This window comes from Hyperolius riggenbachi, chromosome 8 (genome assembly GCF_040937935.1).
Source record: "Hyperolius riggenbachi isolate aHypRig1 chromosome 8, aHypRig1.pri, whole genome shotgun sequence".
NCBI classification, from domain to species: domain Eukaryota; kingdom Metazoa; phylum Chordata; class Amphibia; order Anura; family Hyperoliidae; genus Hyperolius; species Hyperolius riggenbachi.
The window spans coordinates 88,869,657-88,992,300 of record NC_090653.1 but is presented as its reverse complement, the minus strand read 5'-3'; the positions used below and the strand labels follow the sequence as shown (position 1 = coordinate 88,992,300).

General features: G+C 45.3%; 1 protein-coding gene and 1 long non-coding RNA gene across 4 annotated transcripts; one reads left to right on the top strand and one right to left on the bottom strand.

Annotated features, from left to right (window-relative positions):
- Nucleotides 1-18,762: 18,762 nt before the first annotated feature.
- On the bottom strand, nucleotides 18,763-74,183 carry LOC137528251 (sphingolipid delta(4)-desaturase/C4-monooxygenase DES2-like). Of its 3 annotated transcripts, XM_068249533.1 has the most exons (5): nucleotides 74,109-74,183; nucleotides 66,134-66,258; nucleotides 34,119-34,861; nucleotides 20,659-20,838; nucleotides 18,763-20,415 (listed from the first exon to the last, which is right to left on the bottom strand). In XM_068249533.1, exons 2-4 carry the CDS (start codon nucleotides 66,213-66,215, stop codon nucleotides 20,695-20,697), a joined length of 969 nt encoding a protein of 322 aa, XP_068105634.1. In that variant the 5' UTR covers nucleotides 66,216-66,258; nucleotides 74,109-74,183; the 3' UTR covers nucleotides 18,763-20,415; nucleotides 20,659-20,694. The 3 variants fall into 3 exon arrangements, with proteins under 3 accessions (XP_068105634.1, XP_068105633.1, XP_068105635.1); XM_068249532.1 differs by having other exon boundaries at nucleotides 18,763-20,838; XM_068249534.1 differs by lacking the exons at nucleotides 66,134-66,258; nucleotides 74,109-74,183 and adding an exon at nucleotides 37,764-37,839 and having other exon boundaries at nucleotides 18,763-20,838.
- LOC137528250 (uncharacterized) lies at nucleotides 37,952-40,388 on the top strand. Its single transcript, XR_011023332.1, has 2 exons — nucleotides 37,952-38,182; nucleotides 40,080-40,388. It is a non-coding gene; the product is annotated as an uncharacterized lncRNA (long non-coding RNA).
- Nucleotides 74,184-122,644: the final 48,461 nt, after the last annotated feature.

Below are 122,644 nucleotides of genomic sequence, written 5' to 3'. Positions count from 1 at the left end.
CTGAATCTGTTCTTAAGTCGGGACACTTCTCTGTCCCCTGTACCCCCCCCCCCCCCCCCCCTGTGCCTCCAGTGTCCCTCTCTGTGTCACCTCTGCTCTCTGCACCTGCTTATACAGGTTTAAAAGCCATTTTTTCTTTGAATTTTTCGATTTTCTCAAAAACTACAAGTCCAATATGAAAAAAAAATGTTTGACTGATGGAAACACAGAATCAATGCCGCTCCTATTGGTAGGTCGTTCGTGAGTCGGCGACTACCTGTACAGTTCCAGCCCTACTTAGAACTAAGCTGTGTTCCTTTTTTTTTCTTACTTTAAAGTTGAATACTCACCAACATCCCTCAATGATGTGCATTCCCCCAATCCATCTTCCCGCCAGCAGGTACACGCGACATCACACAATGACACACGGCGGACATGAATGAGAGTTCCAGCGATCGCAGTACTTTATGCGGGAGTCGTCACAGATTTTTTTTTTTTTTAATAAATTCATATTTATTGACAAAAAAATAATATTCCAACAAAATCAACAAACCCCCCAAAACAAAATAACCAACATACAGTATAAACTATGCACTAACAATGTGCTTTTAAAGTGTTTTACCTACTTATAACAGTTGATGCAATATTGTAACATTTATCTATAAAAATATGTAAAAACAAAACAGTATTGTATATTTTGTACATTAAGACAACTTTGTTTGTAAATAATAATAATCTCTTAAACGTTACTTGAGTGGTTTGTAAGTAGGGGACCGTCTGTACATTTAACACCAAATATACAGTTGCCATGGTTTTCTGGAAATCTACCAAATAAATGTATAACAGCTGCAGACTGAAGTTAAAAGTTAATATTTAATGGCATTCAGTTACAAAGTGGGGTTTGTATAGTAATGATATGCTATATCGATTTTTATACTGCAGTGCAGTAACCCTTTAAGAATAAATATTCTGGAATGTATCTATAGACATGGTACTTTGGTCAGCCAAAAATGCCAACATCGACACCTGTTGCTTGTATGATCATTTATTTTCTCAAGCAAAGACTTTCTCAAATTAAGTCCTGATTCACCAAGATGGATCCTTTCATCTGAGCATCAGACAGAAGAAATATCTTGGTTGCAGGTTGATGTTGGTATTCATAATTTAAAACTGGAAGTTTCAGGCCTCCTTGTGACTCCCAGCACACTGCTGTAAAGGTGCCCATACATCAAAAAATGTATGAGCAGATCAACCAAGAAATAGATCTCTCTCTCTGATCAAATCTGATCTGAAAGACACCTGTTGCCCACCATACACCACAGGCAGTGGTGAAATCATGCTGAAATCAATCCTCAATAGGACTTGGGATACCGCATCTGCACACTGTCCCCCCAATGGTCAATGTGCCTCCCCCCCCCCCCCGGTGCCCAATATTTTGTTAAGCATGACAGCATCATGCCTGGAATTGGGTTTGGCACATACAGAGCTCAGCATCTACAAGGACATGACAATAGTGTCCTTGAGGACCTAGCCCGGAGGCTGCTTGTCCACCGCCGCCTCCAGGCTAGGTCCTCCATCCATACACACACCCCACGTGCTTGCAAGAGTAACGTGTGACATCACACACACACACACACGTGTACGTCGGCTGCGGACTGGTAATGTATAGTGCACTGGGAACCAGGGGGACGCATTGAGCATTAGGGGGGACAGCGTCGGGGGTTATGTCGCGTTCATCCCCAAATTGCTCACTGTTACGACCACGCACCCGACCAACCACGATGGCTCGACATCTTGCAGCATGTCAGACCAATTAATGTGACCAATTTCACTGGCTGTATCATCGATCGGGCATGCACTTGGCGGCACCGATTTTCATCCGATTCAATTATAATAATCGGATGGTCGATCGGCCACCAAGTCACCTGATATATGGCCACTTTAATTAGCTGACTGCAGATGTTAGTTGTTCTATATCCAAGCCAGAAGTTTCTTGGGTGACCAAGAGGTCCAATTAATGATTTCAAGTCTGGAATTCTAGTTCTATTCTACTTACTTGCCCACACTCACATCCACTCATGCCATCATATGGCGTTGGGTTGAATTGTTCTTTATTTAAATGGACAGCCAATAATCTAGCGATCCACTCAGCAGATCAACTTGACCAAGCGACAGCCAACTTCATAGTGCACGCCTCTCCCCCGCCCGCTGCATGACCAGAGTTGGGACAAGGTCCTCCAGGATGCAAGGCTGAGACACCAAAATGTGCCCTTCCATCCCTCCCACCCCCGCCGTCACACACAGATTGCTATTAAACTAAGAGGTGCCCCTGGGCCCCCAACCCACCCCAACACCTTATTCTCTGGTTATCTGGCTTGCAGTCACTGCCATGTATCCCCTTTTCTTGTATCTCTCTGCTTCAAACACAATAGAGGAATGATAGCTGAGTGTGTTGTGCGCCCCCTCCTACACTGCTCCCTGAGGCTGGAGCCTCTCTTGCCTCTGCCTCGGTCCGGCCCTGTGCATGATGTCATATACGCACTTCTCCATCGTCCCTCCTTCCCTCCCTCCCCCCCCCCCCCCACATAGCAACAGAATGCGTCATCAGCTATACAGCTGACTTCGCGTCTGTTGAGCCCGGCTGAGCGATGTTGCCTGAGGGATTGGGTTGGAATCCCCGATGGGCGACATCAGTGAAAGGTGTGCACGCACCTTTAGGGCTGGAACCCACAGGAGCGCTTTTGGCAGCGTTTTGGCAGCACTGCGATACGCTAGCGTTTTGCCAAAACGCTGGGCTAATGTTAATGGATGGGGCAACTTCCACAGGAGCGTTTGCGTTTCTCAGAAACGCAAACGCAGGACATGCAGCATTTTGGGAGCGTTAGCGCTTCAATGTAAAGTATTGAACCGCTAGCGGAAACGCTCAGCAGAAAACCTAAACTGAGCGGTTTTGCTAGCGTTTTGCGGTTCAGCACACTGTAACAAAATGAAAAATAATTCACAGGACCAATCAGGATAAAAACGCAAAACGCTAGGCACCCGCTGGGGAAAAAAATACAATGTTGCAAAACACGACCAAAAACGCGCATGAATCCGCTTGCAAACCGCTCAGACAAAACGCCAGCGGTTGCGTTTTGCGTTTGCGGTTTTCAGTGGGTTCCAGGCCTTACAGTTAGATGTTTCTGTGAATGACAGCTTGGTGTGTACTTCAACCAACGCTTTCATTGTTCTGATGTTTAGGTTATAGATTAAATCAGCAACTCGCTGGCCTGGCTTACATATACACACAAGAACCTGGTCATTCCAGAGAAAGCTTGAGTAAAACTTGTAATACCGGGTATAGATTTCAGAATGTGCTGTTTTATTGTAGCAATTTTAGCTTTATGTAAGCAGTATAGTTGTTCCCTCTGGTTATCTGAAATTTTTCACCCAACATTTTTAGTGTTACATATTTTCATGAATTACGTTTTCAGGTTACTCGGATTAGCCTCACTAAATCCAGATGACCTTACTTGCAAGTCTATTTTAGTGTGATGGGTGGGGTTATCATAGTGTTTGCCACAGGGGCGTAACTAGAAATCACTGGGCCCCCTTGCAAAACTTTAGATGGGGTCCCCCACCCATTCGCTTTCCGTACAGGTAAACTGAGAAACCCTGCATATATGTTTTTTTAGTTGACGGTTACTGTCTCTAATATTGAGCTCCAGGTGTCTGCAGGCTTCACAGTGTTCGGGAGTGCAAAAGAGGAGGATTATCTTTGACAAACTGAGAACCAATGTTAATCACTTGGCTAGTGCACACTTGAATGTGTTTTCCCCATGCAGATAAAAACAGACAGCAGTGAAGCACTGCAGGCATTTTCTCTATCAATTACATTAGCTTCTGTGCCAGACACACATGGTGTGCAGAAAACTCACAGACGAGTGTGCTCCACAGCTTCAACTTATTACACTCACTCTGTCCATCTCTGATGGAGCAGAACTGGCTCTGCAGATTTCTCCAGCATTACTACAGTACAGAGCACTTGGGGAGGGGTAGAGAGGTTGGGGCTGGGTGCTGTACACAAGTGTCTACTGCACACTGAATAGGGACTGTCTACAAAGCTTTGTCTACAAAACTTTGTATGGTTCATTATCAGTGGCTGAGCAGATGCAGTCAGAACAATTATGCAGTTAGAACAATTGTGCAGAGATAAGAAAGCTTTTCTCTCCATGCCCTTATGTGTCAGTCTCTCAGAACAGGGAAAATAAACGTCTCTCCACACGGGGGCCCCCTGCAGCTTCTGGGCCCCCTGCGGCTGCATCCCTTGCAGGGTCTATTGTTACGCCCCTGGTTTGCTAACCTTTTTGGAGTTGTGACACATCACGCCAAATGCTCAGATCTCCATGACGCATCACATATGTATAATAGAAAAAAATACTAGTAATAACCACGAAATGGATGGAAATAGTGCACTATCCTGAATATGCTCAGACTCCGTATAGGTAGGTGGGTAGGTAGCCAGGTATAGGTGCCCCCAGTATAGGAAGTCAGGTGTAGGAGCCCACAGTATAGGTAGCCAAGTGTAGGTGCCCCCAGTATACAGTAGGTAGCCAGGTGTAGGTGCCCTCAGTATAGGTAGCCAAGGATAGGTGCCCCCAGTGTATGTAACCAGGTGTAGGTGCCCTCAATATAGGTAGCCAAATATAGGTGCCCCCAGTATATGTAGCCAGGTGTAGGTGCCCACAGTATAGGTAGCCAGCTATAGGCGCCCCCAGTAGAATGTGCTGGCAGTGGCAGCTCACTCACCAGCTCCATGCATTCCAGCGCTGACGTTACTCTTCAGCGCCTCACTCTGTCTCCCTCCCCGCTTTTCTGCTCTGCCTCCATGTAGTTAGAGCAGGGCTACAAAAACATGGCCGACAATGTTTGCATTTGTGCACCACTACAGGCTTCTTGTATTTGGCTTTAAACATTTGTCACATGACAAAGGCGCCCTGGGAGAGAACAGACAGTGAGGAGCGCCCAGAAGGGCCCATGGGGAGAAGACACACGTCGGCAGATAGATGAGTGTAAGCTTTGCTGCCAACACCATGTCAGTGTCCCATAATCGAATGCTGCTACCTCTGTGCTCCCGAACCGCTGCCAATTTATCAATATCTTCTGTTAGGTGGGATCGACTGATTTGATCAATCCTGGACAGTAATCAATCAGGCATCAGTTGCGGCACCAATTTCTGGCAGATTCGAACCTGCCACCAGATATTGACGGGAATCATTGATCAGTGGATGGCTACCTTAAAAGAAACCTGACGTGTGAGACCTATGGAAGCTGCCATATTTATTTCTTTTTATTCAATACCAATTGCCTGGCAGTCTGCTGATTATTAGGGTCTAAATCACACACCTGAAACAATCATGCAGCTAATCTTGTCAGATTTGTCATAGACACCTGATCTGCATGCTTGTTTAGGGTCTAAATTATTGGAGGCAGATGATCAGCAGGACAGCCAGACAATGTGCATTATTGCATTGTATGTCAGTCCCCATATCGCTCTCACCTCAAGTTCCCTTTAAGAGTTTAATAATTACAGCTTGTATGCAAATTTAATGCAGATTACATGCAGCTCAGAATTAGGCAAATCAAAATCAGCAGGCAGTGGATTTGATCGGCTCCAGCTTCAAGTTACATACAATTTGCATTCAATCTGCATGCAAGACAAAATTATTAACTTCAGATTGGCCACCTCTGCTGAAGGCTGGATGAACGAGGTGATGAAATAACAGGACAAATAATATTTCTGTGCTGGTAAAACATCCCCATTAGGTCAGTTTTAGAGTGGAGTGTCAGATAGTTATCGGTTCTGGACAGGTTGGAAAATGTTGGGCAGATTGTATCATTACATCCGTAGTTTTATTGGAATATTGGACTCCCCAGCCAACACCCAGGCACTCCAGCCAACACCCAGACACACCCACCAGCACCCAGATTACCCCCCCCCCCACCCTGCACCCAGACACCCCAGCCGGCACCCAGACACACCCACCAGCACCCAGATACCCCCCCCTCCCGCACCCAGACACCCCAGCCAACACCCAGGCACCCCAGGCAGCACCCAGACACACCCACCAGCACCCAGATACCCCCCCCCCTCCCTGCACCCAGACACCCCAGCCGGCGCCCAGGATTATTCAGACGGCCTGGGGAGAGGGACTGATTAGCCTGACGGAGGCTGGAGGAAGCCCCAGGTATGTGTAATCTTTGTCTTTTCAACGTCTCAGGTACACTGTAACCATAAGCTGACACTAGCAGGTGCTGTCAGCCTTGTTGGAACAAAGGGAAAAAATATTTTTGCTAAGGGGATGATTGCTACAAAGGGAAAAAATCTTTTTGCTAAGGGGATGATTGCTTTTGTTCTGTAGCTGAAATCTCCAGTGGAGGATGAGTAGGGGACAAGCTGGGGATCAGAGGTGAAGGGGAGGGCTGCCGAATGGGTGTGTATTTTTACTAATGAGGTATATCTTATATAATGACAAATAGTGAGGCCTAAATTCTATGCAGGTTTTTGCTGTTTTTAACACATTGCTTCAGCAGTAGGGAGGGTTGTTTAGACACACGCACGCACGCACGCACGCACACACACACACACACACACACACACAGACACACACACACACCCTCCCATATAAACCCCATCATAGGAGAGAGATCACCATGGGCAGTCAAGAGGGGCAGCTTTGGCACGTGACTAATCAGGCAGGGGTGCTGGCACCAGAACGTCCAATCACAGCCGCCCGCTACTGCTTTTGATTACTGGTGCCGATGGTCTATCGGGTGGGAGAGTAGAGAGGAGGCAGGTGTCAGGTGGTCAAACGTCACTCCCTAGTTTTTTCTACAAGAATCACATGATTCAGGTGGCTTCATGGTAGGTCTGCCTCTGGCCCCTCTCTGTGTACAGCATCCTAGTGATGATCATACTGCGCTAATTAAATTACATTTTCACAGTTGGAGTCATTGGGCTTGATTCACAAAAGAGTGCTAACTGTTAGCACGGCCATTTTTCGCGCGAATTTTCACGCGCGAAAACGGCCGTGCTAACAGTTAGCACTCTTTTGTGAATCAAGCCCATTGTGTGTTATTATGATTTTGGTATTCAACTGATTGCATGTAAGCCATTCGTAATGTTGTGTAATTTTCACAAAATTGTTGTGGACTTTTGTGCTGACTTTAGGGGCAGTGGTGTAGCAATAGGGGGTGCAGATGTAGCGACTGCATCGGGGCCCTTGGGCCAGAGGGGCCCTTCCTCGTCCAAAGTATTTGCTGTTTATTGTTCCTATGCTGGTAATCAGCACTTCTATAGATGCCTTGAATAGTATTAATCATTAACAAACTGTTCCCCATCCCCTTCTTGCACCTCAGACACTGTGGTTGTCAAGTCGAATCTTACAGGAATCTATCTGCTGTGTGCCACACACTAGGAACAGATTTCCAATAGATGATCTAAATGCATTATTGGACTATTAAATCCAATGCAACTCTATGGACCATAGATCTGCTAGCAGCAGATCCACCCAGATTTTCCATGCAGTCAGATAGATCAAATCGATCAAAATCAGCCGCAAATCGGTCGATCGGCTGATTCAATAGTATTTATTTCCGATCGATCAAACGCTGAAATCGACCAGTATACGGGCCCCTTTAGAATACATAGATTTTTTTGCTGAACTGTTTGAGCAAAAGACTGCCGGAGGTGAACTGTTTTAACCCCTCATTTTCCCCCCTCATTCTTGTTTTTTGGGGGGGGGTTTGCTCATGTTTGTTGTTTAGGAGTAGGGGGAGTTTTTGTGTCTTTGGATCTCAGCACACATTTTTGAGATTTAAGTTTGCCACCTAATAGCAGGCAGGTTTTTTCTTTTCAAAATGGTAAAAAAAAAAAAAAAAAAAACCCACTGTGCTACTACCTTTGCATGAAAAAAAATCTTTATTACATAGACATGAACGTTCCCACAATGCCTGACAACCCAACAGTAAAAACATGTAACAGAGAAAGTACTTCTCCATTACTTCCACTGATAATCACTCAAGTCATTTGCTGACCAGAGGTCACCTAGCTCACGCCTATGCAACCCTTGGTGTGGGACAATCATGTGTGGACTCACCACTGACACACGCCAGAGGCCTCACTCACACACTGCAAAATCCTGACTCTGAATCCCTCACACTACAAGTGGACTTTGGCACCAAGTAGTGCGTACTTGGTGCCAATGTCCACTTGGAGTGTGAGGGTCTCAGACCTGTATGAACATTTGATAGACTAACTTGTATGTGTGAAACATCAAGATACAGCTGGTCAGGATTAGGTATATGGACTTGTAACAGGGTAGCAGTGAGACTTCTGGTGTGTGCAAAGATTTGCATAGGCGTGAGCGGGTGACTCTGGTCAGCAAATGACGTGAGTGGTGATTAGTGGGAGTATTGGAGGAGCACTCTCTCTGTTACAGGCTTTTATGGGTTTTACTGTTGGGTTCTTGGGCACTGTGGGAACGTCCATGTCTATGTAACAAATATTTTTTTTCATGCAAGCAGCACAGTGTTTGTTTGTTTCTTTTTACCATTCTGAGTTTTCTTCAAGCCACACTTGTGCAACTCCTCCTCGTGAGTTGTGCATTTCTGAATTGGTGGCCGCTCACAATTCTATGCCTCAGGTTTTTTCTTTGTTTAAAATGCAGTCCAGGTTAGCTGGATCATTTATGTTCTCCACCCTTAGTGAGAAAACCTTAATAAATTATTCCCAAGTAGTCTTCACAGAAATATCAGCTTTCTATTATTGTCAGTGTTATATACAGTAGCTGCTTTAAATATATGCTTTAAAGTTTTGAAATTACAACGGCACAACGTGTAAAGACAATAACATGATGCAAACACAGGTAATATAACTAATACACAGTCAAAGAAAATAACAAGCAGAAAGGCAAGACAGTAGCCTATAAAAGACAAGTCTCTAAATCTGAATACCTGAGGTGGACAGAATTTGAACTGGTAAAGGATGAAATTTAAAAATTACAATAGCACAACGGTGATGCAGTGCAAAGACCTAGATTTAAGAGAAAAGTCAGAGCTGGTATCAATGATGAGGACATATGTGAAATAATATGAGAGGAAGTGGGGTCAAGGGAGGAAGAAGTGAGGTGAACTAAAACAAGGAACTTTAAGGTCCGTACACACGCCGGGTCCGTCGTCACCTCCCGCTGGGTGGGCGTTCCAACGACAGTCCAGCATGTGTACGCACTGTCGGCGGACTGATACGGCTGTTTCTGAGCGATCCGCCCGGACTGTCATTGGAACGCCCACCCAGCGGGAGGTGACGACGGACCTGTCGTTGCCTCCAGTCCGGTGTGTGTACGGACCTTTACTTAAAATAAATCTATGCTCCAACTCTGTGTAGGAATGAAAGGATTTTGCACAGATCCCCTTTGATCTCAGCAGGATTCCAGAAGTAAAAGCTATCTAAACAAGTCTATTGTCTCTAAGGTCAACATACAAATACTCTTCAAAGGATCTTCTCTCGGCCTGCCCTCCCAAGAAACAATTACAAGTTAACACCTCACTAGCTCTCCTCTTAAAATCCTTTGGGATACTCAGGAAAAGCAGAAGGGGGAGGAGAGGTAGTGGATCCAAGCCTAAAAAACATAGCTGTCCCCAGGAAAGCTCAATCACAGCCACACTCTGCAATGCCAGATCGATAAATAATAAGACTGCAACTATACATGACCTAATAGAGCTCTCTAATTTGACCTTTTTGACAGAGACCTGGCTAGGGAAACATGCAGGCCCAACTCTTGAAGCAACCGTGCCGACCAATTATTCAGCCTTGCACTGTGAGAGACAAGTCCGGAAGGGTGGGGGGGTTGCCATATGCTTTAGATCCTCTTTGAAAATAAGGCCCCTGCCCATAGGCCCCACTGAAACCTTTGAATGTCTTGCAGCCCAACTGTCAGCAGAGACAAACATCAACATATTGCTCATATACCGCCCCCCAGAAAATGGTCCAGCCTTTCTTAAGGAAATATCTGAACTCTTATCCTGCCTTACAGTGGAACACCCTAGATGGATCATCCTGGGAGATTTTAATGCATGGGTGGATGATCACGACTCCCGCCTAGGAAGTGAACTACTTCTCATAATGAGTGAACTGGGTTTCTCTCAGGCTGTCAACCTACCCACCCACAAGAAAGGGCACACCCTGGATCTTATATTTCATTCCGGACTTTTAATATCACACATGGATATAAACCCAGTGGTATGGTCAGACCACCACACCATCCACTTCTCTCTGACAGCACCAGAGATAAAACACAGAGGGAAAGAACTCATAAAATACCATTCTCTGAAAGATGTCTCACCCCAGCACGTTCAGAATACCCTCAACTTCGATGCATTAACCAATCATTGCGCAGACCCAGACTCCATGGTCCTGATGTACAACCATGCAGTATCATCTGCCTATGACGCCCTTGCTCCAGTTCGCATTGAACGGTCTACACCACTTCACCATGCACGGTGGTTTGACAGCTCACTAAAGGACCTAAAGAAAGAAGTGCGCAGACTAGAAAGGAAGTGGTGAAAATCTCAGAATTCAAAAGATAAACACACCCTTGTCTCTTACCTGGAAAGCTACCAAAATGCGATCACCAAGAAAAAATCCTCCTACCTATCACAGGAGATCGCAAAGGCCGCCAACAGGCCAGCCCAACAATTTCGCACAGTTGATAGACTATGCAACCCATCTTGTCTAAAACCTACTATAACTCCTTCAAAGGAGCTATGCGAGAAATTTGCTTGCTACTTTGCTGACAAAGTATCCTCTATTCGGTCTCTCATTCAGTCCACAGCACCTAAGACTTATTCAACTCCTGGAAATAGTTGCAAAAACAAACTAACGCCCTGGACTGACTTCAAAAGTATTAGTGAGGAAGAGATCTCAGACATCCTCCATCGCCTCCGCCAGACAACCTGCGACCTGGACCAACTAAACATAAGCTGAAATGCCCTGACCTGCTTGGTCCAGCATTTCACAAAATAGTAAATTGCCCTCTGCAAGCAGGGAGGTTTCCTACCTCTCTAAAAGAAGGAATCATCAAGCCCCTTCTTAAAAACCTTTCATGGATCCAGATGCTATGAGCAGCCAGGGCCGGATTTGTACTTTCCAGTGCCTTAGGCCTGCTGTCACCAAGCGCCCCCCCCCCCCCCCCAAAAAAAAAATTGTCCAACATTCTGACTAGCGATCATTGGTTTGAATGGGCTCATCTCAGTTGTGCTGCTCTGCCCCCCATTCAACAAATAATTCCTGTAATTTGCACTCGTGCCCGAATGTGCACAGCAGCCGATAGTGTTTTGGGCATGCATACTTGAGAAATGACGCTGATGTATGACCGGTACTTGTCAAGAATGCATAACACTGTACCGGCCATGGGCAGGAGCGAGAAATTACAGGGAGCACGAGTCCTCTGCGACTGGCTGCAGTCAGAGCCACCAATAGGTGGTAACTGGCAGGGCAGTGCAATGGAGAGAAGCCCATCCAAAACAGAGAACAGGTAAGTAGCAAACATCCTATCAAGACCCACTTTGGATGTTCTGTTGTAATTACAGTGGACCTGAACTCAGAACTTCCTCTCTGCTCTAAAAGATACGCAACAACATAACCTTTAAATAAAAACATTTCTTTGTTACAGCTGATACAAATCCTGCAATAAATCTGCAGTGTGTCTACTTCCTGCTTTTATGGAAGCAGACATATTTTTAACATCCCGTGCTTTCAAATGAGCTTAGATGTTGTGGCAGTCAGGTGACACAGTGTAGAGATCAAATTACAACTTGTGACACAGAGGAGGGGGAATTAGACAGGCTCTCTAAATACATACATGGTACATATCTCTGTTTTCATTCTGTCCTGTGCAAGAGTTCAGCTCCACTTTAAAGCATCTGAATGACATTTATTTATATTTGCTGAAAAATCTATGCATCTCTTTTGAATGCTGAATGTACATATGGTGGTGTGCTCTAACGTATTGGCAGTATACGGGAACAAATTCGGAAGAAGGCTTATTTAAATTGCCTTTAAAACGTTTTCTAGGGTAAATTAGGCATGTAGCATCATGTTTTTTTAATGATGTGGGGACTTAAAATCCCCCTCTCTTTCTCAGATGGGAAATCCGAGTTTGCTCGGATAGTGCTATTCAGATTTTAAAAAATATCCGAATTGCTATTCAAAGTTCGGATAGTGGAAAAAGTTCAGATTATCTGGGTAGTTCGGATACCCAAATATTGGATGAGCACCACTGCTCAGGTGTCATTTAAAATGACAGTTTAGCAATGAAAGGGAAGAAAACAGCATTTTTATTCCTGCAGTCTCATAGATGGTAGGAGCTGGAGGACAGAAAATGAGTCAGGAAAGTTAGTTAACTGAGGAAGAGAAGAGACCACTGCTACTAGGGAAAAAAAAAGAAAAACAGTCATAAATTAGGATTAGATAAATTAACAACTGCTGGGGTCAGTGTCAAAGCTGTAAAAGAGGTGAAGAAACTGCAGAGCTCACTGATGTTTGGGAATGCCTGCATTAAAACTCAGCGGAACTTAGTTCTATCTGCTTTGTAATGTAAATCTCTGGTATTTCTCACATCGATCTGTATGTCCATCATACAAAGGAATGGATTATAACTCAGGTCACCATTATGATTGATCCTGATTGTTTTAACACATCAGGAAGTGATAGAGAGATGCAGGGATTGGGGAACTCTGGAATTCAACTATTAGTGCAGAGCAGGGCGCTGGCTGGCTGCACTGCGGGACCAGAAGAGATGATTTACTTTGACATATGACCTCTTCTCTCTCCAAGTCATGCCGCCCTTCTTATCTTATCTAATTTTATTGCCCTAGGCCGTGGCCTTTCTGGCCTTTCCAGAAATCCGGCCCTGTGAGCAGCTACAGACCTGTCTCCAACCTCCCCTTCTTAGGTAAAGTTATTGAAAAGGCTGTCTATCTGCTACTTGAAACCAGGCTGTCAGTAAACAACATCCTGGGCCCTCTACAATCTGGCTTTAAGAAACACCACAGCTGTGAAACAGCCCTCATCCAAGTCTGCAACAATCTGCTCATGGCAAGGGACAGAGGGGAATGCTCCATCCTAATCCTGTTGGATCTCTCAGCGGCTTTTGATACAGTTGACCACGAAATCCTGCTTAACAGACTGCAGGAGTACTGTGGCATCAGTGGATCAGTCCTCCAGTAGTTCAGATCATTCCTGACTGACAGAACACAGAGAGTATCCCTAGGTCCTATAATGTCCAAACCTGCACCTCTACAATTCGGAGTGCCACAAGAATCAATCCTATCCCTTCTGCTGTTTGCAATCTACATGTTGCCACTCGGTACACTTATCCAATGACATGGTCTGACGTACCACTGCTACGCCGGTGACACACAGCTATACCTGTCCTTCAAACCTGGTGGAACAGACCCTACTCCAAAAATAAACTCTTGCTTAGCTGAGCTACAGGCATGGATGAATGATAACTGGTTGAAATTGAATGCTGACAAAACTGAGGTCCTGTTTGTCCAACGCCAGCTCTTGCCATCAAAACAGCTCTATCCTAAAGCAACACCAATCAGGATTGGGAATTCAGACATAAACAGCTCCAACCTTGTGCGCAGCCTTGGCGTACTAATCGATGGGGAATTGAGTTTCAGAAACCAAATTTCATCTGTAGTTAAATCTTCCTACTTTTATCTGAAGAACATTGCAAAGATTAAACATCTGATTCCCCCAGAGGATCTTCCAACCCTAGTCCACGCCTTCATCACATCACGGCTGGACTACTGCAATGCCCTTTATGCTTGCCTCCCCAAAAAGGACCTGCGTCGCCTGCAATTAGTGCAGAATGCTGCTGCCAGATTGCTAACAAACCAGCCTCGCCACTGTCACATTACACCGATCCTTTGCTCACTGCACTGGCTACCAGTAGAATGGAGAATACTCTTCAAGATTGGACTGTTGACATTCAAATCCCTGCACAATCTGGGCCCTGGATACATGAAGGACTTGCTGAAGCTGCACCATACCTCTCACAACCTCAGATCAGCAAGTTCTATAAACTTGGTCACTCCCAGAGTGCACCTCAAAAAATCTGGAGATAGAGCCTTCTGTCATGCTGCCCTTAATCTTTGGAACTCCCTGCCACACCCAGTAAAGACAGCACCATCCCTGGAGCTATTCAAATCCAGACTGAAAAGCCACCTGTTTAGCCTGGCATTTCCAGACTTATAAAATTCTTCCTCTGTACCATGATGGTCGGAGCCATGCTTATGCGCTTTGAGTCCCACGGGAGAAAAGCGCTTTACAAATGTTATTTGTTGTTGTTGTCGACTTTGAAGATGAGGGAGGACAGTTGATGTTCCCATGTTAAAGATACAGGTTTTGGGGACTGTAAGGATATAAACAATTGAAAGTAGGTTTGTTTGGGTGAAGATAGAGCAAATATGAGCTGGTGTAGAGAAAAGCTGTCTTTGTTTGAATTATTTTCATGGCAGGATCACTCAGCTGTCCTGGAGTTACTCTGTAAGGCCTAGCAGATCTCTAGTTTTCCTTCAGCCTCTGTACCCCAATCTAATACCACGCTCTTCACTTATATGCCAAGCCCCCTCATGAACATAAGACCAGTACGCTTACCCAACTATAATTACCCTACAGGACTTCAGCGTGCAAGGTATAGAGGCTGAGGCCAGGAAGACAAGAGTACTACCAGAGCCCACTAAACAAGATAAACGTTACTGGGCAATATCAGGGAATAGTGCAGGATGTCCTTCAGGAGGAGACAACCCAGATCACAGCAAGAGTTCTAGACTAGATACAGGGAGGAAGGTTGCTCAGAGCGACCGCAGCTCTTAGCTTCTCATAACCGCTGGGTAAACATGAGTGCTGTCATATTTCTGAAAGGTAAACACTCGCTTCTTAGGATACTGGAATAACTTTAATTATGGTCCAGGGTTCCTGGAGATGTACAGTGAGGCCCCTGCACATCACATGCTCCTGTTGGCCAACAGACCACATGGGATGTGATGGGCAGCTTGATGTCAAAGAGTTAACCCTTGGTAGGCTGTTTATAAGAGGATCACAGCTCACAGGGAGCTCACTTCTACTTTCTTTACTTTACTACTTAGCTTCACTTCACTTATGCTGTAGTTTCTCTCAGTGTAATGTAGCATAGCCTGTTCTGAAAGCCGAACCGGAGTTATTCACTAGGATTAACTTATGAATGCAATGCATCACCAACTGAGCTTCATATTCATGCTTTGCTGAGATAAGAATATTGCTGATGTATACACCTGTATGCCTATATTTGCCAAATCCATTAAAAGCTTCTGGCATTGTGGAGTCCACTTTGAGATGTCTGCCAGGCTGTGTGATTGTTGAACCGCTAAAGGCCCGTTTACACTAGAAGCGATGCAATGCGGCCACATACCCGCATCCCACCACGGATGTGCTGAAACACATGCACGGTAATGGAATAGTTTCCACTGCGCGCATGCTGCAGATTCTCACACGGCCGCATCCGCTCACAACCGCGTCCATCTCCTCAGTTGACTTCTGCATCGCGGAAGTGATGCGATGTGGCTACTGGCTAGGTAGCCGCATTCGCATCACTATGACAGTGGAGAAGGGCCCTTAGTAAATCCATTTAGGCTGCTGCTGCCGAAAGTCCCCTAACAACCATAAATCACATTTTAACAAGTGTTGCATGTAAAAATCAGCCCATGAAGGAAGACATATACGCTGTGTAGCTTATACAAAAATTTATTTTTCCACATTATAAACCATCTGAATATTAGCACTTATCCATTTCTTTTAAGTTTCAAAACATAAAAACACCATATACAAACTGCACAACATAGAAAACTCAACATTATAAAAAACAGTCACTAACCTACAGTCAGTGTGAACTGGCATGGTAATGAGATGCAGATTTCCTTGAATGAATACCATCCCTCACACAGAGTAAGCAGCTCCTCTGTAAGGTGTGTGGTATATATAAGGGCACAGACTATAACATCTCTTGGAAGAAGCAGAATCTTTGTAGCTACAGCGGAGGTCAAGGCAAAATACCGTACTTTATTGTTTACTTTTGGAAAGGGCAGAGCAAGATTAAAATACTTGCCAAGGTTTTATTGACTTTGCCCATATGACATTTTCCTGACGGAATAATATTTGATTATGCATTTATATTAGTGTGAGATTTCCAGGCTTGAGGGCCCATTCACACTTGCTGATCACAAAACGCTAGCGATTTTGCTAGCCTTTTGCTCTGGCGTTTTTTGGTGATTAACGCAAAAAAAAATAAATCACCATTCACACCTGCCGATTTTTTTAGCGATCGCATTTTGCGCTTCTGTAGCACTAAAACGCAATCGCCGGGAAATCGCTTGAAAATGGTGCAGGCTATGCATTAGCGTTTAGCATTTTTGGGCGATTTGCGCTACTCACTGCTAATCTCCCAAAAACGCTAAATGCAAATGCTTAGCCTGCACCATTTTTAAATGAGAACCGGCCCATAGACTTTTATTACCCTAGCGCTTTGATAAGTGCTAGCGTTTGAGCGTTTTGCCGAAATTGCCGGCAAAACGCTCAAGTGTAAATGGACCCTAAAAGTGTTATTTGATGGATTATGGTGATTTCTGGCATCAGTTTATATTGTACAATTTTCTTTATGTTAGAACTGAAGCATGGAGTTGGAGATTAGGCATCCAAGATGCCTCCTAGGACACCTGTACACCATCTTATCCAGGGCAGCCATCAAGGGCCCATATGCAATTAACTTTTTCACCTGAGTTATCTCCTAGGAGATCATTTTCATCTTCTCTTTAAAATAGCCTTTCAGCATTTTACAAATGAAGAAGTACCAAAAAGTTAGATAAAAAGTACCATCACATTTATTTTAAATATGTTCTTGCTTGCTGGTGGCTTAAAAGGTATTTTATGTCAAGTTTTGAAAATATCACCTAGGAGAAAACTCAGGAGAAAAAGTGAATTGCATATGGGTCCTTGTCATAAAAGGCCTATAAAACCACCAGCAAGTGAGAAAATACTCAAAATAATGTTGATAGTACTTTTTTACCGGCTTTTGGGTACTTTTTTTTATTTTAAACGCTTAAAAGTTATTTTAAAGAAAATATGAAAATTATCTCCTAGAACATTACTCAAGAAAACAGGTAATTGAATATGGGTCCAGGTGTTGTTTCTACTGACTTCAGAAAACACAGTAAACAAGCATTCTGCAGTAAACATGCCCCCACTTGTGATAAATTTAAGATTGTAAATCGGAGAAAGGAATGATTTTACAGTAGGCAAACATTGACTAAATCATTGATAAAGTAAGATTGTTAAAGATGAGCAAATGTATCCATGAAGCTACATTTAGTAAAGTTCCTGGCAACCATTGGAAAAATAAGAGAGTAATGGCCCTCTCCACTCAAGTTGCTCCCACAGTGACCCTTATAGGAAGGGGAGGGAAGTGCAGGCCATCACTGCACAGAGGTCAGAGAATACTTCATTGCTGTCACTGAGGTTATTACTGAAGAGAAGGATCAGGGACCAATGAGAGCCTCAAGGTAGAATTGAGTATGATATTTTTTCCTCACAGGTTAGTTTTTCTTTCAGGCCAGAGATGCACTTTAATGTCAGAGTTAGTTCTGGAAAAAACTAAGGTTTGTGTTCGGTTTGAAGTGTACCCAAAGGAAAATTCTGGTCCGAAAGCGAATACTTACCTAAGAAGAGTGATGCCTCTGGATCCTATAGAGGCTTCCCACGCTGTCTTCTAGTTCCCCGTACAGAGTGCGGACCACCAAAAACTAAAGAAATGCCTTGTCGGTAAGAATATCTTGGCCGTGGTCCTCTTCAGGCACGAGCGCGGTTGTACTGCGCCTGCGCTCCATGCTACTGCACATGTGTGGCCATGCCATGCTCATGCCAGAAGAGGAACATAGCACCAATGTTAAGGAGGGGTGGCAGGAGCGAGGAGGACTCGGGAAGCCTCGATAGGATCCAGAGGCTTCTTTCTTCTTAGGTAAGTATTTGCTTTCTGACACAAGCCTCGACTCGGGTTCACTTTAGGGCAAATGTACGGGTTGTGATATGTTAAGCTCTGGAAAGTTAGTGTTAGTCATGTATTCCAAAAATATAACTTACATTTCTGAGTGGCATTGAATTGAGGGCACAAGCAGTGTGCTAAAACCAAAAGGAGATGTGAGTAAAGAACTGGGCATTATAATGTCTGTAATAAACGTATGTGCCATCGGTGAGGTCTACTGCTGGATTTCTTATTCAGAATGTGTCCTGTGGGCTTTCTTTGACTGAAGGGAAGTGAGGACACTAGAAAACTTCTCTATTCAAGTTACTGAGGAATTCCTTTCTCTAATGGTCAAGAGTGCTGAATAAGCAGTCTTAACAATATCTATGTTATATGAGGCTTCTTCTCTCAAGCAACCTATTCAAATGGTATTCAGTATGGTTAACCCATATGGTACAAAGTTGCTGGTAAGGTTGACCATTGATTGCTCAATCAGATTGCCATGTGTTTTCTGCATAATTATATCCATATGTGGAAAAGGACAAATGGATTTTTAAAATTTTAAAATCCTATCACTAGGGGTTACACTATATATATATATATATATATATATATATATATATATATATATATATATATATATATATATATATATATATATATATATATATATATATATATATATATATATATATATAGTTACTGAGCTAAAATAGCAGTATATGTTGCTATAGAACTTCTGGGCAATGATTTCTGAAGGGTATCCTCACCTATCTGTGCCTCTTGTGTATATGGACAGCAAGTACCAAGGCTGGGTTCAAACTATGATACAGCCACAACGTTCACGGTGTCTGAGTTGGTATCCATTGTAACATGCACAAGGGACACCACCACCACCACCCGCTATTGGGTCCCCAATGAGACCTGGGGACACAGTAGTGGACAGCACTCGATTTAGAGGTGGAACATGTAATGGCATCAAGCGTGTGGCCACTGTACAGGGATACTCTTCCCTTCATCCTACACTGGCACTTTTTTGTTGTGCTAGATCGCTGTCAGTCCTTTTCTGGGCCAGACTCCTCCTCTTCCCTCTTCCTCCCCTCTGTCTGAGTTGCACAACATCAATGTCTCTCACATTCTCAGGTTTTCCTTTTTGTCCATTGCAAAATGGTAGTTTTGTAATCCTTTTTTCCATTAAGAGAACTAGCGAGAACAGATTCAGTCCACATGCTTTCGTTGTGTCACTTGGCATATGTAGTGTATGCAGTGTCCGTGAAAATTTGTGCAGGACAGGACAGTGTTCTGTTTCTGTAACAGTGACAATGGATACATTGATAATGAACATGTCTAAGCAGATTGTATAGGTAACATTGGATCTGTTGGTCTCTTATACAAAGCATCAATACTAGTGTTGGTTTTTGAATTCAGCATAGCCAATTCGAAAAACACCCAAATACTCCCGTCTGCCGCTGTTCAGCACCGAACAAGCGGACAGGGTCAGTAGGAGTTCAACGGCTTTCGATTCATGTTGCGCTTCACGTGACTCTGATACTTCCTCCTGGATTGAAAGGTGGGAGCATCGTAGTCACGTTCAGTGCTGAACAGTGGCAGGCGGGAGTACTTGGGTGTTCCCTATCGGACATGCCGAATTCCAACACCCAACACTAATCACTACAATTTTTGTCATGCTTGATACACGCATAGTCTGTACTTTGTCTAATTAGGTAGTGCTGGGAGGTGATGTGGGCCTACATAAGAGGCTGACTATCAGCAGGGTAATATACACTTGTATTGCAAAGGGCCCAAAAATAATTATACAATGCATTCAGAGCTGTTAACATTACTTACCAGGCAGAAACTCAACTTCAATATGAACATCCATCTTTCGAGGTAAAGGTTTTTTTTTAGCTTATAGAGTTTTAAATTTATAGTTTTATGAAGATTTCTCAAGTATTTCTACTGTTACTGGCTGAAAACCTCCAGACTCCTGACATCAGTAACTAAATTTACTACAGTGGTGTCACACTTGCTTTTGCCTTGCAAAGCATGATGGGACCTAAGTGTTTAGAAAGAGATGAATGGTGAAATGGTGAATGGTTCCTGGTGAACCAAAGCTCAGCAACGCCACTGAGAGACCAACGTTGTGAATGACATTGTGCAAGAAAACAAAAAAACAACCACTTCCAGTCTGAGAGCCCTTTTCCACTAGGATAATGTGATCACAACCACGCTGTGATGCCAACTGAAAAGTTACATAAAGATGTTTATCTTGCTTGCTTGGATTTTTTTTTTCTTTTTCAGTAAACATGTAAAACTGTCTCATCACCGCTTTGTGCGTCTGTAAAACAAAACAAAAAAAAATACAAACAGCTAAAATTACAGTAATTAAAAAAAAAACTAACATTTCAGCATGTTTTGTTAATTCCTTCATAGCCTCCAGAGTAATACGCAGAAGTGAGAAATATACATGGTTTGTATATGTATACATAGAGGCTCAGAACTACACACGTAGCTGTGTACCGGGAGGAAAGCTGATTAACCATAACACTTCATATCTTTGAAAACGAACACAGTTCAGTACCCAGAAATAAATTAATGGTCCAATGTTCAATGGCATTCACTCTTTCTTTGCCAGTTCACATTCCCTTTTGACACGGGAGAAAGGTCCCAATTCCTCGCAGAAAATAAAGTCCCAAAGCACGCGACCCCATGATGTATGGTAGGGTAAGTTGTCGTAATACTCCGAGGCGATCCGACGTACCTGTTATAGGGAAAGCAAAGAAAGTTTATTGGGCAACCGAGACAGGACATGAAGAATGTTGTGCACAAAAACAAGGCTTGGGGAATTAAGCTTGTTATGCCTGAATACTTGCTACAATTTTTTTGTGTGGAACATTTGTGTTCAGAAATTCTACAACTCCCTTGCTGGGAGTTATACAAGTGTAAGAATCCTAGGGCATGCTTTAGGTGCCTGTAGGGGTTCAGGGTTGCTGCTACCATTAAGGTAAAGTGGACGGTTGCCGCAGGGCCCTGAAAGCTGCCTGCATTCCTTGCGCCGCCGGAACTCCAGGTACTCCCTCCTCAGACTGCTCCCGGGGCCCCTTTAATATGTGTGGCTGGCTGCATGGCATTGCAACGCTTCATAGGAGATGCACAGGCCACACGTGTCCGCACTACAGCCCCCACAGTCTCTTGCATCTTCTACTGCTCGTACAAGGTGACTGCTACTTGGATAGGAATGTTCACAGGGTACGAATGAATAGTAGGCGATGCAAGGGATTGTGGGTCTGTAGCCCGAACACATGTGGCCTCTGCATATCCTGTTTTGCACTCCAATGCCGTACACAACTAGCGACTCTCCCTCGGTCGGGGTGAAAGTGGGTGGACCAGTTCCAGGGCCTAAGGGGCTGACTTTAGTGAGGAGGTCCCAGGTTACCTTTGCTCTGGGGGCCCTGTGCATCTTAAACCGGCCCTGTAAGTGTTAGTAGTGCGTTTAGTCACATGTTTATGGTACCTGTTAGATGTGTACAGACGTCCCTCAACCCATTTTAAGTGGTTGTTCTTGGCAACTGCCTCAGTTTTGCTTCAATGTGGGCTGGTTGGGACCAGCCAATTGGAGAAGTAAAGACCGAACCATTGCTAAATGAATCACGTGCTGCTCCATGAACATACTCCTAGAAAAACTGACCATCTCTATCACAAATGGGCAATGGTAAGAAGAGTCTGAATTTCTGTTGTTATGCTGTTATCATGGACATTTTTTTTAGAGTAAGCAGAGTTGTCTTAAAATGCCTTAAAATATATGACACTGAAAAGCACACCTGACCCGAGTGTAAAAATAAAAAAAAGGGCACTTCTAACTAAGTACATTGTCATTCCTTAAAGTGACTCAAAGATGAAAATAACTAAAGTTTCGATACTTACCCGAGGCTTCCTCCAGCCCCATAAGCCCGCCTGAGTCCCACACCGTCCTCCCGCAGTTTACCGTTCAGCCGTAATCAGCCCCGGTAACAGCTCAGTCGCGTCCATCATGGGTCTTCTGCACATGGGTGCGAGGTCCACGCATGTGCAGAGGACCCAGACTGGACCTGACTGAGCTGTTACCTGGGCTGATCGCGGCTGAATGGCAGACCGCAGGCGGACGGTGTGGGACTCAGACGGGCTTATGGGGCTGGAGAAAGCCCCGGGTAAGTATCAAATCTTTAGTTATTTTCATCTCTGGTACACTTTAAAGAGGAACTGTAGTGAAAATAACAGAATGCACGCTCTGCTCCACAAGCCAGGGGACACAGGTAGTCTTGAGCAGTGCACTCTGCACACCATATTGCAGGGGATCGGGGACACGGACACAGCAGGGAGCAAGATGGCAAGAGCAGGATCAGTAGTGCAAGATCCTTACGCTCCTCTGCCAGAAACAAAACCTGCTCCACCATCCATTTTGCGACACTAACTTGCATACAAGCCGAGGAGGTAACTTTTAAGCACATTTTTTTGTGCTGAAAAATTAGGCTTATACGCGAGATATAATGTATTTACAATATTAATTTATAGATTATTTAGTCATTGTGTTTGCACATTGTAAAATCTTTTTTCCCACAATGCAACGAGGTTCACAGACAGCAAACTGTCAGGACCATGGTCATGACATCACACTGTGGGAGGGGTTTCACCACAATATCATCCATACAGACCACCATGATGATCTATTCAAAAAAAGGTAAAGATTTCATGTGGGAAAGGTGCAGAGAAGGATTAAGAAGAAACGGGGCCCAAGGCAAAGTAATAGCTTTGGCTCCACCTCATGGTAGTCTTTCTGGTTATCTGAAATGGTTAGAAACTTGCTATAAAATTAATTTGACACAAAAAATCCGAACAATGACTTGTAAAGAGAATGAAAAGCAACAAAAGGCAGTGGGAAGAGAATTTGACAAGTCTGACTTTTTTTGGATGACAGTTTTTGGCTATGTGTTACTGATTCCCTTTGTGAATCAGTCGTAATTTGAGTAAAAGGGAAAAAAAAATGTCTTTGAGCCAATTCGATCAGATAATGGAATAATCTTACAATTACTTCACTGACTCGGAATCAATCAATAACTCCAGTTCTGAGAAGCTAATTAGCCTAATTAGCCTCTACTGTGATAGAGAGTAGTAGAAAATTTAAAAGGAAGCTGAGGTGAGAGACCTATGGAAGCTGCCATATTTATCTCCTAATGATTCCATATTTATTTCGCATGCGCTGTACTTTCACGCTGGCCGCCGTGATGACGCGAGGCGGCCGGCGTGTGACGTCAGCCGCGTCATACGCGGAAGGAGCAGCCTGACACTCGGCCGAGTGTCGCCCGGGCTGCGGCCTGTCAGCCATTCCGGAGCGGGGAGAAGGAGAGGAGCCAGGACGCCGGCGTGGGACCTCCCGACCAGCACTGGGCTGGAGAAAGCCCCTGGTGAGTACAACTTTCTTTTTTTGGGTGAGCTCGGAGTCCCTTTAAACAGTGAGATCTAATGCTGGGCATACACGGGTCGATTCGGCGGCCAATTAGCCGCCGGATCGACTCCCGCCACGTCCCCGCCCGTCCCTGCGTGCGCCCGGATTGATTCCCGCACGTCCCTGCCGACGCTTATCTTCCAACCGATTCGCCGCTATTGTCTGCCCGCGGGTATCGAGTGCAGAATTGATCCTCGCGGTGAGCCATCAGGCTCGATTGATAAGCCTCCCTCGACGCCGTGTATGCCCAGCATTAGTCACACACCTGAAACAAGAATGCAGCTGATCTTGTCAGATTTGTCATAGACATCTGTTCAGGGTCTATGGCTTAAAGTATTAGGCAGAGGATCAGCAGGACAGCTATGCAATGTGCATTAAACATATATAATAAACATGCCAGTCTCCATATCGCTTTTGCACTGCACTGGCACTGAGCTGTAGAAATCCAGATATAGGTGCTTTGATCAATTTCACATACTTGTTGGGAAAATGAGATAATCTGAGTATTGACCTGATCTGTAGAATGTTTTTGAATACCTGAAAGTATTTATTGACTTATGATGGGAAGGAACCAGAGAAGAGTGTTTGTAAAAACGAAAGAGGTGACATCAGTGGATAAAATCATGCGTACAGCTGGGCGCCTGGAAATTTCAGGTAGTAAAATATGCTAAATTTACTGATAGTTTACTCTTAAAAATGCAAATTACTGTGGTAAAATATCGATAGATAATACCGGTATTTTGCTACAACTAAACCTAACCCTATTCTCACACTGAACCCTACCTCTACTGATGCCTAAGGCCTCGTTCACATCTGCTGCGCTGAAAAACGTGTGAAAGCGCGTGGTAAAAAACGCATGCGCTTGTGCGCGCTTTAGTCCGCGTTTCTGTGCGTTGCGCTGCGCTTCTTTAAAGCACGTTTTGCTTACTGTAGCAGCAGCAGTTGTCAATAAAACTTTGTTTTTGTATGTAAATGTATTTTTTTCTCCAATTAGGGGTAAAAAACGCATGCGCTTCTATGCGCTTGTACGCGCTTCTATGCGCTAAAAAAGCGGACCCATTCACTTGCATTGCTGTGCGCTTTCCAGCTCAACGCACAGAAATGCCTGCAACACTACGTTTCTGTAACGCTGCTCAGCGCAGCGCATAGATGTGAACCAGCTACATTTAGTTACATGGAAAAATCAATACCTTGCTGAACGCACAGGGCAGTGCGCTGTGGAAAGCGCACAGAAACGGCCCTGATGTGAACGAGGCCTAACCCTAATCAGCCTCTTACCGATGCTTAACCCAAATTTAATAGCAATGCCTAACCCTAATGGTGCCTAACCCTAAACTCCTACGCCTAATCTTAACCACCCTTCCCACATTTACCCTTAAACCTCCCCCCAACACCTAATCTTATAAACACCCACCCACGCGTCTAGCCTTATCCCCAGCTCTCCACCCCCACGGACGCCTAACCTTAAAGAGGACCTGTAACAATAAAAAATTCCTGTGGGGGTACTCACTTCAGGAGGGGGAAGCCTCTGGAGCCTATCGAGGCTTCCCCCGTCCTCCTCCGTCCCACGGTGGTCTCGCTGTGCCCCTCCGAACAGCAGGAATGTAAATATTTACCTTCCCAGCTCCAGCGCAGGTGCGGAAATAGGCGGAAATAGCCGATCACAGCCGGGTCTCTGCTCTACAGTGCAGATGCAATTCTCCTGCTCCTGCGCAGTAGAATGGACCTGACTGAGATCGGCTATCCCGCCTATTTCCGAGCCGAGAGCTGCAACAGCGCCCCCGATGTAACAGGGAAAGGTAAATATTGCACAGCCTGACAAATTGTCGACTGTGCATTCAGTGGGCTGCAGCGAGACCACTGTGGGACTGAGGAAGATGGGGAAGCCTCAATAGGATCCAGAGGCTTCTCCCTACCGAGGTGAGTACTTTGTGAGTGAACTTTTTTTATTACAGAGTCTCTTTAACTGCAACGACTCCACGCGGAAAAAAAAATAATGTGGCTTCAGCTGCAGCCCACACAGATATCGGTAACCGTGATTACATTAAATTTGGCTGCAAAGGCGCCCAAGAAATAGCAGGCGGTGCCACAGTTTTCATAGTGGGCAGCCTTGCCACCCACTATTTATTGCGCACCTTCCCACCCAAATTTAATTGCGACTTTAATAACGTAACAGCTAAAATGACAGCTATAACATAACCTGCGCTGAGAATAAGACATCAGCGAGAGGTAATTCACTACGTTTCTGTATAACTTGTTTTACGAGCAGTAGAAGTACATACATAATGAGTGATGCATAACTGAGGAACGTACGTAACCGAACTTCAAGTGACCTTCACTTTTATGATGTAATCAAGTAATGTGTTACCAAAGACACCTGATCGATCATGCCTCCATTCAAAGTCCAGCCACCTTTTCCTACAGGAAACCCTAGCCGAACTTTGGAGCCTAATATGTTGCTGTTGGAAACTCAAGTTAATAAATAACTATTGCTTTAAGCTCGAAGCCAGGTGCCCTACCTTGTTCATTGTTATCACAAACAGTCATAAAAAGAGCAGTACAGGTTCTGCTGCTCAGATTCATATCATGTGTACTATAGTGGCCGTGGTCCTGTGTCTAACCGCTTTAACTTTGTATTCTAGACTTGCTTAACATGGACCTGAACTCAGACCTCCTCTCAGCTCTAAAAGATACACAACTTTAAACAAAAAACATTTATTTGTTACTTACAGCTCATACAAATCCTAAAATAAATCTGCACTGTTTCTAATTCCTGATTCAGGGAAGCAGAAATATTGTTAACATCCTGTGCTTTCAAATGGGATTATCTGCTTATCTGCCATAGGCAGTCATGTGACACAGGGGAGGATCAAATTAGACACAAATGGGGGGAATTAGACAGCCGAAATTCTGTAAATACATACAGGGTGCATTTCTCTCTGTTTTCCTTTAAAGGGTCCACTTTAGAGGGTATGTCCACTCAAATGCAGTATTCCTGTTATGAAGAGATTCTGAGGGAAGGCATCATTTGCCGTTTGCTGTCTGCAGCTGAACTCTATTTTATTTCTGAGTATGAAATGCCTTCTCGATATATTCCTATCGGTAATCCACTGAAATCCAATCAAATTACACTTGGACACCAAAATAAATATGAACGTATAAAACATGATAGGCCACTGATCTAGTGGGCAATAAAGGATGCTCTATGTTATAATAGGGTAATGTTAGACCACAGGTGTCGAACGCCAGGCCTGGAGGGCCAGATCCATGCCAGTGTTTAGGATGGACTGAGAAAGAGAGGAATGTGTTCTACCTGATGGACCACACCTTGCCTGATTCAGACCCATCAATTAATTGGAGCTGTGTCAAAAATGTGTGAGGACCTCGGCCCTCGTAGGACCGGTTTGACATGCCTGTGTTAGACGAAGAATACATCATGCTCTGTATCAGCTCTTATCTTTGTAGTGCGGGAACTGTCTGGTGATAAATCAGGGCCTAGTGTAAGTAGAATGGCAAAGAAGTAAAATGCCTGAGAAATATAGTCTGGGACATGGCAGCATTGCTTCATCCATAATAACCCGTAAACTCACGATCCTCAAAAGAATCACACACCACAACCGCTGCAGAGCCCCTGCCCACAATTCTCAAAAGAACCGCACACCAGAACCACCACGGAACTCCCAAAGGCTGTGCAGGTGCACACCAAAGCCTGCCAACTGCACAAGCGCAGTAGGTAGTGATTGTGGTGCACAGGCAGCTGCGTCCATGCCATGCATAATTACAACTGTTGTTTATTTTTATAATCTTGCTCTTAATGCTGGAGAGATTTTCCTGTGACAAGAAATGGTTGTGGTGGTAGCTCTCCTCCACAAGGATATCTCATACCTCCCTTCATGAAATTAGAACGATGGACACCTTGTGATGCAAAAATATTTACCGTAGTTAGTGAAAAGAATGAGCAATTCAGGTTTGTGGCCTGACATGACAGTGTGCCCACCAGAAGCGTCACCTTCTCCACTACAATGACAAACCATCGTCTGAGGGTGCATCCTGCTCCTTGTTTTCTAGTAAATAATAAATACATCCTGTCTTTATACAAAGTCTTAGGTTTAAAAAGAGGGACTGTCCCACCAAAATAAGGAAACCTGGGACATACTTAGTCTGGTATTTATGTTCAGTAATCAAATGAAGATTTTTTTTCCCTACCAGCATGTATCATGTAAATGCATTTCAGTATACACAGCTCAGTAAATCATATCATGACATATTGATAAGAACTTCAAATCTAACATACTGAACTAAGTCCTCTCCCCTCCTTCCTTGTCTAGTTCCACATCACAATCTAGAGTAATGTTTCCTAGACCTGAAGTTTCACCTACACGTCACATTTGTTGATGGCTAAACCACATTGCTGAGATACTTATGACTTCATCTTGGTAAACTGCAGCACTGTTGGGATTTTAAAGCAAACCTCCCCTAAAATGAAAATACTAGAAGGCCACTAGGATAGATAACCACAACAGTTTCCCATACATGATGTGGCTCAGCACAAAGTAACCTCTCTCTCCTGCCACCTGCAAAGCTGTCTTCTGCTGCAGCGACCAAGCTAAATACTTCAGCCACAATGACTAGGGAGTAACTGAACGTCACCTGACCGCCTTCCATCTATACTTGCACCCCAAAATATGATATGTCCTCAAAGCCCTTCAACCACCCTCCATCTATCCTTCCAACTTCCTGTGTCACCTCTTCTCATCCCTCCCTCCTACATATTAGGCCCTCTTCACATAGACACTTGCCAGGCAGTAAACGACGGCCACAGCGCTCATCGTTTAAGCACGGCAGATTCAAATGAACAGGCACCATTGGTACCATTGTTTACCACTATTTACTGTAGCTAGCATAAATGCAGCATTTTTATCCCAATTTTTCCCATCGTCTGAGGCGACCCTAGAAGCAACAGGTTGCTTCCAGGGTCATTTAGTTCAAAAACGACACACACACCGGGGAGCGCCGCCGAAAGCCACTGTAAGCTGCCAAACGTTTTTCTGCATGCTAGCAGAAAATTATTTGAGCAAGACCCAGTGGGATGCCTGTGTTAACCGCACCTTACTCCTCAAACATAGTTCTGTCCCCATATCAGCTCTCCGAAACCCCAACATATCTATACATCACTATTCTTATACTACAACATGCTCTATTCATGTACACTGCCAGTCACATCTCCTAACCCTCGCCTATCACTAATATATGCTAGCAACCCGCACGTTAACGCCTCTAACCTCCATCCCTTACCTGTTCTTCTACCCCAATGTCACCTCACCTGACGCTCACCAAACCTCATCTATCCTTGTACCCCCAATGACACTTCTGATCCTTGTCTACTCACTCACACCCTATCTGTCCTACTAACCTATATGGCTCTTTGGCCTCGCTAAGGACAGAGGCATTACTCGTTCAAAACATTTCTTGCCTAGACTCCTTTCCCCCATTGTCTCCCTAACCTGCTTACAGATGTGGTTAGACTGAGCCAATGTAAACACTGCTCAATCACTAATTAGGATGATTAGTGACATCTAATGAAGGCATTGTGTAGTAAGAAGACAGGGCTTTGTCTGAGAATATGCAAAACAGTATATTTTTAGGCTAATGGACAACTATTACTATATGTGGAGGTGCAAGAGATGGCCATGAAACCCAAGCTACAAACATCTCAAAACTATTTGAAGCTGATTTCTTTGCTATCCTGGAATCTGTATTATCCTTGGAGAATGGGCAGTCTAGAAACTTCAACTCTTGCTTACTTAGCTGCATAGAATAAGATCTGAGTGTAACTCGTTTTCCACATCTGGACTATTCCATTAACTGTCATTAGATTCTGATACTCCCATATCACAATCTCTGTTAAGAACCATATTGAATAACTGTGCTCTACATGAATATGTTTTACCGTATATACTCGAGTATAAGTCTAGAAATGTATCTCTGTTTCACTTCATAAAAGTATAGGGGCCGACTTATACACGAGCAACACTGAGCACACTGAGTAATGTGTGTACTGATAGTGACATTCCCATTTGCAGCAATGTACCCAGTGATTCTTTAACCTCCCTGGCGGTAAGCCCGTGCTCAGCACGGGCTATGCCGCGCAGGGGGATTTCTCAGGCCCTACTGGGCCGATTTTTATAATTTTTTTTGCAGCACGCAGCTAGCACTTTGCTAGCTGCGTGTGCCCTCTGATCGCCACCACTCGCCGCCGATTACCCACCGCTCGCTTCGCCGTGACGCCCCCCCCCTCAGACCCCGTGCGCTGCCTGGCCAATCAGTGCCAGGCAGCGCTGAGGGGTAGTGCGGGACTCCCAATGACGTCACGACGTCCATGACGTCGGTGACGTCATGCCGCCCATCGCCATGGCGACGGGGGAAGCTCTACGGGAGATCCCGTTCTTTGAACGGTATCTCCTGATCGGAGGGGCTGGGGGGATGCCGCTGAGCAGCGGCTATCATGTAGCAAGACTTTGTCTCGCTACTTGGAAAAAAAAAAATTAAAAAAAAGACTTTGCTGCCCCCTGGCGGATTTTTAATAAACCGCCAGGAGGGTTAAGGAAAGAAAATGCCAAGAAAGCACAGGTCTGAAAGTCCTGGCCACAACAATTAACAAGGAAAGGGGCAGGGGGGAACACTGGGCTGCAGGAAGGGGAGTAAATAATTGCTACACTTGGGGGCCTGGAGGAGGTATTGGCTGCACTTAAGGGACAAGAGGGGTTAATGGCTGCAATACTGTATGCAGTGCAGTGACACTGACACGATAAAAGATGGTACGGTTCCACCCCTAAATATACAGAACTCCAAAGTTCAACACATTAATAGACGGGGTTTTTTTTTTAACCAAAGTTCTCTTATTTATTCTTCATTCGTTACTTCTTCAAATTGCGGATCATATGTGTAGATACAGCATCAGACCTTCACATCACATCAAAAAATGCCTAACTATACTGTATGCAGTGCAGTCATTAACCCCTCCTGAGCCCCAAGTGCAGCCACTAACTTTGCTGGGTAGACTTATACCTGAGTAAATAAAAAATTCCAGCTTAAGAAGGTTGAATATTGGAATCGACTTATATACATGAGCAAGCTGAAATATGTAAGCAAGCTGAAATAAGGTTTGTCTTTAAAGTGACCTTATATTGACCACAAACATGTAACCTATAGGTGGCCGCAGGCAAAGGGGTGAAGGTTCTTAAAGCAGTTCTATCCCTACTCTTATTTGACCATCTTGCAGGTAAAAAAAAAGTTGATCTTTACCCATCTCCAGTCTCTTCTTACATCCCTTGTGGGCACTGTGTACAAATCCGCTCTGGCCTAGAGAGCAAATAGCCAGAAGACCCCACCACAGTACTAACAAGGATGGGGGAGGAGATTGGAAATACATTTGCCCAGTGGCACCCCTAGCCATGGCTACACCCGGGGCTGTGATCACCACAGCGGCACCCCTAGCCATGGCTGCACCAGGTGCTGTGAGCACCACAGCGGCACCCCTAGCCATGGCTACACCCGGTGCTGTGAGCACCACAGCGGCACCCCTAGCCATGGCTACACCCGGTGCTGTGAGCACCACAGCGGCACCCCTAGCCATGGCTGCACCCGGGGATGTAATCACCACAGTGGCACCTCTAGCCATGGCTACACCCGGGGCTGTGATCACCACAGCGGCACCCCTAGCCGTGGCTACACCGGGGCTGTGATCACCACAACAGCAGCCCTAGCCATGGCTACACCTAGGCTGTGATCACCGCAGCGACACCCCTAGCCATGGCTACACCAGGGGATGTGACCACCATAGCGGCCCCCCTAGCCATGGCTGCACCCGGTGCTGTGATTACCACAGCGGCACCCCTAGTCATGGCTACACCCGGTGCTGTGAGCACCACAGCGGAACCCCTAGCCTTGGCTGCACCCGGGGATGTGATCACCACAGCGGCACCCCTAGCCATGGCTACACCCGGGGCTGTGATCACCACAGCAGCACCGCTAGCTGTGGCTACACCCGGGGCTGTGATCACCACAGCGGCACCCCTAGCCATGGCTACACCCGGGGCTGTGATCACCGCAGCGGCACCCCTAGCCATGGCTACACCCGGGGATGTGATCACCACAGCGGCACCCCTAGCCATGCCTGCACCCGGGGATGTGATCACCATAGCAGCACCCCTAGCCATGGCTACACCCGGGGCTGTGATGACCACAGCGGCACCCCTAGCCATGGCTACACCCGGGGCTGTGATCACCGCAGCGGCACCCCTAGCCATGGCTACACCCGGGGATGTGATCACCACAGCGGCACCCCTAGCCATGCCTGCACCCGGGGCTGTGATCACCACAGCGGCACCCCTAGCCATGGCTACACCCGGGGCTGTGATCACCACAGCGGCACCCCTAGCCGTGGCTACACCCGGGGCTGTGATCACCACAGCGGCACCCCTAGCCATGCCTGCACCCGGGGATATGATCACCATAGCGGCACCCCTAGCCATGGCTGCACCCGGTGCTGTGATCACCACAGCGGCACCCCTACCATGGCTACACCCGGGGATGTGATCACCACAGGGGCACCCCTAGCCATGCCTGCACCCGGGGCTGTGATCACCACAGCGGCACCCCTAGCCATGGCTACACCCGGGGCTGTGATCACCACAGCAGCACCCCTAGCCATGCCTGCACCCGGGGCTGTGAGCACCTGTAGCCCTATGGTAGGTACACCACTGCCTTTGCCCTCTACCTCATGCAACCTATAGTTCACCACTTTTGTGGGCATTACAGTATCCTTTTAATATACATAGCAGGAGGGTTTGCCTTTTGTTCAGCGATAGTAAACGTTCACTTTAACAAACATGGGGCTAGAAAACCATGAATATAAATAATATACAAAACGGTTACAAAAATGTATTTGTCATCAAGCACAGTGAGCTCAATTCACAAAAGGTGTTATAAGCTGTGCTTTACGTCTCCAATGGAGGTATTTTACCAACAGCCAAATCACACATGTTTTCACAACATGTAACATGCATAATATAAATATTGTAACTTTAGTTATACAAACAACATATACATTTGTGTATAACATAACATTACGCTGTAACATGTGTTATGTAAACTTTATGTGCTCTGTGTAGTTTAAGCAGACCTGAACTTTTGCACTGCACACAATGATAAGTCTTCATTCCACATATAGTCACTTCTCTGTGTTTGTTTAGGCAGATCGATGGGTCTAATTCGTTTTTTTCAGCAACTGTAAATAGACTGCAGAAGAGCTCTGCTTAGGCACCTTTTCGTAGAGTATATTATCTTGCTGTAATCAAGATATTTTAAGGTTAATCATGCTGTGGCTAATCTTTTAGAGCAGAGATGACGTTTGAGTTTAGTTCCACTTTAAGCCTAATGTTCTTTTGTGAGCCTACTGTATACCTACCATACCCACGGATACGGCAAGGCTTCCACTACCAGCTAATTGTTGTGCAGGTTGGGAATGTCCATCATATCGCAAAAGACATTCCATATCTGGAGCAAATTAACTGTGTGAACAGGCCCATAGGAGACTAAGGGACCATTCTACATGCCCAATGGTCCTCTGTAGCCCTCTATGGCAAAGAGTCCGGCAGCACACCCATCGTGACCTGACCCTTACAGCAGACTAATGTGTAACACTGTTTCAATCCCACATTCAAGCATAGTTATTTATATGTATTTATTAGAGGATTGTCGTATATCAATCACACGTAAAAAAAAAAAAAAAGTTGCAATTCTTATAAGATAAAAAAAATTATGAACCTGTACCACTAGAATTTCATGAGGGACCAAAAGGAACCAAAAAGTCCCCTTTCTAACAAACAAAAGCTATGCTAAATATAAATTTGCCTTCTTAAAACCTAAGCGATCTTTATGCGAGAAACAAAGAACTCCCATGATGCAGCAGGCTACAGTCACACTTGCTCTTCAGCTGTTCTGGTTCTCTGTCTGGCTTTTAGGGACACAAATCCTGTTTTGCTTATTCAGTGGTGATGCATCATGGGCGATCTTTCTCGCTAGCATAAAGACTAATAATTACTGAGTTATGATTGCTACATGCTCTGTGTTGAAGGTGCTTGAAAACTCTGAAAGTCTCCTGACATCTAATATGCAGTGAAAACGCTTTTGAGTACTACTTGAAGTCACAAGCAAAAAAAAAAAAGACCTTGGCCCATATGCAATTAGTTTTTGCTCCTGTTTTCTCCTAGGTGATAATTTTTCATCTTCTTTTTAGAATAACTTTTCAGCACTTTGCAACTGAAAATGGCACCAAAATGTCAGTGAAAAGGTACTATCAAAAACATTTTTAGTATTTTCTTGCTTGCTAGTGGTTTACAAGGTTTTCAGTTTTATTAACAATTTTGAAAATATCACCTAGAAGAAAACTCAGGAGAAAAAGGTAATTGCATACGGGCCCTTGTGTCTCTAAATATTATTACAACAGTGAATTGGAATTGAAAAACAAACAATTTAGTAGGTATTGGTGGTCCTACCTCTGGAAGTTTGCTTCCTGGAATGCTGGGAAAATCATGATGTTCCATATGATAGCCAACGTTGAAGGTCAGCAAATTCAGTGGTCCGTAGTAAGAGTAGGTTTCATAACCTTTTATAAACATGTAGTGCTCCGCAATAAAATGTCCGGAAATGGGGTGGAGGCCCATTGATAGGATGGACCCAGCTATCAAATATGCAACAGGCTTTAGACCCCATACATTGTATAGCACTAAGTCAAAGGAAAACTGAACAATGGCATTAATCACCTCCATTTGAGTGATGGGTTTGGGATTCACATACAGTGGTCGCAAGACGTAGAGAAGAGGTTGTAGAATGATCCATACGACCTTACGTGCAGGAGTACAGAAAAACCTTCCTTCAAAATCAGTGGGGATATCCACGTCCAGGCTATCTCCTCCAAGATATCGGTGGTGGTCTATGTGGTACTTCTTGAAGGATGTTGAGTAAGGCACCCCAACTGGGAGGTTGGCAAACATGCCAAAGAAGCGGTTCCAGCGGGCAGACTTGTTTCCAAAAGCCACATTGTGTGAAATGTCATGGATGGCAAGAGTCAACGAATGGTTGATCACTCCACCAATTGCGTAGGACCAAAAAATCAACCACTTCCAAGAAAGGTCACGCACAAGGTAACAGCACAAGATCTGAACAAGCACCATGCAACTAACAGTCCACTTCAGTTGAGGGTCAGGTCCCATCAGATTCTTGATTTGTGGGTACTTGGCTAAAATGAAAGAAAAAAGATGCACTTATGCTTAATAATAATCATAATAACAACACAGGCATATTCAGCAAACTAATGCGACATGTGCATTCTGCTGTTCACCTTATGCAATCATTCTAAAGAGATAGAACCTTCATAACAACCCGAACAACTGCTATGGGATCCCCCAAAAATTGGGGTCTGTTTCATGCTCATTCCGTGGAATTCATTACCCAGATAGTAACTGCATTTAGCAAACACATGCACAATTCAGCTGTCTCTATCAAATTGCTATAATACATCTAAAGGTACTCACAGACATTAATTTTTTGACAGCCAAAATGCTTGTAATATTTTTGGCTCTGCATTTAGAGGGGCACTATGGCGAAAAATTGTAAAATTTTAAATATTTGCAAACATAGACAAACAAGAAGTATGTTTTTTCCAGAGTAAAATGAGCCATAAATTACTTTTCTCCTATGTTGCTGTCACTTACAGTAGGCAGTGAAATCTGACAGAAGCGACAGGTTTTGGACTAGTCCATCTCTTTATAGGGAATTCTCAGCAAGGCTTTTATTCTTTATAAAGATATTCCGTAAAAAGTACTTAAACAATGATGCTGGCCAGCTTCCCTGCTCCCTACACAGTTTTTTACTGCACTGAGCATAAAAAGCTAGAATAATAACTAGAAGATATGGTAGCAGGAAAAAAGGGGTGCCGTCTGAGGGTGGACGAAAAGGGCGCCGCCATAGACTCTAATGCAATTAACATTAGAACATTACAGTTTTTGAAGTATGTTATTGTATTAGAAGCTTGCAATGTTATAGCTTTTAACATATTTTTTGTTTGTATGTACAGATTTTACGTTATCAAAAATACTATCGTTTCTATGTGTAAAAGGGTGTTTCTGCAGAAGGAGTGGTTAGGGTTAGGCACCACCAGAGGGAGTGGTTAGGGTTAGGCAACACCGGGGGGGTGGTTAGGGTTAGGCCCCACCAGGGGTTGGTTAGGGTTAGGCCTCACCAGGGGGTGGTTAGGGTTAGGCACCACCGGGAGGGTGGTTAGGGTTAGGCGTCACCAGGGGAGTGGTTAGTTTTAGGCACCACCAGGTTTGTTATTACTTCGTTTGTTTTTACAATGGTATTTATCGTTAACCAAGTTTGACAATGATGTTTATTGTTATCAGATTTCGTTATCCACCAGCGCCATTTCATTATCCAGCCAGGTCCTTTTTTTCACAGCGCCCTTTTTTCATGCACGTAAAGATACCTAAGGATTGCTATGCACTTAAGATTTAGATTTTACACTCCTGTCTTACAAATAATCTTTGTTTTGGCAAGGATTGTTGGAAGGTTGTAGTCACTTGGCTTTGCTCTACCCTGGTAGGTATTGCAGAATGTTCTTTAGCTGCTGACCATAATTGAACATATTACTCTGCCTCTGCACATAGAACAGGTTTTGTGAGCATGGGAAATAAGGAAGAGAGCCGTGTGCTAGGCTGACAAAAAGCATGTTGTTATGCAACCATCATACAATGTGGAGTTTTGCTACAAAGCTAGATAATTAAGGCTTATCAGGTTTTGACTGGGTTTGAGCAGTCCACAGGCCTTATTAAGGCTTTCACAAATACCGTAATCTTACAATTTACCAGAAGAACATCCAGATCTGCTGTGAGCTGCTCTAGCATGATATAAAGCTAATGTATTCAGAAACATTTTAAAGGGAACCCAAGCTGAGAAGCATATGGATTTTCCCCTCAACAAGCATGCAGATCAGGTGCTCTGACTGAAGTCAGGCTGGATTAGCTGCATGCTTGTTTCAGGTGTATGATGCAGCCAAAGAGATCAGCAGGACTGAAGCAACTGTTTAAAAGGAAACATCCATATCCCTCTCAGTTAAAGAGAAACTCCAACCTAGAATTGAACTTTATCCCAATCAGTAGCTGATACCCCCTTTTACATGAGAAATATAATGATTTTCACAAACAGACCATCAGGGGGCGCTGTATGACTGATTTTGTGCTGAAACCGCTCCCACAAGAAGCTCTGAGTACCGCGGTACTCTGGGCAAACTGCCACAATGTAACAATGTTCACAGACAGGGAATAGCTGCTTACAGCTGTCTCTAACAGCCAAAACAGCTAGGAGCAGCTACATAACCTGCCCACAGTAAAAATGTCACCATGTAATATATGTCAGAATGTAAAATCGGGGAGAGGAAAGATTTTACAATGAGCAAACACTGACTAAATCATTTATACATAATTATGGTAAAAAATGAAGCACTTTTTTACTACATTATTTTCACTGGAGTTCCTCTTTAGGGTTCCCTTTAACCTCCTAAGCGGTAAGCCCGAGCTGAGCTCGGGCTAATCTGTCGCGGGGGATTTCTCAGGCCCTAGTGGGCCAATTTATACAATTTTTTTTTGTTACACGCAGTTACCACTTTGCTAGCTGCGTGTACTACACGATCGCCGCCGCTCTGCGCTGATTCGCCATTCCACGCCGATTTGCCACTACCCGCCACGCTGCGCCCCCCCCGACCCCTTACGCAGCCTGGCCAATCACCTCCAGGCAGCGCTAAGGGGTGGATCGAGACTCCCTCCGACGCCATGACGTGGATGACGTCATCCCGATCGTCGCCATGGCGACGAGGGGAAGCCAAACAGGAAATCCCGTTCTTAACGGGATTTCCTGTTTGCGATCGGGAGGGGAGGGGGGATGCCGCTGCACAGCGGCTATCATGTAGCTAGAGCTAGGTTAGCTACATGATTTAAACAAAAAAATAATAATTTTAAGTGCTGCGCTGCCCCCTGTCGGTTTTAATAGACCGCCAGGGAGGTTAATCATTTAAAGAGGAACCAAGGATTGAACTTCATCCCAATCAGTAGCTGATAACCCCTTTCCCATGACAAATATTTTACCTTTCCTCGAATAGATCATCAAGGGAGTCTGTATGGCTGATAATGTGGTGAAACTCCTCCTACTGTGTGATGTCAGTACATAGGTCCAGACAGTTTCCTGTCTGTGAGCCTTGTTGAACTGTTGGAAATAACAGCTGTTTCCAACTGCCAAGCAACCAGTATCTCCCTCTCTGCATATGTATATTTATAAAAAAACAACAACCTTGAAATACGCGGGCCGATTCTGAGCCATTTAGATGGCTCAATAGATAATTTCCGACATGTCCGATCTCCGGCCCGATCGTTTCCGCACTCAATTCTGCATAGAGGACAATGGGAAAAGATAAGAAAAACAAATGGAAGATAAGAGAATCGCCTGCGGAATCGAGCGGCAAAATCAACCCGTGTATTCCCAGCATTAGCCTATCGCATTGTTAGGGGTGTGGTTATAGACAATGGCAGTTGGTGCTGTCTTTTTTTTTCATTTCCGCCAGTAGTATAGATGATTACGTGCAAGTGCATTGTGGATCAAACAATATGAACAAATTTCTTGATCTCTCTTTTTTAACTTATCACTTTGTAATGTTCTGACTTATTTATTCCCCTTTTCACTAAAGTTCCACCTTCACAGTGGCCGTTGCATTGCATTCCCTGTGACAGCAGGAACGCAACGCAAAGGATCAGGACAGCAGCGCCGCACGTTATGTTCACGTTGCGTCGAGTACTGTGAAGCATACAGTCAATGAACAGTATGCTTTACCAACAATGTTAACACATGCGTTTAGCGGTAACACACTGTATGCAATGCATTATGATGCTGCAACCTGCTATACCGCTCCCACCACACTGTGAACATTTCATAGGTGGTGCATTGCAGTTCGGTAAGCCGCTTTGCAAAACGTCCATTATACCGCACCACTGTGAATGTGGCCTAAGGGCTGGAACCCGCTACAAAACGCTACCGCTAATCGTAATCGTGAGCGTTTTGTATGAGCAGTTTGTAAGCGATTTCATGAGCGTTTTAGGGAGCGATTTTAGAAAGTGTATTCAATTTGCCAGCGGTTGTGTAGCGAATAGCAATTAGTGTTTTAAAGTCTGATTGGTCCTTTCATTTACTTTTAATTTTGCTACAGTGTACATTAACTTTAAAACGCTAACAAAATCGCTCCATGCAAGTTTTGTTGAGCGATTACACCAGTGATTATATACTTTACATTGAAGCGCTAACAAAATGCTGCATGTCCTGCGCTTTCGATTTTGGGAATCGCAAACGCTCCAGTGGAAGTTGGCCCATCCATTTACATTAGCTGAGCGTTTTTGGAAATTGCTAGCGATTTCACCCGCTCCCTAAATGCTCTGAAAAGCGCTCTTGTGGGTTCCAGCCCTAAATGTCTATTCTTGTGGCAAATTCTTTTTCAATACTATATTCCAGGACACACACGGCTATATTATGGTGCTATACTTCTTCACGTACAAGAAAATGTGGCACGCACTGTCCAGGGATTGCTTTCCTGTAAAACATGAATGCTATACATGGCAACATGCGGTGTAAAGTGAAGCATACTTTTCATGAAGAAAACAAAAAGAAAAAAACTGCCCTCTCAAAGCACCAAACCATCAGGCACAGCAATCTCAGAAGGTACAAAAATATATAACCATCGGTCGCATCGTTTTCCTATAGGGATTATTTATGATCACATTCAGTGCGACATTTCTGATCGCATCTATTGTAATCACCTTTTTTGTGGTTTTTCCCCTAGCACCATTGATCTATCACACATTGATGTTTTCCAAGTATTTATGTATCTGTGATATATACTTCTGTAACAGTTCACTCGTACATTTTTTTTTAGTTATTTGGTTATTACTATTTTTCCTTATGTATTTGTGATATTGTGCATCCTTATCTTTGTCTGAGTACTTATGGCCTACATTATACTATTTTTGATTCCGAGGAGAGAGGAACCCCCATATTATATAATGCACAAATATTGCCATATCACTTTTATAGTGATTTGTAATTGCTTTTTAATGTTGTGGTTTAAGCTCAATAAAGTTATATATTTTTGTACCTTCTGAGATTGTTGTGCCTGTTGGTTTGGTGCGCTGAGAGGGCAGCTTTTTTCTTTTTTTTTTCTTTATTGACTATATTGCCCATAGCACATTCTTATAGGTCTAATTGATTATTTAACAGAATATATTGTGCATGTATGGTGCTGGTCCAATTGCTAATTAGACGGCATACTTTTCCTGAACTGGATGTTTAACTGCATGAATGCATCGCACGTGTAACACATTATGTGACTTTTCCCCTCCATTGTAATGCTATTTTTACAGGGTATGCAACGTCCCTATGTGAACCTAGTGTAACGCGGGTGCAAATGCGCATAAACACCAAGTGTCCATCTACATCTGGCTACAAGTGGCTTTAAAAACTCCTAGACAAGTTTGATACTGATGACGAAACACATTCGACGGGGCTTACCAGAGCTTGCTTACCCTATTGGCTGGTGCTTGGGGACTATGAAGGTTTCAAGTAGCATGGGTGCGTGAAGTGATTGAGTAACCGCGGGATGCTGCAGGTGACCAAGTCAGCCGACAACACTGCATGCAATGCTATTGACTGAAATACACTTGTGAGTGCAATTCCTCTCTTAATCTTATTTTATTTTATTTTTTTCAATTGATTTTTATTGAAATTTTTTCACAGTTTACAAATCCAAAATAAAGGTAATGAGTATCATTCATTTTCAATAATTCTTTAGTTGAACAATGAATTGGAGAACAAAACAGCTATTTACTGTATAGCAACTCAGAAATAATGTATTATAGAACAGTTCTAAATCAGGTGGAATAAGCACTTTCAACTGAGTTAGTACTTGAAGCTCTAATTTTAATATATTTATAAAGAAACAACAATCACCCACGCAAAGTGGGAATATGCCAAACTAATAACATCAACACAACTAGTAGAGAGTGCATAGTGCCTTAATAGATGCGTAGGGCCGATTACAGCCCATGCCGAATAGTCAATGAATTTACAGAGGTCTAGAGCTAGATCTCAGACTTGAAGAGGTTCAAGTAGATCTAGTCTGGCCTGATAGTGGGGCCTGCTAAGTCAAGCGGAAAGGAGATTGGGGGGGGGGGGGTGGAGGGTTTATCATTAGTTTAGGATCTCCATGACTGCCCTTGTGACCAGCCTATTCTGTGGAAGGGAATTCTAGTATTAACTGTGTAGTTACATATTGTTAGAGGGTGACCTTATGGGTTTAAGTTCCAGTCAAAGGACCATGTGTGTTGCCATACATTTTGATTGTCTCTGGATCTTAACAGGTATTCCATTCTGAGGTTATATTCTGTTAGGTGGACTACCTGAGTGATGGAAGGTGTGTCAATTGTGTTCCAGTTCGTCAGGAGTAGATGTCTAGCTGCACATAGGATGTGCGTTATTCCTAATCTGAGATGTGGCTGAAAATTATCTATGTTGAGAAGAAATAAAGCTAGGGTTGGTGAGGACAGTACTTGTGTTTTGGTGATTGAGGATATTATTTTGAAGATGGCTGACCAGTATGTGGTGAGCAATCCCATAGTACATGGGAAAGTGTGCCCGTTTGTGAACACTCTCTCCAACAATTTGGGGAGTGTTGTGGGGACATCTTGGCTAGGATTCTGGGTGTAAGATACCATTTGCATAGTATTTTTTTGTGGTTTCTGTGTGGGTGACACATTTAGAGTATTTTTTTAGATTGCTTAGTGCTCTTTTGAGGTCTGTTATAGGGATCGCTTCTTTTAGGTCGTATTCCCATATTTTAAGATATTTCAGGATGGGAGAGTGTGTTGGGGTGTTTAGTAGATTGTACCAAAAAGATATCCCCCCTTTGGGTGAGAATTTGGGTTTAAACAAAAAGTCCCATACTGCTTGAGGCAATGATTCGTTGGGTAGAGTGTGAGAGGTTAATAAATGGTTAAGTTGGAGGTATGTGAAGTAGTCCTTGTCTGATAATTTGTACTTCCACTTCAGGAATTCAAAAGGTTCCAGTCTTTTCCCAGTCATTATGTCTTCAATATTATTGATACCTGCTCTTATCCAGCTATTGAGATTAATCAAAGGAATATGTGACTTTATTGCTGACATGGGAAGGGGGGATTTCACCGTATTGAGATCTAATGGGGAGAGACTTTTGAAGAGTTCCCATGAGGTTAAGGTTTGGTGGATGATTGGGTGTGAGGTTTTATATGGTGGTAGGTTGGCCCATGTTAAATATAGTAAGTCAATTGGATCTTCTTTGATTAGGGATTTTTACTGTGCCCAGTATTTATCTTGAGAGTTTTTGGTCCAAAATTGGGACATGTCTAAAATTGAGGCATGATGATACAGGAGGGGGTTGGGGAGCCCAAAGCCTCCTTCTGAGGGGTTCGCAGTTAGAATTTTGAATGCAAGCCTGTGTTTTTTGCCTTTCCATAGGTATTGATTAATTATTTTATTTAATTTTTGGAAGAACTGTGCGGGAAGGGGTACTGGGAGAGTTCTGAAGTAATATAACATTTTTGGGAATATTGCCATTTTGTATGTCGCTATTTTCCCGGATATGGATAGATCCGTAGGGGTCAGTTTTGACAGTTCTGTTTGAATTCCTGATAATAGAGGTGGGAAATTTACTTCATAAAGCTCCTTTGTAGTGGACGGTATTTGTATTCCTAAGTAAGAAATGCTTTTTTTGGCCCAGGGGAAGGGGAATTCCCGTGTTATTTTTTCTTTTAATGTTCTGGATATGTTAATACCTAAGAGAGAAGATTTAGTTTCATTAACTTTATATAGGGATACTTTGGAGAAGTCATTTAGGGTGTTGGAGATATGCCGTAGCGATTCTATTGGGTTGGAGATTGATAGGAGGACATCGTCTGCAAAGAGACTGATTTTCGGGGACATTTGGCCTATCTGGACTCCTGTTATCTTTGGATTCGAGCGAATAGCTTCTGCCAGGGTCTCCATAATTAGCACAAATATTAAGGGAGATAGGGGACAGCCCTGTCTGGTGCCATTAGATATAGCAAATTGTTTGGATATGAAGCCAGAGACGTTTACTGATGCCGATGGAGTTTTATAGAGGGCCATGGTAGCTTGGTGGAAGGAGCCTTGAATTCCAAATTTTAGAAGAACTTCACCCAGGAAGTCCCAATGGACTCTGTCAAAGGCCTTCTCTGCATCCAAAGCCAGAAGCAGAGAAGGCCTTCGAGACAAATCCAAGGAGTGAAGTATATTATCTTAATCTTATTTTTAATAAATGGTATTACACTATAGAAGTCTGCTTTCCCGAGGACGATTCAGCCCCTGTTATGATTCCATAAGAGATGATCTAGTCCAAGTTCACGGTCACCATGTATCCGTTAAGCCTTGAGTAAAAAAGGGTTTCACCCTGCACCGGACAAGGAAATTTTGTGTGGTGTAGTGTCATTTAACCACTTTAAAACCAAGGGGTTTTTACCCTAATGGACCAGAGCAATTTTCAACGGTCAGCGCTCCTCCCTTTTCTCCGCCAATATCTTTATTACTACTTATGACACCAAAATGATCTATACCTTGTTTTTTTCGCCACCAATTAGGCTTTATGTGGGTAGTACATTATGCTTACAATTATTTTACTCTAAATGCATTTCAATGAGAAAAATAAGAAAAAAAAATGGACGGCTTCCTCCAGCCCCCTTCAGGCTCATCGGTTTCTTGCCAGCCTCCCAGGCCACCAGGATCCTCCACTAGGCAGGGTGGCAATTCATCCAGTTGGCAAGAACTGCACATGTGTGTGCCTGGCCGTGCTGCTGTCACCGAGAGCATTCTGTGCCTGTGCAGCTCTACGGCGCAGTAGGCTCCGTGCACCGGATGAATTACCGGGCCACCTAGCGGAGGATCCAGGCAGCCTGGGAAGCTGGCAAGGGACTAATCATCAGCCTGAAGGGGGCTGGAGGAAGCCCCAGGTATGTATAATTTTTTTTCAGGGTCTCAGGTACACTTAAAGTACAGAGCAATTTTTGTGTATCACCGAAGAAAATTCAATGGTGATAGACTGGGAATAAAACAAAGATGTGGGCAGTATGACATCTGAGCAAGGCCCATTTGTGGTGTGAGAGGGAGATCTTTCCATCTGGGCCCTCCCTAGTTTTCTATCTAGCTACAGTATCAGCCATCTGCCTAGCAATTCCCAATCACAGGGCATAATAAAGCATTATCATTGTATTATATCAGTAATTTTCCATTCATCAAACTTTTTTTACAGTTAATAAATAACCTGATATTGCTATGTGGGCTAATAATTATCAGGACATAAGAGCAAGTCACATAAGCAAGAATAGTGCCAACTGCTCATTATCTTCTATGCTGCACGAGGTCAGTAAATATAGGATTAGCTCTTTGTTTGCTGGGTGTGACTGCTAATCAATGCCGTTCCCCTTACCAGAAGACTGCACCCTATTGCTGCATTCTAAAACTCATTGACTAATACTATAAATGCTCCCATACACATGGATGTGATATGCAGAAAACACTTGTTTAAAGGGAATCTGAAGTGAAAATACACTTATGAGATAATGATTTGTATGTGTAGTACAGCTAAGAAATATAGTAGTAGCACAGATATGAGTCTCATAGTCAGGGATGCTCAAATCCGGGAGCAGGGTCGCCATCATACATTTTGGGGCCCCTCACACATCATCAGACCTGGGCCCCCCTCACCTAGGTGGTGCCCCAGTATAAGTAGCTAGGCATAGGTGGTGCCCCAGTATAGGTAACTAGGTACAGGAGGTGCCCTCAGTAAAAGTAGCCAAGTATAGGTGGTGCCCCAGTATAGGTAGCTAGGTACAGAAGGTGCTGTCGCCCGTCAGTAAAAGTAGCCAAGTATAGGCAGTGCCCCAGTATAGGTAGCCTGGTATAGTTACCCCCAGTATAGGTAGCGCAGTATAGTTGCCCCCAGTATCCGTAGCCTGGTATAGTTGCCCCCAGTATAGGTAGCCAGGTACAGGTGGTGCCCTCAGTAAAAGTAGCCAAGTATAGGTGGTGCCCCAGTATAGGTAGCTAGGTACAGGAGGTGCCGTCGCCCGTCAGTAAAAGTAGCCAAGTATAGGCAGTGCCCCAGTATAGGTAGCCTGGTATAGTTGCCCCCAGTATAGGTAGCCTGGTATAGTTGCCCCCAGTATACGTAGTCTGGTATAGTTGCCCCCAGTATAGGTAGCAGGTACAGGTGGTGCCCTCAGTAAAAGTAGCCAAGTATAGGTGGTGCCCCAGTATACGTAGCCTGGTATAGTTGCCCCCAGTATAGGTAGCCAGGTACAGGTGGTGCCCTCAGTAAAAGTAGCCAAGTATAGGTGGTGCCCCAGTATAGGTAGCTAGGTACAGGAGGTGCCGTCGCCCGTCAGTAAAAGTAGCCAAGTATAGGCAGTGCCCCAGTATAGGTAGCCTGGTATAGTTGCCCCCAGTATAGGTAGCCTGGTATAGTTGCCCCCAGTATACGTAGTCTGGTATAGTTGCCCCCAGTATAGGTAGCAGGTACAGGTGGTGCCCTCAGTAAAAGTAGCCAAGTATAGGTGGTGCCCCAGTATAGGTAGCTAGGTACAGGAGGTGCCGTCGCCCGTCAGTAAAAGTAGCCAAGTATAGGCAGTGCCCCAGTATAGGTAGCCTGGTATAGTTGCCCCCAGTATAGGTAGCCTGGTATAGTTGCCCCCAGTATACGTAGTCTGGTATAGTTGCCCCCAGTATAGGTAGCAGGTACAGGTGGTGCCCTCAGTAAAAGTAGCCAAGTATAGGTGGTGCCCCAGTATACGTAGCCTGGTATAGTTGCCCCCAGTATAGGTAGCCTGGTATGGGTGATGCACTAGTATAGGTTAGCCAGGGACAGGTGCCCCCAGTATAGGTAGCAAGCTATAGGCGCCCCAGTATAAGTAGCCAAGTATAGGTGGTGCTCCAGTACAGGATCTTCTAAAAGAATTAGCATATTGTGATAAAGTTCATTATTTTCTGTAATGTACTGATAAACATTAGACTTTCATATATTTTAGATTCATTACACACAACTGTATTTATGATTTTGGCACATAGCTCATGAAAACCCCAATTTCCTATCTCAAAAAATTAGCATATTTTATCCGACCAATAAAAGAAAAGTGTTTTTAAAACAAAAAAAAAGTCAACCTTCAAATAATTATGTTCAGTTATTCACTCAATACTTAGTCAGGAATCCTTTTGCAGAAATGACTGCTTCAATGCGGCGTGGCATGGAGGCAATCAGCCTGTGGCACTGATCAGGTGTTATGGAGGCCCAGGATGCTTCGATAGCGGCCTTAAGCTCATCCAGAGTGTTGGGTCTTGCGTCTCTCAACTTTCTCTTCGCAATATCCCACAGATTCTCTATGGGGTTCAGGTCAGGAGAGTTGGAAGGCCAATTGAGCACAGTAATACCATGGTCAGTAAACCATTTACCAGTGGTTTTGGCACTGTGAGCAGGTGCCAGGTTGTGCTGAAAAATGAAATCTTAATCTCCATAAAGCTTTTCAGCAGATGGAAACATGAACCCACTTTTGAACCAGAAACAGTGGCAGAAGCGCCTGACCCGGGCTACAGAGAAGCAGCACTGGACTGTTGCTCAGTGGTCCAAAATACTTTTTTCGGATGAAAGCAACTTTTACATGTCATTCGGAAATCAAGGTGCCAGAGTCTGGAGGAAGACTGGGGAGAGGGAAATGCCAAAATGCCCGAAGTCCAGTGTCAAGTACCCACAGTCAGTGATGGTCTGGGGTGCCATGTCAGCTGCTGGTGTTGGTCCACTGTGTTTCATCAAGGGCAGGGTCAATGCAGCTAGCTATCAGGAGATTTTGGAGCACTTCACGCTTCCATTTGCTGAAAAGCTTTCTGGAGATGAAGATTTCATTTTTCAGCACGACCTGGCACCTGCTCACAGTGCCAAAACCATTGGTAAATGGTTTACTGACCATGGTATTAATGTGCTCAATTGGCCTGCCAACTATCCTGACCTGAACCTCATAGAGAATCTGTGGGATATTGTGAAGAGAATGTTGAGAGATGCAAGACCCAACACTCTGGATGAGCTTAAGGCCGCTATCGAAGCATCCTGGGCACCTGAGTAGTGCCACAGGCTGATTGCCTCCATGCCACACCGCATTGAAGCAGTAATTTCTGCAAAAGGATTCCCGACCAAGTATTGAGTGAATACCTGAACATAATTATTTGAAGGTTGACTTTTTTTGTTTTAAAAACACTTTTCTTTTATTGGTCGGATGAAATATGCTAATTTTTTGAGATGGGAAATTTGGGTTTTCATGAGCTGTGTGCCAAAATCATCAATATTAAAACAATAAAAGGCTTGAACTACTTCAGTTGTGTGTATTTGAATCTAAAATATATGAAAGTCTAATGTTTATCAGTACATTACAGAAAATAATGAACTTTATCACAATATGCAAATTTTTAGAGAAGATCCTATATAGGTAGCCAGGTACAGGTGGTGCCCTCAGTAAAAGTAGCCAAGTATAGGTGGTGCCCCAGTATAGGTAGCTAGGTATAGGTGGTTTCAGCCCCAGGATAGGTAGCTAGTGATAGGTGGTGCCCCAGTATAGGTAGCGAGGTATAGGTGGTTCCAGCCACAGTATAGGTAGCCAATTATAGATGGTGGCCCAGTATAGGTACCCTGTAGCCAGATGTGGTGGTGCCCCAGTATAGAAAGTCTGCTGTAGCAGGCTCGCTCATCTGCTCCCCACGTTCAAACGCTGATGTCACAATTCTCTCAGTGCTGGAAGTGGTGTGCTGGTTAGTGAGCCACAGGCCCACAGCCAGCACATGCGGCCCTTCCAGTGCTTTTGTTGGTGGGGTTCAGTGCCCCCAGAAGCCCTGGACCCCTAACTGCAGTGTCAGTTGTTCCCCCCTGACTGGCTGCCCTGTCCGGGAGACATCCAGATAAATCCTATCCGGATATCTCCCAGTAAAGCTGTGCGGGGAAGGGCGGGGGCGGGGGGGGGGGCGGAAGGGTGAATCTTACCTGACTGATGTCTTCTTCGGTCCATCCGTGGCGCTTTCCACAATCCACTCCAAGCGCCGCATGCGTCGGTCACGTAACTACAAACACTTCCTCCTTCCGGGTTGAAGGAGGAAGTGTTTGTAGTCACGTGCCTGGCGCATGCGGCGCTTGGAGCGCATCGTGGGAGGCGCCACAGACAGACCGAAGAAGACGTCATTCAGGTAAGATTGACACCCTCATCCCCCCGCACAGCTTTACTGGGAGATATCCGGATAGCAACTATTCGAATGTCCACCGGATCGGATTTGAGCATCCCTGCTCATAGTGTTTCCAGTGCAGAAAGGGTTAAGAAACTTCACTTCTTATCTATGCAAAGGAGCTTCTCTGAATTTTCTGACTAAGGCCTAGTGCACACCAAATGTTTTTGGTAGCGTTTTCAAAACTGCTGCCGCCTGTGAAAATACTTGGCTAATGTCTCTCAATGGGGTGGTGCACAAAAGCGGTTTGAGGTTTTTAGCAAACTGCAAATGTGGCTCCTGCAGCATTTTTGCGGTTTGCAGAAGCGTTTCTGCCTCAATGTAAACTATCGGAAAAGCTCAAACTGCTCTGAAAAACTCTAGATCAGAGCAGCGTTTTTGTTACAGTAGCTGTTCAGTAACAGCTTTACTGTAACAATATTTGTAATTTGCTACACAAAAACGCTCCAAAAAACGCTAGGCATGTTTAGAAAACCTCTCTAAACATGCCTAGAATCGCTCTGAAAATCTGCTTCAAAAACCTCTAGCATTTTGTGGACCTGCTAGAGGTTTTTGGTGTGCACTGGGCCTAATTTAGTCAGAGAGCAGTGCTATTTTCTGAAGCAGTTATACATCAAATAAACAGTGAAAGACAATTCAGATAAGATTTTTCTGCAGGAAGTTCAAAGGGTCATTAAAGGAGTTATCAGGCAATAATACGTAAAATAAGCGCTACTTACCTGGGGCTTCGTCCAGCCCCAAAGCTCCCAGCATGTCCCTCGCCGCAGCTCTGCGCGCAGCCGTTCGCCGCCTCGTCCTCCCGGTCTGCGGTGATGACGTCAGGCTTACCTGGAGGCCGGCCTGTACTGCGCCTGCGTGAGCTGCGCTGTCAATCACCGCCACGGGACTGGAGCGTACTGCGCAGGCGCAGTAGTTCTGCACCTGCGCAGTTCGCTCCGGTCCACGTGGCGGTGATTGACAGCGCCGCTCACGCAGGCGCAGTACAGGCCGACCTCCAGGTTGGCCTGACGTCATCGCTAGGGACTGGGAGGCAGAGGCGGTGAACGGCTGCGGGCAGAGCTGCGGCGAGGGACATGCTGGGAGCTTTGGGGCTGGAGGAAGCCCCCAGGTAAGTAGAGCTTATTTTACCTATTATTGCCTGATAACTCCTTTAAATCTGCTGTTTCATAGTTTAAATTGAGTGTAGTATTTAAACTGCAAATATTAGAAATTGATGCAATGTTATAAACAAAAAAGCTGTGTAACTGAAAAAATATATATGAGACTCTTTCCTTTGCGACTAATATTTTACTAATCATCCTTACTACACATACAATTCATTATAGAGTGTGGTCACGCCCTGGTCACCAAGTGTGGCTGTTCACAGCACAGGGGGACACTTTGGAAGCTCTGAATAATGGAATCAGTATAGCGCTATGTGGAGTTGCATCTTGTTATAGGTGGCGTACATTGGAAAGTGCAGCAGAAAAACTTTAACTTTATTGATATCCACTGAAACATTCCTGCAGCTATCCCAGACACAGGATGAGATACAGGATCCCAGACACAGGATGAGATACAGGATCCCAGACCCAGGATGAGATACAGGATCCCAGACACAGGATGAGATACAGGATCCCAGACCCAGGATGAGATACAGGATCCCAGACCCAGGATGAGATACAGGATCCCAGACCCAGGATGAGATACAGGATCCCAGACCCAGGATGAGATACAGGATCCCAGACCCAGGATGAGATACAGGATCCCAGACCCAAGATGAGATACAGGATCCCAGACCCAGGATGAGATACAGGATCCCAGACACGGGATGAGATACGGGATCCCAGACACGGGATGAGATACAGGATCCCAGAAACGGGATGAGATACAGGATCCCAGACACAGGATGAGATAGAGGATCCCAGACACGGGATGAGATACAGGATCCCAGACACGGGATGAGATACAGGATCCCAGACACGGGATGAGATACGGGATCCCAGACACGGGATGAGATACGGGATCCCAGACACGGGATGAGATACGGGATCCCAGACACTGGATGAGATACGGGATCCCAGACACGGGATGAGATACAGGATCCCAGACACGGGATGAGATACGGGATCCCAGACACGGGATGAGATACGGGATCCCAGAAACAGGATGAGATACAGGATCCCAGACACAGGATGAGATAGAGGATCCCAGACACGGGATGAGATACGGGATCCCAGACACGGGATGAGATACGGGATCCCAGACACGGGATGAGATACGGGATCCCAGACACGGGATGAGATACGGGATCCCAGACACAGGATGAGATACGGGATCCCAGACACAGGATGAGATACGGGATCCCAGACACAGGATGAGATACGGGATCCCAGACACAGGATGAGATACGGGATCCCAGACACAGGATGAGATACGGGATCCCAGACACAGGATGAGATACGGGATCCCAGACACAGGATGAGATACGGGATCCCAGACACAGGATGAGATACGGGATCCCAGACCCAGGATGAGATACGGGATCCCAGACCCAGGATGAGATACGGGATCCCAGACCCAGGATGAGATACGGGATCCCAGACCCAGGATGAGATACGGGATCCCAGACACAGGATGAGATACGGGATCCCAGACACAGGATGAGATACGGGATCCCAGACACAGGATGAGATACGGGATCCCAGACACAGGATGAGATACGGGATCCCAGACACAGGATGAGATACGGGATCCCAGACACAGGATGAGATACGGGATCCCAGACACAGGATGAGATACGGGATCCCAGACACAGGATGAGATACGGGATCCCAGACACAGGATGAGATACGGGATCCCAGACACAGGATGAGATACGGGATCCCAGACACAGGATGAGATACGGGATCCCAGACACAGGATGAGATACGGGATCCCAGACACAGGATGAGATACGGGATCCCAGACACAGGATGAGATACGGGATCCCAGACACAGGATGAGATACGGGATCCCAGACACAGGATGAGATACGGGATCCCAGACACAGGATGAGATACGGGATCCCAGACACAGGATGAGATACGGGATCCCAGACACAGGATGAGATACGGGATCCCAGACACAGGATGAGATACGGGATCCCAGACACAGGATGAGATACAGGATCCCAGACACAGGATGAGATACGGGATCCCAGACACAGGATGAGATACGGGATCCCAGACACAGGATGAGATACGGGATCCCAGACACAGGATGAGATACAGGATCCCAGACACAGGATGAGATACAGGATCCCAGACACAGGATGAGATACAGGATCCCAGACCCAGGATGAGATACAGGATCCCAGACCCAGGATGAGATACAGGATCCCAGACCCAGGATGAGATACAGGATCCCAGACCCAGGATGAGATACAGGATCCCAGACCCAGGATGAGATACAGGATCCCAGACCCGGGATGAGATACAGGATCCCAGACACGGGATGAGATACAGGATCCCAGACACGGGATGAGATACAGGATCCCAGACACAGGATGAGATACAGGATCCCAGACCCAGGATGAGATACAGGATCCCAGACACAGGATGAGATACAGGATCCCAGACCCAGGATGAGATACAGGATCCCAGACCCAGGATGAGATACAGGATCCCAGACCCAGGATGAGATACAGGATCCCAGACCCAAGATGAGATACAGGATCCCAGACCCAGGATGAGATACGGGATCCCAGACCCAGGATGAGATACGGGATCCCAGACCCAGGATGAGATACGGGATCCCTGACACAGGATGAGATACGGGATCCCAGACACAGCATGAGATACAGGATCCCAGACACAGGATGAGATACAGGATCCCAGACACAGGATGAGATACAGGATCCCAGACACAGGATGAGATACAGGATCCCAGACACAGGATGAGATACAGGATCCCAGACCCAGGATGAGATACGGGATCCCAGACCCAGGATGAGATACGGGATCCCAGATCCAGGATGAGATACGGGATCCCAGACACAGGATGAGATACGGGATCCCAGACACAGGATGAGATACGGGATCCCAGACACAGGATGAGATACAGGATCCCAGACACAGGATGAGATACAGGATCCCAGACACAGGATGAGATACAGGATCCCAGACACAGGATGAGATACAGGATCCCAGACCCAGGATGAGATACAGGATCCCAGACCCAGGATGAGATACAGGATCCCAGACACAGGATGAGATACAGGATCCCAGACACAGGATGAGATACAGGATCCCAGACACAGGATGAGATACAGGATCCCAGACCCAGGATGAGATACAGGATCCCAGACACAGGATACAGAGACAGTATTTAATATGAAAATTGGTGCAGCAATCTTTCATTAAGATATAATATAGTGATAAGCTTTATATCCCGAGGCTGCGAGTTCTCGTATTATATTCTGCAAGCGTAGAGCTTGGGCATTAGGTGAGAGGAATGTAGTAGCGAGGAGAACGCCAGCGCATACCACTAAGGCTGCATCCGAAATGACCACCAGCTCAGTGTGAAGCACCTAAATAGATTTTCTGTACACTTTGCATTCAATTCACATGCAAATCATATGCAAATCTGCTACTACTTATTATGCAAACAGGAAACTCAGGAGGAGGGGCTGGAAGCAGCTAACCTGACAGTTACATAGTTACAAAGTTAAGAAAAGGTGGGGGGAAAGGCTGCGCGTCCCTAAACACATGCTGCAATTGAATGGTTAATCGCTGTGTTTAGGGACGCGCAGCCTTTCCCCCCACCTTTTCTTAACTTTGTAACTATGTAACTCAGGTTAGCTGCTCCCAGCCCCTCCTCCTGAGTTTCCTGTTTGCATAATAAGTAGTAGCAGATTTGCATATGATTTGCATCTGAATTGAATGCAAAGTGTGCAGAAAATCTATTTAGATGCTGCACACTGAGCTGGTGGTCAATTCGGATGCAGCCTTAGTGGTATGCGCTGGCGTTCTCCTCGCTGTTCAACCAAATGTAAGTTACACATTTTTTTGCTTAGCTGCTCCCAAGGTTTTAAATTTAGGTTAGGTCACTTGCCCGGAGGTTTGCCTCACCATGGCGCAAGTGTCTAGTATTATATACTTTGCATGCAAACCATATTGGAAGCTAAAGTTCCTCCTAGTTTAATAAATGTTAGCACTTGTCTTGGATGCAGGGCATGCATTTTTCAGTCTAGTAGAGGAATGTAGTAGTTTATATTACATCCTTGTTTGAAGAGGTGAGTTTTTAGGATGAGCTTTAAGAATTCAGGGGTTAGGATAAGCTTGAAGAATTATAAGGTACAGTACTTTTGTGCCCCAGGTACCCTCCCACTATAGGGAGCTAGAGGTACCCGCTATATGGTTAGCCAGATGTGCCCCCAGTGTATGAAGCCAGACGTAGCCCCCCAGTTTAGGTAGTTCCCTAAGTATAGGTAGGTAGCCCCCCAGACAAATATCCAGATTAGCCCCCTAAGTATATGTAGCTAGACTAGCCCCTATAGGTAGTCAGATTAGACACCAAATATAGATATCCCCTTCCCCCTGCATGAGGCTTGCTGTGGACTCCCTTAGCCAAGCCAAGATCACCGCCCCCCTTAGCTACAGGCCCCATAGCAGATGCTATGGCTGCTAAGGTGATCCCTACGCCACTGGATCAGAGCAGAAATTTAGTTGGGAATACATTGAACTCAATGCTGCACAAAGCAGTACAGCAGGGGACATGATCAGGGGGCAATATACATGAATGGTATTATTGGGCAATATAATGCAGGGCACAGTATAAATGGAGGGCACTGTCACAGGGCATAATAAAGCGTTATCGTTGTATTATATCACTATTTCATCACACTTATTAGAGTTAATAAATAACTTTGGAGAACAAGAAACTACTTTTCATGAAACCCGATAGTTCTGTGAGGGCTAATTATTATCCATATGTTTTTAATAATGCATTATAATTATAGTGCACCAGCCACTGGTAATATTGCCATGCACAGGGAGCACACAGCAATATTACCGTTTACCGTTATATTACCGTTGCTACCGCCAGAAGTGTAACATGTTACACAATTAGCGAGACCCCGGGGTACATAAGTAATGTGAGCGTTGCTGTCGTAAGGCGCATGGTGCTATTTGCATAAAACGCGTTTCTGTAGTAATGCTCATGGTAATCATGTACTTTGGGTCACGCTAATTGCATAGTGCATGGCACACACCTGGAGGTAGTAATGGCAATATTGCCAAGCGCTGCAGCATATTACCGGAGGTTAGTGCCTGTACCCCATGATGAGATAGACATGTATATGTACAGCGCCAAGATAACTAGGCTGTGTTGCCATACCTCCTAACATTTTAAAGCCAGGAATCGGGACACTTAGGCCACACCCCTAACCCCCCCCCCCCCACACACACACACACACACACACACACACACACACCTACCATAAAAAAAATTGAATTTTTTTTTCAATTAATAATATCCCCTAATATTTTTGATACATATCTCAAAAAGGAGGAGGGTGTCCATGGGTGGATGAGGAGGAGGGTGTCCGTGGGTGGGTGAGGAGGAGGGTGCCAATGCAAGAAAAAAATGATCGAGGCGCCAGCCGCGGGTAAGTGGGATGCGGGACGCGTGCATCCCATTACTACCTCCCTCCCTCGCTTGGAATCTGCCCCCCCTGTGTCTCCCCCCTGCTTGCAGAGTGCGCAGCTAAGCGGAGCGGGCTGTCAGCTTACCGGTATCTATGGACGCGGCTGGCGCCTCGATCATTTTTTTTCCACCCTCACTGCCCACTGCTGCCCGGGACTTGGGGGGCTCATACCGTGACAGCGGGAGAGCCCCCCAAAATCGTGACAGTCCTGACGAAAACGGGACGGTTGGGCCCTATGGTGTTGCTTTTATCCTTTTTCTCCTGAAAGAGTTAAACATTCAGGTAATCAGACTATAACATGGTGGAGAACAGCTTCTGGATAGATAAAAAAGGTCAATAGTTCATATATTTTAGCTCTGGGACACTCAAAGACTGTGTGAAAGACTGTGTCATACAGCAGAGACAATAGAACATTTAACCACACTTTGATTTGCTATTCTCCACTTCTGCTTCCAAGATGCGGTGAGAAATACACATTAGAGAGGTCTACACTACACCTCTGCAGATCAGACACTGTGCCATAATCAAACATTCCCAGACCAATCTTTGCAGACACACTCCTATCTGAAATTCCAGCATACATTTTTCTGAGATAGCCACAGAAACATAGGCGTAACAATAGACCCTGCAAGGGATGCAGCCGCAGGGGGGCCCAGAAGCCTCAGGGGGCCCCGTGGAGGGGAGAAGTTTAATTTGCCTGTCCTGAGAGACTGACAACTAATGACACGGAGAGAAAAAGCTTTGCTGCTCACTGCACAATTGTTCTAATGACTGCATCTGCTCAGCCACTGATAAGGTTTCATACAAAGTTTTGCAGACAACGATTGGTAGACACTGTGCAGCGGGGTCTTGTGTACAGCACTGTTCTACCACCAACCTCTCTACCTCTCCCCTAGTCTTCTGTACTGTAGTGATCCTGGAGAAGTCTGCAGAGCCAGTTCTGCTCCATCAGAGATGGACAGAGTGAGTGTAATAAGCTGAGGCTGGGAGCACACTAGTCTGCCGGTTTTCTGCTCAGTTTATCTGTGCAGAAAATGTGGGGGAGGGGGCCCCATCCAAAGTTTTGCAGGGGGGCCCAGTGATTTCTAGTTACGCCCCTGCACAGAAATGTTCCAGTTGACTGCAGGCAAAGAAACAAATACTGTATCACAAAAGCTGCTACAAATGTAGCTGCTTGATCTGCCTTATCAAATTTTAGCTTGCCGGACAAAAATCCCTCATCCAGCAGGCATGGATGGAATAACCTCATAATACTTTGTATGCAAGACCAGGCCCGGATTTATATCACAGGAGCCTATAGACACAGAATGGCTGGCGTAATAGTATATAACCAGTATATAAAGGAATAATGCTCTTTCTTTGCCCTCTCTTTTTCTCTGCTTGCCACCACCCCTCCTCTGTCCACCCGCTCTTTAAAGGGAACCATAGATGAACCGGAAAAAGATATTATACATACCTGGGGGTTCCTCCAGCCCAATACGATCTGATCGACCCCACGCTGCTGTCCAGCAGCTGCTGGATAGATACGTAGAGGGCGCACTTTTCCTGCGTAGCTGGCTCCGATGGTGTCAGTGATGGGAGCCGGTTCTCGTAGATGCGGGCAGCGGAGGATGGCGGCGTGGGATCGATCAGAGCGTATGGGGCTGGAGGAAGCCCCAGGTATGTATAACATCTTTTTCATGTCCCCATCTCTGGTTCCCTTTAAAATATTCTCTGTCCATCCTCTCTGTCTGTCCACAGAGGAGCTCACAATCTAATCCCTTCTGGTTCAAACGGGCAACAGCCTAGCATCCCGCCGTGATACTAACGAACGATCTGGCTATATGCACTAAAGGGGCATCTGGCTATATGCACTGAAAAGGCATTTGTCTATATACAATAAAAAGGTATCTGGCTATATATACTAAACTGGGTGGGAGGTCATCTGGCTATATACTATAAATGGGGATCATATGGCTACCTATCCAATGGGGGACCATCTAGCTACATAAACTATAAATAGGGGGTCGTCTGGTTAAATATACTAAAGTGTGTGTGGGGGGGGGATTTGGCTACCTATAGTACAGTGGGGGGGTTATCTGGGTACCTAATTGCTGCCACATTGTGTGTATTTTGTGGGCAAACGCTACATATTATGTGTATTTTGTGGACAAATGCTGCGCTAGTGCATGCGCAGTAATGTGCGGCTTGCTGAAAGAGACCTTTCGAGGGCCCCCCCCCGCCCTTGAGAATTCTGTATTTGCCCCTGCAGATGTCCTGGCACCTTAGACTTTGCCCTCCCCGAAACTACAAACACCCGTTAAACCTGCATGCTTGTTTCTGGCGTGATTCAGACACTACTGCAGACAGACCAGTAGGGCTACCGGGCAACTGATAATGCTTAACCTTCTGAGGACCAGCAGCCTAACCTCCCCTTAAGAACCAGTGTATTTTACATGCAGAGGGGGGCGCTTGTGGGTGTCAGGCAGCTGGATCCCCAGTATAGCTAGCTAGGCATTGCTGTCCCCAGCCAGGTGTCCCCAGTACAGCCAGCAGCCTTTACACACCTCCCAGTGTTCTTCGATGAGCAGCTCTACCCCCTCCGCTCTGCCCGGCATCCCTGCTCACACTGAATCTATGTTCCGGGTCCCGGCTTGCGTCAGAGCAAGCAGGGATGCAGGCCAGAGCGGAGGGAAGCGACGATCGCCAGGGGAATGTCAGGAAGGTGAGTGGATCCTCTTCTTTCCCTCCTACCGCTGCAGCTTTAATAGTTATCACTCTGATCGGCCAACGATCGTAGCGATCACGTGATCAGGAGCCAATCGCGATGGCTCTTGAACACTGAGGGGAGTGCGCACAATCGCAGCATGAGTGGAATGAGCAGGCGGCATAAATCATACGCCGCATCACACTTAAGCAGCCACAACTGCAGCGTAGGATTTACTACAGGCGGTCCCCAGAAGGTTAAAGGGAATAAATATGGCAGCCTCCCTACACCTCTCACTTCAGTTGACCTTTAAAGTGGAATTTAAGAAAAGATGAATCATATAAGAGATACAGGAAAAAGTATTTTAGTTAGTTAAAAGCATATAGGAATGAATGAATGAACGAATGAATCTCTAAAGAGGAACTATGACAGATTATATGCTTGTCTGAAATGAATTTTAAGGATGCTTTTGAAGGTTTCCATGCACGTTGAGCAGGATGTGGAAAAGAATTACAAAGCAGAGGCAAAACTCATGAGAAGTCCTAGATGCAAGAGTGAGAGAAGGTGCCTGTACCAGAGGATGGCAGGGTCTCATGGGAGATGTAAAGGTAGCGGGTGGGACGGGTATCTGGAAATTAGTGAGGAAATATATGAAAGGGTCAACTTATGGAGAGCTGTTTATTAGAGGGATAGGAGTTGCAGTCGGAACCTCAGTGGAATTGGCAGCCAGCGGAGGGATTGGCAAAGAGTGGCAGCATCAGAGAGGTGGGTGTAAAGGTGGGTGAGACAAGCAGCAGAGCTCAGTAGGCATTGGAAAGGAGCCAGTCTGTTTTTTTGGCAGGCCATAGATTAAGATCTCGAAGTAGTCAAGGCAGGAATTGCATGCACCAGCATTTTAGTAGGAGGAAGGGATGGATTTGGGTATAGTTTTGAGAAGCAGTAGATAGTTAATGAGGTAAAACGTGGCTGCCATTTTTAAGTGATGATAAAATGGCAGTATCTCTGTTCCCCTTACTACAAGAATTTGGAAACGGAGCTGTAGACAGAATAGCTGCTAACACATTGGTGTGCAATTTAAACCACACCTTGTAACAACATGGTCTTTGTTGGAACTGTCATTCCCCTAACAACCAACTGGCACCTGTCACTGCAGTGTTTGCAGAGGAGTCAGGGAACATATTCAACATTCTGTTTACAGAGGAATCCTCTTACAAAGGCATTGTAATCCTGTAAACGCATAAGAATCATCATGTACTCAAATCAATGCATCATACAGAACTGACTCCAGGCTCTACTCTCAGTCTTACACATAAAGCAGAAAATCTGTCACTGACCAATCTCACCACCTTCATGTAGTATGAGGGCCAAAAGATTTATAATACTAGGAACAGATTGTGCAGGTAAGCTCTCATTCTCCACCATGAAGTCCACCTGCTTTTTTCAGAGGGTGGACGCCATCCACCCTGGCATGTGTGGAGGGGAGCAGCGCAGTGAAGGGGGAGTAGTGGGCAGCGGTGGAGAAGGAGGGACGTCTCCCTCCCCCTTCCCTCACCTTGGGGCTCCCCATCCCTCACTCTTCCCTCCAGAACAAAAATTTGCGGCGGCTGGCAGCGGGCGGGACTTACCTCTTCCTTGATCCAAGCGCCGGGTTAGATCCGCGTGCCGCTGCTCTGGTCTAGACCAGACCAGACTAGCGGCAGTGGAGTGCTCCCTCTCGCGCCGGAACAAGGAAGAGGTAAGTCCCGCCTGCTGCCAGCCACCCGCACATTTTAGTTCTGGAGGGGAGAGTGAGGAAGGGGAGCCCCAAGGTGAGGGAAAGGGGGGGGGGTGCCCCCTTCCCCATGCTGTGCCCACAGCTTCCCTTTACTGCGCTGCTCCCCTCCTGCTGGGGGGACATCTAGCTATCTGTTCTGGGGACATATACCTCTGGCTACATATACTGGGGACATATACCCCTGGCTGCATATACTGGGGACATATACCTCTGGCTACATATACTGGGGACATATACCCCTGCCTGCATATACTGGGCACATATACCTCTGGCTACATATACTGGGGACATATACCCTTGCCTACATATACTGGGGACATATACCCCTGGCTACATATACTAGGCACATATACACCTGGCTACATATACTGGGCACATATACCCCTGGCTACATATACTGGGCACATATACCCCTGCCTACATATACTGGGCACATGTACCCCTGGCTACTTATACTGGGGACATATACCCCTGACTACATATACTGGGCACATATACCTCTGGCTACATATACTGGGCACATATAACCCTGGCTACATATACTGGGCACATATACCCCTGCCAACATATACTGGGCACATATACCCCTGACTACATATAATGTACACCTATACCTCTGGCTACATATACTGGGGACTACTATACCCCTAACTACATATAATGGGCACATATACCCCTGGCTACATATACTGGACACCTATACCCCTGACTACATATACTAGGCACATATACCCCTGGCTACATATACTGGACACCTATACCTTTGGCTACATATACTGGGCACATATACCCCTGACTACATATACTGGGCACCTATACCCCTGGCTACATATACTGGACACCTATACCTCTGGCTACATATACTGGGCACCTATACCTCTGACTACATATCCTGGGCACCTATACCCCTGGCTACATATACTGGACACCTATACCTCTGACTACATATACTGGGCACCTATACCTCTGGCTACATATGCTGGGGACTACTATACCCCTGACTACATATACTGGGCACATATACCCTAGGCTACATATACTAGGCACCTATACCTCTGGTTACATATATTGGGGACTACTATACTTATGGCTACTTATACTGGGGACACCTATAGACCTGGCTACCTATTCTGGGGGTACCTATTTGGGGGGGAACTGGTGTCAGATTATCTGCATTTGTGTAAAAACCGCTGTTAACAGAATGAGTGTATTTTGGGGAACAGTTGCCAGATTATGTGTATGTTAGGGGAACGGCTGCTGCCAGATTACGTGTATTTTGGAAACTGCTGCCAGATTGTGTATGTTTGTGGGATCACAGCTGCCAGATTACATGTATTTTGGGTGTTACGTGTATTTTGGGTGATCCGCTGTCAGGTTTCGCGTATTTTGGGGAACTGCTTCCAGATTATGTGTATGTTGGGGGAACTCCTGCTGCCACATTGGGCCTGATTCACAAAGCGGTGCAAAGTGTTTGCACGCCTGTTTAGGCATGATAAAATGAAACTCGCGCGAAGTTTCCGCGCGTAAAACTTTACGCGCCCAAACGCGTAATTCCACGCGATGCGCCCATTAAACACTTTGCGCGCGATAAAGAGCACAAATCAGTGCTAACTCAGCGGTACAAAGGTTATCACGCCTAAAGTCTTTTAGGCGTAATAACTGAGTTATCACCGCTTGGTGAATCAGGCCCATTGTCTATTTTGGGGGAACCACTGCCATATTATCTGTATTTTGGAGGAACTTCTACCAGATTAAGTGTCTTTTTGGTGAAATGCTGTCAGATTACATCTATTTTTGGGGGATACACTACGGCAGAGCTCAAACTTCCCCGGCAGACCTTTTACATCACTGCTAAAGTCATGTATATTTGGCCCCACCCATGACCACACCCATATTATGCTTGACCACGCCCATTTTGGGACGGCGCAGGGATTTTTTGGGTGAGTCCACTCACCTCTTTTCCCAGGACTAGACCCCTGCGCTCATTCCTGTCGCATCTATGCCACTCTGTATAACATGTTATTGACCTGAGGAAGCAGAGTCAACCTGCAAAACGCAGTCATGAAAGCAAACGCAGCGATATAATGTGCAAGTAGGGCTGCTCAAATCCGGATCTGCGAGACACCCGGATAGTTGCTATCCGGATATCTCCCAGTAAACCTGTGCGGGGTGGGCGGGGGGGTCAAGCTTACCTGTCTGACGGCTTCTTCGTCCATCCCTGGCGCCTCCCAAGATGCGTTCCACGCGGCGGTCACGCGACTACAAACACTTCCTCCTTCCGGGTTGAAGGAGGAAGTGTTTGTAGTCACGTGATGCGTGTGGACCGCATCATGGGAGGCGCCAGGGGCGGACGAAGAAGAAGCCACCCCGCACAGGTTTACTGGGAGATATCCGGATAGCAACTATCCGAGTGTCTCCCGAATCCGGATTTGAGCAGCCCTATGTGCAAGGGCCTAGGGAGCGGTGCAGGTGATAACTTGGTAATGTCCAGCTGCGCGGGGCCGCTGCAGCGGTCAGGGGGGAGACCATGGGGTGGGGGAGGGCGCCCCAGCTTAACCCTGGTGTCCCTTAAACCAACCCTTACTATTGGCTTCTGTCTTTATTTCCCTTTATCTTTTTCTGATATCCTAGGAGCTCCGGGACAACCCACTGAGACTTATCCCTTTGGAGTAACGCTTTCATTTAGTTTTAAACTGAATACTTGCTACTTGCTTTATTTTTTAGGAAGGGAGAACTACACTTTAGGGTTGACAATAAAAGAAATGTAGCTACAATCTCTAACGAGCTGTTGTGTGCTGTGATTTCAGTGATCCTATGAATTCTCAGTAGAGCGGAAGAATACAATGATTACAATATGTCTCTTTCCCTAGAGAGCCTCCCTAGTCACAAGGAGCAATGTTCTCAATAATTAGCAAGGAAATGCTCTCAGGCTCTGGAGAATATTTGAGATCACAAGACTACATCAGCGTTTCTAGGAAGCACAAAGTGGCCTTACCTTGATACTTACCTGAGAAGAGAGAAGCCTCTGGATCCTTATGAGGCTTCCCATGTTCTCACGTCCCATGTCCATCCTCCTTAACTCCACCGCCATAGGCCGGGACCCTTTTTTAGGTTTCGCGTCCGTGCTCCCCTTTGTTCATGAACGACCTGGGCTTACTGTATTCATGCAGGCGCAGAACGGCCACATTCATCCACAGCAGGGAGCGAGGCCATGAAAACATACTCAACAAGATCTTGTTGGATATGTTCAGAGGGTCCGTGCATGGCAATGATGGGGTGGAGAAGGAGATAGGAAGCCTCTGGACGGTTTAGTGAGTATAACACATAGTGAGAAAGTAGTTAAAGAAAATTGTTAACTCAACTATTTGTGGCAGGAAGTCTCACATTTAAAAATGAATGCATTCAGACTTGTTTCACTCAGGAAAAAGAAAGACAAAGTGCAGTAAGCTAAAATAAGCTGTGCCTCTGCTGTGCCTGTCTGAAACTGGAGATGGGTCCTTCAGCTGCTATGATGTTTCTGCATCTCTTCAGGAAAGCAGATGATAGTGCTCAGGAGCTGTATATGTCATTGGGATGGTGAATGGAGGTCATTATAGCTGCCACCGCCGCTGCTGCCACTATCAGCTCATGCAGAGGGGAATTTTTTCTTGCATCAAAAGGATAATTAACTGTTCCCCCACGGCAGGCAATAAAGCACCCCAGTAGTCAGGTAACAGCGTCTCATGCAGAATGTTATGTTAATCTAAACAGCAGGAGTGGTTTATTTTTGAACTATTACCCCAACTCTTCCTACTACTTTCTCTTATGCATCGGTAATTTTTAGTTTTATTTTTTATACATTTTGTGACAGTGGTCCTTTGAGTCAAGAAGACACAGAACATTTATATTGCACATAGCTGCAGCCACTCATGGTCTCCTTACTGAACAAGTGCTGGTTTACTGAACAGGAAGTGCCAAGACTCAAACCCAGGTCTCCTGTGTCAGGAGCGCTTACCACTATCCCGCCGCTATATGATAGCCTCTATTCAACTGTTAGCTAAAATAGAAAATAGCAAATACATATACAGCATGATGATAGAATGCAGAGTTCATACCAGTTGATTAGTAAATCAATATTTTAACTCGGTCTGTACAAAAGAACTGTTGATAACATTGTATAAGGGCGTGTTTCCACTAGAGCGGCGGCGTCTGCGAGACGCGAGCCGGCTCTTCCGGGTCTGCGGGAAAAGCAGCCGAATCCCATCAGCCGTGCTATACACGGCTATGGGATCCGCAGCCTCCCGCGCCGATTCGGATGGAAAAGCCGGCCGAATCGCTAGTGGTAGCGATTCGGCCGGCGTTACCATTGTACCCTATGGCAGAGTTTCCCCGCACTATTCGCCTGCGGGGAAACTTTGCGGATTTGCAGCGGTTTCCGCTCAAGTGGAAACGCGGCCTTAGAGTACAAAGCAAATGGAATTACATACAGTAAATACACATACAACGTCAAATAGCTATGTGCATGTCTGAGAACTTAAGTGGGTCAAAAGCTAGCCATAGAGCCCAGAAGGTTCTCAGTCGAGGTGGCCAATTAGGGTCGTTACTGCAGAGAATCTAGTGTGTGTACAACCTCAGCAATGTGTCACCTAGAGATCCCAAAGTGACAAGCAGATTGTTCTCCACCTTACCCCACCAGCTGGAAGCTGATTCATTTTGTGCCATTGCCCCCACCCCACTGGCGTAACAATAGGGGAAGCAGCCCCTGCCCCCACGGAGGGGCCCGGGGCCCCCCGTGGGGCCCGCTCATGGCCGTTTTGGGGGGGGGGCAGGAGGGGTCGCAGCATGTGGGGAGAGCGTTGCACATCAGCGGGAAGGGGGGCGTTCCCCTCCTCCCTCATCTCGGGCTCTCCTCTCTGCGCACCCCTCCTGCATCTACCTAAATGGCGGCAGCAGCAGCGGTGGCAGCATCTATAACTACCTCCATTCACCACGGAGGTCTCCGATCTGCAAGGGCTTCACATTACTTCCTGTTAAAACAGGAAGTAATGTGATTAAAACAGGAAGTAATGTGAAGCCCTAGCAGATCGTAGACCTCCGGTGGTGAATGGAGGTCATTATAGCTGCCACCGCCGCTGCTGCCACTTAGACAGATGCAGAGGGGAGAGCCCGAGGTGAGGGAGGGGGGCACCGTCCCCCCTCCCCGCTGATGTGCAGCGCTCTCCGCTGAAATTCTTGCAGGGGGGGCCTAGGGACTTCTAGTTACGCCCCTGCCCCACTCTCACCCACCATAGCAACAGAAGGCATAACAAGGCTGTAACCTTGTGGCCTTCCACATGCTACCGTAGATATTCCATAGATTTCAGCATAAATTCTATTGTTGCTATGCGGAGGGGAGGAGGGTGAAAGGAGTGGCATACTGGGTGAGTAATGAGAACAATGCCCTTGGCCAGTGATCGTCCCACTCAATCGGTCTGGCAGTTCGCTGGCCGAGGCATTGGGGGCCATTGTACACATGCTAAATTTGGACGAGTTTAATCTGGCATGTGTTTGGGTATTTTGGCCCCACCCTCACTAGAAACTGTCCGTTGCAGTGCAGTTCTTTTGCAATGTTCCCGAAAGGTCACACCGCATGTTACATAAAGTGAGGCATAATTTACAATGAAAGTATGCCTCACTTCTGGGTTAACCATGGACTATGCACTGCAGCCCTTCTGTCACCACAACAGAACTCGCCACACCGTTACCACTGTGAATAAGGAGGTGTCCCCGCTGGCCGCCCGTAATGCCTGGGGTTGGTTCTTCTGTGCCTGTGTGGGTGCGCATCCACATCATCTGGGGCGGACTGCGCCTGCGCACAACTACTGTGCAGGCGCAGTATGTGCCAGATGATTCATTGGCACAAGTGTCACGGGCGCAAGTGTCCATGCAGGCGCAGAAGTGATTGGAGGACCTTGTAAGGGGAAGCATCCCTTGGTCCGTGGAGTGACCCCCTCCTTCACAAAGCTGTTTTTTCTGGAGGGAAAAATTCCCTCCAACATTTGAAATTTTGAACTGTATACTGCTCTGAACTTCCTATTTACAGGTCACCAGGAATACAGAGACTCTCACTGGTCGGCCCTCTCCCGGTGTGTACAGTGTCACACCAATCAGCCTAATCTGGGTACTATATAACTGGCCTGGGCAGCCAGAGAAAGCTCACCTTTTTGGAGCTGAAGAAATCCCCCTCCCTTTGTCGCTGGCCAGAATTTATTGGGAATTCCCCATCCTGTTTGTGTTCTGTTTACGGGGTGTCATCCCCACGATTGTTTGGGTTAATGTTGGATTAAAAAGTTTTGCTTACCCTCCCTGGGCCTTTCCTGCCGCGGCGGGGTTTTCCGTGATTGGGCTGGTTTGTTTACTTATTTGTTTATGTTGATTACTCAAACAATCAATAAACATCGCTTAAGGAAAAACTCCAATAAAGAAAAGGCTGCGGCCAATATTTAGGCACTAATTCTGTTGGTCAGACTCCTTTATTTCTAAAGTGTGTGATGTTGCGGGTTATACTTAAGGGAGGGGTAAGTTCACTCCTACGGTCCGAAGCCGACCCCGCTGGCGAGTCGCGATCATTACAGCTGGCTAGCGGGGACAACGAGGAGGACCAGGGCTGCCGCGAGGGACTGATACGACTGCGAGGGGCTGGAAGAAGACCCAGGTGAGTAAAAAATAGATTAGATCTTTCGTCTCAGAAGTCCTTTAAGTCCAAGGACTGGGTTAGTGTCACATACACAATTTATAGTAACATTACACATTGCCGAATGGACATTTTCCATTCACAGTCACACCCCCACCACCTTGCCAAATGTTTAACAAAAGTTTGCTGGCTGAACAGTATCACCAGTATCTCACCGGCTATTTGTCTGTTCTGTACACTTCTAGATCAGGTCCACATGGGACTGGCCCTTAAAAACACACTAACATATAAAACAATTTCCATAAAGAGTACAGCTTACTCCTTCCACATACTCACCCAAAATCTCTTTTCTCCTGTCGGAGTGCGGCTGGTCCGTATACACCCACTCAAAGTTATCCCTGACCACCGTGTTACCCATGGCGTTCTCAATCCGCTGTGTGCGCCAAGCTGAATATTGTCACCTGTTGGATCAAATCAAAATAAACACTCATTATCTAGATTTTATGCAGCTAATTAGTGCCAAGGAGAAATGTCTTACTTTAGTGACCAGTAGAAAACTACACATTTAATCCCTCTTATGTTTGGTCTGTGTTCACTTATATCATTTTGAATACCATTTTAAACGTCTTAGTCAAATTTTACACGACACAACCTGAAAGCCAAACTACAGGCAACAATCTAAGAAACTTTCTGCAGATTTATAAGCAGAGTGCCCAAATGTTACCTATTCAAGTGAATTGAGTCATCAGCAGCTAAAAGTCCTGTTTTTAAGAATTGGACCACGAATCAGCCCAGTAGAGTGAGATCACAGCAGGATGTGTAGATGGAACTGCTTCTGCTGGTTAGCGCTGCATCATTGTGCTGTTCACCAGAGATGGTCAATGAGATGCAGAGATGGATTAAGAAGTAATGGGGGGCCCTAGGCAAGGTAGTAGATTTGGGGCTTCCTTGTGGTCCTTTTGGTAAGCAGAAATGGAGAGAGGTCAGGGAAGGTGGCAGGTGAGCCCAGTATGGTCTGTGCCTGCGCAGTACGCTCCTGGTGACATCAGGGGAAGCGAGGACACGGCAATGCAGGCACAATGGTTTTCAGACTTCAAAGTCTGAAATTCCAGAAGTGAACTGGAGGCGGGTCAGGAGCATCGGTGAGTGGCTGCGCGGGCACAGGATGTTGGCAAAATAAATGATTCTGATTCTGAAATAAACAACCAACTCATTTAAATGCTATGGAAAACAAAAGTTTGCTTTCTTAAAACAGAAAGTATTTGCAATAATTCAAGTTTAAATACTAAGTGCACACCATATCCTCATTTAAAATAAAAACACGTAGTTCAAATGACTTGTACACACATGGCCAGTCAGCACGATAGTTAGTCAGTTGATCTGCAGTGGATCGGGCAAACCGCCTCCTATCAGTCGCTTGTCTAGTCGTTTGCCACACATACACATGCCCAACCTATTGTCCAACAGACAAGTATGGACATTAGTTGGTGAAAAAGTTGCATGTGTGCAGGGGCGTAACAATAGACCCTGCAAGGGATGCCTCCGCAGGGGGGCCAGGAAGCCACAGGGGGCCCACGGGGGGGGGGGGGGGGAAGTTTGAGAGACTGACAGCTAAGGGCACCGAGAGAAAAAAACATATTCTGCTCTCGCACCATTGTTATATTGACTGCATGTGTCCACCACACAGATAAGAACTCATACACACTCTGGAATTTGTACACTGTCCCTGCTCCCTAGGGTTCGTAAAAAAACATCTGTCTCTCACTGCTGCAAAGATTTGATGACTGCATGTACAACCTAACAAAGAACGAGTCACATTTTGGAAAAAAGTTGTAGACTTTCCCTTTTTCACTCTGAAAGGATTCCTAGATTCTTATCACACAGGCTAATGACCTTATGGCCTCTAATTACTTTTACAACACAGCAGAGTGGAGATTGATGTCTTTTACTGTTGCTGCTTTATTGAGAGCTTGTTGTCTCATACTGAGTCCAAGATCCCGTAATAAGAATATCAATCAGTGACATTCTGAATGTTTTGCCAAAGTTTCAGTGAATACTATATGTTATGTTCAGCATGTCATTGTTGTTCCTCCATATAGCATGTGCTCTCATGTAGTAAAATAATAAGGCTGTGTGTGTGTGTCTGTATGTACTGGGAGCAGAGCTGCAACAAGGGACTTGTCAGCTGCAAGGGGCTGGAGGAAGCCCCAGGTAAGTAGATCTGGGGGTAGCATAGATTGCTTGACATTTCCTTTAAGTCTAAGTGATTTTATCTGCATGGGGAACACATTGGTCCTCAGTTTTCCTGTGCAGAAAGCGAGGGGGGTGGGGAGCCCCATCCAAAGTTTTGCGGGGGGGGGGGGGGCATCCAAAGTTTCGCAGGGGGGCCCAGTGATGTCTAGTTACGCCCCTGCATGTGTGTATGAGCCTTTAAAGTATTAGAGGCAAAGGATCAGCAGGATAGCCAGGCAACTGGTATTGTTTAAATGGAAATACATTTGGCAGCCTCCATATCCCTCTCACTACAGTTGTCCTACTAAGTAAATAATAGGCAGAATTTATTAACAATGTATTATACTCATTGCATCTGGATTCTCTGGGTAAAAAACATGTAACACTGTATGGGTGCATCTTGGAGATTAAATTAACTCTTCCTCCAACCACTCTAGAGGAGACTCCCAGTACCACCAAGTATGTGTGTGTTTGTGTGATGGTGGGATGCTGGGGGGCGGGAGGGGACCAAATCTTTCCTACCTTTGAAATTCTACTAACCCAAAAGTAGCAAGAATAACAAACCAGGGGCAGCTCCCTTGGGTGCCTTTTATTGTATGCGCTATTTTACACTTTACCAGTAGTAAAATGCAGCACCTGCAGCATGTAATTAAGGTGCCAAGAAATTTGGGCGCAGGGCAAAGCCAAAAATTGCTTCACCCTGCTCCTGCAAAGTCCCGGCAGCATTAATTACCATTTCCCCTCTAGTCCGCCGTGGACTAGAGGGGTGGACTACACTGTTTTTATATTAGTTTGGGCTCCGGCTTTTGATGGCTCCCAAATTACCTGTGCCTAATCTATTAGCTAGTATACTTAGGTCTGTGCCTGGAGTTAAAGAGAAACCAAAACCAAGAATTGAACTTTATCCCAATCAGTAGCTGATACCCCCTTTCCCATGAGAAATCTATTCCTTTTCACAAACAGATCATTGGGGGCTCTGTATGGCTGATATTGTGGTGAAACCCCTCCCACAGCGTGATGTCAGGACCATGGTTCTGACATCACACTGTGGGAGCCTTGTTGCATTGTCGGAAATAACAGGTGTTTACAGCTGTTTCCAACTGCCAATAAAGAAAGCTGCATCTCCTTCCACTGACGTCACCTGCCAGCAGTAAAAATGTCACCGTGTGATAAATGTAAGAAGGTAAATCAGAGAAAGATTTTACAATGGGCAAAAACTGACTAAATCATGTATACATAATTATTGTAAAAAATAAGCACTTTTTTATTACATTATTTTCACTGGAGTTCCTCTTTAAACTAAAATATTTCTGTAGTCCCCCTGATTATTGATGGCACATTTTAGGTAATAGTTGCAGCAAGCGCTCTGATTTACAGTCAGTTTCTTAACTATTGAGGAATATTATATTGTCAATCAGTAATGCTATTGGTCCTTTGCTGGTGATCAGAACTATTTGTTATTCTTTTGGTAGTTTAGGCACTACTGACACAGGGTAGGAACACACTAGGCAGAATCGCATATGCGTTTTCCACTATGTGCTATGGAAATTGCATATGAGATTCTGCCTAGTGTGTTCCTTCCCACACAGTCATTAGAAGCAGAGGCAGAATCCATCTAATTATATCCCTAAGGACTGTATATAACATTCTGCAAATAAAGCAGAGCTTTTATTAACAAGACACCTCTGGATTCCCTAGGACTGATTCAACAAGCCAGATATTCAAAATTAAATCGTTAAAAGGAACAAAAAGTGTGCCAGTTGCCCAGAGTTACCAATCAAATCTCAGTTGGTGATTGAAAAAAGGATTCTGGTTGGTTACTCTAGATAACTACTGCACTTTATACTTAGATTTTCTTGCACCTGTCTCGACCATCTCCACCAAATCTTCACCATGTAGTTTTCAAATTAGCATCTTTTGTAAATCCATTATAGAATAAACCCCAATTTAGGTTGCTCTTGCACCACACCCATACATTACTCGATTTTCCATTGAACGATTAAGCAATCGACTTTATTGGGCAATCAACTAAGTGTGGTTGATCGAAATTAGTTTGACTAGTGGCCCACACACTACAAGCAAGATCCAATGCTATTCTCCTTCACTAATTGTTATGAACGATACTGTGCCTCCATTATCTGATGCCGAAGATCGATTCATTGTCAATCGAGATCATGTGAACAGTAGCCGATTGCTTTATGATCGACCAATATTTTCCATCCTTCACTCAAGTAAATTAGTTGATTCCACCAGATATCAGACAATTTCCATCAAACAGAATAGAACATAATCAATCAATTATCCCCCAATGCAATCCAATCCAATGATCGAATAGCCATACAGGAAAACCAAGTAAAATGTGGGCACTTCTACGGTTGTTCAATAGTATCAATTGCATTTAAAATAGTTACATTTTACACTCAGAGCAGAGGCACTACAGAAGTCTAAAAATAAATAGCGTACATTATTATTGTCTCAAAGGGATGACTCCTTTTTTTCTGTCCTTAAAATGAACCTGAACTGAAAATAAAAAGTCAAAATAAGCATACACAGGTCATACTTACCTCCCGCACAGCCTACTCCTCAATCTCTTTCTCCTCTCCTGCGTCCCATTTGTCCACTGTGATCAATGGAGTTTTCCGTCCTCCATTTTAAAAATGGCCATTACCCCCTTACAGCTTCCTGGTCAGCACACTGTTAAACTGTAATATCACCCACTGGAGCCATAGGGAAACATGGACATTACCTTGCACATTCAGTTGTAACTGGCAGCTGCTGATATGTAACTGACAGCAACTGGTATATTTCAATTCTGACAAAATATTGTCAGAACTGGAAAGGATCACTGTAAAGGTGGCCATACACTGGTCGATTTGCCATCAGATCGACCAACAGATAGATCCCTCTCTGATCGAATCTGATCAGAGAGGGATCGTATGGCTGCCTTTACTGCAAACCGATTGTGAATCGATTTCAGCATGAAATCGATTCACCATCTGTGAAGCTGCTGCTTCTCCCAGAGTAAATGCAGTATATACTTTTTTACTTCCTGTGTAGCCATCACTTACAATAGGTATTATAATCTGAAAGCTCTGAATCTCCTGCCATCAGGTTCTGGACTAGTCCATCTCCTCATGGGGAATTCCCAAAGTTTCTTTTAATTGTTTCAAAAGCATTCCCCGGAAAGGATCTATACATATATGCCAGGTAGGCTGCCTGCGCACATGCACACTATTCTGGCAGTTGAATGCTTTTGAAAATAAAAATTAAAAATCCTAAGGATCCCCCATTGAGGAGATGGACTAGTCCAAAACTTGTCGGTAAGAGGTTCTGAATTGGTGGATCATAATGCCTGCTGTAAGTGACAGCTGCATAGGTAGTAAAAAATGAATATTGCATTTACTCTGAGATGAATGTACATCTTATATGGAGGTATAAATATTAATTTTAAATTTTACAAGTTTTTCGCCACAGTGCACCTTTAAACAAAAATTAATGACGGGGACTGCTATACATAGAGGCATTCCCTTTATAGGGGACTCGATAATGTTATGTATGCAGAAGATTGTGTAACGCCCACTGACCTTACCTATGCTGAACAAATATCAATAGAAGCATGTTGAGTCACTGGAAACTAGCTTTACAATGAGAAATCATACCACATTTTTCCATGAACACATATATTCTATCTTTCATTAATTTTTTCCCTTAGGCTGCTTTCACAGTAAGACGTTACAGGCGCACGTTAGTGCAGCCTGTAACGCAGCCCCACCGCACAGTAATGAAAAATCAGCCCATTCACAGTGCCCACATTGCGTTACATTGTAACGCAGCACATCCGTTGAGAGTGCTGCATGCTGTGCGTTATGCGCGGCTAAGACTGTGCGCACATGCCCAGTAGTGTTGGGGAGGAGTGGGGAGTGGCCAGGCACATGGCTAATTAATATTCACTGCACGGTGTGACGTGCAGTGTTTACTTCCTGGAGTGGCCGCTCTGTGCGGCGATTGGCCGGGCGGGACCACGTGATGCCGCATGCGTCCAAGAGTACGCATCACGGGCGCCAGAGTGAGCTGCACAACGCGGCTCACTCTGGACGTCCACATCAGAGAGCACCAGGCGTTGCGTTAGGTGCACGTTATGTGCCCTATAATGTCCCCTAAACGCAACGTCCTGGTGTGTAAGTAGCCTTACTCCTATACCAGGCTTTCACCAGGGTTCCTTGAGTACTCTGCAGGGGTTCCCTGGCATTTCCCCCATTGTGGGGGTGGGGGAAATATAATAGAACACACTATAATTGGGGGTACTGTAAAAAAACAAAACACTAAATTGGTGGTCATAATAGTAATTAGCACATTAATAAAAAGCACTGTGATAAGGAGACAGTATAATAGTGAAATAAACAGCCACGTCTACTTTTAGGCCTCTTTCACAGTGGGACGTTGCGTTTGATGCGACGTTAAGGTCGCATAACGTGCCCCTAATGCAACGCATTGAAAGACTATATCTTGAACGTTATAGTACATTCTTTAGCCCTGCGTTTGGTGCGTCGTTTTCGATGCACAGTGATGGAACAAAAACGGCGCATGCGTTACATTTTAAAAAAAAACCTTACTGAGCATGTGCAACACACACAACGCAGCAGATACATTGCTAAACGCACAGCATGCAGCACTTTCTAAATATTGCTACACGTTACACACAACGCAACGTGTGCACTGTGAATGTCGCACAGACTTTGTATTGCTGTGCGTTAGTCTGCGTTATAAAATTTTCTAACGTGCGACTTTAACGTCCCACTGTGAAAGAGGCCTTAAAGGGATACTGTAGGGGGGTCGGGGGAAAATGAATTGAACTTACCCGGGGCTTCTAATGGTCCCCCACAGACATCCTGTGCCCGCGCAGCCACTCACCGATGCTCTGGCCCCGCCTCCGGTTCACTTCTAGAATTTCACACTTTAAAGTCTGAAAACCACTGCGCCTGCGTTGCCGTGTCCTCACTCCCACTGATGTCACCAGGAGCGTACTGTGCAGGCCCAGTATGGTCTGTGTCTGCGCAGTACGCTCCTGTTGACATTAGCGGGATCGAGGACACGGTAACGCAGGCGCAGTGGTTTTCAGACTTTAAAGTCTGAAATTCTAGAAGTGAACCGGAGGCGGGGCCGGAGCTTTGGGGAGTGGCTGCGTGGGCACAGGATGTCTACGGGGGACGATTAGAAGCCCCGGGTAAGTTCAACTCATTTTCCCCCGACCCCCCTACAGTATCCCTTTAAACACCATGCCTCCTGCAAAAGAATTGCAGGGGTTCCTCGATATCTAAAAATGATTTGCAGGGTTCCTCCTGGGTAAAAAGGTTGAGAAAGGCTGTCCTATACACATTGATGGGGTTTCTGCTACCAAGCTGTCTTGAGTTTTACAATGGAATCCATGCCTGATTCTCTTTCCAACAATACTTTAGCAGGTGAATAAATTGCACTTATTCCGAGGCAGCACGGTGGTGTAGTGTATAGCACTCTTGCCTTGCAGCGCTGGGTCCCCAGCTTGAATCCTAGCCAGGGCACTATCTGCATGGGGTTTGTATGTTCTCCCCGTCCCTGTGTGGGTTTCCTCCGGGCACTCCGGTTCCCTCCCACATCCCAAAACATACAGATAAGTTAATAGGCTTCCCCCTAAATTAGCCCTAGACAATGATACATACAGTACATGATACATACATAGACATATGACTAGGGTAGGGATTAGATTGTGAGCTCCTCCGAGGGACAGTTAAGTGACAAGACAATAAATACTCTGTACAGCGCTGCAGAAGATGTCGGCGCTATATAAATACTAAATGATAATAATAGAAAACAGCATAGATCCAATTTAGTGACCTAAGTGTCAGGATAGCAGTCATGATCAGAAGCTAGTTTAGGTCTCAGGAAATTATCCTAAAGAGGTAATAGTTCTATATTTTAATATGGTAACAGTAAAATTATAATATGATGTAAAAGATTTTATCCAATTAAACTGTCATTTGCAAACAACTGATTATGCCAATCTCCTAAAATAAAGCAGCGCTATCTATGCAGGGGACGTTACCTGTGATGGGATCTGGTCTGAGCAGCCTGTCTGGAAGCAGAAGAAAAAGAGAGTGACAAGGTGTGTGTGACATTGTCACCAGAGAGGGGAGGATCTGTCTCACCCATGATCTTATAGGCTACGCCCTCTGTGTCACTAGAAAAATCACTTTACAGATAAGATACCTTTGTGACTACAGGTAGAACCTGTACGTATGAATACACCCCAGTGCGACGTTACGCCCTAAATACCATCTCCTGCTCGACCAGTTCTGCCATAAGCTACAGGGAATCTTCATAGAAGCAATGCGGCCAGCCAAGTAATGCAACTTACTTTCGTAGTGTAGTTGCTGCATAAGATTGTAAACGGGGAAACCAGAAAGCACAGCTCCCAACTGTCCCTCTTTTGGAGGGACAGTCCCTCTTTGGGATCCCTGTCCCTCTGTCCCTCTTCATTTGTCCATCTTTCAGGACTTTGTCCCTCTTTCTATCTAAATATATATATTTCTCTACTAAAAATGTGTTTGATTGACTCTAAACTTTATTCCCATCCTTTAAATTAAAGAGAACCTGTATCAAAAAAATACAAATCCCCATTCATTGTAGAATGTGTTTCCGCTGAATGGTTAGTTTTGTAACTACTCTCCAGCTTTGCAATACAGCCCTGCTTTTTATGCACTTTAGTTTATGTCTGCATGGGATTAAAACCGACCACCTGTAAATGCAGGTGAGAGGGAAATGGAGGCTGACATGTTTATTTCTTTTTAAATAATGCACATTGCCTGGCTGTCTAGCTGATCCACTGCCTCAAATACTTTCAGCCATAGACCCTGAACCAGCATGCAAGTCAGATGTATATGACAAATCTGACATTAGCTGCATGCTTGTCACTGCGGGTTCTTGCTACAATGGGGCCCCAGGGCAAAAGTAACACGGGGGCCCCCTAGCACACCCACAGCAAATTCACCACCCAGGGCCCCTGAGCAGGCCGCCAGAATAACCCCTCCACCCCTCCCCCGGTCACACAATATCATTAGGTGTTCATCATATGTCCCCAAATAGAATTGTTGGGGTCCTCATTATTCCTCTTCTCTTTTAGCCTAAGAGTGCAGAGTGTACACATAGCAGAGTCTTATCTAACCCAGGCAGGACACAGGAGGCAGCACTGTGCTCTATGCTCTGGGCTTCTCTTCCTCATTCCCTGCATAGGGTCACCATAGCTGGAGAGAAGGGGGCAAGACACCTTGGGGGCACCTTCTGACTTTCGGGTAAGAGTAATTTGCCTCTATGGAAGTGCCAGCCCTGATGCTTGTTTCAGGTGTGTGATTTAGACCCTACTGACCAGAAAGATCAGCAGGTCTGCCAGGCAACTGGTATTGTTTAACCACTTCAGCCTAACTGGATGAAAATTTTCTTCCAGTTAGGCTGCGCGCACTCCCGCGAACCCCCCCTCCCCCCCCCCCCGTGCGCGCGCCTGCTGGGGGCCGTTAGCCCAGCGTTCAATGAAAGGGATTATAAATCCCTTTGACTGATCGGACCCCCCGGAGAAAAGCCGACAGCATCTGAAGAGATCTGAGATCAAAAAGTTCCCCTGCTTCTATCTTCTTATTTCTGGGAGCGAGATCGATCGCTCCCAGGACTTTTGGACTGTGGCCATCTTGTGGCCAAATAGCAAACTACACCAAAAATCACTTTATATTAAATAAATACATTTTTACACTTGTAAAATCCCCTGTTTACCTCCCACACCAAAAAATACCAACATACAAGTTTTAATAAAAAATAAAATAAAAAATTACAATAATAAAAAAAACAAAAAACATAAATAGTTACCTAAGGGTCTAAACTTTTTAAATATTAATGTCAATGGAGTATATCAATGTGATTTATTAAATTATGAGCTTCTAAATAGTGATGGATGCAAATTGAAAAAATGCACCTTTATTTCCAAATAAAATATTGTCGCCATACATTGTGATAGGGACATAATTTTAACGGTGTAATACCTGGGACATATGGGCAAATACAATACGTGAGTTTTAATTATGGAGGCATGTATTATTTTAAAACTATAATGGCTGAAAACTGAGAAATAATGCATTTTTTTCGTTTTTTTCTTATTCTTCCTGTTAAAATGCATTTACAGTAAAGTGGCTCTTAGCAAAATGTACCACCCACAAAAAGCCTAATTGGTGGCGGAAAAAACAAGATATAGATCAGTTCATTGTGATAAGTAGTGATAAAGTTATTGGCAAATGAATGGGAGGTGAAAGTTGCTCAGATGTAAAAAATTCTCAACCCTGTAGGCTGAAGTGGTTAAAAGGAGATAAATATGGTGGCCTCCATCAGTCTCACACCTCAAGTGCCGTTTAAAGCGGACCTGAGCTCAGAACTTTCTCTCTGCTCTAAAAGATATGCAACAGCATAACAACCTTTAAAGAAAAACATTTCTTTGTTACAGCTGATACAAATCTTGCAAAAAAATTGCAGTGTGTCTACTTCCTGCTTTCATTGTTAACATCCTGTGTTTACAAATTAGCTGCTCTGCCATGGCAGAGGAGATTCCTGAGCTGACACAGCTGAGAGATCAAATAACAGTGCACAGATGAGGGGTAATTAGACAGGCTAAACTCTCTAAATACATGCAGGGGTCATTTCTCTATGTTTTCTTTATGTCCTGTGCAAGAGTTAAGGTCCACTTTAAATTCAAATGTACGGTAAGTTGTATGCAGGGGTGTTGCTAGGATCCTAACAGATCCGGGGCACTTTTGGGCACTCCAGCAGGAAAAATGGGTGGTGCCACGCACCAGGATGTGGGTGTGGTCATCGGTGGAGCCAAATTTAAATGAACTTAACAGCGGCCTAAGTAGGCCTGCTCGGCAAAATGTTGGATGAAGCCCCTCTCCTTTAAGGGACACCCAAGGCGGAAATAAACTAATGAAATAAACAATTGTATCTATCTTCCTTCTCCTAAAAACAACTTTTTATGATATTCCACAGTCTTATTTTATGTTTAAATCTACTTTTTAAGTTTTAACTGTTTTATTGTTTTTGCTCAATTCATTGAAGTATGCCAGAGCTAAAATCTATGAACTATTGACCCTTTTTTATCTCTTTCCTGCTCTCAGAAGCCATTTTCTGCTAGGAAAGTGTTTTATAGTTGTAATTTCTTATCAGTGAGGGTCACACTGTAGTCACTTCCTGTCTGAGTCAGGACTGAGTCAGCCGCTTACATACCTGATATTTAACTCTTTCAGGCAGAGAAAGTAAAAAAGGAACACAGCCTAGTTATTTGTGTGCTAGGTGCTGTACATACACATGTCTATCTCATCATGTCGCATGTCACCTTGGGTATCCTTTAATACCTTTACCTGGCTTCTGTACTGGCTGGTCTGGCTTTCTGCTGGTTGGGCTGGCCTGCCGCCATGTTATCTGCAGTCCCCCAATAGCATTCCCTGACCTTCTAGTGAACCCTCTCCCATGCTTCCACAGGCCTCCCCCATTGAGGCACCACAACTCCCTGCATGCCCTCATAAAGGCATCACAGCGCCCAGCATGGAACCACAGCACCCAGTACGCCAACATAGAGACACCACAGCACCCAGCATACCCCGATTGAAGCACCACAGCTCCCAGCATGCCCGCCATTTAGGCACCACAGCTGCCTGTGGGACATACGGGGCACCGCAGAATAGATCCGGGGCACGTGCCACTGATCTTTGGGGCTAGCAACGCCCCTGGTTTTAGGCATTGTAAACATGTTTGTGTGCAGGAGGGACCTTGGTGAATACCTTAAAAACACCTTATGTAAGCTTGGCAAACGCCATGAAAACACAAACCAAGTTATTAATAATTATTTATCCCCATTTTTGCCGTTAAAAAATAATTTTGGGACATTTCAGAGGCAGCAAAACTGTGCGAAGGCCATCCGATATTCTGCCCTTGCAGAAACATCCTTAGAATGTTCATTTGAAAGGGAATCCTATTATACAGAATAATGATTGCATAATATGCAATAAGCATTTTCTGTATTACACAGTTATAGAGATATAAATCTTCATTAAAAAGGGATTGCTCTTTGATCAGAATCCTGATTATGACACTGATTGCTGAAGCCAGTGTAGTTGTCGAACATCCCGCTGCCTGATGACCAACCAAGATTAGCAGTTCCAGCTCCAAGGCTTATTTTACTACGAAACTCATTAACAAAGACAGGTGCGAAAAACAGAGCAAAGGTGGAGCAGGCAACCAGGGAAACAAGTACAGTTTAAGCTTTCAAATAAAAGCTTCTAATTGTTTTGGACCACTGCCTAAATGTTTGTTTATGTTTTCTTTGCACCTTTTCTTGTGAATAAGCCACATTGGCTTCAATTCACAAAGGACTGTTAGATTAAAAAAAAATATCAGGTTGGTAGAATACTGCATTCGGTATTTTAAACTTTTTGGGGGGGCAATTCATAAAGATTTTCATAGGTGTGGTAGAATTTCGGTAATTTACTGAAAATCATGGCTTCAATTCACAAAGACCTGTTCAGTAATGACAACATAACAATAGTAAAAGGCATCCCTGCATCTCTTTAGCTGAATATGTTTGTTCTACTCCATCTAATTCTGTCTATTAGTCTTTATTAACATTTTATTTAATGACCAGAGTTTAGATGAACTTTCAAGAAACATAAAACAGCCCATGCTTCGATGATTTCCCCACTAGCTCCTCTGCATCTTCAGACAGGAGCCTAAAGGGTTAAACGTCTGAAGGGCTGCGGGGAAATCTCTTTTGTGCTGGCTCTCTCCTCCACTGCCTGGAGTAATGCTGGGAATACACGATGAGATTTTTCAGTCAATTTACTGTCCGATCTGATTTCTGATCGTTTTTCCAAGTCTATTTTCTTATCTTTTCTTATCAATATCCATTCACTTCTATGAGAAATCGATCAGAAAATTTTTCAAAAATAAGATCGGACATTTCGGAAATTATCTATTGAACCATCTATCTGCTGAAAAAACTTATGGTGTATTCCCAGCATTAGAGGGACTTGCAGGAGAAGGAGGCTGTTCCTATTGGCTCTCTGCCTCTCTCAGTCATGGGATATCTCTCTCTGTTGAAGTCAGTCATGGGCTACCTCACACTTTCCGACACATAAGAACTGACGGTAATTACCAAACATGTTACTGGGCTTTACCACATCTTCCAATCTTTATGAATTGACATTTACAGACGTGTTGAGGTATTAACCATACAAGTCGGTGATGTACCTCACTGGTCAGTCATTTCTGGCTTTATGAATTGACTTTTTCCTAAATGATCAGTAAAATCAGCTGTTTTTTTGCATTATCGAATATGGTAATGCTTTGTAAATTTAAGCCAACGCATGTGTTGTAGCAATATAGCAGCTTCCAGTGTTGCTATGAAAAGTCATGGAGAAGTATCGCCGGTGCACCAATCAAAGTGCAGAAATTGTGCAGGTCAGCATTACAATGCAAAAAATAAATCAATGGAAAAATGCGCATCTCATTTAAAATGTTTGTATAAGAATGAAGATAATATGCTAAATAGGAGCGCTAGACAGTAAGTGCATTCACCCATATACTAGGACTACAACAGTAACAAATGTCTGCGCATTCAAGAAATGAATACAAAAATAGGATGCTAAAGATAAGAATCAATTTTATTTAATGTCAGTAGGCCTGACGCATGAAGCGCCAGTAATACTGCCATGCATAGGCCAGTACTAACAACAGCAGAGTAGCGCGTGCTGCGCGATTAGTGCAACCCACGGTACATGGGTAATGTGCGCATTGCTATGGTAACACATGTTAAGCAAGTAACATAAAACATGTTACCATAGCAATGCTTGTGTTACCCATGTGCACGTAGTTTGTGCTAATTTTGCAATGCACTATGCTCTGTTGGCGTTAGTACCAGTAACATTGTCGTGCACTGCATACGCACTGTGATATTTCTGCCGGTTTGTGCATCAACCCAAAGTTGCATTTAGAGGGAACCTAAACTGAGAAGGATATGGATTTTTCCTTTTAAAATAATACCAGTTCCTTGACTTGCCTGTATATCCTGTGTCTCTAATACTTTTAGCCACAGCCCCTCAGAAAGCATGCAGATCAGGTGCTCTGACTGAAGGCAGACTGGATTAGCTGCATGCTTGTTTCAGGTGTGTGATTCATCCACTACTGCAAACACAGAGATTAGCAGGATAGTCAGGCAACTGGTATTGCATAACCTGCCTGGCGTTCTATTAAGATCGCCAGGCTGGCGACCGGACGTTTTTTTTTTTAATTAAAGAAAACTATTGCATGCAGCCAACTTGAAGTTGGCTGCATGAAAGCCCACTAGAGGGCGCTCCTAATGCGTACTTCCTCCGGCGATCAGAAGTAACAAGAAGGGCCGCAATGAGCTTTCCTCGTCGCCATGACGACGAGCGGAGTGACGTCATGGACGTCAGCCAACGTCCTGACGTCAGCCGCCTCCGATCCAGCCCTTAGCGCTGGCCGGAACTGTTTGGTCCGGCTGCGCTGGGCTCGGGCGGCTGGGGGGACCCTCTTTCGCCGCTGCACGCGGCGTATCGCCGCTGCGGCGGCGATCAGGTAGCACACGCGGCTGGCAAAGTGCCGGCTGCGTGTGCACCTTTTTATTTCATGTAAATCGGCCCAGCAGGGCCTGAGCGGCAGCCTCCGGCGGTGATGGATGAGCTGAGCTCGTCCATACCGCCCAGCAGGTTAAAAGGGAACATCCATATCCCTCTCAGTTAAGGTTCCCTTTAAAAGAAAACTGAAGTGAGAAGTATATATGAAAGCTGTCATATTGATTTCCTTTTAAACAAAACCAGATGCCTGGCAGTCCTGCTGATCTATTTGGCTGCAGTAGTGTCTGAATCAACCTAGAAACAAGCATGCAGCTAATCTTGTCAGATCTGACAATAATGTTAGAAACACCCAATCTGCTGCATGCTTGTTCAGGGTCTATGGCTAAAAGTATTAGAGGCAGAGGATCAGCAGGACTGCCAGGCAACTGGCATTGCTTAAAAGGAAAGAAATATGGCAGCCTCAATAGCTCTCCCGCGTCAGTTGTCTTTTAACAAAAAGGAATCATAGCTGCAAAAAAATATACAACCCAGTATTGGCCATGTTTAACATCAGTGTCTGTGTGGCAGCAAACAAGTATACATGCCAATGCTAGGTAGATGTATACATCAATGACATGTAATACAGTTATAAAGCGAAATAATATAAAAGCCTCTCATTACAATATATAAAATAGACAATTAAAAATACCGGTACTGAAAATGACTGACTTTTATCTGTGTTACATTTGATTCTTACCTCAGCAACCAAAAACCTGAAGAAGACGGAGTGTACAACACTAGAGTGGTGCCTTAATGTAACATGGTCCCCAATAAAAGCTCAGTCATACATTTGGATTGTTCCAGCTACAGAGCAGTCAGATTCGGTCCTTAACCCTGGAATGGCTCTGCTTGTATCTCAGTGACGATACTCTGGAGTCTATAATGAACGCTGCACTCTTAAATTCCTACATCTAGTAGTTTCAGTGTGATTTGCATGGAGCAGACCTTCTCTAGGAAAACCGATCACTGCATTGAATGTACATTGGAAAACCAGTTTTACTTTTGTGGCCTATTGTTTTCAAAACAATCATTCCAAGTAATCCTAAAACAATAGAGCTGGCTTCAGTTGGTAATTAGCATTGAAGAAGATGTCAAAGGAGGACCAGAGGAGCTTCACAGAGATATAGCTTCTGACGGCAAGCAAATATGAAAAATGGAGCAGATCCAAAAACATACTGAAAACAAAAATGAGTATTACCTTTGATGACGATATAGATAGTTTTCTTGCAGTTCTTTTGCATGATATAGAACTGGATCAGAACTGCACAACTGTATGGTTCTTATTCAACTCTGTCTTATTCCGGAAGAAGAAACTTAAAGAGGAAATGTAGTAAAAATAACATAATAAATAAAATGGCTTATTGTTTACAATATTGATTTAGGCCCGTTCACATCTGCGGTTTTTCCCTGGATCGGGCCATATAGAACCGGCCATCTGGATCTGGAAAAACGGTCCGTTTTTACAGTCAGTGTGCTGTAAAATGTCAATTTTCATTGGTTCCTATTGTGCTGCAAAACCTGCCGATTCTGTCCCGCTGAGCAAAACGGTCAGGAAAATTGGATCCTGCTGCATTTTTTTGTCCGTTCAACGGAACGGAAAGCAGAACCATACGGCAGGATCCGCAGCTAATGCTAAGCTAATGTGTTTGCACATTGTAAAATCTTTCCTCCCCCTGATTTACATTGTGAAAATTATCACAGGTGGCACCTTCTTTAGTTCTGGTGTCATCTTTAGTTCTGCCAGGTGATCTAAACAGAATGTTCATTACCAGTGGCATAGCTAAAAATTATGGGACCCCATAGCAAAATTTTCATGGGGCTTTAGAACTAGGCACTCTTTAGCAATACCACCTGCCCCTTTCGTATGAATATGAGTTGAGTGGGCAATTTACATTCTCGTGCGATGTAAACTGTTTATAGTCCTTGGGCTAAGAGACAAAGGTGGAGGAAAAAAAGGAAAGTTAATAGAGAACACATGAAGTACAAGTAGACAAAGTAGAGAGTAAGTCACCCTGGAACGGAAAAACACAGAGACACCGGGAGCCCAAATTATGCAGCACGTCACAAATGATTAGGAACAAACAAATATGAACAGAGGGTACTCACAAAGGGAGGTTGCAAAGGGGCAACCAACCACTGCAGGCAGGTGGAGATCAACAAACCCGACTCCACTCGGGGGTCCAGGCTAGCCGGAGATGGTCGCACTTTTTGAGGAAAAGGCCCTAACTACTACTGCGCCTGCGCAGTACAGCCCGGAGGACGTCCGATGACGTCAGCGCGCCCGCGTGGGACGCAGAAGAGCCCGTCCTTGGAGCGCAGAAGAGCCCGACCTGGCAGCCGGCCTGGCTAGGTCGGGTCGGCCACCGAAGACGACCGGAAGCCTCTGGAGCGGCGGCGAGGGCACCTCCTGCCTGCCACGGGCTGGAGGAAGCCCCAGGTAAGTGGATAGGGATTTTTATTTTTTTAACAGGTTTCCCTGACCCTTCCCTTTAAAGCTTACATCTATTTTTTTAAATACTTGTTCTGCTTGCTGTTCAGTACCTTTAACGAGAATCTGTTATGGAGGCCAAGTCTGCCATTCATTCAACTGTGTGACTGATAAGCAAGTTTCCATATTACTTTCTCAGTACCATGGTGACCAGGGTAATGGCCGGGGAATCAGGGTTCGATTCCGGTCCGGAGTGGGAGCCTGAGAAACGGCTACCACCACCACACATCCAAGGAAGGCAGCAGGCACGCTGTTGGCAAAGGAGCAGGAACGGCTACCACCACAAATCCAAGGGAGGCAGCAGGCATGGCATGCAAGTCCTGACTCAAGTGAAAGGTATGCACTGACTGCCAGGTATAATACAATGTGCAGTCACAGATGCAGTGAAAGGTATGCAGTGATTGCAAACAGCTGTTTGTGTAGTGACGGCCGTGCTGGACTGGTGTGCACCATGACGAGAGTGCAGGTGATGGCGGCTTTCCAGCCCATATGGTCGCCAGGATGAGGTAGCTCAATGACAGAACAGTGACTGTCCAGCTGATCGAATTTGGTCTGTCCACAATGAAGCAACGACCTTATTATCTTGTGATACGCAGGCCCCTTCACCGCGGCAAGGTAACGATCACGAAGGGGAATTGACACATGTACATGCCTTTTGTTTTGTTGTTGTAGCTAGTGTTGGGCGAACACCTAGATGTTCGGGTTCGCGAACGTTCGCCGAACATCGCCGCGATGTTCGGGTGTTCGACCCGAACTCCGAACATAATGGAAGTCAATGGGGACCCGAACTTTCGTGCTTTGTAAAGCTTCCTTACAAGCTACATACCCCAAATTTACAGGGTATGTGCACCTTGGGAGTAGTGTTGGGCGAACAGTGTTCGCCACTGTTCGGGTGATGCTCGGGTTCGGCCGAACACCTGATGGTGTTCGGCCAAACTGTTCGGCCATATGGCCGAACTAAGAGCGCATGGCCGAACGTTACCCGAACGTTCGGCTAGCGCTGTGATTGGCCGAACGGGTCACGTGTAGTGTTGGGCGAACATCTAGATGTTCGGGTTCGGGCCGAACATGGCCGAACTCCGAACATAATGGAAGTCAATGGGGACCCAAACTTTCGTGCTTTGTAAAGCCTCCTTATATGCTACATACCCCAAATTTACAGGGTATGTGCACCTTGGGAGTGGGTACAAGAGGAAAAAATTTTTAGCAAAAAGAGCTTATAGTTTTTGAGAAAATCGATTTTAAAGTTTCAAAGGGAAAACTGTCTTTTAAATGCGGGAAATGTCTGTTTTCTTTGCACAGGTAACATGCTTTTTGTAGGCATGCAGTCATAAATGTAATACATATAAGAGGTTCCAGGAAAAGGGACCAGTAACGCTAACCCAGCAGCAGCACACGTGATGGAACAGGAGGAGGGTGGCGCAGGAGGAGAAGGCCACGCTTTGAGACACAGCAACCCAGGCCTTGCATGAGGACAAGAAGCGTGCGGATAGCAATTTGCGTTTTGTCGCCATGCAGTCATAAATTTAATACAGATGAGAGGTTCAATAAACAGGGACCGGAAACGCTAACCCATCACAGATGTTCATTGTTCATGTTACTTGGTTGGGGTCCGGGAGTGTTGCGTAGTCGTTTCCAATCCAGGATTGATTCATTTTAATTTGAGTCAGACGGTCTGCATTTTCTGTGGAGAGGCGGATACGCCGATCTGTGACGATGCCTCCGGGAGCACTAAAACAGCGTTCCGACATAACGCTGGCTGCCGGGCAAGCCAGCACCTCTATTGCGTACATTGCCAGTTTGTGCCAGGTGTCTAGCTTCGATACCCAATAGTTGAAGGGTGCAGATGGATTGTTCAACACAGCTATGCCATCTGACATGTAGTCCTTGACCATCTTCTCCAGGCGATCGGTGTTGGAGGTGGATCTGCACGCTTGCTGTTCTGTGTGCTGCTGCATGGGTGTCAGAAAATTTTCCCACTCCAAGGACACTGCCGATACCATTCCCTTTTGGGCACTAGCTGTGGCTTGTGTTGTTTGCTGCCCTCCTGGTCGTCCTGGGTTTGCGGAAGTCAGTCTGTCGGCGTACAACTGGCTAGAGGAGGGGGAGGATGTCAATCTCCTCTTTAAAGTCTCCACAAGGGCCTGCTGGTATTCTTCCATTTTGACCTGTCGGACTCTTTCTTCAAGCAGTTTTGGAACATTGTGTTTGTACCGTGGATCCAGAAGGGTATAAACCCAGTAATTGGTGTTGTCCAGAATGCGCACAATGCGTGGGTCGCGTTCAATGCAGTCCTAGGCCGAAGAGGTCATAGCCTAGGGTCACAAAAACCTGTTTTTTGCTTTGGGCTATTTCAATGGTAGTGATGGTGACGTACATAAATCTCAGCCATGGCCGTTAGCAACGTCTGAATTTCACGAAATGTCTCATGCAGGTAGAAGACATATTGTTAGACTTGGATTCCAAAGATGGGGTCCCTACATCTCTGCAAACCAGAGTTACAGGGGTCCAAAATTGGTAAAATCCCCCATAGGCTTTCATTGGGCCTCCTATTTACAGTTCCAAAATCTCACATCTTTTCAAAGGGCAATTGATCAGCAGTGGCAAATTTTCTAGCATTGTAGGGACCCTTAGGGGGAACATGACTGGTGAGTTTCGGGCCCCTAGGCCAAAGAGGTCATAGCCTAGGGTCACAAAAACCTGTTTATTTGGGCTATTTCAATGGTAGTGATGGTGACGTACATAAATCTCAGCCATGGCCGTTAGCAACGTCTGAATTTCACGAAATGTCTCATGCAGGTAGAAGACATATTGTTAGACTTGGATTACAAAGATGGGGTCCCTACATCTCTGCAAACCAGAGTTACAGGGGTCCAAAATTGGTAAAATCCCCTATAGACTTTCATTGCCTCCCTATTTCACTTTCCAAAATCTCACATCTTTTCAAAGGGCAATGGCTCAGCAGTACCAAATTTTCTAGCATTGTAGGGACCCTTAGGGGGAACATGACTGGTGAGTTTCGGGCCCCTAGGCCAAAGAGGTCATAGCCTAGGGTCACAAAAACCTGTTTATTTGGGTTATTTCAATGGTAGTGATGGTGACGTACATAAATCTCAGCTATGGCCGTTAGCAACGTCTGAATTTCACGAAATGTCTCATGCAGGTAGAAGACATATTGTTAGACTTGGATTCCAAAGATGGGGTCCCTACATCTCTGCAAACCAGAGTTACAGGGGTCCAAAATTGGCACCACCAGGTAAGTAGTTAGGGTTAGACGCCACCAGGAGGGCATGGTTAATGGTTAGGCGACACAGGGGGGAGGAGAGTTAAAGGTTAAACATAAGTAGATAGATAGTTCTGTGCTAGGCATCAGTAGAGGGAGGGTTCTGTTTGAGAGTAGGGTTAGGTTTAGTCATAGCAAAATATCAGTCAAGATTACCAATATTTTACTATCGGAAATTTAGTAGTAGAATATCACTCATTTTATTGATATTCTGCTAGCTGGTAGGCATGGGCTCACGAGTCCAGAAAAACTCCAATTCAGTGTTCAAATGAAGTCTAATAACTTCAACTGTGACCACAGGCAACTGGGGGTCAACTTACCCAGAAGTCTTCGGTCCCGTCTGCGTTTCATTATGCATCATGAGCGTAACGAAAGCCGAGTTCCAAGATTCACTAACGCGCTTCCTCCTTCCGGCTTGAAAGAGGAAGTGCTGTAGTGAGTCTTGGAACTGTGATGACTTGACGCCTGTGATGCATAATGAAAAGCAGTCGGGACCGAAGGTTTCTGGGTAAGTTAATCTCCCGTTGCCTGTGGTCACAGGTGAAGTCATTAGACTTAATTTTAACACTGAATTTGAGTCCTTCCGGACTCGTGAGCCCGTACCTGCTAGCGAGAATCACCTGCGCCCATTTTCCCAGGCGCCTTTTTTCATGTACGCGGTTCTAGCTTGGGTCAGTTAATAAGAAACTGACAATTTAGGGGGCATCTGAAACAAAACTCTGCAGAAAAGGCACCAGGAATGCTGGGAACAGTAGTTCACTGCAGCCAATGGACATAGACGCCAATTAATGTAGAGTATGGATAGTCCCTCTGCAGAGGAGAAAATGAATACACACGTGAAACACTCTATATTGTCTTGAATGAGGTTTTATTATTTAAGTGATGCAGAGTTTTGCTGGATACACACGGTGCGTTCGCGCACTCGATTTCCCGCTCGATTCCCGTCGATTCGTTTATTTCCAACATGTCCGATTTGGATTTCGATGGATCGTTAGGTCGATTCGCATGCAAAGTATGCCGAATCGACCTAACGATCCATCGAAATCCAAATCGGACATGTTGGAAATAAACGAATCGACGGGAATCGACGGGAAAATCGAGTGCGCAAACGCACCGTGTGTATCCAGCATTAGATCAACACGCACATCCCTTGGACACAAGCCTAGTGTAAATAGAGTAATCCCTGCACTGGGGGTGCAGATGAACGTTGCTGGGCTGCAGTCGTTACTACACAGGAAGGCATGTGAATAGAATGTAATGCAATGTGTACTTTGTATGTGTGGTAGAGAATAGCTTATCTGGTTACCTTTCTCTGAGGTGTGTCTGTCAGAGGTATCTGACAGGACTGCAGGCTGGTCTAGCAGCACACGTGGGTGGAACACGAGGAATCCTAGCACGTAGTGTATGAAGTCATGGGAATTGTCATTCACTTTCATCACATGTCACTGACTAAGACTGGTCACTGATTTTTGAACAGGAAAGAAAATTATACTCATTCTGTTTACACAAAGGTTTATGTTAGCAATGTTGCAATGTTCACCTTTCTTGTAATATGAAGAGTCAGCAAAAGCAGGAAATAAAGAAAAATTATCCAAAGATATTGGAGAAACTGATGTTTAAGTTGGATTTACACACAAAAAAATGTTTAGCATTCTGTGCAGGAACCAATTCAAGTACAGATAGATAAATACCCTTAAATCAATATTTAAAGCGGAACTGTAAAGTCACTGTAAAGCAAACAGTTTCTCTTACCTGGAGCTTTCCCAAGACCCCAGCGGCCATCCTGTCTCGCGCCGGTCCTGCACGAGCCTCCGTCCTGTTCCACGCCGGTCCTGCACGAGCCTCCGTCCTGTTCCACGCCGGTCCTGCACGAGCCTCCGTCCTGTTCCACGCCGGTCCTGCACGAGCCTCCGTCCTGTCCCGCGCCGGTCCTGCACGAGCCTCCGTCCTGTTCCACGCCGGTCCTGCACGAGCCTCCGTCCTGTCCCACGCCGGTCCTGCACGAGCCTCCGTCCTGTTCCACGCCGGTCCTGCACGAGCCTCCGTCCTGTCCCGCGCCGGTCCTGCACGAGCCTCCGTTCTCCCGGGCCAGCCAGTTCCGTTACCGTCGTCTTGCAAGTCGATGGCAATTGTGCCTGCGTGCCCCGGGCTAAGCGAAGCTTTCTTCACATTCCAGCCCATAATAGCATCCTGCGCTAATAGCGGCACGGAGCCAGGGACTCGCTCCGGCGGACAGGTGATGTATTGCTAGGGGCGGCGAGGCAGGCAGAGTCAGCGGCAGCTTCACAGGTTGTGAATTGATTTCGTGCTGAAAACGATTCAAAATCTGTGTGCAATGTATGGGTAGCCGTTAGATCCCTCTCTGATCAGATTTGATCAGAGAGGGATCTATCTGTCTGGTGCCAATGGACCAGTGTATGGCAGCCTTTAGTGAAGCTGGGCAGTATAGTTTAGATAGAGACAGCTTCGGGGGAGAAGATCCATAATGGACGCACCAGGTTAACTATATTTTGCCCCTGGTTTTTGTCCTCTAAACTTAGGTGCATCTTATGGTCCGGATCGTCTTATGGTCCGAAAAATATGGTAAATCTTCTGAAAAAGATTTTCACATGTTCAGCAGATCACACAGTTTTAGAATAATCAAATGCCATCTGTTTTAAGAAGGAAAAATTCTGTTTTCCATAGCATTTTTAGTAAGGTCCTTTGTAGCCCCTTACACACTCCTAGGAGTTCTGGTTCACCATGACCTTGCTGGGCAATCTGTAACTCTGGGTGTTTCAAGTTCTACCCCATAGAGCCATATTAACCACTTGCCGACCGCCCACAGCTGATGGGCGGCGGCAAAGTGGACGCCGAAAGGACCGTAATATGCCCATCGGCGGTGCGTCCTTTTCGGCTCTGCGGGGCAGCGATCGCGTCACTAGTGACTCGCGCTGCCCCTGGCAACAGGCTCCGCCCACCCGCGAAAACATCCCGCCGGCCGTACGGAAGCGCCGGCGGGATGTTAACCCACGATCTGCAGCAATACAAGCGTATAATACGCTTTGTATTGTATACAAAGCGTATTATACAGGCTGCCTCCTGCCCTGGTGCTCCCAGTGTCCGAGGGACCACCAGGGCAGGCTGCAGCCACCCTAGTCAGCACCCAAACACACTGATCTTCCCCCCCTGCCCCCTGATCGCCCACAGCACCCCTCAGACCCCCCCCCCCCCCCCCTGCCCACCCCCCAGACCACTGTTTGCACCCAATCACCCCCCTAATCACCCATCAATCACTCCCTATCACTATCTGTCAATGCTATTTTTTTTTATTCCCTAAACTGCCCCCTGGGGACTCCTGATCACCCCCCACCCCTCAGATTCTCCCCAGAACCCCCCTCTGTGTACTGTATGCATCTATCCCCCTGTAATAACCCATTGATCACCTGTCAATCATCTGTCAATCACCCATCAATCACCCCCTGTCACTGCCACCCATCAATCAGCCCCTAACCTGCGGGCAATCTGATCACCCACCCACACCATCAGATCGCCCGCAGACCCGACGTCAGATCACCTCCCAAGTGCATTGTTTACATCTGTTCTCTCCTCTAAACACCCACTAATTACCCATCAATCACCCATCAATCACCCACCACCTGTCACTGTTACCCATCAGATTAGACCCTAATCTGCCCCTTGCGGGCACCCAATCAACCGCCCACACGCTCAGATTAGCCTCAGACCGCCCCTTATCAATTCGCCAGTGCATTATTTACATCTGTTTTTCTCTGTAATAACCCACTGATCACCTGTCAATCACCTGTCAATCACCCATCAATCACCCCCTGTCACCCCGTCACTGCCACCCATCAATCAGCCCCTAACCTGCCCCTTGCGGGCAATCTGATCACCCACCCACACCATCAGATCGCCCGCAGACCCGACATCAGATCACCTCCCAAGTGCATTGTTTACATCTATTCTCTCCTCTAAACACCCACTAATTACCCATCAATCACCCCCTATCACCACCTGTCACTGTTACCCATCAGATTAGACCCTAATCTGCCCCTTGCGGGCACCCAATCAACCGCCCGCACACTCAGATTGCCCTCAGACCCCCCCCCCTTATCAATTCGCCAGTGGATTATTTACATCTGTTCTTCCCTGTGATAACCCACTGATCACCTGTCAATCACCCATCAATCACCCCCTGTCACTGCCACCCATCAATTAGCCCCTAACCTGCCCCTTGCGGGCAATCTGATCACCCACCCACACCATCAGATCGCCTGCAGAACCCGACGTCAGATCACCTCCCAAGTGCATTGTTTACATCTATTCTCTCCTCTAAACACCCACTAATTACCCATCAATCACCCCCTATCACCACCTGTCACTGTTACCCATCAGATTAGACCCTAATCTGCCCCTTGCGGGCACCCAATCAACCGCCCACATGCTCAGATTGCCCTCAGACCCCCCTTATCAATTCGACAGTGCATTATTTACATCTGCTCTTCCCTGTAATAACCCACTGATCACCTGTTAATCACCTGTCAATCACCCATCAATCACCCCCTGTCACTGCCACCCATCAATCAGCCCCTAACCTGCCCCTTGCGGGCAATCTGATCACCCACCCACACCATCAGATCGCCCGCAGACCCGACGTCAGATCACCTCCCAAGTGCATTGTTTACATTTGTTCTCTCCTCTAAACACCCACTAATTACCCATCAATCACCCATCAATCACCCCCTGTCACTGCTACCCATCAGATCAGACCCCTATCTGCCCCTAGGGCACCCAATCACCCGCCCATACCCTCAGAACGCCCTCAGACCCCAGCCCTGATCACCTCACCAGTGCATTGCTTGCATCTATTCCCCCCTCTAATCACACCTTGAGACATCCATCAATCACCTCCTGTTACCCCCTAGCACACCTACCCATCAGATCAGGCCCTAATTTGCCCTGTGTGGGCTCCTGATCACTCGGCCAAACCCTCAGATCCCCCTCAGACCCCCTTCCGATCACCTCCCCAGTGCATTGATTGCATCTATTTTCCCCTCTAATCACCCCCTGAGACACCCATCAATAACCTCCTGTCACCCCCCTAGCACTCCTATCCATCAGATCAGGCCCAATACAACCTGTCATCTAAGAGACCACCCTGCTTATGACCGTTTCCACAAAATTCGCCCCCTCATAGACCACCTGCCATCAAAATTTGCAGGTGCTTATACCCCTGAACAGTCATTTTGAGGCATTTGGTTTCCAGACTACTCCTCATGGTTTTGGGCCCCTAAAATGCCAGGGCAGTATAGGAGCCCCACAAGTGACCCCATTTTAGAAAAAAAGACACCCCAAGGTATTCCGTTAGGTGTATGACGTGTTCATAGAAGATTTTATTTTTTGTCAAAAGTTAGCGGAAATTGATTTTTATTGTTTTTTTCACAAAGTGTCATTTTCCACTAACTTGTGAAAAAAAAAAAAACCTTCTATGAACTCACCATACACCTAATGCAATACCTTGGGGTGTCTTCTTTCTAAAATGGGGTCACTTGTGGGGTTCCTATACTGCCCTGGCATTTTAAGGGCCCTAAACCGTGAGTAGTCTAGAAACCAAATGCCTCAAAATGACCCGTGAATAGGACGTTGGGCCCCTTAGCGCACCTAGACTGCAAAAAAGTGTCACACATGTGGTATCGCCGTACTCAGGAGAAGTAGTATAATGTGTTTTGGGGTGTATTTTTACACATACCCATGCTGGGTGGGAGAAATCTCTCTGTAAATGAACAATTGTGTGTAAAAAAAATTAAAACATTGTCATTTACAGAGAAATTTCTCCCACCCAGCATGGGTATGTGTAAAAATACACCACAAAAAACATTATACTACTTCTCCTGAGTACGGCAATACCACATGTGTGGCACTTTTTTGCAGCCTAACTGCGCTAAGGGGCCCAAAGTTCAATGAGCACCTTTAGGCTTTACAGGGGTGCTTACAATTTAGCACCCCCCAAAATGCCAGGACAGTAAACACACCCCACAAATGACCCCATTTTGGAAAGTAGACACTTCAAGGTATTCAGGGAGGGGCATGGTGAGTCCGTGGCAGATTTCATTTTTTTTGTCACAAGTTATCAGAAATGGAAACTTCAGCTAACTTGTGACAGAAAATAAAATCTTCTATGAACTCACCATGCCTCTCAGTGAATACTTTGGGATGTCTTCTTTCCAAAATGGGGTCATTAGGGGGGTATGTATACTATCCTGGAATTTTAGCACCTCATGAAACATGACATGTGCTCAGAAAAGTCGGAGATGCTTCAAAATGGGAAAATTCACTTTTTGCACCATAGTTTTTAAACGCTATAACTTTTACCCAAACTAATAAATATACACTGAATGTTTTTTTTTTTTATCAAAGACATGTAGCACAATACATTTGGACAAAAATGTATACAGAAACTTTACTTTATTTGACAAATTTTATCACAGAAAGTTAAAAAAAATCATTTTTTTGACAAAATTCATGACTTTTTTGATGAATATAATAAAAACTAAAACTCGCAGCAGCAATCAAATAGCACCAAAAGAAAGCTGTATTAGTGACAAGAAAAGGAGGGAAAATTCATTTAGATAGTAGGTTGTATAACCGAGCAATAAACCGTTAAATCTGCAGTGGTCTGAATGGAAAAAAAGGCTCTGGTCCTTAAAGGAATACTTAAGTCAAAAAAAAAAAATTACATTTACTCACCTGGGGCATCCCTCAGCACCCCGAAGCTGGATGGTGCCCTCGCAGCCCCGCTCCGATCGTCCTGTCCCCGCCGGCGGCTACTTCCGGTTCGGCGACAGCCGCCGACAGGCTGGGAACGCGGCTGATTTTCCGCGTTCCCAGCGCTGGGAACGCGGAAAATCAGCCGCGTTCCCAGCCTGTCGGCGGCTGTCGCCGAACCGGAAGTAGCCGCCGGCGGGGACAGGATGATCGGAGCGGGGCTGCGAGGGCACCATCCAGCTTCGGGGTGCTGAGGGATGCCCCAGGTGAGTAAATGTCATTTTTTTTTTTTGACTTAAGTATTCCTTTAAAGAGACTCTGAAGCGAGAATAAAGCTCGCTTCAGAGCTCATAGTTAGCAGGGGCATGTGTGCCCCTGCTAAAATGCCGCTATCCCGTGGCTAAACGGAGGTCCCTTCACCCCCAAACCCCCCCTGCAAAATCAACGACCAACTTAGTCGTAAATTTTGCTCTTCCTGGAGCCAGGGCTAACGGCTGCAGCCCTGCCTCACAGCGCGTCTATCGCCGCCTCTCCCCCACCCCTCTCAGTGAAGGAAGACTGAGAGGGGAGAGGCGGAGGTACGCGTCTGATAGACGCCCGGGAGGCAGGGCTGCGGCGGTTAGCCCTGCCCCAATGCGGAAGCGCTCCCCCGCTGCACGGAGGGGATTAGGGGGATCAGGGACTCCCGATAAGCCGCGGGATAGCGGCGTTTTAGCAAGGGCACACATGCCCCTGCTATCTATGAGGTCTGAAGCGAGATTTATTCTCGCTTCAGACGCTCTTTAAGGGGTAGAAAGACTGTGGTCCTCAAGTGGTTAATCCATGCCATGTACTGATGAGGATCAATCAGCTCGAAACAGCCTGTATGCATGTTGGATAAGAATGGCTCTGTTCAATTAAAAAGCCGACACATCATTGCATTCCAGCTGTTCTGGAGGTGTGTTTAGCTATCAGGGACAACAATGGGACTATTTGCATATTCAGCAGTGATGCACCATGGGACACCTCATATGCTCACTCCAACATGAATAATCACAAATGCCTTCTGTTTTAGGAAGGCTACATTCTGTTTTACAATCAAATCAAAGAACTTAATTCAGGGAGCTACTTTGATCGGCTGTTGCAGAACCTCTAGGACTTGGTCTACACTGAAGCCCTTTACTAGAATAAAGATAATAGCTGTTATCTCCCTGCACACTGCAAATCAGATTTGCGATTCCGATTTGAGATTCCAATTTTCACGGAATGCTATCAACAGAAAAACACACAAAAAAACGCAACATGCAGTAACGATTAAAAATCGGAATCGCATGTAAAAAATGATTAAAAAAATCGGAATCGCATGCAGTGTGCAGGGAGCCTAACAGAGGTGGGACAGCAGCAGAGCAGCAAATTGAATGGGTTAAAGAAGTCCCATCTAGGAACAAAATGTGGCAAAGCCCCAGCAGTGAAGCAATGTGTCCAACAGTAAAGACAAGAGCATTCAACAGGAAATGGTCTTATGCGTATTGTGGCTAACAGCCAACTTCCTCAGAGGATCTGTTAATATTTAGAAAGATGTCACCCAAAACCAAAAGGGACCAGCAAGGCACTGCAGATCCCAAGAGTAAAATAGCTCTGATGGAAGCTGCCAGGTCACTAGCTGGGCAAAGTAGAGTGGACCAATGCACATTGACTGTCTGTGTCTCTGACTGTCTGCATGCAAACACAATAAAAAAAAATGTAAAAAAAAATATATGTGCCATTCCTTTGTTGTATTGGTAATTAATCTATGTAAAATGTATGCTGAAGTGTCATTAGGCCAAATCCTATTAAATCAGCAGGGACAGCCACACAATCCCAGGAAAATTGTATTGTATTGTACTGTCCACATTTTGACTTCAGTGAATTTTATATAATAAATAAAGATAAAACTGTTCCAGGCATTTTACATCTTTACTGCCTCTGACTGAAGCCAATCCTAATGTAATTTCCTCCCTTATGGCTTGTTCACACTAAGAGCATTTTCGCTTTTTTTAAAAGCGCTGGCAATTTGAAAAATCACCTTAAAAGCGCTTCTGCATTGCTGCTTTATGTGAGTGTTCTCACATGAGCAATGGGCTTTCTATCCAATTGCAAACTCCTGTACCATTTTCAGAGCATTTGCGATTCAATAGAAAGTATAGGGAAATCGCTAAGCACTTGAAAAAGCACTTTGAAAAGCGATTTCCCGAGCGCTTTTAATGAATATTTATTGTATTTATATATTGTATTTATTCACTTCCGGGACAAGTGTTAACTTCCTTACTGACATCAGGAAGTGAAAGAAACATCGCTACACAAAAGCGATTTTCTAAGTGCAAATTGCTCTGAAAGCGCTTAGAAAAGCGCTTTCAAAAATCGCTCAATAAATCAATCAGCTCTTGCGATAGCGCTGGCTATTTATAGTGTGAACAAGGCTTTTTTCTCCTCTGCCTGAAATAATGTATTCATTGCCTGCCTTCCTCCCCACTGATCTCTGTACTAGAAACTGCTCTGTCATATCTACCCTGCTTTATAATCACGTGAGAAAAGCGTAGATCATATTTCAGAAGCTTCTACTGTGGTGTGAGGTGTATTTCCCTTCTCAGCCTTATGTCACACTGAACTGCTCTTAGCCAATCGGTGAGGAACAGAAATGTGGGAGAGGAGATAGCAAGCTTCCCTCTCCTTGGCAATGTACTCGAAAGGAGCCAGGCTGACGGAGATGAGTTTCATTACAGCAGACACATTTCTGATTATATTGGAATGCCTGCAATGTAGGGTCAGGGTGTAGACTACATAATAAACACAGAGCAGTGGACAATTTCATTGCATTCCTTAAACATTTTTTTTTTCATATAAAAAATTATTCTTGACGTTGAAATTAAAAAGTTCCAAAATTCACAATTGCAAATAACTGTGACTGCTCTGCCCAGTTCAATTATGCAGGTGTGATCACTGGTTTTCTTGGAACGTTTATTTAAGCTGTCACATCACAAAGGGTGTGACTAATGAAACTGCCAAAGAGCAAACACCTACGTTTCTTGGTTTATGAGTCTTTTAAAGTCGACACGTACTATTTATTTGTATGTATAAATGTCCTAGAATGGAGATGGATTAATTTCAGGAACATGGCAATCCCTTTAACATCAGAATCACGTTTTTGCTCAGTGTACGCACCTTAACAATTTATCCCTTCATCGCTGCACACCCTTTAAAGCACGCCTGACCTCAGAACTTCCTCTCTGTTCTAAAAGATAAGCAACAGCATCATAACCTTTAAATAAAAACAATTCCTTGTTACAGCTGATACAAATCCTGCAATATGTCTAGTTATTGCTTAGACATCGGGTTGACATCCTGTGTTTACAAATTAGCTGCTCTGCCAAGGCAGCCATCTTGACACAGCTGAGAGATCACGTTACAGTTGTGATTAGTCACAGATGAGGGTAATTAGACAGGCCAAACTCTCTAAATACATACAGGCCCACTTTACAATTCCACTTGAGTTCAGGCCCACTTTAAAATTCAAACTACAGTTTGTTTGAAAAATACATTTTTCACTTTGATCACCACTATTAATAGATTGGACCACATGATCAGACAACACTACGCACAGGGGCAGAAGCAGAGGACTTTAGCAAGTAAATGTGACTAGCAGCATAGAGGAGGGAGTAGAGATCAGTGTTTACGTAAGAGAGGAAGCAAAGCTCATCTCACAGACTGAGGCATGTGGAAGGTTGGTGCTCAATGAGCGTAATATCAGCTCTATTGCTACCTTGACATATACTAACTTCTGCCCTTTTGTTTGAGTTAAATCTTCACCAGGTTAGCCTGGATTGTCTATTTCTGCCACCATAGACCCTGCAAGGGATGCAGCCGCAGGGGGGTCCCCTGTGGGGAGAGAAGTTTCTTTCCCCTGTCCTGAGAGACTGACAACTAAGGGCACGGAAGGAAAAAGCTTTCTGCTCTCTGCACAATTTTTCTATTGACTGCATCTGCTTAGCCACTGATAAGCAATCATACAAAGTTTTGTAGACAAAGATTTGTAGACAGCCCCTATTCAGTGTGCAGCAGGGTCTTGTGTACAACGCCCTGCCGCCAACATCTTCACCCCCACCCCAAGTGCTGTGTACTGTAGTGATGCTGGAGCAGTCTGCAGAGCCAGTTCTGCTCCATCAGAAATGGACAGAGTAAGTGTAACAAGCTAAAGATGGGAGCACACTCGTCTGTCAGTTTTCTGTGTGCGTTTTCTGCACACCATGTGTGTCTGTATGTGTGAAAACATGCATGTTGTATCACAGAAGCTAATGTAATTGATAGAGCAAATGCCTGCAGTGCTTCACTGCTGCCTGCTTTTTTTCTGCATGGGGAAAACACATTCAAGTGTGCACTAGCTAAGTGATTAACATTGGTTCTCAGTGCATGTGCAGAATGTGATGGGGGGCATCCAAAGTTTTGCAGGGGGCCCAGTGATTTCTAGTTACGCTCCTGTTTGCCACTGTAATTCTGATGGTCTGCCTCTACTCTGCCTCCTGCCCCTTTCTCTTTTTTCTCTCTTTCTTCTCCTTTTTCTCTATCTCTCTTCCTCCTTCTTTCCCTTTCTCTTCCCTTTCCATTTCTTTCTCTTTTCTCCCTATTCTTCTCTTTTTTGTTTTTCTCTCCCTGCTTATTGCTGGTCTTTTTCTTTCATCCCTCCCTCTCCATCTCCCCCTTCTGCCTTTCTGGTCTCTCTTCCCTAGGTATTATGGAGATCTTCCATTTACCCTTTTCCTTCCTTTCCTCTTATTAGGCCCTGGTTGTTTAATTGGTCAAATTGTATACTTTTTTTTAGTTTTAACTGTTATCTTCTTTATAGGAGAGGCGGACTTCCGTATGGTGGTTCGCGTCGCCGTGGCAACTAAACACGCTGACAAGAAACCCTGTGTTTTATTGATACCGCCCAACAATATGCACTTAGGCTGTCTATCCGCGGGTACATTGCATGTACGTGTCTGTTTGTATTGGGGGATTCGATAAAGTGGTGAATTGACACTCATCTGTGGTGGCCTGTATTAATTTCCTCTGTAACAAGTATTGGACTATGTACAGGATCTTCTCAAAAAATTAGCATATTGTGATAAAGTTCATTATTTTCTGTAATGTACTGATAAACATTAGACTTTCATATATTTTAGATTCAAATACACACAACTGAAGTAGTTCAGGCCTTTTATTGTTTTAATATTGATTATTTTGGCATACAGCTCATGAAAACCCAAAATTCCTATCTCAAAAAATTAGCATATTTCATCCGACCAATAAAAGAAAAGTGTTTTTAAAACAAAAAAAGTCAACCTTCAGATAATTATGTTCAGTTATGCACTCAATACTTGGTCGGGAATCCTTTTGCAGAAATGACTGCTTCAATGCGACGTGGCATGGAGGCAATCAGCCTGTGGCACTGCTCAGGTGTTATGGAGGCCCAGGATGCTTCGATAGAGGCCTTAAGCTCATCCAGAGTGTTGGGTCTTGCGTCTCTCAACTTTCTCTTCACAATATCCCACAGATTCTCTATGGGGTTCAGGTCAGGAGAGTTGGCAGGCCAATTGAGCACAGTAATACCATGGTCAGTAAACCATTTATCAGTGGTTTTGGCACTGTGAGCAGGTGCCAGGTTGTGCTGAAAAATGAAATCTTCATCTCCATAAAACTTTTCAGCAGATGGAAGCATGAAGTGCTCCAAAATCTCCTGATAGCTAGCTGCATTGACCCTGCCTTTGATAAAACACAGTGGACCAACACCAGCAGCTGACATGGCACCCCAGACCATCACTGACTGTGGGTACTTGACACTAGAATTCAGGCATTTTGGCATTTCCCTCTCCCCGAGTCCCCAGTCTTCCTCCAGACTCTGGCACCTTGATTTCCGAATGACATGTAAAAGTTGCTTTCATTCACTTTGGACCACTAAGCAACAGTCCAGTGCTGCTTCTCTGTAGCCCAGGTCAGGCGCTTCTGCCGCTGTTTCTGGGTCAAAAGTGGGTTCATGCTTCCATCTGCTGAAAAGCTTTATGGAGATGAAGATTTCATTTTTCAGCATGACCTGGCACCTGCTCACAGTGCCAAAACCACTGGTAAATGGTTTACTGACCATGGTATGACTGTGCTCAATTGGCCTGCCAACTCTCCTGACCTGAACCCCATAGAGAATCTGTGGGATATTGTGAAGAGAAAGTTGAGAGACGCAAGACCCAACACTCTGGATGAGCTTAAGGCCGCTATTGAAGCATCCTGGGCCTCCATAATACCTGAGCAGTGCCACAGGCTGATTGCCTCCATGCCACGTCACATAGAAGCAGTCATTTCTGCAAAAGGATTCCCGACCAAGTATTAAGTGCATAGCTGAACATAATTATTTGAAGGTTGACTTTTTTTATTTTAAAAACACTTTTCTTTTATTGGTCGGATGAAATATGCTAATTTTTTGAGATAGGAATTTTGGGTTTTCATGAGCTGTATGCCAAACTCATCAATATTAAAACAATAAAAGGCTTGAACTACTTCAGTTGTGTGTATTTGAATCTAAAATATATGAAAGTCTAATGTTTATCAGTACATCACAGAAAATAATGAACTTTATCACAATATGCTAATTTTTTGAGAAGATCCTGTATATTCATCCAGAGCCACAGTGAGTCCCCCTCACTGGCTGCTTTTAAGTTTCACCTAGTGCCAACCTATTTTCTCTTTATCACGTTTGTAAATGTGACTAGTATTGCTCACCTGAATACCCGAGGTGGGCTCATGGTGGGCTCATGAAATTAAAAAAAAACTAGGCTACCTGATCCGATGGGCTGAGCAGATCAGGTAGCCTCCAATACCGCTGCTCCCCGCCACTCCTGTGGGCCGCAATGGTCCACTTTCACTTTCGTGACCTCTGGGTCACGACACTGGAATGAGATTCATTCTCCCATTCACAGCGTGCAGGGAGGCGGGGAAGCGGCAAGGGGCGCGGCCAGGGAGAGAGAGCAGCCCAATGGCAGCTCTGGAAACCCGGCAGCAGGAATGCCCCTGGGGAGCGTTTTGAACAGGGAATCCCTCTCCCACATGTTTACCTCCGAGGTAGTGACAAATATTGTCGCTAATCTTGGGGGGCTATAGCGCAGTGGTGGTGGGGGGGGGAGTAGCAGTGTGAGGACACAGAGGTATGTCATGAGGCAGAGAACACGCCTCTGTGTCCCACCTACCACCCCCCCAGGACAGAGGAGTGGCATAGAATGAAAGAAAAGTTGAACCACCTTGCAGTTCCACCATCTGAATATAAGTGACTATCAGCTTCCTATTTCATAAGTAAATAGCCCTTGCTGACCTTCAAACACACAGTGATAAGGATAAGAATATTTATATTACGCTGATTCCTTTGACATGCATATCTAAATACGTTAATGAGAATATAGTTCTGCTTTCATTTCAGTATGCAGTATTTCGATTACACAGAACTCACATCAGCTGATGAAACAGTCATATAGTCCAATGGGAGGGAGGAGTTTATTTTCCAAGTTCTGAGTATGATGAACAATATATATATTGCTCTGTACTGTATATCCATATTATCTTGGCCTTCAAGTGGACCAGAGATGGCACGCGATAGACTATTGCTAATTTATACTTACCTGGGGCTTCCTCCAGCTCCATAAGCACTGTGGCTTCCCTTGCAGTCCTCTTCAACCCCTCCGTTCAGGCGGGCATGCGCTCGGCCACACTTCCGTCACTCATTACTGTACCTCTCTCCAGCCCTTTTATGCACAAACTGCCTTCTGCTACAGCCAATGATTTAACATTTTGACTCATCAGTCCAGAGCACCTGCTGCCATTTTTTAGCACCCCAGTTCCTATGTTTTCATGCATACTTGAGTCACCTGGCCTTGTTTCCCAGTCGGAGGTATGGCTTTTTGGCTGCAAATTTTCCATGAAGACCACCTTTGGCCAGACTTCTTTGGACATTACAATATGAAAAGGAGGAGACTGGCACTAGATGTAGGCAAGAAACATTGGGTGCACCGGATCCTGTACAGTATGCTAAAACGTGCTCTCAGAAACATACATTGCATGCGGAGAAAAAGAAAATCGAGGCACTGTGATAGCAAAAATGAGGTACCTTTAATCCACGGTGTGACAGACAGCGGGGTACACAGTGGGGGTGAGGGGATGCCTGACAGCTGTTTCGCTAAAAAAGCTTCTTCAGAGGCAAATATAAGGAACAAGGAAGCCCAAGTGACAACTGGCTTTAAATAGTTTCACTCACCGCCATTTCGGCAGGGTAAACCGCCCACAAATTGCTGCCGCGACGTTCCGGCATTTAAGCTCCGCCCACCGGAAGTGACATATGCGCTTAATCTAACCAATAGGTGAGCAGCGGGTATCCCCGCGTGTTGCGCGTCGTCACTAGCCGGATCTGGCGTCACTGCCCGCCCGTCATTGGCTGCACTAGCGGGGATGTGTTACCATGGTGATCATCAGCAATATGCCAGTGTACACAAGGGGACACAATCGTACAAAGCGCACAATAAACAATAAGAGGTTACTACAAATTACATTTACATAGAGATAGCTAAGTTACCATTGATAAATAACGAGAGACAAGTTGCAAAACACTAGTATTTAGAGAGAAAACAGTGAAGTTCATTTCTCTCATTCAATCCTAGGGGACCACAAGCCCCTGTTTCAGAAATGAATCTGGCTTCCTGTTGCAGTAACATCTGTTCATGATTTCCTCCCCTATGAGGTATGGGGATCTCTTTTAGACCTAAAAATTGCAAAGAATTGGGATTTCCATTATGACATTCTCGCATATGTAGGATAAACCTCCCCGCACCCACACCCGTCTTGTTCGAATTTATATGTTCCTGAAAGCGGGTGCAGATCATACGGGTGGTCTGTCCTATATAAAAGCGGTTGCATGAGCAGATGATTGCATACACAGTGTTTTTAGAGCGGCAATGCAAGAACTGTCTAAAATAGATAATCCTTGCTCCAGGTTGTACGCTTTTTCCAGTTTTAAATTGAGAACAGTGGTTGCAATTTCCGCATCTAAAATTGCCAATTGGAATGTGTTTTTGCAACCAATTCCGCTCATCCACCGATCTAAACTCGCTATTGGTGATTTTATCTCCAATGGTTGGCGCTCTCCTGAAAGATACCATAGGTTTGTGGTTAGCAACCATACATGTGCCAATATTGTTTTGGAATTCACACCAATGTTTCTGAACTATGGATTTAATTCTTCCTGCCATTGGAGAATAATCGAATACACATGTAAAGGGTTGATTCCTGGATTCCTGGCGATTTCTTGCTCTCTTTCTATTGGTCATCAGGTTTTCTCTGCTTAGGGTATCTGCCCTTCGAAAGGCTCTGTTAAGATCCTCCATATCATATCCCCTCATGGACAGTCTAACTGCCAGGTCCTTACTCTGGAGTACAAAATCCTCCCTTTTGTGGTTATTACGTTTGAGCCTGACAAACTGTCCATAGGGGATAGCCTGGATCGTATGTGGTGGATGGAAGCTCGACTGGAGGAGCACAGAATTGGTGGCGGTGTCTTTCCTATGACCTCTAGTAAGGACGAGACCATCCTCAACATACAGCTCCAGATCCAAGAAACATAAGGTGGGATTGGCCACCACGCCTGTGAACTGCATGTTGAGGAAATTGGAGTTAATATAGATGAGGAAACCCGTCAAATTCGCTCACTGTGCCCCTCCAAGTCAAGACCACATCATCCACATATCGATACCAATGACCAATCTTCTCCCTAAAAGGGTTTGTAGTACCAAAAATGCACAATTTCTCCCATCCCCATAGGAATAGGTTAGAAAAAGTGGGGGACACAGGCGTCCCCATGGCTACTCCGGAGCGTTGATGATACCACTTATCATCGAATAAAAAGGCATTATGTGACAACACAAAATCGAGACATTGCATTAGATAGTCAGCCCAATCTGTATTTAGGCCACATTCCAGTAGAAGTTGCTTAACCACTTGAATTCCCTGGATATGAGGAATCCGGGTTGGACATTAGATTGGTGTACTTGGGTCCCACTGCTTTCTAACATTTCGGAGCTGATGGCACTGCTGGACATCTTCAGATTTTGAAAGGTCATAAGCTTGATGTGTCTTTCATTTGCTGCTGCTGTTTCCTTGGCCGACTACTGCGTCTATGATGCTCATCATTGCCCGTTTATTTGTGCTTCTTAAAAAGAGCTTGAACAGCACATTTTGAAACCCCAGTCTGCTTTGAAATCTTTGCCTTGGAGACACCTTGCTGATGCAGTAGAACTACCTAATGTCTTGTTGCTGTGCTTAATCTTGCCATGACATGAAACTGTGTTCCACAACCTCACCTTGGTAGCAGAGTTTGGTTGTTCCTCACCCAGTTTTAAGCCTCCTACTCAGCTGCTTCTGTTTCAGTTAATGACTGTGTTTCACCTACGTGTGACATTGATGATCATTAGCACCTGTTTGTTATAACTGGTTTGTCGTACACCTGACTATAATCCTACAAAATCCCTGACATTGCAAGTGTACCTATAAGATGCTGGGTTTGAAGGCAAAAGGTAGTAACACCAAATATTGATATTGACATAGATTTTACTCTTGTTCGCTCACTTTTGCATTTTGTAAATTGATAACAATAATCAATATTAATATTTCTGGAAGCACTCTTTGTTTACAGCATTTTTTCACACTTGCCTCAAACACTTTTGCACAGTAATATATGTATATTATCAAGATATATATATATATATATATATATATATATATATATTATTTTTTTTTTTTTTTTCAGGGGAGATGTATGGTAATTTTGCAATATTTCTGGGCTTAGTGCAATTTTGAATATAATGTGCTGTGTATTCTCATGAGCAGCTAGCACCAGTGGTGTAGCTTGGGAGCTCTGGGTCCCAGTGCGGGTTTTAGATTGGGCCCCCCCCAAACACTTGAAACATAACAATTGAGATGCACCAAATCCTGCAAAGGTCAGCTGCAGTGTCAGAGGGCAGGGGAAAGAGAACAGTCTATTAATGGTTACATCTAATCAAAGCTCATGTAGAGGTGATCATAAGCAGCAAAGCACCAATAGACAGCTAATAAACAGTGGAAGGAGGGCCCCTAGTGGGCCCCTCTAATCCAGGGGTCCTGGGGCAGTCACTACCTTTGCATCCCCTATTGCTACACCACCGGCTAGCACTAAAACAATAAAAAATACTACACTTACCTTTCACTGTACCAAAGCTTCCTTCCAGCTCATACATCTGTTAGCCTCTAATCAAATCAGAACTGGAAAGACAGAAGTGAACAGAGTCATAAGATTCTGAGGTATCTATTCTACATTTCTTTGCCAGTAGAAGGTTTCAATCGGCTGATGCTATTTATTGCTCCACAGATAAACAGAGCAAGTGTTTGAAATATATTCTTATTTGGCCTCTCATCCTGTACACTGAACTCCATCAATTTACAGTAGGTAGATGTGGACATAATAAGTAAGCCTTGGAGATTATTTTCCTAAAAGAGAAGAACTCATGATAGATAGTAATGAAAAAGCTCACTTGGATGAGGTTGTTGACAAACTTCTTAACCCTTTGGGTACCATTGGTCTCTGGCTCTTTAAAGAGACTCTGAAGTCTCAAGAAAAACATCTTTTTATTTAAAAAATGTGTTTAATATGTTTGCCCTACCTAAACCACTGAATTCCCGCCGCTGTAATCTATCTAAATCCCCCCAAACTCCCCGGGGGGCAATGCGGGCAGTGCTTCCGTGAGAGGCAGAGCTATGTGCCACAGCTCTGCCTCTCAGCGCGTCTATCAGCCCGGATCGCCGCCTCTCGGGGTGGGGGAGAGGCGGAAATACGCGGATGATTGACGCGTAAGGAGGCAGAGCTGTGGCTCATAGCTCTGCCTCCTATAGCAGCAAAATCCACAACCAAGAAAGTCGTGGATTTTGCGGGGGCGAGGGAGGTGGGAAGTTTTTCTTGAGACTTCAGTTTCTCTTTAAGGACCAGAGACTGCTGGTACCAAAAAACACAGCTTACCGACGAATCGCTGCACAGACTCACCGCTGTCGCCGGTCACCCATCGCTGCAGGCACCACACTCTGCCATCGCTATGACAGTAGAGCTCTGTGAGCCGGTCAGGAGCCGCTTTCATTGGCTCCTGACCCTGTCATCAATGTAAGCCAATGGGATTGGCTCACAGTGATCACGTGGTCAGGCGCAAATGAAATCGGCTCCTGACCTCCTTACAGAGCTCTACCGTCATAGCGACGGCAGGACGAGTGAGCTGCAAAGGGGCAGAGCGTCGCGAACGGTGGGAGCGGCAAGAATGTGAAATCTACGTCTTGTCCAAAATAAGCAGCCACAAACAGGACGTAGATTTCAACTATCGTGGTACGGAAAAGGTTAAAGGGTACCCAAGGTGAAGCTTAAATACACATATTAAGCTTAGGAGAGTTAAAGGGACTCTGAGCAGTAACAGCTCCAGTTACTGCGCAGGTGTTGCTGAACTCGCTCAGCAGCAGTACGTCCACGCTCATGGTAGAAGAGGAGCGTGACCCCAATCAGACAGCCAAGGGTTTTTCAGTAATATTTGTAGGGTCTGTGTTTGGCGACGAGTGACCAAAAGACAGTGAGGGAAGCCTCATTAGGATCCAGGGGCTTAACCACTTGCCGACCGCACACTCATAACGTGCGTCGGCAAAGTGGCAGCTGCAGGACCAGCGACGCAGTACTGCGTCGCCAGCTGCAGCCTAATTAATCAGGAAGCAGCCGCTCGTACGAGCGGCTGCTTCCTGTCAAATCACGGCGGGGGGCTCCGTGAATAGCCTGCGGGCCGCCGATGGCGGCTCGCAGGCTAGATGTAAACACAAGCGGAAATAATCCGCTTTGTTTACATTTGTACGTTGCTGCTGCGCAGCAGCGCCGTAAGGCAGATCGGCGATCCCCGGCCAATCAGCGGCTGGGGATCGCCGCCATGTGACAGGGGACGTCCTGTCACTGGCTGCACAGGACGGATAGCGTCCTGTGCAGCCCGGATCTCCAGGGGAGGCAGCAGGTAGGAGAGGGAGGGGGGAATTTCGCCGCGGAGGGGGGCTTTGAGGTGCCCCCCCCCGCCACCCACAGCAGGCAGGAGAGATCAGACCCCCCCAGCACATCATCCCCATAGGGGGGAAAAAAGGGGGGCAATCTGATCTCCCTGCCTGCACCCTGATCTGTGCTGGGGGCTGCAGAGCCCACCCAGCACAGATCAATCAAACCAGCGCTGGTCCTTAAGGGGGGGTAAAGGGTGGGTCCTCAAGTGGTTAAAAGGACTCCGAGCAGTAACAAAAATCTAAATCTGAACTTACCTGGGGCTTTCTCCAGCCCACCGTAGGTCGGGAGGTCCCTCGGCGTCCATCTGGCTCTTCTCCTAGGCCCTGGTCAGAAATGGCTCCCCGGCGGCACCCGGCGACACTGGGCCCGAGTGTCAGGCTCCTTCTTCCTGAAAGGTGGTGTCAGTCGTCACCACGCCAGCTGCCTCGCATCATCACAGCGGCAGGCGTGAAAGTACTGCGCATGCGCGGTTTGATGACGCGAGGCGGCCGGCGTGGTGACGACTGACGTCACCTTTCAGGAAGAAGGAGCCCGACACTCGGGCCCAGTGTCGCCGGGAGCTGCCGCCGAGCCATTTCTGACCAGGGCCTGGGAGAAGAGCCAGATGGACGCCGAGGGACCTCCCGACCTACGGTGGGCTGGAGAAAGCCCCAGGTAAGTTCAGATTTAGATTTTTGTTACTGCTCGGAGTCCCTTTAAGTCCCTGGATCCTAATGAAGCTTCCCTCACTGTCCTCTGGTCACTTATCGCCAAACACAGACCCTACAAAGATTACTGACAAACCCTTGGCTGTCTGATTGGGGTCGCGCTCCTCTTCTACCATGAGCGTGGACGTACTGCCGCTGAGCGAGTTCAGCAACACCTGCGCAGTAACTGGAGCTACTCCTGCAGCAGCAGCTCCATGCTACTGCAAGGCGTGGTCGTGCTCGTGGTCATGCCAGAAAAGTGGTGCTGTACCAATCAGCTGGAGGGTCCTGGGCAGCAGCAGAAGGCCAGAGGACAGCATGGGAAGCCTCAATAGGATACAGAGGCTTCCCTTTCCTAAGGTAAGTATGAGTTTCTGAACCTGAGCTTTGGCTCGGGTACTCTTTAACCACTTAAAGCGACACTTAAGTAAAAAAAAAATGAGTTTTACTCACCTAGGGCTTCCAATAGCCCCCTGCAGCTGTCCGGTACCCTCGCAGTCTCCCTCCGATCCTCCTGGCCCCGCCGGCACCCACTTCCTGTTTCAGTGACAGGAGCTGACAGGCTGGGGACGCGAGTGATTCTTCGCGTTCCCAGACACATTAGCACCCTCTATGCTGCTATATGGTATATGATATATGCTATAGCAGCTTAGATGGCGCTATTGTGGCCAGGAACGCGAAGAATCACTCGCGTCCCCAGTCTGTCAGCTCCTGTCACTGAAACAGGAAGTGGCTGTCGGCGGGGCCAGGAGGATCGGAGGGAGACGGCGACGGCACCGGACAGCTGCAGGGGGCTATTGGAAGCCCCAGGTGAGTAAAACTCATTTTTTTTGTTTGACTTAAGTGTCCCTTTAAGGTATGCATATGATTTTGATCCCAATCTTCGACTCGGGATCACTTTAAGGTAATTTATTATGGGAGGTGTGCCAAGGAAAATTAAAAGTAATTAAAATGAATGATTAAAAAGGAGTTACTGTAGACAGATGCTTGTATATTATCTCAGTACATTTGTGGGAGGAAATCCCACTAATTATACAGGGCATGATCCAAAAAAGTTAGGCAAATACAATAGATAGAAATAGATATAAATATTGTTTTTAAATAAAGTGCTGCAGTATGCATAAAAAGTGCAAAAAAGTGCTACTATGTCTGCATACTACTAATTTACCTGCATAAAAAAATGATACATCAAGAGTAATAGAATCAGTTTACAATATAGGTGTTGCAGTAAAGAGTTTTAATGAAAAAGGTGCAATAATACTGATCTGTCTGCATACAGGTAAATGCCACAAAATGCAGGAAAGTGCTCAGGACTTACCCGATGAAAAAATCAGTGCATCCGTGTAAGAGGTCTCCCTTGGCTTAACTCGTGTCGCCTTCTAGTGACCACTTCATAAGAAGCCTAAAAGGCTATCTCTATCTGCATTTGCGGCAGTGGACTGTAGCTCAGAAGGAAGAAAACATAGGCACCCCACTGACAGACAGATAGATAGATAGATAGATAGATAGATAGATAGATAGATAGATAGATAGATAGATGGATAGGCACTATCCCCTGCACAGAAGAGGAAAGGGCAGGAGATTCAATGTAGAGAGGTGGGAAAGTGGCTCCTGCACAGAGCTGTGGGGAAAGGCAGCCCATGTGACCATCAGGGAGATGGGTGAGTGAAGGCGGCAACTGAGGAAGGGATGCTAAGGCAGCATGCGGCCACCAGGGGAGAGGAGCTTCCACCCAGCAAGATGTGGTCCTGATCCACTGGCTACCAGGGATCAGTAGAATGGGAGAGAACTCAAGGCAGTGAAGTCTGCCTCCTTCCATGGTAAGCCTTCTGATATTGGCAACAGCAAACCCCAAGAGCTGTGTGACTCTGGACTGCCCTCCCTCCTTGTCACTGAGGCAGTTGCAGGTGAAAAATGGTGCTGAACATTTGCACACTGGTGCTTAGGGGTCAACAAGCTGGTTTGTGGTTCCAGTGGTTGGTTGGCAGAACTGGTGTGATAGCTGCATACACAGGCATTGATTTGATTTTTTTTGTGAGTTTTGTCACAATATCTTTTAATACCTTTACAATAAAATATTGTCCAGCTGCCAGAAACCAAAAAAGTACTCAGAATAGGAAATTCTATATTTTACTTTCTTAATACCATAAATTAGTATTGAAGAGAAATCATCTTAATTAGTTTTGTCATCTTCAAAGAAAGAAAAGTGAATTAACTCAGGGCCATCTATTCCACTGACAGGATATTAACACCAGAATTACATGGAGAACACTGAATAGAAGGCACCCTTTCTTGTGGATCAACTAACCTGGTATACTTGATCTAAAGTAAGAAGTCCTTAACGTGGTTACACGTGGGGTAATCAGGGCAATAGCTGCATAAGTCGGTGAACATTCAGAGGTTCATCATTAACAATTGATCTAATGCTCCTGTAGCAGCACCTTTGTAAAGCCAGGAACTTTCACTCTGGATTTAACTTCATCCCAATCAGTAGCTGATACCTCCCTTCCCATGAGAAATGTCCACCGAAAACCCAAGGTGGTGCAGGGGGGGGGGGGTCGTTAGATGGGACACAGAGGCATGTTCCCTTCCTCATGATATGCCTCTGTGTCCCCACACCACTGATCTCTGCCCCCCCCCCCCCACACCGCAGCGCTATGGCCTCCCCAAAATTGGCGACAATATTTGTCGCCATCTCGGAGGGTAATGGGAGGAGAGAGATTCCCTGCTGAAACGCCCACTAGGGGTGTTCCTGCAGGCTTTCCAGAGCTGCCATTGGGCAGCTCCCTCCCTGGCCAATCCCCCGCCTCCATGCACGCTGGGAGAATGAGATCTCTCTCCTTCCAGCTGTCATGACCCAGAGGTCACGAACGTGAAAGTGGGCCCTAGCAGGCCTCAGGAGCGGCGTGGATGATGGCTACCTGATCTGCCCAGTCCCCCGGATCAGGTAGCCTAGGTTTTGTTTAATTATATGAGCCCACCTCAGGCTCTCTTTAAATAGATTATCGGGGAACATCTGCATGGCTGATATTGAAGCTCCTCCCACAGTGTGATGTCATGCCCATACAAGCCAGCTCATGTGCTTGTAGCTCCACCTCACATTGCACTCACACCAGCATAATTACACGGCGCAGTGTGTTGTGGAAGGGAATCAGTGTCACACTTTGACCGACACATTAATCCAAGTAGCCTGACTCTGTGCCAGACTAGTTCTAGTAGCGGCGCAGGCAACAGGGAGCCCAAATGCACCAACATAAAAGCTACATTAGGCCGACACTTTGATCTAAAGGGGCTGAGGTCATGTCGACCTAGATCCGGCGAGGGTACCGCTAGCAACAGCTATATTTCTGCTTGTCAGACTATGTCGGATATTAGAGCTAAAGAGGAAAACTCCAATGTCCGATAGTCCCACATAAGACTGGAAAGGGTTAATCTATTACATTTAGCGAATACTTGAAGCTTCCTGCTTCAACTGATGGCTGACATGGTATAATGTTCTACTACATTTCATCTTCATAAAAATGGGGATGTGAATATGTTCATGCACCTCCTGACAAGCACAGTCTCTGTGTTTGAAGAAGTGGTTACCAGTGATGACTCACTGATAATATATTGTTTCTGTTTTAGAAAGCTTAGTTGTGGCGTCATGTGGACAGAGTTTGACTATGGCTTTACATCTGTCAACCTGACTCTGTTCCTTAACCTCTTACCTAGTTAATCTGCAGGTGATTCCAGGTAAAGTTTTAAAGTCCTATGCCATACTCTGCAAGGCTGTATGTGAATTGCTAGTTTATGTGCTTCTATCTTTCTCTGTTCAAACATTTTTGGCTCATGATGTAAAAGATTCTGTCATACTCACCACTCCACTTAGGTTCCCATGCCGTATCATGGTCATTCGCCATTGCTCCTTCTGCTGTGTGTTCCTCTCCTGGGCAACATACACCATACAATCTTGGTTGTTCAATCTTACCACTTTTATGTAGTATAAGAGCTTATCCAATCAATCATTCAAGGTATTTTCAATCTGTTTGACCTTATACTACATAGATTTGGTAAATAAGTACAACCAATATTATTGTATGGTGTGTATTGAGCTTAAGGGCTTGTTCACACTGCAGACATTTTCGGCTTTCTTCCGCCCGCATGCGGTTTTTAAAAAGGCCCCCCCGACCGCATAGACAATGAATGTCAATGAGAAGGTTCATAACAGCGTCGGTCATGCGCTGTCCGTTCAGTAAAGCGGTGCATGTACCATTTTTGAGGCGGTTCCGCCTCAATGGAAAGAATAGGAGAAACACAAAATGCTCACAAAATCACTTTGTGTAGCAATTATGTTCGCGTTTTTAAGAATAAATCCATTTTATTTATTATTTTCTGGGTCAAAGAGTTCACTTCCTGACTAGTGTCAGGGAGTGAATTACAAAACCGCTCAGAAAAAATGCTTAGAAAACCGCTAAGCAAAAAAAACGAATCGCCCACTCAAGCACCGGGAATCGAAAAAAAAAAAGACGCCTCAAAACTGCCCAACGCGGACGGACACGCGAACGGAACGCAATATGAAAAAGGCCTAAGTGTGTAGGCGTCAAGCAGCTCACAGACTCATGGCCCAGGCAGGAGTTGGAGGGTCTATTTGGAGAGTGCAAGGCTATAAATAAACCCTTCCAGTCATCTTGTTTCCACCAGTGGACCAGATTTTTCTTGCCACCTATCCAGTATTCATCGAGTATCTTGTGTCCCTGCCGGTCATCAGTCCTAATATCAGCCTGCTATCTGATCCTGAACTGCCAAGCTCCAATCTTGATCTCAGCCTGCCATCTGATCCTGTTCTGCGGACCAACAGTTCTGATCTCAACCAGTAACCTCAACTCAGTGGCGTACCTAGGGAATTTGACACCCGGTGCTGATTTTTTATAAACAACCCCCTTCCCCCAAAACAACCAATTTTTTTATGAGAGGGTTGACGGCTTGGGCACTGAGCATGTTGCTGCAGATTTTGGTGGAAAGGGAGTCGTCAGGATGTGGATGGAGCTTACCGTTATGAAACTCTGTACTCTATACAGTGCTGCAGAAGATGTCAGTGCTATATAAATACACAATAATAATATGGTAGGACATAAGACTATGACTATGGTACAATTAGATTGTGAGCTTCTCTGAGGACAGTCAGAAAAGGGGGACATATAAAAGAGGGTGATACATAGTAGGACGGGGGATACAGAGGTAGAGGCACAAAATAGAGAGCCTAGTGGGAGAGGAAAAATGGCAGGAAGGATCTTTATCAGGACTGCAGACATCACCAGTGCTGTTTGGCAGGGACATGCTGTTAAAAGAAGCCACTGAAATCTGGAAAGAGGAAAGGGTCATGCGGAAAGACAACCAAGTGGGAGGGGATCTGGGAAAAGAGATAAGATTGCCTATAGCTTGCTCCACTGCTCACTACATACTGTAAGTTGGCTGTCAGCACCTGTATCACTGGCTTCTGCGACAGCAGACTGCTCTACATTATTGATTAATTACTCTGATCAGGATAAATAATCAATAGTTCAGGGCACTCTGATATTACAGCAGCCAGTGCACATGGCTACTAATGACAGGCAACTTCTGAAGCACTAAACACATCCTGCCACCTTTCCCTGCTAATGTCCCAGCTGCAGCATAGCAATCATTCTCTCTACTCACCCTGCTGCTCTGCACATTCACTCACTGCAGGTTGTGTGTAGAGAACAAGGAAACACATTGCCCATGGAACAGGAAGGGGAAAGTGTGTTCCATCTAGTGCAGGAATAGTACAATCCCATGCACTGCCTGTTGTTATTTTCCTGGTTGTTGCCCGAACTATAAAAAAAGGTCCCAGGTGGAAGAGCACAGTGGCTGAGCACCATAGTGGCACCCCTAACCATGGCTACACCCAGTGCTGTGAGAACCTGTAGCCTTGTGGTAGGTACGCCACTGCCTCATTTCTACCCTTTTTGTCACCTGCCCCGTCCTACTTCTCCCCACACTGCAAGGTTCGCCCTCTGGTTTTTGTCTCTGGTGGGAAAACCCTGGTGGTAGTCTACTGCCCATTAGGGGTATCAGCTCATCAACCTTTGGAGGGTGCTGTGGTGAAGACCAATGGTTACTTAGACTCCATGCCTTGTGGGAGCTTTTTTGCCCATGCACTAGGGTCAATTTTTGTTCTGTTTTTCACCTTTAATCGATCAGAGACTAATTTGATTACAAAATAAGCACCCTAATGAATCAGATCGAGTAAAGGTTGATTGAATAGATAATGAAAAGCTCTCAACTCTTGTTCCATCAATTGAAATAACCCGACATACTCGATAAATTCATTTTAAGAATTCAATCGAATATCGGCCTATAAGAATCGATTCAAGAATTTGAGATCGGTTATAATAATCAATCAAAGTAAAAGATCTACCAGTGTATGGCCACCTTTAGTCTTATTGCATATTAGGTGGAGAGCTTGTGTTTTTTTTTTTTTTCTTTTTTTTTTTTTTTCTTAAACAATTACATTTTTTTTATTGAAAGTTTAGGATGCATATGACACAAATGACCATTCTGGTGTAACACATAGATTATCAGTCTTCATTTAAGTATAACATAGGGATCAAGATACTGTAACACCAAAATCTGTAAAACACAGAAATCAGTAAAACATAGAACTCAATAACATCAGTGGTGGTGGATATAAGGGAATGTAAGTAAGGTTTCAATTAGCTTAGAGTTAGTTATACAGTATGTTGTTAAGAATGGTAGTTCAGGAAATTGATCAGAATTGGAAACTCCTTCTGGTATTTTCAAAGTAGGTAGATGAAGGGCGCCACTGACCAAATTCCCTAACTAACTTGTGGAGGAGGATTCCTCCTGCTGCCAATCCTTCAGGATCTGGGGTGTCCCCTTAACCCCCCTCCAATATGGCAACAAAAAAACTACGGTACTGTATTTCGCGCCGTATAAGACGCTCCGGAATATAAGACGCTCCTAGGTTTAGAGGAAAAAACCAGGGAAAAAATATAAACTAAACCTGGTGCGTCCATATTTCAGGAGCGTCTTGTACATGACCTCCCCCAAATGGTGCCCTTTTGTGTCCCCATGTCTCTCCCAGGTGTCCCCCTGTCACCCCCAGGTGTCATTGCTGTACCCCCATGTGTCAGTGCTGTACCCCCAGGTGGCCTGCTTTCTCCCCATGTGTCCTCCTGTCCCCCTCTAAGTGTCCCCGTCTCCCGCAAGTGTGCCCCTGTCTCCCCCAAGTGTCAGCCTGTCTCCCCCAAGTGTCAGCCTGTCTCCCCCGAGTGTCCCCCTGTCTCCCCCAAGTGTCCTCCTGTCAGCCCTATGTGTCCTCCTCCACTCTATGTGTCCCGCTGTGAATCATCCCCCTTGCCCCCGCTTGTCTATACCCCGTAATTGATGACGCGTCATTACAAGCCAGCACTAGAGGAAGCCGCACACAGGAGCCGAATGTCTTCAATCGTCGCGGGCAAGATGGAGGAGGTAAGCTTCTGCCACTGCCACTTCTTACACGGGGGAAGGGGGGGGGGGGACCCGGAGACACAGGAGGGGGGATAGACAAGCGGGGGCAAGGGGGAACGCAGCCAAAGCAGACACACAGGCAAGGCAGGGAATCCCCGATGACGGCGGGTCGACGGTTGGTATCGGTGGGCCTCCATAAGTCGGTGGATTCCCTGCCTTTGCCACATAAGACGCAGGGACTTTTTCTCCCCATTTTTTGGGGAGAAAAAGTGCGTCTTATACGGCGGAAAATACGGTATGTTTGAAGGAGGCGCTATTGGTTAGTTACGCAATCTATAATGAGTATATGTTATCACCATTATGTAGAGTAGAAAAGCTTTATTGCTAATTAATATAGTTTTCCTGGAGATATAAACATAATTTTAAAAGGATAAAAAGTATTGTAAAATATAGAGGATGGAGTCTCCAGTGTATACATACACCACACTCCTCTACATTAATTACAAAAAAACAGCCTATAATCTGAGTTACACTCAAAAGCAGAGCTAGCAACAGGAATCAAGTGGCTCCCGTATGCATGTGATTAATGTGTGAGTGCATGAGGGTGTGTGAGTGTAACTCAGATATAGGCTGTTTATTAGAATTGATGTAGAGGAGTGCGGTGTATGCATACACTGGAGACTCCATCCTCTATATTTTACAATACTTTTTATCCTTTTAAAATTATTTTTATATCTCCAGGAGAACTATATTAATTAGCAATAAAGCTTTTCTACTCTACATAATATTGGTGGTGACATATACTCATTATAGATTGCGTAACTAACCAATAGCGCCTCCTTCAAACATAGTTGTTTTTTTTCCCCTTCCGGTATTGTATAGAATCAAGTAGAGGAATAAGGGGAACTCTTATAAGCAAAAGTAAAATAAGGTGGACTATTTGGTTTGTTCAATGGACTTGTCTCGCCTGGAAGGGCTTTTGCCTTCTGCTTGCAGTTCTGAGTAAATCTAGGTAGCGACGCAGTTGGTTTCGGAACTCAGCACTGTCACAGGAGCCCTGGTGGCTGGAACGCGAAATGCCTTCCAAACGGTTCCAGAGCACAGATCGTGCAAACTGTGGTCGCAGTCAATGCGCAGAAACCGTTGGGAATTGGCCGCAGACAAACCAGAAGGGAGCCTGTGGGTTACGGAAATACACTTTACACACTATTTCAGGGTATATCTGCCACCACCACTGGTATGGGCCAGTGGTCCCTACCGACTGACTGACTGACTGATCCTGCAAATAAAACGGTTAAAACACGCTGTATTCTGTCTAGATATCAATAATAGTAGCGACTCCTCAGAGACCTGAGTTCAGTTTCTGTGTATGGCTGTATAGCAGGTGTAGCGGAACAGTAAACGACTTTGATAAAGTCTTTATTTACGTGCAATATAAATAATATAAACAGAAAATCGTTAAAATCAACAATTACAGAGACATTAGATAACGCAGTATGAAAGGAAAGGGGTAAAATACTTACCTCTGAGAGATTTTAGGTTTAAACTTATAAAATGCCTTAACTCATAAACGATACATGTCATATTTAGGTGAATAACAGATTCATACTTGTCGGAAAATACAGATTAATATGATAGCAGACGTGACTTGGGTAGCTTCTCAGGTTCCTGAGAAGATTCATACCGCAATAACTGGATGAGATATTGCCATGAATTTTATATCCGCACGATACGCAGACTTTAACGAATAAGGCTATATGAATTTCATAGCTGTGCGATATATGGTTTTCGTATACCGACAGGAAATCATACCACACATGCAGTCAGATCTGCCCTTCATCGGTGCCATGAAGTCTGTGTGAAAGCAGGTTTTGAATAGCCTCCTGCTGTGAGGGAAGCCTTTCTCTGAATAGAGTCCCCATCTGGTGACTAGGGACATCTTACTGAGGTAATTAAAAATAAACATTCCCTTAGACACAAGCCTGGCCCAAGCTAATTAACAAATCAAAAGACATCCTGCACCTAAGTCCTGCTAGCTCTCTGCTGAGAAAAGAGAGAGCCCAGATTGACTGCAGATGCTCCTACACAACCAATCTAGATTCTATCGATCTTAACCGCATCGATGCAGAGAATCGATTGCGATCGCATGTTCTGCACGGGCGGTTCAAGGACGCGTCTGCGGCTACGCAACCGTCCGTCACAAAGCGCCGAATCTGGGCACAGCTATAGCACTGATGCTATAGTGCACAACCTGCACAAGGGAAATTCTGAATTACTTCTCCCTCCTAATTGCCTCGACTCGGAAGAGGAAAAGTATCTAACACCGCCAGGGATTTGTGTGTCAGCAGGGTGAGCTGTCATTTGGCTCACCCTGCGCCCAACTCACCGGCAGCAAAATCATACGTACACCTAGGTAGGGCCTTAATTTTGTCTTGAGTGCATGCACACCTAAAGGTAGTAGATAGTAGCATAGTAGAGACGTTACTAGGTTCCTCTTACATGTCTAATGGGTAGAGTGGTGCATTACAAATTCTCTGGTTTTGGCAAGGTGCGTTTTGGTGAGAAAATAAACAGTAGAAAGGACTAACTCAGGGTTAGCCAGTAGCCATGGGCGGCTTATGATAGTGGATTGAGGAATACCTTGGTAGGTTGCAGTTAAAGAGAACCAGAGATTAAGCACCCTCTTGTATTTTACCTTATAAATCAGTGGGAACATGACAGTAAACACCTAATCTGCTCTTTGTTTCATTGTTCTCTGTTTAATCCCCAACTGAGCACTCAGTCTAGCTTTGCTACGGAAAGATTATAGCTGAGTCTGTCTTCTCTGGTGTCTTTGACTCAGCTATAATTATTCCCTGCAAAGCCAGACTGAATGCTCAGTCCGGGATTCTTATCACAGCTGATAACAGACGCTTTTAGCAGTGAGGATGAAACAGAGAGCAGGGTAAGTGTTTTCTCTAATGTTCTTACTGATATATATGGTAAAATACACACGGGTGCTTCGTCTCTGGTTCCCTTTAAAGAGAACGTATAAGGGAAGGTAATCTTTAGCCCAACTGGGACTGTCACTAGCAAGGGATAACAGAACAAAATTGTAGAATGATCAAATAAGAACATGTACCCATAGTACATGTACGTACTTCTTACATCCTTGTACCTAAAAATAAACCTTTGATAGGAGACATAAACATCAGATCTTTGTCAAAAAGATAGGGCTGTCCAAATCTGTATGGTGGTATAGTATACAGTACCTACTATAGCCTGAAATGAGATTTTACTAGAAGGCGAGTAGCCTGCCAGGTAGTTATCTAGAGTAACTATTGTTAACTGCAGGCCAGTACTTTTATCGTTGAGTGAATCTGATGTTTTATTTTTTTTTTTAATTGAGTGTTCAGCATAAGCCAAACGGAAGACTTAGGTAATGCTTAGGTAAGCATTGTCTTTCCTGTTAGGCTACATTCACAGTGGTGCTTTGAGGCAGACAATATAATCACACTGCTAACACAATGCAGTTATAATGATAAGTTCACATCGGTCCAGTACGTAGCAGGCGACGTGGGCGTGTATGCTTGTTGGAATTTGTAAGCACACACACGCCCAGATCCTTACAGGTGGCCAGCAGGACACCGGGGAGAACCGGAGATGTGGCCAGGGACCCAAATAACTTCTAGGGGCTGGAAGAAGCCGTAGGTAAGTAAAGATAGATTTAGCTTTTCGCCTTGGGAGTCCTTTAAGGATCACTCCACTTAAATTAAAAGAAAAGAAAATCTACATAACACATTTTACATGTCTTTAACTAAATACATTAAAGCAAATATGAAGCATTAATAAAAAAGTCAGATTCTCACCTATGGAGAGGGAAGGCTCTGGAGCTCATAGAGTCTTCCAGGTCCCCTCTCAGTGTACTCGTTCCAGCACTGTCCAACATTAGAATTATCCCACCTCCGGTAGCCCACTGGACTGGCTTTAGAAGTTCTCATGTCCCCAAGTGCTTCCGAAAATGGGCGGCTCCTTACCGCACATGTGTGGGTGTGCATTTTGCGCGGTACAGACCCAACCGTATCTGTGAGGGTATATTCGACCAGTTGCATATCTGTCTTTTTAAAATTTTCTTTATATTTAATTTAAATATTTGGAAAACCTCAGGGAGGGGAGAGAAGTGAGAACAGGGAAAACAGGAAGTGTACTAGGTTAGTATTTAGTTTGCAACTACTCACAGGGGTTGGTTGCTGAAAGTAGCAACAGACTTAAATATCCTATTATCTTTAATTTAGTCTATACCTGCTATAACTTTTTTTTCAGGAAACCTGCTAGAACCCAGTCCAATGGTATACAGTTCGGGGTTAAAGATACTCAGAATGTCCCTCTTTATCTCACTGCTTCATAAGTGTGCACAAAGTAAAATGTATTGTATCTCCTTTCACCATAACAGCTTTGCTGAATTTACTGCAATGATGCAGTCTACAAGGAGAAGGCGGTACTGCACATCTACTGAAGATGCTGGTTCTGCATATGCACAATTGAGAATATTCATTCCCATATCAGTGCCAGCTGAGTGTTTTTTGCAAGGCAGTTTTCAGTGAGAAACATGCAGAGCTCCACACCAGCGGCCTTTACTTCAAAGCAGGTGATTTTATTGCGCGCTCTAACTTGGCACTCTGACCTGGGTGCAGCCATAGATATAATGTTATTATGTCTATGGCCGCGCAGTAGTGTAATTCGAGTGCTGGAGATTGCTGGCCCCCAAATTACTTCTCCCTCCAAGTTGATACGACTCGGAGGGGGAATAGTAAGTAACGTCACACGCAATTTGTGCTGCAGCAGGGTGAGCCGCCAGTTAGCTCTCCCCGCGCCAAAATGACGGGCGGCGTACATCCATACGCCCTGTTATTAACTCCCAAAACTGCCAGTTCTCACCTCAATTAATGACCCGCTTCATCGCTTTTATTGGAAGTCTTTGAAACTCACTTTGATATGCATCCGTTTAATTTCCTTCTTGGCCTTCCCCTTAAAGAAAACCTGAACTGAAAAATAAAAGTCAAAATAAGCATACACAAGTCATACTTACCTTCCATGTAGTCTACTCCTCAGTGTCTTTCTCCTCTCCCACGTCCTGTTTGTTCACTGTGATAAAGGAAATTTTCCGTCCTCCATTTTGAAAATGGCCATTACCCATAACAGCTTTCTGGTCAGCACACAGTTAAATTGTAAACATTTCCCACTTGAGCCATAGGGAAACATGGACATTACCTGGTACATCAGTTTTCCTCTCAGCTATAACTGACAGCAACTGATATTTTACTGACAGCAACTGATATATTTCAGATCTGACAAAATGTTGTCAGAACTGGAAGGGATTATTGTCAGAAGAAAATGGTGAGCTTCTGAGAGGAACTGATGGCAAGGTAACTATGTAATGTTCATTTGAAGTTACCTCATGTGTTTATTTTAAATATTTTTACTCAGTACAGGTTCTCTTTAAGAATTTCCCTCGTAAGCAGTGGAAGCTCGTGCTTCACATATTATCTGCAGCTAAGAGGTTCATTGCTCAACTATGGAGGTCTACAACGATCCCCAGTAAATTAATGTTAATAGATACAATCAAGGATGTTAAGCGGGTGGAGGATCTAACAGCTAGAATCCATGATAATCCAGACACCCATGGAGAGCTGTGGGGTCCATGGGAGGATTGGGATATGTCATTGTGGCTCCAATCACGCAATCGTAAGCCCCATCATTTTTTGCTTTTATGTATATAAAGTAATCCTTTAGCTCTGGTGGTATTGGAAGTATGTTTAATATGACTTTCCAGGTCCTGCAGGTTCTTCTTGGTAACCTATCTCTTTGGTCTTCTTTGCTTTTGTTCTACTTATTTGTTTTTGTTCTTCCTCTTCTACTGATGTACTCTCTATGTGTTTTAAATCTATATTCACATTTGTGCATTGATCAGTAAACCTATTGGCTCTACCGGGTTGACTGTGTAATCCATATATCTTTCTACAATTGATACTACTGTTTACTTATCTGATTGCATGTCCCTGGCCTTGTATAGTAAGCTTTCTATGTGAAGATATTCATCCTGTTTGTTGTTTCAATGGATCTTAATATTTTATATAATGCTGTATTATGTATGCTTCTTTCTGCTTTCAATAAAAAAGATGATTGATAAATAAATGACCCGCAGCCTAAAATAAATGACTTGAGGTTGATGCACGAAAGCGCAGTAATATTGCCCTGCACAGACATCACACAGCAATATTACCCCTACTACACTGTGGGCCATGAGTTACGCTATAAGCGCTACCCTACTAGGACTGTTGCTATGGTAGCATGTAGTACTAATGAGCGTTACCTTTAGTAGCACGCATTACCTTAGCAAAGGTCATACTAGTAGAGTACTGAAGGTCACGCTTATAGCATAACTCACGGTACACAGTGCCAGTAGGTGTTTGGTGTACACTTTTCAAATGGTGAGAACCACCTGTAGCAAGCATATTCTTTAGTGGCGAGGGCCCACTGAGGAGAGATAGGTCAGACAGGCAGAGGTCCGCAACAGATCAGATGGGCAAAAGTACAGAATCTTGAGGCAAGAAACAGAGTTAATATACAGGCAGAGGTCGGCAGCAGATCAGATTGGCAAAGGTACAGAATCGAGAGGCAAGAATCCGAGTCAATATACAGGCAGAGGTCAGCAGCAGATCAGATTGGCAAAGGTACAGAATTTTAAGGCAGAGGAGTAGAGGTAAGGCAAAAGGTGAAAATACAATACAATGATATGTTTTTCCTAAGCTAAGTGCGAATCCCCGGGGTCCTGCCGGTTCAAACACGGATCTGACTAAGGTCTGAGCGCTAACACTGTGAAGTATTCGCAACAACAGACAATGAGCTACTGACATCCCCAGGTTTAAATACAGACAGGCAATCCAAAGCTCCCGCCCAGAACGCTTCCACCAATCAGTGAGGAGATGCAGCAGCCAGGTGTCAGCTGACCAACAGGTCAGCTGACCCGTCTCCTGAGCCCATAAAGGTCCTGCCATTCCCTGTACGAGCACTCCACCCTCTGTTCATGCGCCAGGCGAGAGACCAGCGCGAGATGACTGCGATGATGCGGCGGCCGCTGTGATGTCAGACCCGGAAGCGGCGCTCGCGCTGCAGCCCGCAGCGGAGGTAAGCCCGCTAACCCTGACAATATTGCACTGCAATACTACCATACTTTTGTGCATCAGGCTCTTGGAGTCAAGGAACAATTGCTTTTGGAGAGAATTGCTTCTCAGATAATCCTTCAAAAGGGAATCTGAAGTGAAAATAAACTTATGATATAACGCTTTGCATGTGTAGTACATCATATGCTGGGTACACACGTTGCGATTTCCTGCGCGATTCGCGGGATCGATTCGATTATTTCCAACATGTTTGATCGTGTTTCTATGGATACAGCGGTCGATTTTGCATACTTAAAGGGACTCCGAGCAGTGCAGACACTATAGAAAGATGCATATCATTTTAAAGCTCTCTTTCTCCTCTTTCCAATGATATATAAACCGCCTCCCTACGCCTTTTAGTTTTCGCTATTTTCGCGATTGAAATTGCCGCGGCCGCGATTTCGATCGCGAAAATAGAGAAAACTAAAAGGCATAGGGCGACGGTTTAGGTGTCGTCAGAAAGAGGAGAAAGAGAGCTTTAAAATGATATCCATCTTTCCATAGTTACATTGTATTACACAGGACGACTTTTTCTGCTGAATGGAGCTGCTGACACTGGGGAAAGTGTCCGTCCTGTGTAATACAATGTAACTATGGAAAGATGGATATCATCTTAAAGCTCTATTTCTCCTCTTTCTGACGACACCTAAATCGTCGCCCTACACCTTTTAGTTTTATCTATTTTCGCGATCGAAATCGCGGCCGAGGCAATTTCAATTGCGAATATAGCGAAAACTAAAAGGCTTAGGGCGGCGGTTTATATATCATTGGAAAGAGGAGAAAGAGAGCTTTAAAATGATATGCATCTTTCCATAGTTTCTGCACTGCTCAGAGTCCCTTTAATATGCAAAATCGACAGCTGTATCCATCGAAACACGATCTAACATGTTGGAA

Excerpts from the sequence above, each read along its gene's own strand:
- LOC137528251 (XM_068249532.1), bottom strand. The coding sequence starts at position 66,215 with ATGGGTAACACGGTGGTCAGGGATAACTTTGAGTGGGTGTATACGGAC. Across the intron at positions 34,862-66,133 it reads CAGGAGAAAAGAGATTTTGG|CCAAGTACCCACAAATCAAG; the intron begins GTGAGTATGTGG and ends CTTTCATTTTAG. Across the intron at positions 20,839-34,118 it reads CAGGAAGCAAACTTCCAGAG|GTACGTCGGATCGCCTCGGA; the intron begins GTAGGACCACCA and ends TCCCTATAACAG.